This window comes from Zosterops lateralis (assembly GCF_965231275.1).
Source record: "Zosterops lateralis genome assembly, chromosome: 7".
In the NCBI taxonomy this organism is placed as follows: Eukaryota; Metazoa; Chordata; class Aves; order Passeriformes; family Zosteropidae; genus Zosterops; species Zosterops lateralis.
The window spans coordinates 29,131,647-29,242,118 of NC_139767.1; the positions used below are offsets into that span (position 1 = coordinate 29,131,647).

The window sequence follows — 110,472 nt, forward strand, 5'->3', positions numbered from 1 at the left end:
TGCAATGTGCTGGGAGATACAGACCAGAAGTTTTGTTCTTTGTGCAGAAGGACTGATCAGCAACTGGTGGGTTGGTGTGTGGTACTTTGTCCTTTGTACCTGACATGCAGAAGTTCATCTCCTACTCTCTGAACTCACCCAAGCAGCCACACATCTTTGCCTATAAGCATTGGCTTAAATGCTTCCCCATCCTGGTAAATGCTGGCACACGGTTAAATCATGAGATTCTCATTGCTGGGACACCTCTTTATCACAAGCTGCTTTACTAAAAAAAGGACAAAGTCCAGTGCTTTTCTATAGGGTTGGATTTAGACTAAGCATGAATTGCATCTTCCTCTTTTCTTTTGTAACAAAGACATAACTCTGCTCCATACCAGGGGAAAGGCAGTCCTTTCTGTCCTGGATGAAAACTCTGATCAGCACAGCAGGGAACAGCTAATTCCTGTGCTTTACCTGTTACAGTATTTTGGACACTGGTAAGTAGAGCTTTCCTTAAATACAGTTCCTTAGGCAGCTGTATTTCCCATAAGCATCCATTCCTTTCCCCCTACAGCTGAGATCAGCTGTGTACTACCAGCTGCAAGGCTGATTATGGATCAGACAGGCATGAAGTTGCATGTATTGTCACCAGGAGTTCATGTAAGTGCAAAGGATACTGCCCTAGGCATCCATAAAGCTATTTTTCTGCAAGCTCACACTGCTGCTTCTACATAGAAGACAAGAGCTGAGGCATAAAAAAGACACTGTGTTTGTGGCTGGTGCACCAAGCTGTGCCTTCACAAGCACATCTGTGGTGCCTTTCCTGCATTGAATTTTTGAGGAAACAGAAACAGCTGTGAGCAGGGAGCAGAAATCTCTACACCAACACGGCCAATAATTGCCTGTTGCTTTCTACTTCCCTCTGGATGTCTGTTACTGACCTTTGATAGGGAACACAACAGCCTTTAAAGTGCTGGGAAAGGATCTGGGAATTCACACCTGCAGGAGGAAAGCAACTGCTTCCTGATGGAGGGCTCCTCATCACCCCAGGTTTGCCTCCAGTGACCACAAAACACATGAGCATCCAAACTGCTGCCCTTACTTGGGGTTAGGGACTTTGGGGGATGCACCCCATGGTCCTCAGTGCTTCAGTGAGCTGAGCTACCTAATGAACTTACTTGTAGGCACTGTGTCTTCTAAAGCATGGTGGGGTAGAAGGGAATATCAGCTTATGTACACAGATATGGTGGCTTAGTGACTAAGGAACTGTGCTATTTGTTATCCTCATACAAGCAGCCACCTTGAATTAAAAGCCCATTCACATCCAAGAGGAGAAACTGCATCTGGACCTTGTATCTAAACAGGGTTTGGATGACTCAGATTAACAGTGCAATAAAGATAAGTGGTAAATATACTTCATTATATTTAATTATATTTCCCGCATTTGAGCTGGGGCAATCCCAGGCACACATGCAGGCTGTTGGAGAATAGAAAGTAGCCCTGAGGGTGTTGGTTGACCAGAAGCTCAACATGACCCAGTAATGTGCTCTCACAGCCCAGAAAGCCAATTGTGTCCTGGGTGGCACCAGAACCAGTGTGGGGAGGGGATTCTCTCCCTCTACTCCTCTACTTTGCCTCCTGGGACCCCACCTGCAGTGCTCTGTTCAGTGGCCCCATAAGAAGAACTGAGGCCAGAGGAGGCCACAAAGATGGTCTAATACTGGAGCACCTCTCCCATGAAGACAGTCTGAGAAAGTTTGGGCTGTTCAGCCTGGAGAAGAGGAGGCTCCAGGGAAACCTTAGAGCACCTTCCAGTAACTAAAGGACACCTACAAGAAAACTGGAGAGGGACTTTTCACAAGGGCATGTAGGAATACAACAAGGTGAAATGATTTTAAAGCAAAGAAGGTGGATTTAGATTAGTTATAAAAAAGAAATTCTTCATTATGAGAGTGGTGAGGCACTGAAACAGCTTGCCCAGAGAAGTTACCCGACCCCCGCAAGTGTTCAAAGCCAGGTTGGAGGGGGCTTTGAGCAAGCTGGTCTAGTGGAAAGTGTCCCTGCTTATGGCAGAGGAGTTGGAAAAAGATGATCTGTAAGACCCCTTCCAACCCAACCCATTCCAGGGTTCTGTGATTAGTAAGATCTCTTTCAACACTCACTTTAGGTCAGAATACAGCCCATGAGTTTCAATCTGATCTTTGGTGAGAAATGCAATAACTTACATTCTTCAGCTTCTGCTAATATGAACGAACACACCTGGGTGAGGAAACTTGCCTGGTCTGAATCACTTGAAACTAGGATGGAAGAAAGAAAAACACTTCAACATAAGTGATCTTTGCTATGTTAGGATTGCAAGCATCATGTTTTTCTCTTCCTTAAATGCAGCTGACTGCAGTACACTCTCTTTTCCAATGCACTGAAAGCCTACACAGCTCCTACAAATTCAAGGTGGACTGTGGAGGTTTGAAAATATATCCCACCTTCAGTGCCCAGAATTCAGGTTTCTCTGTCCAGTCAAGGCTACAGCATTATTACTCCTTCACAGATACCTCTTAAAAAGCATTCTGAATCCACAGCTCATCTTCTTCCCTCTGAGTAATTATTTAATACCATATTGCTGTGTCTATAGGCATTTAAATCCTTGCAGGGAAACAGAGCCCCAAAGGATCCCATATGGAAGCACTGTGATGATGTATAGTGGCATCACTTCTGAACAACATTGATGACAAAACAACAACATTGCCTATATACAGAAGGTTTTCAAAGCAGCACAGAGGAACAACTGTGCCTTTTTTCTGCTAAAATTGCAGTAGTGTGACTAACCTTCCTGCACTCCTTGGAGACAATCAGCCCATGAATGCAGCCAATATTGCCAGACACTGGGATTTGGCAAGGACCCACAAGTCTGGAGAACCTTTACCAATAAGAAGGTGAGGGCCAGAAGACAAGCCAGCTTCCCTGTCTTGCACAAAGCCGACAGCAAGGCAGTGGTCTAAAAGGGAGTGGACAAACTGGCCCAACCAAAAGCAGGTGCACAGTGAATCTTTGCATGAAGGCAGGCTAGGAAGACAAGCACAGTCAACAGTGAACAAGATCTGTAAACAAGACACTCCCTAGTGGTATTCAATGCAGAGTGCTGGGCACAGTTCATCTGCCTGTACTGATCCATGCTTGCTCACACAGCGTGAAGAGTGAAGAACAAATAAGGAGTACACATGTTAGCTTCCCTCGGGGTCTTCTAGTGATGTGCTTCTTGAGCCATTCCCTCCTCTTCCTCCTCCTCTCTGATGTTCAGCAACAGTGACCGTCCCTCAGGGCAGCAATGCTCAGCATGAATTTCAAAGTCCTTCCTATTAAATGGGAAGAGTAAGATTGATGTGACCTGAACGACCCAGGAGACAGATTGTACCTGGAGATTAAGGGCCACACAACTGTGTCAATCTTCCACTCCCTCTCCACTCTCTGCTAAAAATAGTCTCTTCTTCTGGTTTCATCACTAATGAAAGATGGATTGTATTGTCCAGGGTAGATGCACGAATGTCGAGATCCAGGCAAACCAGTGTAGGGAGGAAAAAGTCCATTTCTTTCCAGTTCAGGATTTCTCAGTCCAGTTGGCTGTATTAGCAAAAAAAAAATAAATAAATAAAGATGGTCTTATTCTCACACTCAAATCTTCCTTCAGGTATAACCTTACCACATCTCTTTGCTGTTGGTTCAGTAGCTAGAGGGAATAATGTGATCTCTAATGATCTCTATAATATTGAACAATTTTTGCTGTATTGCCTGAAGGGATTATTATGATGAAATCTAATTTCAACATCTGGACAATGAACAGACTTGAAGTTTACCTGACTCTGCTAAGTGCGGTCTGAGTACACAGTTAATTTTTAATTAGAAAAAAAAAATCTACTGCTGAACACAGGTATTGAAACAACTCTCAAGGATATCATCCCAGAGCCATCCCTTAAAGGAGGCAATCCTAGAAAATCAAAGTTAGTCTCCTGCTTTGAGTATTACCTGGGCACTTCTCTCCCCATTTACCATAGGTACCTCCTCTCCCAATACAGACCCTTGAATTATATGTCAAATACAAAACAATCTGACCTTCCTTTCTCTTCCATTCTTGTAACAAAGTAAATCTCCTGGGGACACTTGGTGGAGGAACATTGATGTCTAAGACCAAGACTGTACAATCCTTTCACCCACTGAATAACATGAAGCCTCTTGGTTTAATCTGTTACAGAGCAGATTCATGCAAAGCCCTCATCACCTACTGCTTGTTAAAAAGTTTCCCTTTCTCATTCTCAGCATAATGAGAGTCTTAAAGAAAAATAGGGAATGCATTTTCATTTTCAAATATCTCATTCTTAGTGGAAGCATGCAGAAGGATTAATTGACTCCATGCTGTACAACTCATTAAATTTGCTTACTGAAAAACTTAAAATACAAGCCAGGAAAATAGTAATGCTCTCTGTTCTCTGCTCTGGAAAGCAAGGAGTCCAGAATGTGTGATTTGGGTGAAATCCTGTGACTTTCACTCTCATGAGTAACCCACACACACCTTAAGTACATGTTGCTGAAAATGAGTGAGAGATGATAGGGCAGCACCACAGCTCTGCATACAGCCATTAGCAGATGGTATCAACCATGACATAACACCTTGTTCTTGTGTCTTTCTGTGCCCTATACAGCCTATTACTGCTCATTCCCTCAGACCTAAAGGGATGCTCCTTATGTACCCTGGAAAGGGAAGGAATGGAGGAGAAGAGGGTTCCTCAGTGATCAGCATCTTCCTATTTTGGGGCAAAATTCCCCAGACAGAGGTTTCAACCTTCCACTCCATTAGTGAGGGTAGACAGGAGAAAAATGCTAATGGGGAACCTTAGCAGTTTATCCAAAACTTTTAACTGTCCTTCTGTACTCTAGGATTGGGATTTGGGGGCATTTTAACCAAAATATTCCTAGACATTTCCTAAGCATTCTTCCTAATGACATCTCTTTGTGATGTTAACCCCAGGTAACAGCCAGAGTCCATAGGACTCCTGATGCCTTGCTGTCTATGGAAGGCATTTGCTTTGCCTTCTTATCTTGCAGGAAAGGGATCTGCACCTCCAAAAATAAAGGAATATCTCTTTCCTGTACGAGGCACAAAGGGTTAAAAGTTAAGCTATGGATAGATACCGAATAATACACATCTGTCATCTGCAACAGGTTCTTGGTGCTTCCATTCTCCTGCATCTCGATGGTCTCTCTGCCCCACTCCTGTGCCCGGGGATTCTTCGGATATTCAGCATAAGGTGACATCTGGAAATCCCCACTCTTGAAAATCAGTTTACTTATGTCATTTTTATTCTTCCTGTTTATAAAAGAATGAGGGAAAGTGAAAACTTACAACTTATCCTGCTATCTTGTGTACGCTTTTCATGTGATCTCAGGAGAGATCATTACTTGATGTTACGAATCTTGTCTGGGAACAAAGATCACCTCAGAAGGACTATAGTCCAATATTCTCCTCTGAGGCCAAGTCAGATATGAAATCAGACCATGCAACTCAGTGCATTATCTGGTGGGACTTGAAATCTCCAAAGTTACATGGCAACCTCCCTGAGCAACCTGTTCCACTGTCTTACTGTTCTCTTGGTGAAAGGATTTTTCCAAATTCAGTTTGAACCCCTCCTGTTCCAGCTTGTTCCAGCTATGCTCCTTTGTCTCTTAAAAACATGTGTGTTCATCTGAGTCAATGAAAATATCATGAAAATTGAGGAAGTAAAACATCTGGGACCCCCTATGCTATTTACTATAGCACCTGTAGGCACTATGTTAATTCCTAAGAAGGAAGACCTGCAAGGAGCTGTCTTTCCAGGACTATAATGTTATATGAGTGGACTTTGGTGACACTTCCAGTTCAAAGCAGAGTATCCTCCAAGAAGTCATATAAGCTACACAAAAACATCAGTCCACCCCTGTGGAGATCCCTGTGGCCACCTCATCTCCTGTGGCTGGGGTTTGCCAGCATCCCCCTGGCACAAAATATGGGGTAACAGGCACAATCAAACCACTGCCATGTCTAGATTACTGACAAATCCAGTTGCCAACTTCATCAGAGCCTTGAAATCCTAGATTTGGGGACTGGAATGGTGGGGAAAGGGTGTTACTGCAAGGCATCCCCTTTCAGATTACATAAATCACAGAACAGCTTCCTAGGAAAGCACATCCTGTCCAAAGCCACCTGCTGGCATGGGAACGAGGTGTGTATGAGTCTGAGTGTGTGTGTGTGAGAGGGAGAGACACACAGAGTGAGAGCACATGCAGGAGTTGTCCATAAAGGTAAATTAAATAGTCTTAAATACACTCAAACACTACTTGAGCAATGGCAAGTAACCTCTCCTGTTGCCTAAACTGCTCCTTTCTACTTAGCTTGCACTTTTGGAGTCTGCTTCCTGGCTTCAGAGCCTTACAGCTCTGCATGGGAAGGATTCCTCTGCCTCTCCATCCTTACAGGACATGATTTCCAGGTGTACCTTTAAGAGACACCCAGTTCACTGTTTAGCCTGGCTGCTGGGGGGAAAAAAATAAAAATTCTCCAAATGAAAGCACAGTCTGATATTTCAGTGCCTCTGATTAACCCACTTGCTTAGTGCTGGTTTTCACCTATGTGAAAGGTGGACCTTTTGGTCCTTAGCTATCCTATGTTTTAGTCCTGAAGAGTTCCCAGGTGGAGCTCTGGGTGTGGTGCAATCCACAGGGAGGATGTCCTGGCTGAGCATGGTACCTACCGGCAGCAGGTGACAATCAGTGCTATGCCCATGATCAGCAGCAGTCCCCCTCCTGCAGCTGCAATCACCACCGTGATGAGCTGGTAGGCTACAGACAGGAGAGACAGAGGCTGAGAAACAGCAGTGTGGTTTTAAACCCCAGTGTAACATACCCACAGTCCCCATGCAAAGGGATTAGCTGTTTTAATTCTCACCTTCCCCCCACCCCCGTAAGCAATATAGCTTTAAGTTTTCCAGTGAAATAGAAACAAGTTCTTGCTTCCCTAAAAATAGATTCCATTCACTGACGGACCAGAGTAACTCAAATGGATTCACCTTCAAATATCTTCAAGAGTGACCACTGTATGTGCTATCCTGACAGACTATACAGGGAAAGGAAATCTCCTTTCCTCAGGAGATGACATTAAGTCAACTTCGTCGAAGAAGGTCCACAAAATTACTTTCAACAGAAAATAAAGAAACAAAAAAGCACTGAAAGTAGTGTCTACCTACTGCATTTTAGACACAGTCACTTGCAACTACTTGTCTCAAATCTCCTATTTCTGACACTGTGGAAAACAAAAGAAATGAAATTTGGTACTCACGGTTTCCGCAGTTGAATCCTCCCAAGCCAAAGGGGCAGCTGGGAACAGAGAACAACAGGGAGTTTCAGCAGCTCAGTTGTGCCAACAGCCCACCAGAGCAGGGATGGCGGGGTAGGAGGAGGGCAGAACAGTCACCATACCTCACACAGGTCTCGTTTTCCAGCTTATATCCATCTTCACAGGCTAAAACCAGAGAGAAGGGCCGTGAGCACCGCGCAGTGGAGCCGGGAGGGATTTCCCGACGCCGCTTCCCGAGGCAGCTTCGCCTCCACCCCCCGGGCCCGGCTGTGCCGCAGGAACGGGACACGCTGGGATGGGGTGCCGGGTGCCCTCTGGCTTGGGGAAAGCATCGTGCCCTTAAATTCATCCCCCGCTGGCTTTGATGGAACTATTTCAGGGCTTCCAAGCAGAGCCAGTTCGGAGCCTGGCACAGGGAGGGCTGCTGGCAATGTAATTAATTCCTAGAGAGCTTCTTCTTGCCCAAATGAAAACCCACTGCACACTTGTACTGCTTCACACAAAATAGCAATGGAAAAAAATCTGCAAGTACCTCCAGTTTTCAATTTGAAAGCCCATTTAAACTATGCTGCTTTAGCATTGGTGCATGTTATTACTTACTTCTAAATCTTAGTACTGCAACAAGACTTTATGCAAACAGTCAGGGTAACCCAAAGTGGTATGCTAATGTTTTTTTTCCTGATGTCACCTTCTTTTCTGATCTTTCAAATTTGCAGCTGAATCAAATTTTCAGATATCAAATGTTTCTATACAATAGAAATTGAATTCATGAGGTATAAATAATCCAGAAAATTATTTGCAAAATGTTGGTGAAAAACTGGAACAATCACTTCAAAATAAAATAATTTCCATGCTAATGGACAGCTATCCTAAATTATCTCAGGAAATTATACTACCCTTCTGATGAACAGCAAAGGGGATGATACTTTGGACACACAACTATAAGGTTCAAATTACCGGTAAAATCACTCATTTTCTCAGCAATAGTCCCACCAGAGCTCTGGCAGACCTGCTGCCTTTCACAGAGCAGTGGAATTGGTCACTCAAAGGCTGGGGCAGGAGTGACACAGACAGAGTCACTTTGGGCAGAGGGACAAGCCAGGGCTAGCACAGGCAGCAGCCCTTGGGGGTCTGCAAGATATCACCTGCAGATCTGGAAAACCCTTGTAGCACATCCCACAGGGAATTGTTTCAATGAAAACAAAAATGCTCATGAATTTTTCCCCCTCTCAAACACTACTTGCTTAAAACTGTCACAGAATTTCCCTAAATTTAATTCCAGTTTCAAATCAAATAGTTGGACTGGAGCTACATTTTAGAGAAACACCCAAGACTGATTTTAATATTTTCAGTGACAATCAACCACAGCACTGGGTCAGAAGCTCAGAAAGTTAATTTTCCTCAGCCATTAAAAACATTCACCTTCTTTCTGGTCTGAATTACCCCAGTGTCAAATTCCAGACTTTGGATGTTTACTTATTAGATTGGAAAAGGTTATATGATCAGATTTCTCCTCACCACCAAATCATTCCTTTAATAAAGCCAAGGCCCCTGAGATCTCTGAATCTCCCTAATTATTGCAGCTTTTCTCTGAGCACTCACAGGTTGTCTTTGACCCTTTTGATTTCTACTTCCCAGAAATAGGTGTTGCAAGCCCAGGGATAACAAAATTTCCCATCTTCTGCCTACTTCACATCCTCAGGATATGTGGATATGGAAGAGTGCTGCACTCACATCACTTCTGTGGCTGTAGACACAGACTTGTTGTAGCAACTGGCCCCAATGATGGTGGGGGGCCTGAAATCCTCAATACCTGGTCTTGCACACCTTTCTTTGCCCTATATAACCCCACTACTCCTTCACCACCTCCCTCATTCCATTTATTTTTCCAGAGCTGGGGATGGGGAAGGTGAAGCTCATTACACAGCCCCCCTGCTGCATCACACTGTGATGCTTTTTGTACTAGATATATTTTCCTCCCTCTAAGATGACTTTTTTGAAGTAAAGGAAGAGACCAGAGGTAACTGTGAAAGAGTTAAGAGCCTCAGTCAACAAACAGCCAGAGCAAGGATAGTAAATCCCCAAGGATCCTTGCCCAGCTCATTTATCTCACTGGGGCATTAGCAAAAGGAGACTGGATGGGTAGCTCCTTTCACTTGCTAACAAAAGCAGACTAAAAACATTATGGAGTGAACATTCTACCAAAGTGAGCCACAGGACTGGGCAGTAACAAAATGTGCAGTGGGAGGGAGGGAGGCATCACCTCGCAGCTCACTGGAGCTGCCTTCTCTAATGAGAACAGCAGCCCCGTGTATCCCAGCTCCAGCTGCAGCCCAGCACCTGCATGTTGGGAAGGGCTGCAGGAGCAGGCAGACAGGTGCTGGAGCCCACCCTAACTCAGCCCTAGCCCAGTAATGTGTGTGAGGCACATACACCTTGAGCAGTTTCACAGCTGGAGCTGTGCCATGGGCAGGAGCAGCCCTGGGACTCCACTGGCACACAGGTCTCAGGTCAGGAGGATATAGGAGAAGAAAAGAGGAAAAGCAAGATCCTGAATATGCATTTCTCTGTCTTACTTAAAAACTTGGTGCTTATGTATTTTCCTCTCCTCTCTGTGTCTTTTCCTGCCACTTTGCTTTCTCCTTTGGCATCTTTCCTGCTCTTTTGAATACGTTCCCAGGAGAGCTCTCACTGTCACACTCACTTGGCAAGATTCCAAACACAAGCAGGGGACAGAGGAAAGGCCTAAGTGTCAGGGGCCAAGCAAAGCTACCAAGTTGTGCTCTTCAACCTAGGATTCCTTTGCCTTCCCAAAAGACACTCAGGGGTCGCTTTGGAAACCTGCTTTGCTGCTCCTTGCTTCACTCTGCACTAGTAAAAATAGCACGCCCTTGAAAAGCTGGAACATCGGGTTTGTTACTGAAATAGCCCTGGAGATACCGAGAAAGCTGAAAATCAGCAGCAACCCAGAGACACTGAACAGCACAGCAAGAGGTACCCTGGCCAACATCTTGGAACTCCTGTGGCTCAGAGGCCCAACCTTTCCCTGGCCCATGGCATGCTTTCCCAAGCATGTCCCTGAGGACAGATGCTACAAGGAGGACAGAACAAATCCTGTGGGTCAGGGCAGCCAATTCTCCCAGCCTTCCCACGGGGGAGACCGGACAGGGCAGCACAATAGCCACTTCCCTCTTTGCAAATACTATAATTGGAGCTACTACTCCACATTTTCACAACCCACAATGAGGGTCGGATGCTCACGAGACCTCGGTTCCTGTTTAGGCACTAAAAGGGCAGAGATTTTCAAAGAGGCTGGTATATTGTATGCTATATTTATCAGCAAAATGGCCCTAACTATCAAAAGGGGGCCATACCTTGGCTTTTGGGAAAAGCCTTTAAAAATCCCAACCACCTGGCTGGCCCAGATGGGCACAAGTGATAATGAAAATCTGGCATCTTGTCAGAGTGGCACCATGCAGTCAGTGCTGCCCTCATGCCTCTGCACTAAAGCCTAAACCCAACATCAGCCCTGCCCCTCAGACACTCTCAAGCTGATCAATAAGATGTTTCCTATTGACAGCAGTGGGATGAAGGTGGAATTGAGGCCTCACTGTTTACAGATAAGGTTTTTATATTTTCCACAGCAAACAAGTTTTGTAAGTATGGAGTAAACACATGTACGAGGTCTTAGATCTCTTAAGCCTCTGCAACCATCACATCCAAGTGCCTCACAGCCTTTCAGGTATTTATCTTCACTGCTTGGCAAGAGACATGAACAAGACAAATAGAGTAACTTTCCCTGGGTCCCCACTGTCCATGATGGAACAAGAATTAGGTTAAAAACCTCTTAAGTTTCAGCTCCTCACTCACTGCATAAGCCTCTCTCTGACTCTCTAGGATTGGTGGAGATGCTCTGTATTTCCCAAAAGAAATCCTTCCTCCAACATACAAGGTGAGGGGAAGGAAGGAAGGAAAACACAAAGGGAAAGGTTTTGTCACAAAGGAGTCATAGAGTGAAGGAGAGGCAGGGCCATGACCTGGCATGCAGAGATGCCCATCTCTGAGCTGGCCCTCCCAGAGTCTGTAGCACATGAGTTATTTCCAGACACATTTTTCTCACTCTCAGATTTGGCTCCAACAAAACATCTCCGCCTATTTCAAGAGCAGCTCAGCAGGCAGTGCCAGAAGCAATATATTAGCACTACTGCAATTGCTATTGATATGTCATCAGAAAACTGCATTTCTTAAGGAGCCTTATAGCAACCACAAACTAGGGAATGGACACCCTGATCTTCCAGAAGTCATTTTGAACACTGGCATGTAAAGACTTTGTTTAAAATGCAGCAAAACCAGATCTGTTGATCTGAGGAGTAGCTAAAAAATAATGCAATCTTTAAGCTTAAAATTTCTATTTGGAACCCATCTGAAAAATAAATTCATCATCATTTTCAGATACAAATTTTTTAAAATACTGATGATATATTAATATAAGCTTTTGAGTTTAAAGCACTTCCCCTAAGTTCACTGAGAGTTCAAACAAAATCAAAACAGGCAGAGACACACGTCATCTCTGCTCTGTGCCACTGAACTGGAGCTTAAAGCAGCCAGGCCCCTTTCTCCCTCTCCTCAATCACTGTGACTCACAGCGTGCTCCAGAAAGACAATATTATTCCTAGAGAGAGACTGTGTCTTTAGTGTCTGCTGAAAAGCCCCCTAACTAACTAAAAGAAACTTGAGCTACTAATATTTATTCATAATATTGAGGATTGTGCACAGCACTACATGCACACACTCATTTCCACTGGAACAAAAAATTTTGAGGAAAATTCAGGCAGAATACACCACATAAAGAGCAATACCTCTGCAGGAGTGGTCCATCTTGTTGTATTTGAAGTACCCACTTTTGCACTGGCAGAGAGCGACTCCATCAAAGTCGGTGCATTCTGAAGTTTCCTTGTCACATTCAGGGTCTTTCTGTCTGCACAAGCTGCCAGCTGTTGGGAAGAGGTGGCCAACATCAGCATGGTTCTCTCTGAACCCATCATTATGCACATTTGCTTTACCTGGGCATCCCATTCAGCTGATGTGGTGCTTTAATCTCTTGTTTTTCTTTTTTTTTAGTAATACTTGTTCCATTAGGAGGGAGTCAGCATTACCCTATGTCACCATTTCTTGTGTATCTACCATCATTTGTACAGGCAAATAGAGGGGGTGCATAATAAATGTTTCAATTCGGAAGCACAAGGGGAAATGAAAAGGAGAAATCTGGTTTGGCTCAAGGTCAAACACATTCATCTCCTGACACAGTTCAGCGAATCAGTTTTTAAGTTTATATCAAGCAAAATGTTTTGCTTACACGAAACCAACTCTTTTCCATTTCAGCATTAAGCACTGGATTTTTTCATTTTTCAAACAAAAATTTTGTACTTTCATTTACAGTACTTTGAAGCAATGTTTTAATTTAGAAAACCAGACTTGTTAAAATGAGCATTCAGCAAAACTGTGGATAAATGATGGAAATTGTGACATCAAATTTACATTTTTTGCTGGGAGGCCAGACTAAATGGAATGAATAAATATTCGTGAGAAATAGGATTTTATGGAAAAAATGTCACTCATTTGGCACTCTCCTTTTATAAACTTCTCCTTGCTAGATCTTTTTATCTGACTTTTTTTTTAGGTACTTAGACAAGAATATAATTTGTTTCTTACTCTGCTTATATCAAGTTAGAAGCTGACTTTACAGAATCACTGTATCAGAGGTACTGGGTAAATATAATCTGAGCATGTTTACCCAAGTAATTAAAGCAATCCATGGGCAGAGTATGGCTCTAAAATACAGCACACTAAAATAATGTGTGCAATAAAAGCACACACTAAACTTCTCATCTGCATGTTTTCTTTGCCAAAATGATACCCAGGGTTTCCCACTAAATCCAGGCTAAGTGTTCCCATCTTTCATCCTCCTCAAGGCCAAACCCTAAAGCCTTGAACCCCAAAGTCACAAAATGCCACGTGCAGCTGTTTCCTTGCAGGAAACTCTTTCGGGATCCCGAGGTACCTCTCACAGATAAATCTCCTCCATCACTCCCTCAGGAAGTGAGAACTGGGAGATGCCAGGGCACAGCATTGGGGTTCACCTGGAGAAGGTCACACACAACACTGGGGCTGTTCTCCACATCTTTCTCTGCTGTATCCACATTCCCTTTGGGTGGATAAAGGATTCAGTACAGGAATGGAAAGGCCTTGATTGTGAACCATTTTACAAACTGCAACACTGGAACTGGGCAGGCAGGAGAGCAGAGTTCATGGTGCAGCCCCAGCAGCTCTAATCGAGTTCACTGGAGGGGTTTTGTCTCTTGGCTTTCACACCATCTCCCTGGGTCCCAGCTGTGTGTGTGTGAAATTAAGACTTATGGGTTTTTTATGTGGCTGGGCCCAGTGTCACATCCCAGAGATGAAAGGCTGCCCTACAATGTCTCTAATCCTGTGCTGCACAATATTTTTACAGAGAGGCAGATTTCTCACACATATGGCAAAGATAAGGCTTGGTATCTGCATCCCTTTTGTACTGGGAGGTTCTTAAGATGACTCCCATTAAAGTGAGATAAAAAGATTCAGAGGGATTTTTCCAAATGACAAAACGTTCTCCCCCTTTTATAAAAGGAGCCAAATAAAACATCCCTTTCCCCTCCTGCCAAGGTTCTTCCAGATGCTATTTACCTCTGTGGAGTGATTTCAGGCTGGAGATGAACTGGCAGGCTTCAGTGGGGGATTTGCAAGCTCTAATGTAGCTTTTCACACTGCTGATAACATCGAAGAAAGTCACGTTGGAGGCTAAAGAGAACGTAGATTGCACTGAAACGTGCACAAAATTTGCCTCCCTAACAAAAAACAAAACAAAACAGCCCTGAGTATCACAAGTTGGTCTGATGTCATCATTAGCACCTTATACATAGGACTGCCATTGACACAAGAGGTGCTTATCACACACACAGCACTACATGCACACTGAAAGACCCATGCATTGTAACAGAACTTAAAACCAGGACTAACCAATACACAGAAAGGGGAATATGGAGCTGGAAGGGATGCTGGTAGCTCACTTTGGAACCAGCCATAAATCCCTCCTGGGCAGCCCATCCCCAAGCTACTCAGTCAGGAGGAGAGTACCAGATGAGCCTGGCAAGCTGGTCAGGCATTCCTCGTGTCCTGAACCACTGCCAGGCTGGGCTGTATCCAGCTCAACACTGACTCAAAATGGAGTGTGGATCTCAAGTTGAAAATCCCAAATGCTCAAGTTTCTCATTCTTCCCCGGTACCTTAGCCTTACCTGCTTGCCTTAACTGTGGAGTGGTGGTATCCTGGCAAGCCTGACAGTGATGCATTGAGCTGCAAGGAGGGAGAGAGCAGCTGTTAGTGCCCCAGAGGATGATGGAAGGAGGCAGCCCCATGGCATGTAGCATGGGACAGTCCTCCTGGGTCCCTAACATCATCCCCTGTGTTTCCCAGAGATGGCTGTTGAGACCAAGGGGCTCTGAGCATCCCAGAGGTTCATCTGATCTATAAGAGGGATGCACTGCCCTGTAGCCAGTAAGGGGTGGACAAAGTCACTGTTGGACAGCCTTGGACAAGAAGAAAGCCCCAGGAATTTTGACATGAGTATCTGCCTGTGGACCTGCTGTGTAATGACCACAGAGGTCAGGCATGAGCCAGATGTCAGCAGGGAGAGAGCCCCATGCAAGGCTGACCTCAAAGCACTCTTGGAGACTGCAGATCTTCCCTGATCCTGGATCTGTGCAGTTGTTTGTATTTACTCCCCAGCACGAGCTGTGCAGGCAGCACCACAGTGACTCCACCCAGCACCCTCTTCCTTTGGCAGCATCTCCAAATCTCCTGCACCAAAGAGCTGGAATGAAGTGCACCCAGCCCAGGAATCACTAACAGGATGAACTTGTGCATGCAGTAATCTGGATAAGAACTGCACAGAGATGTACCTATACCCAGCCCATGGGTGTTTTTGGAGCTATTGATGGCACAGCCCATGGGGAAGCCAACAGCACTGGCTCTTAATAGACCAAGAGCCACATGGCTACAACTGAAGGGCTGGGAAATGTGACAATCATAAGAGGAGTGAAGGGAACCTGTCCCATCAACACTGCCAAAGTCCCAGCAAGGACACTCACCATCTCCAGGATCTCCCTCTCAACATGGACAAGCTCTGCATACTTCCCATGGGTGATATTAAGTTTCAGGGGAACCTGGCCAATAAATATTCTCACTAAAAAAGTAGAATAAGACAAATCAGTTAGGACACTTCTCTGTGCCACATGGAGATGTGCTTCCATCTGCCTTATATGAGAGGCTGTTTGCATAGAAAATCTCTTTACAAGGCATAGAGAAAACTCAGATCTGAGAGTCACTGCCTCAGTAAAGCAAAGTCACAGCCTTGGGTTTTTTCCCAAGGGTTGCTGCAATGTTCCCACAGTCCCAGTCAAATTCCAGAGCTCAATGCTGCTTAACAGACAGCATTTCACTTCAGTGTTCATACATTTCATGCAGAAGCACAAACTAATAGATACCTGAACACAGAGAGAGATGGGTAAATTTAGTAAGATGACAATGTCAAGTACCAAAGCATTTATGATAATTTGGGGTAAACATGTCAAATCTCTTTACTCCTCCTTGCAATGGAAGGAAATCAAATTAGCAAGTCAAAATAAAGCACTGAAGAAAGGACATTTTCATTTTTCAAACTGCTGGAGAGAATGAGCAATGACATTTGAAAAGAGGTCCAAAAGATGCATTTTTTGTGCTTAGATTCATATTTGATTCACAGCAGTAGAATGCAATAATCTGAGTTGTCCAGACTTTCAGAGATAATACCCCTAAATCTTGTATTAAGTGTCATGAGATACTCAGTGGAAATGAGAACTCAGAACTCCAGCTTTCTGTTCCACCAGGAAAACAAATACAGTTGCAGATAACATTATAAAGTCTCCAATTCTTTCCCATTTTTTCCCATCCACTGAATCTATCTTCATCACAAATTGTATATCATACATCTCTAATGTAACAACTCCAGACAAAAATTATGATGAGAATCACCTTTACAGTGTTTATATAATCTGTCTGTACCCCAGTTCAAGGCATAATCAAAACAAGTCTCTAAATTAGAAGCTGACATATTCCAACTTGAAGAAATGTTTCAAAACACTCTTCAGGGACACCTCACCCATGTTTCCTTAGCAAAATTTCCATGGCTCTAATCCCCACTGATTAAGGGTCAGAAGAAAATCTCTGGAAACAAATTCCCCTTTACAATGGAATATTGTAAGTCCTTGAGACTGAGACTCCTCTAATAGAAAGGAAGGGGTCAGAACCTGAGTTCCAGCTAATAACTGTGCTGCTGAAAAAAATGCAAAAGGTATGAAACAAGACCTTGATCTTACAAAGACTTTCACGGCTGCTTAACTTTCCACACATGGCTGATCCCACTGAAGCCAGGTTACACAAGAGCCCCAAGCCACTTCTCCCAAGCCAAGTGCCTTCACAGGAGTCTGCAGGGCTGATAAGCTGCTGAGTGCTTTTTAGGAGTTTTAAAACACATCAGGAACAGAAGGGGCACCTCTGTCCTTACTGACAAGCCTGAGCCTGTCGTTCCATTGCTGTGATATCTCAGATATCTCTGCCTCCTCCCCAGGTAGCCCAACACAACAGGCATTACACACCACACTTGAATAAACACTAAAAGGCTCTGATAAAAGGGGTGGTTGGGAGGAACATTAAGCTCCTGAGCTAGTTTGAGCCTAAGTCAATTTATTTTAGAAGATTAAAGATAATTATTTTCATCCCTGGTTTTTCACTTTTGTTTTCTTACCTAAATTACACTTTCCTTTTTCCAGCTCATATCCAAGAGGACACTGACAGATATAGGAGCCATGGGTATTGTTGCAGGTGGCCAGTGCAGGACAAGGGTTGGAAAGGCATTTATCCACCTCTATAAAAGTTAAAAACAAAACAAAACATAATATTTACAGAACCACAAAAATCATCAACTATTGGGCTAAAAGAGATGAACTTGACTCCCCATCTGTGACTCCTTGAGCATTATCAGATGCTTCATTGCATCATTTGCACTTAATATTTATGCTGTTCCTAATTATTCCATTGGAGCTGAAAGAATAAATATAAACCACTTGAATATTCATTCAAAAGGCCTTGAGGTCTAGCATGGATCCATGTTAATATGAACATCCAACTGCTCTACAGCACTGCTCATCAGAGGATCTCAGGGTTCTTTCCAAAGATAAACAACCCAACAGTTTATGCATGAGAAGACCAAAGAAGGAACCCCAGCAGTCCAAGTTAGACACATGAGCATGTGCTGCTTCACCAAAGTCCCGCCCTTTTCATCCAGGCCCTGTTTCTCTGCTCCAAAAGTAGTGCTTGAGCACTGATCCAGCCTGTAGATTACCCAGTAACAGTGGAGGCAGCCCTGGCTGCAATCACCTCCTTTTCCAGAGCTCCTCCATGCCAACCTAGGGAAGGTCACAGCAGTGATTCCTGCCTGTGCCACCACTCACAATGTCCTTCCTGCTGGGTGAGCAAGACCTTGGGGAGCAGATACCACTTTGATAATATCCCTCAGGGGTTTAAGGACTGTAATCCCAGATGCTTCATAGATTACACAACTCCAACTGCAAATTCTGAAGAATATCTCCAGTATTTCCTCTTGAAAAAAGAAGGAAAAAAGCTATCCTGGACAAAAAAGCTCTTCTTGCTGCATCTATGACTCACATGAGCACAAATACACATTGCACACACCCACAAGGGCAGACCATAGGCAGGGCTGTGGACTTGTCAGTGACAAGGCTCTACAAGACCAGAAAGATGTCTTACACAGCACTTGCACCTCTTTTGTGGCTGGTCCTGAGTGCTGCAGCCAAGGCAGGAAGGACAGACTCTGTGGCTGAAGAACCAAGCACAGGAGCCAAACCTGTGTGAGCGTTTCTGGTGGCTCTACAATAACCCAGAGCACCACACAGACCTGAGAGCCCCGAGCCAAACCCTGCACTGGGACACATCCCTTGATGCAATCTCATATCTGGACTAGCTTGGCACAGCTCCCTCAGCAGCACTGAGAAGCAGATTTGGTGACTCTAATCTAAGCAGCCAGAAACAAGTGGGTGTGATTTAAAACCATGGCTTTCACTTTGCCATCCTTCAGTTTGTGCTTCATACAGCAGAGACCACGGCAGCTTCTCTCAGGGCAGTGATTGCCCACGTACAAAGCACAATGCCCAAGGCAGCAAAAGGATCTTTTTCATTCTGGTAAATGGCAAATCTCAGTTTTCAAAGGAAAGAATAATTTGGCAAAAGTGTGAATCACTTGCTAAACAGGATGAATCACCTTAATTTTTCAATTTAAAAAGAATTCATTCCAGTAAAGGGATTTTTTTTTTTTGCATGAAGCTATAGCTATAATTAAAACCAATCAGCCTGAGAAATAACTTTTAAATACTTAATTATTGGATGGAATATATATTCTTGCCAATATTTCACTGAGATTAATGCCTTTAGCACACACAATATCCTACAGTGGCATGATGGCTGGGCTCTGAACTTCAAATACAAAGAAAATTTCCTTTCATATAAGACTTCAGCAAATGTATTTACTTGAGAAGATAAGGAGACTGGCAGTGGTAATAAATTACTATAACAACACACTCAGCAAGACTATGGTACATAAACTACCAGAAGAAGCACCAGGCCCCTAAGTAGAAGATTAGTATTTAGTGAGATAGAGATAAAACAACCATAGGTTGTAATATGAGAATCAGTTTCAACACAAATACCAAGTGTACATTCTCATTAATAAGACAGGTATCAATCATTATCGATTGTTATTGTTAACCTATCAACAAATATAAACTGCATCCTGTGCTTACCTGTAAGGCCAATCAGCTTTAATTTCTTGACACTGTCAAATTTCAGCTAAATCTTTCTATTAGAAATGTTCACCAAAGTGCTCACCTTACTACAGCCATTTGGCTTAATTGCTAAACCCTTGGCTTCAAAAATAACACGGAAGTGAGTTATTGCCCTCAAAGCCTGCTGACAACAGACTTGTCATACATACATGCACACACAACTGTCTGAAAACTCCTGAAGTGGGACCCAGGTGCTCCTGACCCCACCACTGGTGAGAGCCATTGTACACATTACCTGTTGCTGGAGGTGATGTTCTCAGCCCAACAGTGCTGCTCAGTGGAGGAACAGTGGTTGGTTTGGTGGCAGCCAAAGTAGTTGCAATGCTCACAGTGGTCTTGATGGTTGGAGGGGCTTCAGAAGGACTTGTAACAGGAATGTTTTCCTCAGTGACTTTACCAGGCTTTGCAGTGGTGGCATCCATGGCTTCTGTGCTTTTACCAGTGGTATAACTGTGCTTAGTGGCAGTGGGTGTCTGGGCCCTGTGGTCTTTCACAGTGCTGGCCTCACCTGGGGTGGGCCAGCGACCGGCTGGCGTTGTCAACACAGGAGGTTTCACCGTGGTCACTGCCACTGCAGGGACAATGCTGCTGTGATTTGTTGCACTTGGTGAGGGACTGAGGGGTGCATCTGTTGTACCAGCCTGTGGGGCAACACTGGCTGTGGTGAGCAGTGGTGTTGCCTTCCCAAAGCTGTCCCCTTGGGTGGTGGCATCTCTAGGTGAGGCAGTCTCTGTTACTGTCACGGGAGCAGACACAGACACGACGCGTCCACCAAGCAGCTCCATGGGTGCCGTAGGGAGAGGGGATCTGGTGGGACTGAAGGTGGTGCTCTTTTGGGGCTGATGTGTGACACTGGGCTTGTTGGTCTCTCTGGGTGAGCTCCTGGCTGTGGCAGCTGTGGAGGGCACCTGCCTTACCACACTTGTAGCCACAGTGGTGTTTGCTTGATCACTCTCATTGGACTGAGAGGTGGATGAGGGTGATGAAAATACAGACAATAAAGATGCTAATGAGTAAGATGGAGAGGGCAAAGAGGAAGTGGGCAAGGAGGATGACAAAGCCTGCAGAGGGGGTGAAGATGCCATCACAGAGGGCGAGCGTGGCTCAGGTGATTCTGACAGTGTAAACAGATGAGTTGGTGGTGGTGTTGATGACAGCAAGTGCTGCAGTGTTGACAGTGAGGAAGAGGCTGGAAAGGCTGATGAAGACAGAGATGATCTGTCAGTGGCCAACAAATCAGAGTCAGTGTTGAATAGAGTTGTATTTTCTATGCTGCCTGTAGAAGCAGATGTTGATGGTTTGGAAGGGATCACCAGCAATGGCTCCGTAGATGGTTCAACAAAACTGCTACTGTTTGATGCATTGGTGTGCCTGTCATGAGCCACAGATGATGGTGAGGCATCAAAAGGGCTGGAAATTTCAGAAAAAAAGGTGGAGCTTTCTGAGGAGTCAGCAGAGGTGCTGCTGTTGGAGATAGACAGGAGGGTCCTTTCTCCTCCTCTGGTATATGTGGTTGAAATGTATGTGCCATCTGTGTGAGAAACTGAGGTCCTTTTCTCAGCATCAATGCTACTGACTGGCTGATGGCTACCTGAAAAGTCTGGAGTAAAAGGATAAAAAAATGTTAGAAAGACAGAGTAATATAACAGTATTTTGATGTCATATTAAAGCTGTTTGCTAAATAGGATGTTCTTGTCTCTGAACCTGTCCATGATTTTCTAAAAATTTCAAGCACCATTCAAGCATAGTTATGGGATTAGGAGTCTTATGCACTCCTTAATTGATTCTAAAATGGTGATCCCTGGCAGACACAAGACTCCCATGAAATGTGTACATTTCCAAATCACTTTTCTTTACATATTTCTTTCCTAAAGTGATCAAGCTCTTAGCATTCCATGATATTTGTGGCAAGATAAGCAGGAAAACCCAATTGTTCTCTTTATCACTCATAATTTACAAAACTCATATCCTCTCCCTCTTATCCTCCATTCTCATCTACAGAATATCCATCTTGTTCAGTCAATTTGTTTTTAGACACAGTGAACTTCATGCCTCTGCAAGATGAAATTATAACATTATGTTAATTTGCAGCATATCATGAACCCAGCAATTCAAAACTTTACAGCCAGGAAAACCTAAATGAACAGCACAACAGCCTGCAAAAAATCTGATTATTTAGCATAAAAGTTGCAATCAATCTTATAATACCAATTTCAGGATGCAAAGCTAAGTTTAGCCAACTTAAAAAAAAGTAAAAAATGGTATTCAAATTTTGTTTTAATTCTACAACTGACTTAGGTCATCATAAAACACTTCTGAAAGCATCACACAAAAGAAACCAGTTAGGATGCAAAAAAAAAGTAATGCAGCCATCAAAACAGCAGGGTTTATGGCTCCACTTCTGGAATAGCTCCCCATCTGTGTGGGGTCTGGTTGAGTCCTTTGATGGAAACATCCCCCTGAGTGAACCCACAGGTGGTACTGAATGCAGTAATGAATGAGAAATTTATGTACAACATACTGAAAAACAGAAGAATGTGAATTCCCCCCAAATTTAGAGCAGGAGACACCAACTCACTTGTGAGATTGTTTTGGAAAGAAGAGGAAGTGGGTATCTTGGCAGAACGCACAAACACCGTCTCCGTCGCAAGGCCAGTGAAACCCCCGCTGCTGGTGGAGGCATTGGCTGTCCTGCCCTGCTCCACCAGCGCTGGCCCAGATGGCCCTGGAGAGCTGGGAGCTTTGGCATGGAAAGAAGAGCTCTCCATGCCACCAGCCAACGTGCCATCTGTCACTGAGTGCAGCATCCTCTCCTCAGCACCTGCAGACGTGGATGAACTGTACACGGGATCGGTGACGGGGCTGGACATCCTCTCTGAGCTGCTCAGAGAGGGATGACTGCTGCCAATAGCTGGAAAAGGATTGAAAAGCATCTGATTTATCATCTCAGAGCAGACAGGACTGTCCAAATACTGAGGGGTCAGTACCATTAGAGTCATAATAATATGTTTATGTTATTTATAATTATCACCCCAACCCAGACAGGCGGTCGATGTGTCCTACAGCAACAAGCTACATGTCTCAAGAATGAGACCCTCCCATCGGCAGCTGCAGATATACAACACCACTGGGCAGAACCACAACCACTTATAAATGCTGCCCATGACACGTGCAACAGCTGTGTCAATCCTACAGAGGAGGGGAAGGGACAGGCAGTCAAATACTACCCCAGAGTTCAGAAAAACTCACTGGAAGGTTCAGCAGCAGTTGAGAAGTAGGTGAAGACCCTGGATGTAAGGGTGACCTTGGGCTCTGGGGACCCTGCCTGGCCAGATGACACATGTCTCACTTGAGGCCATGCCGTGGAGGACAGGACAGGGCTGGTGTGGATGTCCTCAGCTGTGCCAGGCTGAGATGTGAGGCTTTCTCTTTTTGTGCTCCACGTGCTGCGGCTCCCTGGGGCTTGAGATATCCCCTCCTTATGGATGAAGATTGTGGCTGAAGGTGAAGGCACTGAAACACTGGGAGAAAACACAGGCAGCAGCTTTGTTGGAAGCTCACTAAGTCCAGCACCACTCTGTGAAACATTACTCTTCTTCCCAGGCTCTGCTGCTGACGAGGACAGTGGGACTGTGTCCAGGGTGCTGGTGTGGAGGAGAGAGGGAGCAGAGCTCCCTGTGGCACTGGAAGCTCCATGGGTGTCCAACATGGGCACTGTGCTGCTCTCCTCACTGGCAGTAGTTGTCACCACACTGGATGTCCTAGTGAGAGGCAGGTGTCCTCCCATTGCTGAGGTCTTGTCTGCTGAAAAAGAGAAAAGCAAACTGATTTATGCACCCTAAACTATAAATATCCAGGTGTTCTCTCTTCCATCACCAATCCAATCCTGTGGAAAATGCTCACTGTGAAGGCACAGCTCTTTCCTGTGCTAGGAGGTGCTGCTCACAGCAAGGCACCCTGGAGAGGGCACTAGGAAAAATTTATGGGAAAACTTTTGGGTTTGCTTCTCTTTGGCACTGCTCCCGGTGCCACAGGCCTGACCTGGGCACCAAACACCCACACTGTCACTTCTGCACCCACACTGAGTGTGGGAAAGGTTACACAGTACCCAAATGAGTGAGGGGGAGGTTATATAGCACCCAAATCCCTGGTACTCAAAAGAAAGCATAGCAGGTTTGTATAGGATCAGTAAATATTGCCTTTGCACCCCAGGGTGGGAGTCAGGAATGACTGCTGCTGGTATAAACACAGCCAATGGGGCAGTCTTGAAATTGTGCTGTCCCTGAGAACACAGCAAATCTCAAGGCCAGACTGCTCTGGCAGTAAGGCTGGCTTTTCCTGGTGGCTAAATATAAGAAACAGATAATAAAATAATTTTTCTCTGGAAGTTGAAATTTTCTTCTGTAATGTCCAATGCCATCATCCAGCACTTTCTAGCATGCCCCTACCCTCCATGCAGGTGGGTGTCTGGTGTGTGGTGAGAGCTCACCTGGGGAAGTGCTTTCTGAAGCAGATGGTGTTCCTGTGAGCAATGGGTTCACAGATGACAGGGTGGCACCTCTGCCACCACCACCCCGAGTTCCCAAAGAAGACTGGGAATGGCCTGGAGAGCTGATGTTTTCTGTACTAGTGGTGGAAATATCTGTTGTTTGGGCCAGTGTGGTGCTGGCTGGCAGAGACCTTAACGTCCTCCCTCCACCCTTGGTGCCTGTTGTGGAAACTGAGGTGCTGGTGGTGGAGAAATTGGTTCTTCTCTCTGTTGACAGGATGCTGAATGGCACGTGGCTGCTTCCAGTTGCTAAAATGTGATAAAGAAACAATTTACATTTTTACACATATGAAACTATAAATAAAAATGAGCTTTCTTCCAATAGCAGCCAGAGGCAGCAAGTACACAAACACAAGTAGAAAACATGAGATGTCAATTTCCAAAGATGTAAATCCTTCCTACAAAAATTTGTCTTGTAAAAAACAGTGTGACACTGACAAAAGTGCTATTATATAAAAACTGTTGAAATACTAATGCTGTGCACTTGATTTCCCCATTATGTGCCTGAGTGCACTCCATGCTGCTAGAACAAATATCGTGATGACCCAGAAAAGCCTGGAAATCAGTTTAGACAAGGAACTACTCTGAGCAGTGTGAAGGAATTAGAGAAGTCTGAAGAAACAGGATCAGGGGGATCAGACCCCTTTAGAACCACAGTGGGTTTCTGAAGCATGAAGGACCTCATTTAAAGTTGCCTTAAATTTGTTGAGCTGGTTCAAATTCTGGGAAGCAGCACAATCCAAGAAGTAGGACAGAAGGTAGGAACTGAAGACTGATCCCCAGGATCACAGGGACATGATCTAATCCTCACTTGCTTAGTTTTCTTGTCTGTAACATGGAGATAGCAACTGGAGATAGTAAAAAAAGGACTGTGATTTGAAAGTTAATTATTTTTCTTGGCATAATGACATTTTCCACACATGTGCCCTTTCTGTAAAAAACCTAAAGCACATTTTTTTGGTCAAGAAGGAGCTGAATAATTTCAGACAGAAAACCACACTGCATCATTTCAAACAGTATATTCTACATCACAGGAAAGATTCAGGCAAGTGCAAGCTGCAGAAAGTCCTCCTTTGACAGGTAAAAAAAAAAGATATTTCAATGCTGACGTGAGCTCACCTGAGGAAGGACCTTCCAAAGGAGAGTGAGAGTGTGTTAGAGAAGAGTCTGCCACCTCAGTGAAATCTGTCATTCCTGTGGACCCCTGAGCTCTAGAGGTCTCTCTCACAGAAGATGTGGACAAGGATTGGGTTGTGTCCAAGGTCCTGTACATGGCACTGCTGGACGTGGAGCCCTTGGCTGCTGCCCAGTGGCTGCTGCCCGAGGCAGACCTGGGTGGCCTCCCACCACTGCTGGATGTGGCTGAAATCAGAGTGCTGGTGGCAGAGGAAGTGAGGGAGGTCTTCTCTGCCACTGGTCTGTGGCTGCTTCTGACACCTAGGATACAATAAAACCAGGTTTGATTTATCCATACAGAGCTATACATAGGACTGTTTGCTCATTTCTACACTACCCACTGAGAAACTGAAGGTGTTTCTCTGGGAAGAGGTGAATCTCTTAAGTACAGGCACATGTGCCTTACAAAAAGCCATGAAAAATCTCAAATCCACATCCTACAGACCAGCCTGCATGGCAGATATAACACCAGGTGACAGCTGCAGAACTCCAGCAAGTGTCTCTGGCAGGGAAATTTCTTACCAATGCTTTCCCAGGACTGGAGTTTCACTAATAATGAGGCCATCAATGTTTTCCACTCTTTCACCCAAAGCTGAGTTCCACTCTCCCCCTTCCCACCCACCACACTGCCAGCTCAGTGCAGCCAGTAAGAAAAACATCCAACAATGACTGATGACCATATCTGAAAAAAAAACAACACAGGGATGTGAAATGTCACCCAGCCCCAAGGCAGGCAGCTTTCAGACTAACAAATTTACCTCGGAAAGGACCTTCAGAGGCAGAGAGGGAGCTTGTGAGCAAAGGACCCCCAGGAGAGCCTGGGAGATCAGTGGCTTCCTGTAAGCTGTTGGGATGATGTGTCCCAGTCCTCAAGGAAGAGGAGGTCCCACTCAAAGAGCTTGTGGGGTCAGTGCTGGTGACAGAGTCCCTTGTCACCCCAGCTGTGTGGCCATTTTCTGGGGACATCAGTGTCCCCACTGCCATGCTGGACATGTCAGCACCCTGGATGTCCAAGCGCAACGTCGCCTCTTCTGCACCTGGGATGTTCTTGGGGGGTTCAGAATTGTTGCCAAAAGCTGAAAAAGAAGAAGGGAAACACAAAACTGCATAAACATAAATAAAAACTGCTGGGTAGGTTCATCCCGCTATCAGTAGATGTAAACAATGTATGTATGAATATTCAATATGGAGATATTTAACACTGGGAAATCATTAAGACGGGGGGGAAAGTGGTCTCTAAATAGGAACTGCTGAAGTTATTGCTTGCAAAATTCAACTGGAAGTTTTCAAGGAAAATCTATCTTCCCCTTCCAACAAGAATAATATTTATCCATACTTTCACTTCTGTGAAATGTTTTAAAATGTACAGAATGTGCCAAATACAATATTATTCCTCCTTTCTTTAAAATAAAAAGGACATATTTTGTTAATAAAGAGTCTTTAAATAAGAGTTCTGAGGTATACAGGTATCTATCAAAACTCACTTGTGGAAGCACTTTCTGAAGCAGATGGCAAGCCTGTGAGCAATGGGTCTGTGACACCTCTGCCTTCATCACCCTGGGCACCCACAGACATCCCATGGGTCTGGTTCTGGGCTGAAGAGCTGGTGATTTCAGTCCCAGAGGTGGAAATCTCTGCCATGGTGACCAGCCTGGCGCTGCCTGGCAGAGACCTTAATGTCCTCCCTCCACTCCTGGTGGCTGTTGTGGAAATGGAGGTGCTGGTGGAGGGGGAATCTGAACCAAACCTCTCCATAGCTGAGTTGTTGGATGGCTGGTAGCTGCTTCCAATGGCTACGGTACAATAAAAAAAAAAATGGATTTATACATATGAAATTATAAACAGATGGATCCATTTTCCTCCCAGATGCTCACGGCGCACATACAGATATAAGCATAGGAAGTTTTCAATCTGGACAAAGTGCTCTTTTGGAATGGCATGACTCCCCTCACCGCAGGAAGACCTCTCACAAAACCCAGGGCTTGCTGCCAGGCTTTGTGAGAGTAGCATAGCCCAGACAGCAGGAAACCCCACAGGGCAAGGACTGTGGGGATTTGCCCTTAAATCCCACCTTTGCTCTAATATTGCTGGAATTAGGCTCAGGGTTTGTTTTGTTTTGTTTTTGTTTTGTTGGGGTTTTTTGTGGGGTTTTTTTGTTTGTTTTTTTTTTTTTTTTTGTGGCTCAAGCACAGCATCAAACAGCAAAGGGAGAAAACCTAAGCACAGCCCCATTCCCATATGAGCCTGCAGCTCACTACACATCCCAAGGCTTAGCAGGGCACTGTCCTTCAGTACTGGATCTCAGGTTTCCTGCAGCCCCAGTGGTGCTCCCAAGAGCTGTGACAGAAGGAAGGGATGTGTCAGTGTGAGGACCCTGGAGATGTGTTTGCTCCTGAAAAGCCCTGGACACAGCATAAGGATCTGGCAGCACTGAGGTTTTCAGTATTCACGTCATGCTGGGCAAAGTCGCTGTTTTTGGGAACTCCAGAAACTGGCTGCTGCAGAGCAAGCAAGAGGAAGCCATGGAGCCCAGAGATCTCAGGTTTGCTGCCCTGAGTAAGTTGTTGAGCACGGGCATCTCACCCTGTCTAGCTGAGGGCAAACCCACCCCATGTGTCCACAGGTGTGGATTCCCAACCTCCCACCCCACTCTGTCACCACGTGGGCACAGGTCAGATGGGACTCAGAGCTGCCCTTGCTCTGCAGCTGGCACTGGCCTAGTGAAGATATTTCACAGCTGCAGACATCCACCCTGCAGAAAACACTGTGATAACATCCAAAGAACTTTATTATTTTTTTAAGTGGAAAATGCTGGGGGGGTTGGATCAAATTATTTTTTCCATTGCTTTTTCCTGCTTTCAGCAGAGAATTTCAGCTAACCATCCAAATAATAAAAAACAGAGCACATGCAAAACAGAGCATCTCCTCTGCTTCAAGAAAGCAAATACTATGAAATGGCATTTTAAAACTATGAAACAGAGTCCAGCAAAGCTCACCTCTGAAAGTATTGTCTGTGGGAGGTGATGCTGTCAGCAAAGGGCTGCTGGAGTTCCCCGTGACACCCCTGGGGTGCAGCATGATGTGCTCTGCACCAGTCTGAGTGCTTGAAGCTTGGGAGGAGGCCTGGGGCTGTCCCAGGGAGCCAGGGAGGGCAGTTCTGGGGCTGCTCCCTGACAGGCTTGGTGAAGCAGCAGCAGTGCCCATGGCAGGGCTGCTGCCCAGCTCTGTGCCCACCCAGCTGCTCACTGGTTGAGAGAGACTGTGAGTGCCTGCAAGGCAATGGAAGAAAGCAGATGAGAGCCCAGAGATGGGATTCACTGCCTGCACACCATTCCACACTGCCACCCTTCCCCTGCCCCTCAGTCCCTCTGTCTGTACTGTGCCTACAGAAACTTTGTGTCTGGAAGCTGCACCAAGCAACACATGATTTTGAATACCAGGAGAAGCCACATGGATTCTTCTCTCCATCCTCATGCACAAAGCAAGCCAGAAAATTGCCCTGAGTGCAGAGTGAGGGTGGAGATCTGGATCCACTAAGCTCTACAACCCAGGAGAACCAGGCTTAACCAATGCTGGCTGCTCTGGGGAACAGCATTCACCTGGTTCCGAAGATGGAACACCTTCCCAGTGTTCCTAGGCTGCACTGGGATGGCTCACCTGGGTGATGAGATTCTGAAGATGAAGATAGCAGCACTGTCCTCACAGTGTTGTTAAATCCTGACACATTCCAGACCCCATGGTGCCCTCCCTGTGTCCCCTCAGCTGAACTGGTGCTGATGGCTCCTGAGCCTGGTACTGTCCCTTCAGCAGCTGCAGAGGTGCTGGGAGGAGCCAGAGTCCTTTTGCCTCTCCCCTGGCTGCCTGCAGCATGGTGATGGCTTCCAGGGTCTGGAAAGAAACAGAGAGAGGGTCAAGTTCACCTGGAAAAGTTGTCTCAGCTGGGTGGCAGCAGCATCACCAGCAGTGGTACCCAGCCCTACCACATGCAGTAGGAAGGGTAACAGCTGCATCCCTCATGTTTCCTCTGTTTAACAGAGCACAGCTTAACTGCAGGAGAGATTGATGGGAATAGGGTTTCTGTTGCCAAAAAATAATGGCATTCTAAATATTGTCTTCATTTGTGCATGGCAAAACAAAACAGATTTTTTTAAGAGACATTCAAAATGCAGAAGGCACTAAGGAGCTGATGCCAGAACAGCCCACAGCTGGCAGCCTGGGCATGCCAACTCCACATTCTGGACCCTAAGCAGAAAAAAAAAACCCAAGGAATCAAAAAAATTAAAGAAAACATCTATGCTTATATCTTATTTCAGCTGGGGTTATTAAGAAAAAAACTGAGGTGAGGACAGGGCAATCAGCACAGCTTTGTCTTGCTGCTGTGAGAAATGAACCTTGATTTAAGTTCATTCTTAAAAGAGTACACTGGTTTACTTATGAGTGAAGATTATGAACAAGCCCAAAAGTAAGTGTTCATTTTCAGGATTTCCATGTAAGGACCTCAGCCACAAATCATCATCACAGCTGGTCAGGTATCCTTAAGCTGAGTTTTTATAACCTAGGCTGGGCTTGTGATGGGGTTCAGTTCCAGCTGGGAGGAGATGTGGGGACACCTGGGGGTCTCTGCTCTTTGCACAGCCCCTGAGCTCAGTGGATGGGCAGCACTGCCTGGGTACTGCTGGGTGGTGAAAAACAGTGGCAGCTCCTGAGAATCATCTTTGTTTAAAGCTAAAAAACAAAGCCCAGCTTCCCTGAGATTGGATTTCCCTTTAAAATTTTGTATTTCTAGCTGTGAGGCAGGAATACTTCCCAACCCACTGGCTATGCTCAGTCCATGGGCTGGGAACAGCAAACAGGGACTCTCACATCCATAAAACTCACCGGGAGGATGGCTGTGGGTTAGCAGGTGGGTCACTGTCCCAGCAGATGGGTTCTCTGGGGATCCTTCTCCTGGAGGGGTGACATTCCCATCACTGGCAGGGGGGCCAGTGTGCCCTGTGACCCTGCTTGCTGCTGGCACTGCCCTGTGCCTGGCAGGCAGTGATGCCCACTCCCTGCTCCCAGCCAGCACCGTCACCAGCTCCACAGGAGCACCAGGAGTCCTCATCTCTGTGCTTGAACTTCTCTCCTGATGGCTGCTTTCAGTGACTAAAAGGAAAGACAAGAAAAATACTTAGATCCCATCAGCAATGATGTGCAGGCTCACTGCAGTAACACCAAGGCCAAGCTCTGAGCTCATTTACTTACACTAGAGAAAAATTTTGTATAATCAAAACACAGACGTGAAATTTATTTTTGGATTTGCACCAGTGGAAACTAGATTGGTCTCTAGGACCAAATACCAAAATCCACCTCTTTGCAAAAGACCAATTCAGCACCCTCAGGACTTTTTTGTGTTAGGAGAAATAAATTCTGAAAGGAGCAAAAGGAAAGTCTTAAACAAATAACTGATGGAAATACTCGCAGTGTAGAGTCCATGGGAGGAATGTGAAGGTCTCTGGAGCTGACAGCCCAGCACAAGCCCATGTGCCCCATTCTGAAGGTAAGATGGGAGGGGAGAGGGCCCCACAGCTCTTCCCCTCTCTCCATTTGGCCAGTGTTTGCTGGGCACCTGACCTCAAATCCCATCACCTCCAGAGAGTTGCCATGAAGCTGGATGAGAACAGCAGAGCAATCAGGAGGGTCGGTATAACCCATCCAGCCACCATGAGGCACTGGGGACAGAGGAGATCAATGTGTGGTGTTCATTATACAGCCCACCCAGGTGCCAAAGCACCCCAAGGTGATGAAATATTTTGGCATTTCTAACATTAATGCCTACCAGAATGTGAGAAACAAGATTAAGATTGTGCATGAGTGGTGGTCCAGGGCATCAGGTTTTCAGCTTATGGTACCACCCAGGGCTGTGAGGATTTCCCTGTATATCAGTTCACACAAAAAACAGCAGCCACCATTTATGTTACAGTCCCAAGGCTTGGCTGGCACTACAGCCTCAGATGATCTTCAAAGCCCACAAGTCAAAGCAAGTCCAAATCTCAAAGGGCAAGGTCCCCATTTTGTCCACCTTCCGTAGAACCAAAATGCAGTCTCTGTCATGTGCAAAGCATCCACAGGCAGCAGCCAAAGGCAGTCAGTCTCTGCCCAAAAGCTCTGATTTTGAAGGTTAAACCTGTTCTGGGCCTCCAAACATCTTCTGTAAGAAAACTGTATGTTCAAGAGAAACACCTGTGGGACACCTCCTCCTTGTCTTGTATGTCTTCTTTGGAGTTGCTGTACCTGCCACAACAGAGGTGGCCATTTCAGAAGTGGTGTCCTCTATCCACCTACAACAGCTTCAGTGGGAACTCACCAAAAAACAGAGGGGTAGGTAGGACAGTCTGTATTTCATCATGGGAGTCTAAGCCCCATGCGGGCCAAGGAGACAAGAGCTGTGGTGGAGCAGAGCCCCCAGAGTACCTTTTCTGGCAGCCCTCACAGTGGCTGCAATGCTGAGCAGCCACTGCCACCCAGAGCCCACTGTGAGCCACCTCCTGTTTCATGGGACAAGCTTCTGGTCCTCACCAGTTGGACAAGGGGATGGGAAGTAGCAGGGGATGCTTGCTGTGTTCATTTGCAAGCCAATACCCAGCCTGTAATTGTAGCCCACAAGTCCATTTATAGCAGCCCTGAAAAATGTGGCTGTGCTGGAGGGCAGTGCACTGAATTTCCCTCCATCCCCCTCTCACTAAAAGCTTTCAGCTGTGCAGCCCATGCTGACTGGAAAGCCCATGACCAGCTTTGCTGCTTGGAGAGAAGGCAAAACAGCAGATGCTTAAAGAAACCCTTAGGGTATGAGGATAGACAGAGGGAAATCTGCTTTCTCAGGTTGCCAACTCATTTGTCAACAAGGGCTCTGGACGGGCAGGCTAAAATATACAGCATGACACTGCAGCAGGCATTTCATTGCCACTTCTTAAAAAGTAACCCTGGAAATGCCAGCAAGCAGTGCCTTCAGCTATGTTCCTTGATTGAATGAGACCAGTTCAAAAGTAAAACACTGCTGTTTGCTTATCTGGTGGTTGTTTGCCCTGCAAATCTACCTCAGAGTTTTCTCTATCCTCTTTTGGCTCTGTAGAGCTGCTGGGAATAAACCAAAGCAAAATCCTTCCCCTTATTGTGGGTGCCAGCAAACCTGGTTTTGAGTGCAGCCAGGCACTGGAGGGGCTGAATGAGAAGGTATTATTTACACAAGCTTTTTGTAGTCATCTGGCATTTTTAACTCTGCCCTGCAAAGTATGCCAGGTCCTGGTGCAGGGAGAAAAACCTCATGCTCAGCTCCCCAGTTCAGTGGGTGCAGAGCATGAGCCACACTGGGAAATCCAACCCACAGCATGTAGTAAGGAAACCCAAAAAAAATTGTGTTGTTCAACAAAATAGACATGAAATCTCACATCCATCAAGCCTGCCAGAAGTGCAAGATAACCACAATATCCTCTTTGATTTGCCTGCAGAAATTAAGACTTCAAAGACAACCCTCCTCTGGAGAGGATGGACCAGATCAAACTTATTCCCAAAAAATCCCCATGGAACCATCTGGCCTCCCCTGATGCATTAAAGGCTTAAAGCAGAGTGGCCCTTTAGCTGAGGTACTGATCTGTCACTAATAATTTTGTCACATCCTAAGCTGCCAACAGCTTTGCATGGTTTAACTTCACATAACCACAGCCACTGAGAAATATTTGACTTCCAGCACAAAACCCTGCCACCCACTGGATTGATGTTTTCCTTCCCAGTTAAAACTAGCAGTGATGCTCACCAGACAGGTCGAGGCTCAGAGTTACTTTTTCTCTGCAAGCATAACAAGTCCATGGCTTGCTGTGAGCCGAGTTATATAGCTCAGCCAGGACAAACAGATCAAGTTCCAGCTGATTTCTCAAGGCTTTGGGCTTGCCCCTGGCAGCCCAGTTGGATATCTACCTTGTGAAACTCCTGAAAAATCTCTTTTGGGCCAACAATTTTCCATCTCCATCCCTGACACAGTGCAGGCATTGCTCTGTTTCAGAGGTGGCTGCCACCAAGGCAGCATTTAGGTGATGCTCACAACTCTACCATGGGTCAGCACAACACCTAAATGCACAACAATGCACGTTTTCTGCAGTGACTGTGATTACACGCAGACATCTTGGGGCAGGGAGGGAGGACGAGTGTATCCTGCTAATGCCAGGAGAGCAGCATCCCCACAGGCAGCATTTGTCAGGAGAGTGCAGCCAGCCAAGGCACGCCTCAAGTCATCCCAGCCCCACCGCTTCCCTACAGATGGGATTTTTTTTTTCCCCTCGAGGGGCAGAAAAATACTTTCTTGACTGGGGAACACAAATTAAATCTGACTTCACACAGAAGGAAAGCCAAGAGGAGTCGATTGGCTGCCCAGGGGCGGCCCTTCACCCGGAGCAGTCCCTCCTCGGGAGGGTGGGCATTCCCTGGGGAGCATTCCCGGTAGAATGGGAAGGGAGCCGCCCATGCAGCGCTTGTTTTGCCAGGGCCACCCCGGGAGCATCCCATGGCGAGCGGAGCGCGCGTGGAGCTAAAGCGGCTCCTCCCCAGGACAGGCAGCTATAATTATAAACTCCACATCTGTTAACGTTGCATAACCTTAACATCATCCGAGCCCGGCGGAGGGGAGACAAAAACTCATCTCGCCTTAGCAAACTCCTCGCTGGCTGTAGGGAAAGGCTGGGAAGAAAGGCAGGGAGAAGGAGAAGCGGGGCCGGGGCAGCGGTGGCCGGGGGCGGCTCCGGGCTGTGTTTCGAACGGCTGCTGCGGATGTCGGGATCATGGGTGGAGGCCGGTTGGGAGCCAAGTGAGCTTGTGCGAACAAAAGCTAAAGCCCTAAATCTGGACCGTCCAGGGCTCTCTGGGATTTTCAGTTTCCTTCCTTGTTCTTGCTCTGAAAGAAGAAGTTCAAGGCGGGGGGGAGCGGGGTGGGGGGGGGGCTGAAATGGAGTTTTAAAAAAATTCGTACTTGAGATGGGTCAGTTGAGCGTAAACACGCTGATAATACTGCCCGGGGAAGGTCCCTCGTGAGCACTAAAAATGCAAGAGGTTTTTAACCACATGTAGTCAACCCTGTTCTCCTAATTTTTTTTTTTAATTTTTTTTTTAATATCAATAGAAGGAATTATTCTGCCTGGATTAAGAAAAGTGGCAAGAGAGGGTGTAGGGGGAAGAGAAGAGGTGCTGAAGCCTTGCCAGAGCCTCTCACCCTTTTGTGGGGGTTGGTTTGGATACAGCACCCCATAGACATTCCCTGGCAGTGCCTTGCTCTGGTCCTGCTCCTCATCCTCTCCCCCTGGGCCCCAGGCAGAGCAGGACAGCAATCCACAGAACCTTCAGCCACTTTAACCATAATAGGAAGGATCCATGCAGGCAGCAAAGGTGCCTGGAGCTCAAGAAAAGTGATGTCAGCTCAAGAAAAGCGATAGGAGTTTAATGCCAGCAGCAGCCCCTGCAAACTGTGAATGCCAAGGTCCACATGGTTAATGTCCCCCTGGCCACTTCCAGTGACGGGTGCCCAAAGGGCTGGGGACATCAGCATCATCCTCAGACACTCCAGTGCCACACCACAGCACCCTGCATGCAGCTCTGCTTTATGACACAGAAACACTCTGCACTTCCACACCACCTCCCCTCGAGGACCTGTAAAACCTCAGAGGATGCTAAAGGCCATTTTTGCTTCTTACACTTTTTTTTCACCATACCAGAGCCTGATGCTTGGAGATGCCATTAAAAAAAAAAAAAAAAATTAAAAAAGGATCCAATTACTGCTCTTAAAAGCAATACCCTAAAGCAAGGTTCTTCAAACAGGTTCTCCAAAATAAAGAGTACACAGAAATCTGTGATCCTTTCCAAAAGCACAGGATGTATGCATATGCAGTGCCCACAACAGGGATAAAACCTGCACAGTGCAGATATTGTTCTGCTTATCAAGAGTTTTACAGCCTCATAGTTTTGGTGTCCTAAACATTTCCCTGGGGAGGTGCAGGCTCCCAGATCACCAGCTCAATCCCATGAAATCCTAAGCTTCTTACTCATCTTTCTTAGGCAGTTGGTTCAATCCACAGATCCCTGAGACCACATGGATCCATGGGACCACCTGTGCTGCCTGAAAACGTCCAGCCCAGGGCTCAGGGCAGCTCCTCGAACCTCTTTTCATAAACTTTTGTTTTTAAACAGCTTCTAGCAACTGAATTTTAAAAAAAATCCTGGTTGAAAAACACTTTTATATAAAATTCCACTTCCAGCAGGGATAAGCCATGACTTGCCATACTGCTAAAAAACCCATAATCCTGCTGTTATTTTACTGAGGCTCCAGGAAAATCTCAATCCATGCATCCATCCATCCATCCAGTGAAGATTGAACCTCCAGTGCCCCAGGCCCCGTGTCCTGACAGCCTTTCTTGAGCAGAAAGCCAAACAAAGCCATATTTCCTTGCTTGACAGCTCGTTTATATTGTGCCATAGAAGTGTCCCTCCGAGTGTTAATGTGGGAAAAGCCCCCGCAGGCCCAGGGCAGAATGAAGGCAGCACCAGCTGACAGGCCCCAGAAGCACTTACCAAAGGGATTTCTTTCTTACTGTTTTTAGTAAACATCAATAAAACTAAGCCAAAATAAATCTCCCCAACTGCACATCTCTCTGAGCACTCACACCTCCTCTCTATACCCTCCCCTGCAACCCTGCAATGCTGAAATGTCCCCAGCTACCCTGCCTGCACTAGAGATCCTAAATGCTAAATCTCAGCATCAGCAAATTCACTTCTAAACCCCCTCAGGCTTTTCTATATACTGCAGAAATATTACAAAAAATATCACCCACACATCACTTCTCCTTCCTTTTTCTGGGGTATTTAAAGTCCCCTGGAAGCTTTTATAGTCGGGAAGGCAATGTTGCCCTCACCAGCATTCGTGAGGCTGAAGCAAAAGCCATGCAGGGACCCAGCCTGGTGTCATTTTAACTTCTGCTCCTATCCGAGGGCAGTGCTGCTGGAGACTATCAGACGGCTTGGGGAGGAAGTCTCCTGGCAGGACTCCATCAAAGTGGAGTTGCTAGGTCACTGGAACAATAAAAAGGCAAGAAAAAACATCCTGGCTGCAAAAAAGATGGGGAAAAAAAAGAAAAAGAAAAATCCATGGTGGCGTGTACAGTGCTGGTGAAGTGGAAACAAACAGGCTGGTGAGGCTGGAGGGAGCAGGACCATGCTGCTGTCAGCTTCTGCAAGCACACAACTTCATTTCTCATGTGTCTCTTTCTCCAGACCTCTCACACAAATAGTTCCAAAAACCTGGAATTTGTCTGCAAGGTTTGCAGCTTGTGAAAATCTCACAGGGGTCAATATTTCCAGGGCAGCAAGTTCACTGCTGTTATGGAGAGAGTCATTGCACTTTGCCTGTCAGCCAGGCATCACAATCCTCTGGAAAGCTTTCACCGCCCAGCAGCTGCCCACGTTCATTAAAACTGGCAGTATAAGAAACCTGCCCCCAAGCAGGGCTGTGTTTTGGTGATAGGGGTGAGCATCTCCACAAGGGGCTGAACACTGCACAGACCTAGGGCTTGGGCTCCCCTGCAAGGAAAGGTGCTAGAGGCTTAGAATCTGCAGGATGAAATTTTGCTGTCTGAAAAGTCTAATTTCCGGGCCAGAAGGGAGCATTAGCTCATTCTGTGTGACCTCATGATAACCAGAGCCATTCCATGCAGCTTATTTACTCCCAATATAAGTTCAGTGACTTGTATTTGACTTAAACAGATCTTGCAGGGGAAAAAAACACCCAAACTACTGGCATTTGTGATTACCTGGGTTTTTACTCAAAACCACAAGGATTACGGGCTGAAGCACAGATTTTTCTGCATGAAACCTCAATGCCTATCAAAAAGTGATGCCAGGCAGTGTGAAGCAGGTATGTGACAAAAGATATCTTCCCCTGGGGCTGAGGACTCAGCCCTTTGCAAACCCAGGTGAAAACAAGATGGTATTTTCTCATCCCACCCTGGAAACAAAACCACAAGTCCCTGCTCCAAAGTGGTCTGAGCCCAGGAGCTGCTTCCCACACTCAGGAAAGGAACAATAAATACTGGAAAGATGGAAGAAGGAGTAGGGAAACAGTGCTGCAATGGTGAGAGGTGATGCTGGGAGCAGCCAGGGGCTGCCATGAGTCCCTGGGGGACAAGCCATGCTGCTCACTGATGGAGGTGGGCTTTGCTCCAGGTGTCTTGACCAGAGCCTCACTCCAGCAATGTACTTAAGAAGAACTCCCCAGGGAATATTCCCTGTGCTTAACACTAAGCACATGCCAAAGAGCTTTGCTGGCTGGCAGTCACACCAGGGGTGATGAGCAGCCTGGGAACTGAGCAACTTCTCAAGGACATTGTGGGGATGAGAAGGATAAGGCATCCTCTTGGATGCAGGAAAATCATCAGAGTGCCAAGTGGTAGATGCCATTTGGTGACATGCAGATACAAGGCTCAGTATCTGATTCTTGCCTTCATGTAGACCAGCAAAATGCAATCCCATCCCAGGGGAAAACTGAAGGTAGCCCAAGCCTGACATCCAGCTGAAGGTAGGATACAGGGCATGATGTCACAGCAGCAGGAGCCATGGATGCTCTCATGGCTCCTACCCTTCAACAAGGGGCAGTGAGACTGGTGGAGGGATGGAGAAAAAGCCAAACAGGCAAAAAAAAAAAAAAAAAAAAAAAAAAAAAAAAAAAAAAAAAAAGCAGCTTGACGAGAAATGAATCCCCAGAAGAAATAAGGGCCCCCACCTCCCTTCCCCCATCTGCTGCGAAAGGATGATGATCTAAATCGCATTTCCTAGATGACACCGTGCCGATCTGCCGCCGGAAGCGGCGCTGGCAGCGCTCAGGATGGCGCCAGACCTCCTTCTTCCAGGGGATGAGCCAGGTCTTTCCCCGCTGGCACGGGCAGACAGGTCACCATGGTCACCATGGCAAGCAGAGGAGCAGCACTGCCTGGGGACAGCTGGGACAGAGGTCCCGCCTGCCCGACACCCGGCACCCTCTGCCACTGCCTCTGCAGCCACACGTTTCCTTTCTGAGAACGGGGGGAAGGGATTTACCACTTCCAGTGCCTTGCTGCACATGTTCTGGGGAGGTTGAAAAATAGACACCTTCTTTCAGATGTGGCCAGCAGTGGGAAAGGGTGTTGGAGAAGGGCAGGACTGGGCTGTCACCTCTGAGCTGTCACTGAAGGCTCAGAGGGAGTCATGGTCAGGTCACATCCCACCTCGATGTCTCCAGGCATGGTGTGATGAGCAAAGGCAGCACAGAAGACTGAGGGGACAGAAATCTGTGCCCAAAACCCACCTGCCCACACAAAGACAGATTATCCAGCACAAAGCCACTGCACATCAACTGCCTTGGCGCTTCCATGCCATCAAGTGACCACCAACTTCAGCCTTAACCCAGTGTGTGACACAGCTCACCCAACACCCTAGAGTCTCCAGGTGTACCAGCACTTTGCAGGACAGGATTATGAGGATCTCTGACTGCATGCTGGGGATTGTTCTCAGAGGCCACAAAATTGCTGTTATTCCCATTCCCCAATTTTAAACCCTTCCTAGTTCGTTTAGCTTTCTTCATGCATTGTATTTGCTACCTGTTCCTAAGAAGAGCCCATCTTCATGATTTTCTGTATTCTCTGATTATGTTTCCCTCCTAAGAGATATCCTTTCAAAGGGCCTTTATCTGCAGGGTTGGCTGATGGTCTAATACTGCATCCCCATTCTGCATTTGCTGAAAGAGCTGATAATGTCCTAAAAAGAATTAACATTTAGATGTTAGTCCTGTAACCAAATCTGAATCAAACAATGATGACTGTTCAAATGTCTAAAGCTACTCAGGGGTATTTTCATTTAAGCCCTACCAAGCTTGTACCAGGGGTGAGGAGGTTTCTAAAGATGCCTTTGTGAGCACCAGCCACTGAAACCCTTCTCCTTGTCCCTCCAAACACAGATACAATTATACCCAGCTCCAGCACAAAGATAAAGGCTGAATTACAAGAGCAGCATTATGCTCCACAATCAGGGTCCTTGATTCCAATTAACAAGGAACGCAAATCATGCGCAGTTGGTCTGCGGATGCTTCCAGTCCTGGAAATCATTCCCATCACAGGATAGAAATGAGTTCAATAGACAGGGTTACCTTTTGCATTTCCTCCCCGAATTGTTAAATTACCTTGTCAGTTTGTGAGATCTTACGAGTAATGCAGGGTCAAACCTGGCCAACACTTGTCTGGGATATTTCTTTGCAGAAGGTTTAACTACCAGCTGCTACAGTTTCCCTGATAAGAAAGTGTTTTCTTACCTATAGAGGCATGGATGTAGCAGGACAGTTATTCAGAGAGGTAGTGAAACCCTTCTCATTTTTAAAGAAGTCTATTTAGTATATTTATCTACCATTCTAGGTGATCCTGCAAGGGGAGATACATTGAGATCCCTTGGGAAATGTCTTGAGATCCCTTACAGACCTTCCTTTTGCTTTTATAGAGCACTCAAAACCAAAGCCAAATGAAAAACCCCTCAAATATCTAAACCTCCCCAATTTATGCATACTCCAGAAAGTGCTGTCCTCCCCCCAGAGTAGATCCTGACGCCCTGGGTGGGTGGGCAGCAGTACCCTCCTGGTAGGTTATCAGAGAAGATAGCTCTTGGATAGCATACTGAAGCCAAACTTAGTGTGATTCATCCCCACTTCAGCAAAGTTCACCAGAGCGTGACGTTTCACATCAGTCCTCAGGGCTTAAGAGATTTTCCACCAGAGGAAGGGTGTTAACACCAGCATCCTAACAAGCAGTGACGTGAATAATTGTGCTCCATAGATCTAAATTCCTCTTGTCACTCCAGATGCAGAAGTGCCTTTTAGCATGCTCTTCAAGGAAAAAGAGAGTCCTCCTTTGCTACCAGTAACCAAAGAAGCCTGTCCATTGGTCCAAAATGCCTGCACAGGGTTTCTTCTGTGCTCTGGGGACCTCACAGGAATCTAAGGGTGGTTCTGGTAGCAGAAATTACCTCAGTGTCTGCCTGGTTATAGAGGCGAGAGGTCAGACTGATCCTGTAACAGCCTTCAAAACCTCTGCCATCACAGAGTGCTGAAAAATGCTGAGAAAAACGCCCTAAAATGTGTGTGTGCAACTCAATGTCTTCTGGGAAATGCAGCCTGGGCTTTACCCCTGGGACAACAGCTAACCCTGCTGACTTAACCCTTTGTGCACAGTTTACATGCCTTTCTATCAAACCACTTAAAATTCCTCCTCACTCCTTCCCCACTGACTTCATCCCAGAGTTAAAAAGAAAAAGTTATTTTCTCCCAAATTTCAGAGGCAAGAGCCTTGTTCCCATCAAAATACTGTGTAAAAGGTCCCTCAAACATCTCCATGTTTGCCTCTGCAAAAGAACTGCAAAGGTCATGGCACTTCCAGAGGACTATTTTCCAAGCACCAAATTGGAAGCCCAAGATGGGGTGTCCACCCTGCAAGGCAAAGGGAAGGACCTGCAGCATTTGGTCACAGTGCAAGTGACATGATCACCCTTGGCCAGACCACAGTCAGAATGCTGCAGAAACCATTTCAAAAGTCCTCCCAGCTTCATGTAAAGAATGAAAAGGCAGATGGAGCTTGTTTTTCCCAGTGGAGAGTAAATCCACCAAGGTCAAGGCACTTGTACAAGGTATTCAGACAGCTGGACAGAGTGCAATTGGGTTTGCCCTCAGCATTCCTGCTACATTCCCTTTCCTTCCCTAGCAAAGCAGGACAGTGCAGAGGATTGCACTTCTCCTGCAGATGCACTGACAGAGCCCTGCCAAGCAGGGGTGTCTGAAACAACCCTTCTGTCTGGACACAAAATCTTTTGGAGACCAGCTTTGAGCTAGTGGTATTTTCAAATACACCCAGCCTGGTCTTCTGGACTCCTAGCTTTGCAGCTAATGTTTGTCAAGCTTTTTTATCTACTACCTCAACAGCCAGAAGCTCTTCTTCTACCCCTCTAAATGATTTTCCTGTAATGACAACTCCAGGAGTTGGGGTTTTAAGAAAAGACAGCCAAATCTTAGGAGGCTCTTGACACAGATCCTGACTTTTGGCAGCAGTGCTCCCTCGCCCACAGCTGAGATGCTGACTGCAGCCTGGGAGATGCTTAAGTAACCAACTGCAAACCTATTTATCAAGTGATTCCAAGTCAAGGGCACAGCAGATGCAAAAGCAGATATAACCCTCCTCAACAGCCCTGCCTGCACAGAGGACAGGCAACTTGAAATAGTTCCATCCAAAGCCACAAAGTGATGGGGAAGCAGCACGGGAGCAGCAACAGTTTGTAGGATATTACAACGTTTATGCATTTCAGGCACTTTTTAAATAATATTTTTATATCTCATGCATTTCGTACTGGTTTCTAAAAGGATGAAGCTCCTGAGACAGCTTTGTTTGTTCTCATACATTAAAACAAACTAGCCTGGAAGGCAGAGACCTCCAAGACAGCAGGTTCCTACAGGTTGTGTGAAGACTAACACTTTAGTAGAGAAGGCTCCAGTGAGTGTCCAGCTTGGGGAGCTGCTGCACCCAGACCAAGGGGAATCCTCATGGATCCATGCCCTGCCCCTGGGACCTGTACACACTCAACACCCACAGAGTCCAAGATAAACCACAGCACACACTAATGGCACCCATCCTGTGGCAAGCAGAAGAGAACAAACCACAGGTATTAGTCACAGAGTAACTTTCTCAAATGTCTTTTCCATGGGTTTGCCCACACACTGACAGCTCTAAAACCAAGCCTCTTTCTTCTCTGGTTTCATACAGCCAGGCTTTTGACCCCAGTGAGTGGAAACCTTGCATCATTTTAACCTCCAGCTGATCCCTGTGCTCACCCTAGCTCTGCCTGTCCCTTCTCCAAATCTTCATGACCATGAGTGGCCATCAACCTCTCCAACACCAAGTCGAGACCAAAAACAAATTAATGGCAAATAAGGGATGGAACCCAAGGTCCTAAAAATCTGTATTAGATACCTCACAGTATTCAGATCCTACAAGAGGTCCTCATTTATACAGGAACTGGTTCCTATCCCCTTTTTCCCCTGTTCTCTCCAGAGCACTTCAGTAAACCGGGTCTGACAGCAGCGTTACTACAGCACAGGCAACAGCTACACTAACAGCTTGGAGGAGATGAAGTTTACAGAGCTTCCTTTCCTCAAGGGAACTGCATTTTTCTAAGATTATATTATTACTTGGGCTGGTCGCTCAGTAATGCAACATCATTTCCCTTTTGGGTGGGAAAATTCTCTCCTTGTCCTCAGATGTGAATGATTTCAGCCTGAAAGGATGAACGCGGACTCTGCATGAACTGTGCCCCTTGCTGAAGCAGCAGGATGTTATATATATAACAGCTGGGCATTAAAACATATATGGTGATGGGTGCACACACATCAGCTGCATGCATGCAGAAAATGGTGAGAGAGAAGAGCTGCCAGATGTGACAAAACCATTTTCTCCTGAGAGGCACCCACAGACTTCATTCTTTCACCACGCCTGTGCTTGTAGTCCTCTTGCATCTCCTCTGGATGAATCTCCCAGCAAATGAACCTCTCATGCTTACAAACCCAGCAAATTACAATGCAAATGTTGCAAAAACTGCTCAAAGAAATAAAAAAAATTAGTTTGTAATCAGGTCTGCTGCCACTGAAAATTGGATTCTGCCTTCTGTGTTCAGCCATTCAGGAAAGAGAAAAAAAATCTATTGTATGACCTACATCTTTAATTGAATGTAAATAACAGGGCCTGTGGTTGGGGTATTCAGGCCTCATGACGAGCTTGCTCACAAGCTACAGACTATGGATTTTGTACTGAGCATTTTCAAGGGAATATTCCAAACTGCCAAGCTTTGATTCACTTGGAGCACCTTCTGAGACACTCTGGCTGGTCCAACTGCCCCAGTGCTGCTTTGCACCATTTCAACAGTAGAAAGATCCCAGAGCAGGTGTCAGGATCTGGCCCTGCATCTTTCTAGAGGAGCTCTGTGAACATCTGAGTGGATGAGCCCAGGTTTGAGCAGTGCTGCTTGTCTGCCCAGAGATATCCTGATACCTCCAGAGACTCCTCACCCCTCCATATCAGAGAAATTCTCTTGAAACTATATGAGGAAGGAAAGCCAGAATCCAGAGGGTTTACACTGGCTATCTACAATCTGTCCAGCTCCAGATCATTTCTCTGGGGGTATTTCAGGTTGCAGCCCAGCCTGGAGCACCCCAGGTGGCTGGACCGGCCACAGACAGAGGCAGAAAGTATTTCTGTGCTGCAAAAAGTCAGCAGGCTCAGCCACAGCTGAACCTTGCCACTCTGTAGCTATTTTGGAAATGGAATACAGCTCCTATCAATGGGGAAACCCACAGTGCCAGACAGGAGGTGCCTCTGGCAGCAGTTCCAGAAGAGCTGTGAACGTTGGTGGTGCCTTAATCTCTTCACCACAGCACTGAAACACTATCACTGTACTGACAGGTCTTATTGGCTTCTTAATTGAAATAGCTCTTTTTTCCATTGTGGTTATTTGATTAGCATGGATGAATGCTTCATTAATGCTAACACAACCAGACTGATGGTACCAAGTTTCATGTTTTACGTTCTGGATGCACAGGCACGGTCAGCAGCATCCATTCATTTTCTCTGTGACCACTAAAACGAACAGCTTTTCTAACCTGGCATAACCCCTCTGCTAAATGAACAAAATCCTCTGCTACCTCTGAAGGATGTGATGGTGATGGAGCTGTCAGTCTCAGCAGCTCTGACATGCTCCCTGCAGATGAGCAGGATGGGGAGAATGGAGAACATACAACGGCTTTGGAGTTCAGTCATGGAGGGTTTCTGACTGGCAGCCCAAAAACTGGTATCTGTAAGAGCAGGTGAAGGAAACAAGTTGCCCCAGAAACTCCGCGCTCCTCTAAACAGATTAGTATCTGCAACTTTTGATACTGAAAAGAATATTTGCTAAGGAGCACACCCATGCCTCAGCAAGGCTGGCACCAGCCCCTGCAAATGTGGCAGCAACAGCACATCTCTCTCACCCCCCAGCCACGAGAAAAACATAAAGCAAATTAAATTATCCCTCCAAAGTGGTGATGGCTGCTGAGACCTGCTGAATCAGCACAGGCTAGCACTGGTGGTTTGGTACTGGGAAATCAGACTTTGTGGAGAGCCCAGGAATGGGCTTCAGCTACAGCAGCTCTCCCCTTACCCACAGCCCTGCTCACATCTCCACAGTCACTGCGCACGGCGGTGCCAATCAATACACATCACTGTGTGCTCCCTGCCAGCCAGGTCACACAATTATCTCTCTGGCTGTACTCATTTAGCACTTAAATATCACATAAAGTGCTTCCACAAACTGATGCAAACCCAGCTGTTCAGTGCACGACCCCAAGCTTCCAGAGCTTGAGATGGGGAACAGGCAGGAAAGCTGATCTCCAATCTTCTTCCTTTTCTGATACTACTTTTCTTCCTTCTCTTTTCCTTTTTTCCTTTAAATTATGTACCCCAAAGGAGCAGAGCTAAATCTACACAACCCCAGGGAGTTCATGGTCACAGCACAGCAACCAAATCCACCTAGAGCTCACAGAGGAGTGGCAAAGATGCTCGAGACAGGAAAACCCTGCAGCCTTTTGATAGAGATGCAGAGGCACAGGAGGCAATTCTTCCTTGTCCCTGCACCACAGGGGGAGGAAGCATCCTTCCTGCACCACCCACGGTCACCTGAAATTGCAACAAAGCTAGAGAACAGCATCTTACACATCTCTGCATCGCTGTGGCTACAGGGAGCACTGGGCTTCTGGGGGCAGAAGCCACAAAATACAGACTGCAAAATGTGAGGCAGGTTTGGAGGCTACATCATACCTTTGTGGAAACAAACACCCTCAGCGTTTTCTCCCCTCACTCCTAACTTTGCTTCTTCCTCACACAGAAAGTTTCAGACAGAAAGTTAAAAATATACATAAATAAATACAGACTGTTTACCCCTTCCAAGAGTTTTGGAAAGTTTCTCTCTGCTGCAACCAAAGCTGGTTCCTTCTCTGATTTCACATCTCATTGCCAGGGCTCCCACCAGGGAAGTTGCCTAAAAAGGTGGCACCTGCCATGGGAGAGAGGGAGCAGGGACAGAAGGACAGACACAGATGGTAGAAAAGCAGATCAGCTTCCCAGGGAAAGCCCATTGCCAGCGGCTCCATGCTGTGCTGGGCACCGTGGCAGGGCACCTCTGTGGGTAGAAGTAGCAGGGAAAGGGACATGGTAGGAACAGGGAGACCCCAGCCACAGTGACTTTGTCAGGGGCTCCATGTTACCTCCGCTGTCCCTGCAGTGTCACTGGAATTATTCCCACTTCACAGATGGGAAACCTGAAATAATGAGACCTGCAGGAGGACAGAGCTGGTAACCAAACCCTGACCAGACCCAGGCTGGTGGCAGACAGTGCCCTTCAGTTCACCCAGTGCCCATGGGAAGTAGCTGCCAGAAGAGATTTCATGGAGGGGTTTGATAATGCTTTAACTTCACTGTCACCAGCTTTCTTGCTTCCTACTTCACCTATCTTTTTTTCCTGTGTTACTCTCCTTGGGTTCAGACCGTAATTTGAACACAGGCTAAAGCCATCTGTCCTCATCTCTCCAGCAGACAGAGGGTCTGGCAGGGAGGGTGGCAGATGCAGACTGAGGCACAAGCCAGCCGAGAAGGCAGAGGGCTGCCCTGCTCCCACCCCACTCCCTTGCCCCACGCTTTGTGAGAGACTCAAAAGCCCCATTTCTACACCCACTGCCTCACCATCTGCTCACTAAGCCCTGCCTGAGGAAGGGCTTTTGCCGCCCAGGCTCAGACTGTTGCAAAGGGAGATGTAATCTTCATTTCCTGGTAGAGCCAGGGTGATAGGTTCACAAGAAACGCTCCCCCGGCTTCAAATAAGCGTTTTCAAAGGTGGGAAATGCCTCCGAGGGCAGGAGCAGTGGCATCACTAACAGGGATTTCTCAGGAGCCTACAATTGGACCTGAGAGTGATTCAGGAGATCCCCCCAGCCTGCTCCCACAACACCAGGCAATTCCCTTGACTGACAGGCATAGAGCTGGAGCGAACAGCGAGTGAATCGCAGCTGTCAGGACCCGGTGTAATTCATGATGCCGTTTGCTGGGGAGCGAGCTGCTGCTGGGCCATTTATCACTCCTTCATGATGCATCCCCTGTTCCTTCTGGCTGGGGCTGACATAATTCACATAAAGCACCTGTAGCTGGTGAGGGCTGGCTGCTCGGAGCAAAGCCTTCACCACTGAGCCAGGCACTGGTGGCCTGACAAATGGTTTTTCCAGCCTGTGGACAGATAGTTCGAGCTTTTCAGACCCATAACAAAGGAAATGCATTCCTCTACTGACTCTCAGGAGTCATCAAGGTCACAGGAAAAGATGCCAGACTGAAAGCTGAGATGAAATTAAATATTTTTTTCTGTCCACTGAGGAATTTGCACAGCTTTCATCAAGTAATAGATGAGCAGTTCACTGGCAAGTTGCAGATTTTATCTTCACAAGATTGGTAGCAGGTAAGACAGCATTATTCTCTCCCAGTTTGGAGGGCAAACTGATACTTGGAGTGGCACAAAGAAGTAGCTGAGCTGGGAACAGACCCAAATCACCTTCATTTCCATGCAGTATCCTAGTCACAAAGCTGCTGTCACAAGCACTGCTAGTTAGGAGCTTTCTAATCCACTGCAGGCAACATTCCAGCTGATATCCCCAGCTATACATTTGGTCTAGTGTGGAAACATCCTACAAAGGCACGCCTTGGGTTTGTGAAGAAAACTAAAATGTTATAAACGTACTTTTGTCACATTTCTTGAAATTTTACAGCTCCCCGCAACTAAACCTAACCCCAAGTTCCAAAGCACGATATTCTCTCCACATCAGAAATTAAAAGATAAAATTTGACAGTCCAGCTCAGGCAGGCAATGAATCCTAAAACCCACTTAAAACCTACGCAGGACTAATTTGACATATTGAATTCCTTATACCACCTGCAGACACCCAGTGCTTTCCAAACTCATTGAGAATTAGTCATCCTTAGAGCTATGTGCCTTCTTCGGTGAGCAACTGAGCCACTTTACTGAATGACACTTGAAAGGTCCCTGCTTGTTTTGGGAGAAATAAGGTTTATCCTGTGCTGAAACCAAATTGAGCACAATCAGTAAAGCACAAAACTAGGCACTGCTCGTGATAATAGCACTGTAGATGTGGCATGCGAGGAAAAATGTGACTTTATACACGACTAATCTGACAGTCTGTAGGCGACACAGAACGAGAGGGTATTTATAGAGAGCTGACAGCATCTGTCCCCACACCTGAGAGGGGTCGGTACCTAATGGTGTGATAAGAGCATTTCTGGAGACAAGCAGGAAACAACCCAGACCTTGAAGACCACCTACAGGAGCCCCTAATTTTCCATCTGAATGGGTAAACACGTGTGGACAGTACTCCTGGTGCCCCCCAAAACCTTTCTCAAGTTGCTCTGTGAAGTTTCCACGGCTTTGCCTCCCAGTCAGTCCACACAGCTACAACGTGTTTACACTTTCCCACCCACCGTTCCCATTCCAAACCTTCACCCACTGAAGCTGTAGTAGCACGATGAGCTGGGCAAGGTTAAAAAGGGAAAGGAATTGGGGGACAGGGGGGGATTGAGAAGTGTTACACTTCTCACTGAGCCAGCTCTGGGCGATGTCGGGATGCTGGGCAGTTCACAGCCGCGATGCTGCGGGGAGTGCGGGGGTCCCAGCCACGAGAGACCCGCACGACTGGACCCCGGGGAAATCCCTTATCCCTACCCTTATCCCCGTCCCTATCCCATCCCCGGGCACTCACTCCCTCACTCACCCGGGCTGCCGGCGTGTCCCGCGGCGGGAAGCGAGGAAGGGCGGCCGAGACGGTTTCGGGACGGAGGAGGAGGAGGGGGAGGTGGAGGAAGGCGCCGTGGGGAGGCGAGGGGCAGCGAGGCGGCCGGCGGGAGCGGGACCAGCCCCAAGCCCAGCAGCAGCAGCAGGGTGCAGGCTGCCGGCATGGCGCTGGGGGTGGCTGAAAGGGGAGCCGGGGGGGGCAGCGGGGCGGCTGTTCACATACCCGGAGCGGGGCAATGAATAACCGCGTAAATAACGATTTTTAAAAAAAATGAATTCCCCGTGCCCCCCCCCTCGGGGCGGCGCCTTAGAAGTGCGGGGTGCCCATAGCGGATGGGGCGAGGGGGGGGCCCGGCCGGCAGCGGCGGCAGCCTGCGGCCAAGTGCCGGCGCCCGAAAGTAAAAGGGCAGGCGGCGGAGGCTCCTCCTCGAGCCTGACATCACCCAGCCGCGGCTCGGCTCGGCTCGGCATGGCCCGACTCCCCACGGCCCCCCCACCCCGGCCCGGCCCGGCCCGGCCCCCAGCGGCCGCCCCCGCCCGCCCCCGGGCTGCCCCCTCCTCACCCGGCCCGCTGCGGCACCGGGAGGGCTGGGAGAGGAGTGGGAGTAGAAATAATAATAATAAAATAAAATAATAATAATAATAAATAATAATAGTAATAATAATATCAATAATAATATCAATAATAATAATAATAATAATAATAATAATAATAATAACAACTACTCTTCTTTTTTACTTTCTCTTTATTTTTCCTGCCGCCTGTCCCAGCAGGACCCCCCTGCCCGCAGCCGTGGCGGAGCTGCCCCCGTTCCGCGCTTCAATCCGCGCAGTTTCCGCGCCCCCGGCGGGCACGGCCGCCCCCGCTACGGTGGGGTCCCCCTCTATTCCACACTGTGTAACCCCGAACTTAATTCCCATCGAAATCAAGTCCTTGACAAAAAACTTCAGCTCTTTTCTAAAGCTGGCTCTCTTTTAAAAGCCAGCAGCAGCGTTTGGGGCTGCAACTTCTTGCCGCGGTGAATTTCCCAGGCCGGGCTGTACGGGAGGCAAAAAGGATTTCCCTTCATTGTTCTGAAATTCCCCTTCATAATTCCATGCTCCCAGTTCTGGGAGAGAGCACGCCGCAGGGCGGTGGGTTGGGCTTTGCCGGAGCTGCCGGCAGCCAGATGGGCTGGATTTAGGGTCCCGCTGAGCTCTCCCTCTCCAGGGAGCACAAACCTCTCCAGGGAACACAAACCTGGCCGGCCTCTCCCCTCGAGTCGCTCCCGGGCCCTACCCTTTTCCCTCGAGCTGCTTCAGGATCAAACTTAATTTCCACAAGCCAAGGAGAAACCGACCTTCCAAAGAGGAGGATGACAAGTGACAACTCGGGACATCCAGACAGCTGCAGCCTGGAGCTAACCCGGGGTCTGGTCCACAGCCCCCCACTGCCTGTTCACTCTTCACCAAAGGCAGAAGTCGGTGGCTGTTGTACACAAACTCTCCTGGAAACATCTTTCCACCCAAGAGGTGGCACTGATGAGCCCAAACCAGCACGTTAATGGCCTTGGCTGTATCCCCACAGGATTTGCTCTCCACTGCTCTCCTGGGCTTTTCTCTCCACGTGCAAATGCTTTTTCCAGCACCTTCCCACACCACTTCACCATGTAGCACACTCAGAAATCCTCATTCTGGTACTTGTATAACCATGGATGAAAGCCCTGGGAAAGGCCACCTCTGAGGCATCCCTCTATCAACCCATGCTCTAGTCTACTCCCTACAGCTCTTGCCATCTTCTTCCTTCAAATTTGCCTCAACCCAAGGAACAAGTCAAGCCATGTCGGTTTGGGACATGAAGCACAAACTAATCACGACTATGCTTTAGCCATGCAAGTAAGCACCCCAGTCCTGGCAAATGGTGTGACCTGAGACACCCAGAAGCCACAGGCAGTCACCACCAAGGCTCCTGATCTACAGAGGACATTTTTAGGTGCCTTCATTCTGTGTCCAGGTATTTACACATTCTTTATGGAATAGTTGTGCAAAACACCACCTCTGTCTTGGTAAGACAGAGAGACCAGTACACAACTAAAGTTCAGGGGAAGAGCTGTGAAATATTTTGATCCTTTGGGACATGGCACAGGGAGTGCAATGCAGCAGCTCCAACACTTGGGGATATCTTTATACATAAAATGCAGGACTCTGTGCTACCAATTCCTAAGATAATAAGTAATGTCCATGATAAATATGGTTCTTTAGAAAGTTTTGTTAGTCCCTGGAAAGAAAGCCTTGCCAACCAGCAAATCTGCCACTTTTAACTGTGCAATACAGGTAAAGCAGCAGGGGCACAGAAACCTCTCTGAAGCCAAGGATGCATCCTCAGGGCTGCAGGGGGCAAATTAAAGCCAAACTTCCCCCCAACATGAACTGGATGCTCTCCTGTCCACTCACTCTCAAGCCTGAAGGACCTAATACCAAGTCTAGAGCTCACGCCCTTTCCCTTGCCTTTTCCAAGAAACTTCCCTAACATCTAAGCCACACAGCAGCTCCACACTCCTACAGCATCCTTCCAAGCTGTAAATCCAACGAGCAGGAAGCACAGTATCAAATGCTTTTCCAAAAAGGTCTCAATAAATTCTTCCTACTGTTTCCCTCAACAGGCCCATCGAGAGCCATAGCAGACACAGGCAAATGCAAAACAAACACTTCTGCAAGAACAACCCGTGTCGGTATCAAATGGCTCCATCCCACCATTCCCCCATGGTGCCTCCATAGCACGGCCCACCCCCAGCTAGGAAAGCAGGGAAAGGCTGAATTACCCCTCTCTGGGTGTGGGGGGAAGGGGAAACTGGTGTTCTCCCCAAAATTGTTCTCCCCAAAATAAACCTGCCTGACCTGCTGCATTTCTGAGCCAAACAGGGCACTGTCACCACGAGGACTCTGTGCCCGAGCACAGAGCCAGCAGCAGGAAACGCTGGCCAAAGGGCCCAGTGCTGCCCTTGGATGAGCCACATCCTGGCAGGGTTTAGTGTAGGTGAGACAGGAATGCCACTGCAGCCTCTGAGGCCCATGGCAGTGCTGAGGCTGCTGCCTTCACCAGCCCCAGCAAAGGCCCCACGGGTGAGAACCCGTGGGCCTAAACCAGTACTGGCCATCAGAAAATAATCTCTCTGCTCTCTCCATTGTGGTTCCATGAGAAGCACATTATTTACAAGCACCTGGAAAGGAAACACTGATATTCAGGCAGTTTCAGACTTCCCAAATGCAGTCCCTTCACCCACAGGTGTTGGATTTGCCAAGGTTTAGTGCCTGTAAATTTAAAGCTATTGTGTTTTCCTGCCATCTTATTTTTATTCCTACCTTCAGGGTTTCGTAAGGAATATCACTGCATTGAAGGAATCCTTTTATATCTGATATTTTTGAGCTCCAGTTTCAACAGCCACATGAAAACAACAGAGAAAAACATATCTCTTTGTTGGTTTTTAATCAAAATTAGTGTTTTACTCATTGGAGCTGCAGAGGGTAGTGTGGAGGGGATACCAACCCTGCCACCCCTGTGATGAGTTTGACACACCCTCCTTGGGGGCTGGGAAAGAAGCTTCAGGGGCGAGAGAAGGAAAAACTGCAGCAGGATGAAGGTGGCTGTGTGGAGCACAAGCACTCAGTGAAGGCCACTGGCACTTGGCTTTTCCCCATGTGGTGCTGGAGTTGTTTATCCCCATGGCACAACTGCATGCTCTGCTGCCCTATCCTGCTGATGCTGTTCCAGGGCAGCTCCAGGCTGAGGGCTGCTCCCCTCCCTCCTTGGGAGCACAAAGTAATAGGAGATTTAAATGCATGAAATCATGTCTGAGGAGCCAGATGGGCCAGGCAAAGCCTGATGTCGAGTAATGCTACAGCATCCTCCTGAAAGAGGCTGTGACCTCAAATGCCTCCCCAAATTATGTACAGAACCCATTTAACGCTTCAATCTGAAAGCAAGCAGCACATTCCACACACAGCAAAGGAGTTAAAAACAAACAAACAACCTCATCAGCACAGGAAGCCTCTAACAAAGCTATATATAAAACATGATTGATATTGATTAATTGAAACCTGCCCATCACCTTGTTTTGGGGGAGGAAAAATACAGTGTGTTTTTATTTCACCTTGATTTCCATTTTCTAGATTGAGGGGCAAGAGACGTGACAAAATTTGCTGGGTTCTGCATTGTTTTGGTCTGAAATCACTAAAAACCACAAGAGTCTGTGCAGAAGAGGCATCTCTGTAGCACTTTGTGAGGATTACAGTGACCAGTCCCTTCTCTCTGATTCCATAGGAGCCTCTTGCAGCACAGCTAATGTCATGAAACTCCTGCAGCTCCCTTGAAACTCATCCCAGATCTGTCCAAAACTTGGATCAGGCTCATAAACCTCAGACAAGTTTTAAGCTGATGATGAATTAAGGTACAAAGTGAATATTTTCTCCTCCTGGAATTTGTTATTAAAAGCCCTGAGTTTCCAAAGTGGACAAATAGTTCCTAACTGAGTAATTAATTACCTTTGCATCTCCTCTTGATGCCGCAAGCCATCCATTAACGGATACCAATCATCCAAAAGGCACTTAATAAGCAAGCATTTTTCTTGAAATTTTGGGGGTGGTGGTATTTTATTGGTTTATTTTAAAAAGAACTGCTTGTCTTGTACCTCCATTGGAAGCAGTTTGTTCCAGATATTTGACATTTGGAGGTCAGGATGGATACAGGTCTTGTGATCTTTCTTCATCCCTCACAGAAAAGTGCACGACTTGAAATGATGTCGCATTTTGAATCCTGTCACTGGAAAAAAAAATCCTTTATTTTCTGGGGGGAAAATAAATAAATCAGCCCTCTAAATCCATCTGGGAAGAAGCAATTCTAAATTTCTTATTTATTTCTTTTAGGACCTTTTTCAGCCAGCTCTGGTTTGGAGCACACCCAGACATTCTGGAGCTGAGCTAAACACTTCAGAGCATTGCCCTTAAATCTGGAAAGACACCCCTAATGAAATTCAGAAGGGACACTTGGATCCAATAAAATTACAGGTGTGCTCCTCTATCACTAAGTTTCTGGGATCACCCATGGGTTTGGTTTTTTTTTGGTCTTGCACAAAGGAGGGCAAATCTCAGGTATTGGGGGATATGAGCATAAATATCCTGTGAAGAAAGCCACAAAGAGCAGAAGGCAGAGAGGAAAGGAGCCTCTCCTGCGCTGTATGGGCTTTAAAGTGATTTATTTTTAGCCTGCAATTTGCTGCTAGAGCCTCTCATCCGTAGCTTTTAAGGCTGTTACTGCTGAGGTCTCACCTTGTCTTAGGTTTAAGGGATGCTGTGCCAAATCTGGGTTGCAGCAAGACACCACTGCAGAACATAACAAGTGCATTGCATTCCACTTTCATGCAGAGTTAACAAATTTATCAGTTGTCTACAAAATCTCCTCTCTTTTATCCCTTTAATTGCCTTCTCTAAAATTCACCAGGCAAGGGCAATAATTCAAATGTCCTCCATTTCCCACTAACCTAAATGTTAATCCTAGGCTGGCTCCCGTGCTTCAGCAAACCTCTTCTGACCTTGCAGGTGTAAGTATGATGCTGTTTAAGAAACTCTGCCTGTCTGAATCTAAATCAGAGGCACATGGGTGAGAGCAAACCACCTCATAAGGTACAGAGGGTCCCCTGTGCTTTAATTCAGCCATGTACACAAGCATCATTTCATATTCTGTCACCCTTCTTTGCTGCTTCAATGCTGTGGTCACAACTATTTCCTGTGAAGAAGTGGCCATGGCATGTGTGTGATATTTTTGCCACTGTACACAGCAATAACCATCCAAGGAGACTCAAAGCTGATCAAGAGAAGCTCTGGAAAAAAAAAAAAAAAAAAAAAAAAAAAGACAAGTTTGACATAAGATATGGATTTAATGAGCTTGATTCTCCCTATGCAGACTCTTAATGGGACACAGATCCAGGCGGATGACAATTTATACCAACTGAGAAACTGTCTCTTAATGCCAATATCACAACAAAACTTCACTTTTCTTCTGCCTGTTCTTAGTGCTGACTATTTGTGCTGGAAGTTTTTTGAGGCAGAAAATTCCAGTTTCTGGACCTGTTTAGTGCTAAGGGATCATAAATGCAGCATGAGCTTCCAGGCAGTACTGCAAGGCAAGTAATAAAATATTTATCCTCCACCACTTTCTGTGCTTGTATGCTCTGCAAAGGAAACCATCAAAAGTAGAGCCACCAATTTATAGCTGGAGTCTTGAAAAGGAAAAAAATTATGTGCCATATCCATATCTCTCTCAAAAACAAATGTTTTCCGACCTTGACCCATTGCAGAGCATTTTCATTTCTTGCATAATAATAATTATAATCATTATAAATAAAAAAACAAATTTCAAACCAAAAGGAAAGTAATTATAGATTATGAAAAGGCTTACATGGCTTAAAAAACAGTAAGGCCTTTCCATAATTACATTAGCCAGGCTGCCACCTTGATATATAAGGCACCTGATGCTCAGAGCTGGGTCCCAAACTGACCTTCAGGGAACCTGAAGCTTCATGAAAGCCCCAGCATGTGGAGGCACAGCTTGGCTCTCTTGGGGATGAAAGCAGCACACTACCACTTGCAGAAGCAACTCTCACCCACATTTCTTCCCTTCAGCCGCTAAATGTGAAAAAAATAAATTCCTGCCCACCTAATTTCACCCTTTTTTTTGCCAGTGCTACCAAAGCTGCAACCATTTTTTACATGACACCATGATCTTTAGCTGTAAAACTGCTTGCTTCCTTTCTTTGCTGCTGGAAAAGTTTCCTTGATGTGCAAAGCCCTGCATTCCTGTAGTGTGTGGACTCATAGGGTCTGCAGTGCTGCCCAGACTGCAGGACCACTGGTGCTAAAACAAGGCTTCTTGCCACTCTTACCATTAACTACACCAGAGCTAATGCTCCAGGGAAGATCAGCATGTCCCTTTCCAAGCATTACCTGGGAAGGTTGTTGTACCCTTAACCGGTAATGGAGCAAGGAAATCAGTCTTGTGCAATGCATTTCTTCCTGCAGCTACAAAGAAGGACCAGGTGCCTGTGCTAACCAGGTGATGGAAGGAGCTGCTTCCTGCTGTGGTGGTGGAGGTGTCAGGGAAGGAGGTGGTAGAGTTTCTCCAGCAGCAGCACGTGGAGCCCCAAAGACCAGGAACCCCTGGAACAGTGTGCTCTGCAGAGCATTTCCTCCACTGCCAGGTCTTGAGAGCAGCAATAGCCATCCAGTGCTGATGCCAGAACCACTGCTGCCTTTTTCCAGATATACCAAGACACAACCCATCCCTGCACCCCAGAGCCCTCCAAATGTCCTCTCCCCAGTCCCCTGCATGGCACAGCATGGTGCCTTTCCCTGGCAACCAGTAAAGGCTTGAGCAGCACACAAACACAACTAGAATATTTCCAGAGGATGCTCAGGAGCAAAGGGCTGCTGGACAGTGGTGGCAGGAGAAAGGGACAGCTGCTGCACACTTGGCTGAAAACAAAGCTGTGGGACCTCCCCGGTACTGCTACACCAAGGGGGACCAAGGGCCCATCACATCCAAGCTTTGGGGACAAGCAGGGGTCACAGTGTTGAAGAAACAAATGCTCTCCACCAAATCATCTGGTTTCAAGAGTGCAGCTCCTCTGAGCAAGATACACAGCCAAGGACCTTCCCCACCCTCCCTCTCTGGATCTCCTAACTCGTGTCTTATTTTAAAAAGGGAATTAAATTGTTTAGTAGCTAACAAAGAAGCTACCTAGGAATTTCTGCCTATTCATCTCTTCGTGCTGTGCTCTGGGGTTTTCTTTTGTTCAAGCTACAGAGAAATGCAGGGCTGAGCAATCCTTGCCTTGGGAGGAAAGGGACCACGCATGTGACCGGACTTTGTGAAACAAAAGATTTTACAGTAACAGCATTATGGTCATGGGTGTGAAACTGTAACACTGCATCAGGCAGCTAGCCAGCAGTGGGGCAGCACCAAGGAGTGTCTGAAGTTTGCACAACAGGGATATCTGCCAAGGTTAAGGATGCTACAAGTGCAGGGAGGGCTCTCTGGAGCCACTGGCCCCAGGCAACCCAGGGGAAGCTTCAACATGGACCCGAAATCCACACCGCAGATTCAGGTTCTTTGGAAACCAACAGCAGGCAGAAAGGAATCCTGGAAAGGTGTTTCCAACACTGAATGACTGATTTGAGGTGGCTCAGAGCTGGTCACACAAGCACCACTTCCCTCTTGCCTCTATTGAGATAATTAAAGTTAAAAGCACTAAGTCAAAGACCTGCAACCTTGAAAAATGAATACACTTTCTGCAGTGCACCAAGGTGGCTCTTTTCTCCACGTCAGCAGAAAGCCTCCTGTGCCTCCCTCTGTAAGAAAACTGAAAGAGCCAAAGCTGCAGCTGGCCAGACCATGGGATGGCATCCACCCCACCCAGTAACAACCAGGGCACTTAGCACTGGCAACTAGAATGGTGCTCAAAGGCACCGAGAGTGTCCACAGAAATGATGGAGAGGAGTTCTTGGTGTCTCAGGCTTTTATTGCACAGGAGGAGAAATAAATAATCTAAAGGCTGAAATTATCAGAGATTAAACAAAGTGAAAGGCAGTGATTTCCCCCTCCTCATAATCTAAGAATTGATGCGTAGTGCTGGGGCTAAACATATTTTGCTAAAACAATTCTGAACCATCTGTCCCTTCAGCCAAGAGACGCTCTAAGTGGGCCCAGCTATTTCATCAGGTCTCAGCTCTCACACCAGAAAGGATGTGGGAAATAAGTATGAACAGCTTCTAAGACATAATTTCACAGTTTTACAGAAGAGGTCATTACCCTGCATTACTGCATTTAAATGTGCGATTTCGGTTGTGAATATACTTCATAATCTTCTCGTACTTGCCACTGATTCTGGCCTATTGTCTAATGTCTTAAAATACTTTCTAAGACCTTGGTAATTGAAATGCTGAGGTAGAAAATTACTGTATTACAAGCAGAGAAATTCATGCCTAGAGGAGAAGTGAATTGACCTGGAAGGTCGCATCCATCCGTGGCACAGCTGGGAGTGGGGCACCAGCTCCTGCTGTCAACATCACTGCTCTCAGGCAGAGCGTCCCCGGTCACCCAGAGGACATCTGAAATGGGGTGTTGTAAGCTTTTAGAGCAGCGACCGTTTTTAGAACTCAATAGGGCTTATAATTGAATTCTTTTAAAGGGCTATACTGTCTTCAGTAACTCATCACTTCCCTGGACTGGCCCTTTCATTTCCATTTCATTTTTTCCCCTCAGTTCCTGTAAGGTTTGAAGCCCAGCAATCTTGTAGTTTGCATAAACAAACAAGCCTCAACTACATAAACAGCTATTCACATTCTTTGTGTGTATATTCAAGTATTTCAAAAGGCACTCGTGGCAGTCATTAGCACTTCTAAATTCTTTTTGAAGTAATAGATTGAAATTTTTTTGTGTGTGTGTGTGTCCTTCAGTGGAACTGGCTCCCAAATTCCTCTCTGCTGATGAGCGAGGACTGGTGGTAGCGGTCCCGTGAGGCGAAGTCTGCATTCTCCTCGGTGAGCTGCCTGGTCTCCATGCCAACTGTTGCAAAGGATGGTGTCACCACGATCTGCTCCTTGGGACTTGGCCTTCTCCTGCAAACAGAGAAGCAGAGGTTCTCCTGTATCATTTCTTGTTTGTTATCCATTACCAGCCATGCTCTGGGCTGTGCAAACAAGGCAGGGTGATTCCAGGAGAGGCTAAATCCTTCTCGATGCCTTTTGGAGGCACAGAGTTAACATGAAGGCATTTTTCCTAGAAGGCACATAAAAATATACTCCCTTTCCCCAGATAAACACTGCAAAGTATACATTTTAGTAGCAAATGGGTTTCCTCTTTGGGTATTGACCATGTCAACACCTTCCACATTGAGCAAGAAGAGAAGGACCACAAACCATTTCTAGTGAAAAATATCCTTTTTATGGTTTCCTAAGCAATAAAAAGATTGCAATAATTTTTGTAACTTTTAAATAAAACAGGAGATTTTCCTACAGTCTCTTCATGCCAGAAGCTGATTTTAAGAAAACCTCATTGGCATTTTTAAATCAAAACTGTAAGACAAATATAGCACTGACTAAGACCTCATCAAGCACCTAAGAGCCTTAGAGGTGTCAAGAACCCTTGGCTGCCTCCAACTCCCTTGCAGTCTAATGAGATTTATTCTTTTCCTCCAATTCATTAAAATATCTTGACTGGATTTCAGGAAAACAGGACTCAGAAAAAAACCTCTAAATTACTTCTGCGCAATTTCTTGCAGCACAGCGTAGATGGGCTTCAAAATGACCCACCTGACTCCCAAGCAGAGCCCAAGGTGTCTTTGTGCCAATAAGATCAGGAGTTCTGGCACTAGGGTAAGGTGACCAAGCTGGCTGGATGACCCAGAGACTGCACTCTCCCAGGGGAGAAAAACAGGATCCGTTTCTACCTTGGGCACTCACCAGATCTCCTCTCAGCCTTCTTTGGCAGGGTCTTTGCTCATCAATTGCACTGACCAAAAAACTAAGAACTTTGTTGGTCTGGTAACCCAAAGATAAAATCCCCCTGTGACAACAGCACCTCTCCACAAGAGAGAAAGGGATAGTTTCTCCTTTCCACAAGTGGTCATTCTCCATGAAGCCTCACACTTCAACCAGACTCCCGTGGGAATTTCTGACAGCAGGCAGGAGGCACAACTGAGATACAGCAAAGGACAACTGGGAGGAAAATGCTGTTCTGTCATCACAGAGGCACCAAGCTGAAATGACCAGTCACAAATCTGCCTGGGGTGGAAGCAGACAGAACTGCCCAGGATGTGAAGCAGCAGGGTCTGGCTCACTGTGCCAAGAGTGATTCTGGCAGCATTTCAGCATGGCCCTACTCACAGTCCCAGTCTCAACTCCTCACCCTGGGCTTGGGCTCTTGTCACCAGCCCAGCAGATGTTATGCAAGGGGACAAGGAAAAATCCCTTATTCTGAATGAGATATGCAGAAAATACACATGGTGTTGCATCCCACTCCCCCTTGGGCTGCACCATGATCTGAGAAATGCTTGTTAGCCCTCAGCTTTGACAAACAACACCCGGGCTCAGCTCCTCTTGAGCTTATCAGAAACACTGTCTGCTCCAGGGAACTAATGCTAACAGCTCCTGGTTTTTAATGAATATCCTTGGAAACTTATTTTTCTTGCATGAGTAACAACCCAAGTGGAACAGCATTTTTGTTATAGAACATTCAAAGAGAGTTACTGACAAAAATTGTGGCCAGGATGGAAAATTACTATGACCAAAGCCAAGTCTCTTGGTACACTGTAAGCAGCAGCCCGGAGTGAGACCCTTTGAGTTCTCCTGCCCACAGTGGGCTGAGAGCAGCACCTCCCTCTGAGCGGGGCCTCTCAGAGCAGTGAATTCTCAAGTTTGCTATACTTGGAGGACCATCACCAAATGTTGAGGACAGAGCCTGGGCTGATTCCCTCACTCCTCAAGGTTCAACCCTTTACCTGTTGAGAAGATGCAAAGGCATCATAATTCCATAAGAATCTTTGTTAAATGGTTTAAATTAGCTATAAATTAAGTGCTGTTATGTCTAAGACCTGCCATGGGGACCTCAGAGAGATTCCCTCACCCCTGGCTTCTCTCCCCAACCACCTCTGCTACCAAAAGCATGTGGTCATGTTATAGGAACTGTGGGCAGAGACAGGACCTGGCAAGACAGACCAGTGTACTTAATTGCCTGGACTTTCATATATTTTTCATTATTTCATTTATTTATTTAAATTGGCACATATAATGCATGGCAGCTCGTGTTGCACAGTCCTTGTGTTCACTCACCCCAACAAAAAAGAAACCCAACAGACTGAGAAACTCAAAGCCCACTGCTCACAGGTAGAGGTGATCATAAGCTGCTATAGGAAACCCAACGTGATGGAATTAATAATTAATAGCATCAAATAAGTCTAACAAAACTAGTTAATAACCAACCAAAAAAAAAACCCTCGAGGTCTTCTGGGAATCAAAACCCCAAAACAATGCTATTGCAGTTCCATGCAAACTCAATACTGAATGGTTCCTTCACCAAAGACCCTGTTTATCATATTTGCCCCAGAGTTATTGCAGCTGCCCCACCCCATATTTCCTCTCTGAAACTTGAACACAGCTGCCATGTGTGCCTGTTCCACCACTTCCAGAGGAATTCATTTTTGGTGAATGATGGGTAGAAGAGAAGGAGTCTCCAATTTCTCATTTCCTTTCAGATTTTCCAGTTCAACCTGAGCCATAAATTTTGAGCACAGACCTTTGGGGTAAGATAAAGCTTCAGGAAGCAAGATATGGTTATTAGCTGACATTCCCTCACACAAAGCAGAGGAGACTCCTGCTTCCCCACATACACAGCAAGCCATATGCCAGGCTAATGGGAGCAAACAGCTCTTTTCACCATAAAACAAGAATAACCCTCAGTATGCAAGAAGGGGCAGAGAGACTGCTTAAGGTAATAAGCAAGTCAATTCTTCCAGCCCTCTCTGTGCTCATTAGTGGGTCATGGAAACAATGAGCAGTGTGTTGGTCACTGCCAAGTGACTGGTACCAACCTGCATGAAGTGATCAAAACTGACTTAATCCAGCCAAAGAAACTGAAATTTGCTGCTGCTCCTATGGAGAAAAGGCACAAGAAGTCAGTATGCTGCTAATTCTCTCATAATAGCATTACGCCACTGATTTTTTGCATAAAATCTCAAACCAGCACTCTTGTTATTAGCCTGCAGTTCCCAAAGATTTTGTGATAGTGAGAACATTCCTGCAGTCTTCCTACGTGATGTGGCTTTTAAACAACTGTCCAGCTATGAACCCAAATTTCCTACGCAGAACAGCTATGCATTCCCAGCCTGACAGCTTGTTAAACCCCAGTAAAGCATAAGCAAAGCACAGACACCCACCACAGTACCTTTCACTCCCTGGACTGCAAAAACCCATTCCCACTTCAGGGATGGGGAGACAGGTAGAGCCATTCAGCCAACCTTAGCCAGGGTGACTGTGGTCTTACCATTGATTCCCTCTTGTCTGACCCCATGGAGCCTTAGCTTATTACACCAACACTGATTTCTTTTCTGATTTTTCAGTAGAGTTAGTTTCCTGCACTGGGTCCTTGCAGGGGCAAGGAAGTGCCAGAGCTGGAAGCAAAAGCAGCAGGAGAAGTTTGTGGTGAGGGACAGGGAAAACTGAGCCCTGTCAGCACTTGCTGGATTTAGCTTAGGCTGCTGGAGAGGAAGAGAGAGAAGAGATGTGTCAACCACAGGGAATTTATCCTCCCAAGGTCAGCTCTTCATCTAGCCCCTAATCCAGAGCATCTCTCAGGCCAGTGTCTCCCAGCCTTTTCAGACAGAAGGGCTGTTTGATCCTTTGAAGAACGAACTCACAGATCATCAGAGCCTTGTGACCGCAAAATAACATTCCCTCACAGCCAAGTAAAAATCAGGCTGAATTTTGGGCATTCACTTCTAACATTTTCAATGGCATGCATTGTTTTATGGTATGCATGAGAATGCACGTGCAAAAGAAACCAAGAGAAAAATGTTTAATCATGCTGCTATTTCTCAGATCAGCTTCCAAAAACCTCTACACACTGTCAGAGAAAAATTTTTAAGTAATTTTTGGTAAATATTTCAAAAGCAGATCACAGAGCTATTGTACAGTGACTATACAAAGGCAAGAAAGACTCTAACAGCTGAAAACATTATTTCCATTTTGTTTAATATATGGGGGCCACAAACAACTTCTAAAAATTTATATGTATTTTAAAAAATACAAATTAGCAACTACTATCCACAATCTCAGCTCTTTTCAACTATCCCCTACAGATACATAGAAAGGAAGTCACTCAAGAGTAGAAAAAGAACAATTGAGAAATGTTTGGAAGGTGGTGATTAGTTTTTGGTTTCTCATCATCTGCTTTTCTGAAATCTAGTATGTACATTTCTACTGTCTAATAATCTTTCACCTAAATAAACACAGCTAGCTATTTCTGCAGATATTGTATATGAACTCAGGCTCTTGATTTTTTTCATCATGGACAAAGAAACTGGCAAGTACTCAGCTATGCACCTCACACACCTGCTGATGATGGATGGATGGATGGATGGATGGATGGATGGATGGATGGATATACTCATGAGCAGGTGAGGATGCCCACACCATGCCCCTTCAGAGACACAGAGACACTGCAAACCTCCCCCAGTGGCTTTGCCAAGGAGCTGTGGGCTCTCATGAGCTGTTTGCTGAATGTGCTTCACTGTTTAATTTTGAACTTGTTTAAGCCGATCATGTGCACAGATCTTTCTAATGCCCTCTGTCTAAAAGTATTTTCCCAGATTATGTTCCCAACATATTCGATGTGTTTAGCTCTGGAATCAAAAGGCTCTCTTGTTCCACAGTTATGAATGCTGAGATTTGATGAGACACTCGTCATAATTCCCATTTTTCCTTAAACTTCTCCTAGGTGGGTTTAAATTGATCAGGTTTAATAAAACTTATTTATGGCAGATTTTTCTCATTGCTGGGATACATTTACAAACTGTCATCCCTATCAAATCTTAGTATCTGGTTTTGCCATTTAAAGCACAATATGATAAAGCAACAGACACCATGTTCAAACTATCAAACCAATGCTAGTAAGAGTTAGAATCTAACAGAAAATTAAAGACTCAGAGAGAAAACATATTAAAACTAGCAATGAAACAAATTATTACTGTTCACTGTGCCACCTGCATATTAAACACAAGAGTCTCAATTCCTAATTAAGTTAAATTAAAATTTAATTAATTTTTAAGCAGGTTTAATAATACAGGGGAAAAAAAAACTCACCAAGAGGGAGTCCTGGGCTCACTTGGCCGATGTAGAAATATAGAATAACCCCTGCTCCCAGGCTGACAAGGGTGTAGATCCACTGAATGACAAACATTATGATGAGAGACACGATTGCCTGTTGGAAAGATACAGTTTAGGGTTAGCCCAGAGTCTCAGAGGTAAGACCATGCCAAAGCCCAGGTGTCCATGCTACAGGGAGCCTCATTTGGTCTCACTCTTAAAAGGAGGGACAGCACAGATTTACAGTGTCACCTTCAGCAGCACAGAGGTAGCTCCAGTGAGTTTCCCTGAGTCCCAGAGGAGAGTGGGTCTCTCTGCTTGGGCTTCTCCAGGAGAAGTATCCAGAGGCTCACCAGCTCAGGAGGAGATCTGGCTCAAGTCGCATATAAACAGGGGCAGAGGTAGCATCTCCATGGGAGATGTTTGGAACAGCAAGGGTCAGCACACAAAGAAAGAGTTAAAATGGTCCCAAATGACACAATTGGTGAAGCTCCAAGAGAGAGGGCAGAGGGGAGAGGAGTCAGGATGAATAAGCACATCCAATTTTTGCTCTCGTGATTTTATTTTGCATTGTCAATCCCAGCCCAGCTCTGTTGCAACCTCCTCCCAAGCCTGATTATTGACAGGAAACCAAGTTTGATTTAATGAGCACATCCATCACATCCATAAGCAAATTCCCCAGCAAAGACAGAGAGCTAATGGCTTTGCCATGTCATGCACTTGGGAGCCACATTAGATATGAGCCCAGAGGTGGCATCAGCTCACAACCTCCCAAAGATGTCATCCTACAGAGGGGCCACCACTCCCAGCCCACCCCTGGTGCTGCAGCCCACTGGGACCCCTCACCAGGAGCTGGCTGCTGGCAGCAGTAGTGATGAATTTGAAAACCAGGTGTCAGCCTCCATCTGAGTATTAAACTAATGGGGTTTGGTGGCTCATTTGAGTGGGTTTGTTACATTTTATGCACAGCTATGAAATCCTCATCCATGCAGCAAAGCCATATGGCTCATTCATTATGTATATCTGACCCTTTCTCTGTCATCTGCCCAATAATCCATCTTCCCAAGATGAATTTAAGTGTCTTAAACTTCTCAGCAGCTTGAGGCAGAAGCTATTTAAAAGTTTTTTTAAAGTAGAATGCTGCAGGAATGCTTTCCTTTCCTCCTTCAAAAGATGGAATTTCATAGCCAGGCTGCTGGTATCAGGAAGTCAGCACTAATGAAACCCCACCCCACCCCAAGCTTGCAGAAACTGGCCCATTAATAAAAGCAACACAGCTTTGAAGATGATGCCTCAGTTCATAACACAGCAAGAAAAAGCAGACTGGCACACAGTAAAAAGAAGGACACTGATGTTTTTTTCCCCACGCAGCCATGCATCTTTAAAGTCCTAATACTCCAGACTTTGAATTTGTACTTCTGAATTGGGTTGGAGCTTGTTTGTTTGTTTGGGGTTTTTCCTGATGTTATTTAATTTAATATGTCATTGGGCTTTCCCTGAATTTGAACTGCTGGATGCATGGTACCTTGAGTATTTAGTTCAGGTGACCTGGAATATGAGAATCAAAAGCCATTATTTAAGGTACTGGAGTATTTACACTGCAGCATGGGATGAATTACCTTCTGTTTTCCACAATCACAAACCACTGCTCAAAATAAAAGAAAATCACTTACACCAGCAAAGGAAATCCAGTGACTGAAAAATCTGGAATAGAAGGATTCTGGTACTTGCTGAATTCCCAGTTCTGGATTTTGTTCCTTTATAGATGATTCTAAAGAAAATGAAAAAAAAAAAAAATTAGAAAGGAGCTACAATGTGGGTTTTTTTCCTCTACTTTACATTACCAGATTCCAGGAACCAAAGCAAGACTTCTAGCTGACAGCTGGGTATGACAGAGTGAAACCAAAACCTCTAAAATAAAAACTGAAAAGAAATGCAAGAAAAAGCCAAAAAGTTCCCAGCTCTGCTACTAAGTCCATTTGGAGTCTATCTCTGCCTCAGTTTCACAATTTGCAAAATAAGAAAAATAATATTTTCCTCCCTCAGAGGGGTTTAGGAAGTTTAATTGACTAATGCTGCTGATGAAATGATATAATGATAATGATAATTATGAAACACTACAGCACTGGGAGTGGCAAACTCCATACACATGTGCTACATCAAATACCCGCATCACCAACAGAACAAACTCAGATCTTCCCCTATGGATGTTGAGTTACAGACTCCACCTGTGTTGTGGAGACCACTGCATTTTGATAGCCTGAATTTTAGAGTCACACAGCTCCAACCATCCTCCCCCACACCAGGATGAAGTAAATCCCAAGATACACCTAAACCCTTTTTAATGTACAGCACTCAGCATGCCTGTGAAGAATTATGAGTATATCGTAAACAACCCAACACTAAATTTAGTCCTGCCTGCTTTCCTGTGATTAATCTTCTGTAGGAAATTGCATTGGAACTTCTCCTGTGATGCATTGCAATGAACTCTACCCTCACCTGGAATAAATGATATTATTGCCATGAATCACTGAATGACAGCCCCATATAAAGCTTGTTTCATGCCTGCCTTCAGCAAAGCACTGGAAGGACCAAGGTTATAAACAATTTTCTCTGAACATGGAGATGCCCCTCTCCTACAGCCCCTACCTTCTCCCCTTGGGCCAGGGAGCATCATCACTTCACTGCAGAGCTCTTCCCCCTGCTCCAGCACCCTGGGTGTGTGCTGGGCATTCACAGGGGGTGATGAGCACAGGTCTGCATCCCACTGAGAGCCCTGCTCATCCACATCCTGCTGCCTCTCATGGGGCTCCGTGGTCTCATCCCAGCCCTCCTGATCTGGGGGAGCATTGTGATGGAGATCCAGGAGAAAGCTGTCTTGTAATGTCTGCTTGGCTGGCTTCTTTGCCTTCTTTCGTTTGGCCTTTCGGGTTAAATTCTCATCTCCTTCTCTTCTGCAAGTACTTGGCTCACTGAAAAATGGTTTAAAAAGCTGGTCCATGTCTTTTTTGAATTCCAGCAAGGTGCCATTTGATCTGCTTTGAATTACCCCATCTACTGCATGGCTGGGGGGCTTGTTGAAAATTAAGGGCTGGGAAGAGTTAGCAGGTTTAGCAGTTCCCATCTGGGTCTCTTCAGGTTTCTGCTGAATGTTGTAGCTCAAGGATATTGAGAAATAGGAATAGTCCACAGCAATGTATGTCAGCATGAAGTTGATGGTGACTATGGGAGCAAGAACATTCACTTGCCCAATGAAGACAAAAGCCATGGTGACGAGACTCGTTAAGCAAATCGCAGCCACTGGAGTCTTGTTGGGGCCTTTCTAGTTCATAAATAAAACAAGATTACATTTAAATTAATAACCATGAACCTTACCATGAGGATTCCCCACTTGCTCAGCTGCCATATGTGGTTACCTGGGCTGTCTGCAGTACTCCCCTAGTTGTGAAATACATGCATGCATGTGCAAGCACAGGCTCACAGGCCTAATAAATTAAAGAGCAGGCTGGAAATCAAAAGCTGTTGAGCTCCCACTTCATCCCTAAGCCTTATTCAAGCTTTTTCTTTGGTAAATTCATCCACTCTCACTCATATCTCCATGGTTAAACAATGTCATTAAAGCAGCAATAAACCTTCAGAGAGATTTGTGGGGCTTATGGGAAGTCTTACGGGAATAAAACACGTTAATTAGAGTTAACTGTTCATCTCTAATTATTCTACAGGCCTCTGCATCACTGCCTACCCAAAAGGCTCCCCCATGCTGCCCTTGGAAAAGCTCTGCATGAAGCAGTGCCAGCTGCACATCAGCAGCTTCTGGCCCTGCCCTGCCAGGGAGCTGAGCTGAACCCATGGGCTGCCAAGCCTCTGCATGTAGGGTTCCCTCCTTCAATGCACCCCAGAGCAGGGGAAAGCAGCAGTGAGGCTGGGCAGGTGAGGAGGAGGGGGGTGGCAGTCAGCCCCAGCAATGCCAGGCAGGTGTCAGGAGGGCAGGCAGCCAGGGAAAACATTGCCTGCTCCTGTCCTTTGGGACTGGGCAAAGGCAGGGAAAGGAGAAGGAAAAGAGGCACAAAACAAAGAGCATTGGGAGTGGAAATACCTGAGCCTTCAGCTCATGAACTTTAATCCCAGGTCTAAGATACCCTTCCTTGGGCCAGGCACCACCTTGCCATTTTGCCACCTGACAAAGCCATGAAAGCTGTGTACAGACTTTGCTTAAAAATATCTTACAAAATATGTTAAGTTTTCACTTAACTGCATTTACTTCTTTAATAAACACACAGCTCAAATGGAAACTATTTCTGTTTCCTCCATTCCTACTTATTAACAGAAAATGGGACAAGTTCTGGACCATTACATCTTTTCAGAATGAACAAAAATACATCTCAGGGACAAAGGAACACAGATCTCAGAAAGCATCTTCAGTATCAGAAAGATGTACTGAGATGGGGAACAGATGGGATGATCTTAGGATGCATCTGGCTTGGATTTAACTCCACAAAAAACATTTGTATCCTTCCAATCAGCTGGGGTTATGGTGACCACAACACCTCCCTCAACCATGAAAAAGAAGAACTGATGTGGAGTAGATTGGTAAAGACAAATATATATATTATTTATTATATATATATATATTTTATTTATATATTTACTCTCCATAAACCAAATCTGAACAATTCCCAAGGTGGCAGAGAGAAGGAAGAGGGAAAAGTGATCTGCCTTTGATTTCTCACCTCTTTTTGAGCCCTTCTCATCATGGCACTCTGCCTGGAGTTCAAGGCAGAAAACTTGACAGAAAGACAGAAAACTATCAGAGAAGAGAGGGAATCAACTTTGCTAAACCACTGAGGATCTCACAAGTGTTGCCAAATAAAGAATAGCTTATTCTGGGATCACCTGAAAACTGCCTTCAGGACCTGGAAGTTTTTGCAGTCATTACTGTTCCTGATTTCCCTATGAATATTACTATTATTTTTGCCATTATTATAACTTCTAGTTTAGAAAACTGCTTTGAGAAACATAACACAACAGAGAGAAAATTATTACACTTATAAAATATTTAAATATTTTTAACCATGCATAAATATAAATACTGAAAAATAGTTCTCTGTATTTTTAAGCCACTCTGAAGGAGCAAAGCATCATAAGGCTTTTCCAGACACTCTGTGCAGACAGTTAGGTATTGCAGATTATTGAGAGTGATGGAATTATTTTCTCCCTATTCAGAAAAAGGGACAAATCATGCATGGATGTATAGCCCAAGACTACAGATTCCTTTGTGACTGATATCAGTAGAATGACTCGTGCCTAAGGACTATTCATAAAGCAATGAAAAAACTTCTTGACGTATTCCAGGCAAGACTTTGTTTCAATGCTTATCTAAAGCTTAGAAGATCCCCTAACTTAACCTTTTAAATCTATTCTTAGTTTATTATTTAATAGTGTCCTGAAGGCACCTTATCTTACAAAGAGATGTCCTCTTCTCCACTGCACACAGACTGAACCCACAGCATCACAACTGGTCACGTACTCAGTGCTGAGGTTACCACAGAGGATAGGAACAGATCAAAGAAAATGTACAGGAAAAAAGGATAAGAAAGAAAAGAGATAAAAGGCAAAGAGACGGTTACCATCTATTTCACCAAGTGCTGGGACAAAAGCTTCAGGGTTCTGCCCTGGGCAGGAGGGCAGAGGAGAGGGAGGTACTTCCCTCAGTCATGGCCAGGATCAGCACCAGCATGGATAAGGTGTTTGCAAGAAAACCCCACAGGCAAAGGTACATCATAAGTGCCTGTCCTGCTGGGGACATCTCGAAGAAGTGGGTCAGAGGGAGAGGAAGGGAGGGGACAGGTGACAGCCCAGGAAGGGCTGTGTGTGCCCGGGGGCAGGACAGAGAGCCCCAGGCCAGGGGACAGAGATGGGTGAGCGAGATGCTGGGATGGTGAAGCAGGACTGCCCCTGCACAGTGCCAAACCCTGTGGGAGGGCTTGGAGCAGAGGCAGTGCACACAGGGAAAGGACCACAGACAGATGGATGCTTGGTTTTTTTCATAAAACCACCTGGCTTTTCTGCCTAGGCATGGGATGCCAGCTCTGGAGCCTTCCCCTCCTCACATTTCATGCATCCCCCATCTCACTTTACAGACACATAGAAATCTTGGCTTCTTAAGTTCAGGTGAAGGTTTGACAGCAATCCTGGAGAAAGGATGACTAACCCCCCGTCCAAGGAAGGCAAGCATGGGGATCACATTCTCCTGGGCGATGCACTGCAGGATCCTGGGTGCTCCATACAGCCCTCCCATGCAGGAGGCCAGGGATGAGATGTACAGTCCTAGCAGAAACAAAAAACCCACCAAGGATACCTGGAGGAGGCAGAGAGAATGCAAAGTTCATTATGTTATGCCTTAAAGACACCCAAGCAGTCTTAAATACATGTATTTTAAGAGATCACATATATTTTCTAACATTGTTAAATGAACAGAGCAAGCCCTGGGAAAGCAGCAATTTAATTGGTCTGTGGTATAAAGTACAAGCAATTAATACAGGAAAATTATCCCATAAAAGTAATTTAATACTGAACATCCTGTACCGACAGAACCATTTTACAAGCTCATATCCAAGAAATTCTTTGTCACTTGGAGCAATTGCAGCAAGGCAGCAGCTATTAGATTCCCCTTAAGTAACTGGAAGTGAGTTTATTTCAGGCGAGATCACTTATATACAGAGCACATCATACAGGAAAAGCTGCCCAGGCTTACAACCATTGAAAACAGGAAGACAAACCCCTGTGTCTCAGAGAGGAAAACCAATCCTGAAAGAAAACCCACAGCAAAACCAAATCAAAATTGCCACTTAAGTAAATGGTATCTCAAAAAACATGCTCCAAAGGATATAATACAATGACCTTATTTTCCTGTCTTCAATGAGAAAAGAATTTCCTTTGGCCAACATGAAACATCAGGAAAAAAAATATATTAAAGCCATAGTGCTAACAGGAGTGGTTTTAGAACTGGTTTCTGAAGCACCTTTTCAAGCTGGGAATATCTCCTGCAGGTGTGGAGGGAAAGGAGGGACAGCTCCTGGTCTGTCACACAGAAGTGAGGACTGGGGTCCCCCTAAGTAGGTCCTCACTGTCAGAGCTGCAAGCACAGACAGAGTACCTAAAAAACCCCACCCAAATACACAAAACCCCACAATATAAACATTGTGCAAGAAAGCTTTGAAATGGGAGTGCTCCTGGCTCTGTAGTGTAAGGACATGGACAGAAAAAATAAGGAAAACAAGGTCTAGGGTCACCTGGGACACCCCCAAGTCTTGAAAGACCACAGAGGTCTGAGAGCCAGCAGCCAGGCACAGAGAATGGCAAGGCATGGCGGTAACTCCAGCACAAAGGCCAGGCAGAGAGAAAAAACCCACATTTGGGCCCAAATCCAGCATGCCTATACTCCTCTGAAGTAAGTGCTGGAGGTACAGACAAATTTCTGTGGCAAAGGATGTCACCAAATGTAGGTCCCCTGCATCCCACGTGTCCTTTGCTCCCACCTCCTTCTGTGGAAAAGAGGGTCTAAATGAACACAGGTCCTCTCAGCTTCTGCCCCCATTGAAGTCAGGTGGCACATGCTTTATAAGGAGGAATTACAAAAATTTACATGGCTAAAGATGATTCAAAATACATCTGGCTTTTTTTTTTTGGTCTACAAAATCTGCAGGCAGCAAAAAGGAGATTGGGTAAAAGAGCTTGCTGTTGGGGAAGGCATGTGAAATTAATGTCCTGATCCAGAACTGTTCAAACTTCCTACTACAACATTTCCCCATGAAAATCCACTTAGCCTTGTGAATTGTATCTTGTGGGACAGAAGGAACCTGAGGCAGAGATGAGCAGATCCCAGCACTCATTAGACCACCAGACAGACACTCAGTGGGGAATCCTCCCTTCCCTTTCCTCTAATCCTACCCTGCTCTGAGAAATACTCGGAAGAAACAAACAGTTGTGTCAGACACCATATATTATTTTAGCTGCCAAAAATGCTTGCATTTAAATGTGCTACTTGACATTCAAATCAGGGTTAGAGGGGAAGAGTCCCTTTCACGAGGCTGATGAAAGGTTTTGCTATGGGTTTTGAACATAGAAAGTGTGAATACATTGCAAGGAATTGGCAGTTGGAGCTCATTAGAAGTGAAATTACTGAATCTCATTTTTATGTTTAAAAAGCCAAACAAATGCTGTAACAGAGAAAAACAGCCAAGCACTAGCTCACCTGTGACAGAAAAGGAGAGTTTGGAGGAGCAATGATTTCTCTCCCATTCCTCTCTCCAAAGTCATTAAAATCCAAAGCCTCTTGTAATAACTCAAAGAAGAAACATGAATATTGCACCATTTGTTTGCTCCGTATTAGGGGAAAGAAAATTGAATTTGCTTCTTTGGAGGGAGGTGTTTGCTTGTTTATTTTTTTTTTGTATTTGACATTATTAAATATCTTCTCATTCATTACTAGGAGATTGTTCATTTTCCCCCTGAGGGTTCTGAAGTTAAAACACAGCTTTAACAATCTGTTTCTATTCAGCAGATTCATTTAAAGCTGATTCTTTTTGTTACTGCACTTTTTGCCCATTAAGTCATTGACACACAAAGAGGTTGCCTTAGAGAAGGCAGGTTCATTTTTTTTCCTCTGAAACAGAGGTGGATTTTTTTTACCTCAGCAGGAAGTGGCAAAGCCCCACCAATAACTGGGAGTTTATTTGAGAGGTGGAAGAAGTTTAGAGCTGCAATTATTTAAGAAACAAAGCCAGAGTTTCAAATTGATATTTTAGACTAAAATCATGTTACACATCAAACTATGTAAACTTCTCAACTTCAAATTAATCACCAAAAATAGCGTCAAATAAAGTGAACACATGATTTTGGATAATACTGAATAACAGAAAATTAGGCCTTCAACATCCCATCCAAAGAAAGACAATGGCACGCACCAAAATCTCTTGCTCTCTTTTTAGAGGCCTGCAGTGGTGAGGTTCATTGTGTGTTACACTACAACCCCTCCTCATGAAAATACTCTGTGTGGAATGTCTGGAGTTTAATAATCCTATTGCTGGCCCTGCAATTACAGCCCGCTCGATATGGAAATGTGAGCTTCGCTTGACTTAGTAAAGATAAGCAGGGGGGCTCTTTAGAGATTTCAACTTGGTCTAAGCTTTCACCAACGAGAAAGGATACACTGAATAAAATACAGCATTTATCATTAGACCACATTACCATACTTTAGCTCTTAAAGCTATTGCTGGGTGATTATGCCAAGATTTGGCATTACGGGATATGCTGGTGAATGCAAGGCTATTCAAATCAATTGTACACTGGGATTTGCAACGGGGAAATCCCACTGAATTTTAATGAGGGATGCATACCCAGATTCCTCAGGCTTTGGGAAAACTCAAGCATTCAGAAAGGCAGATGGCAACCTGAAAGCACCATTATATAAAACCACAAGTTACCTTCTCTGCGATCATGAAGTCATAGCGGAGTGACTGACGGGTACAAATGGCTCCCAGCAAAAAAACGAAGACCATGTACAGAAACCACCTGCAGACAACAAAAAAATCCCCAATTTCTTCACAGCAAGATGAGACCATTGAGAATTCTGCCACTGGAAGAGCCAGGAGACAGTCAAATGCCCACAAGCTGGGTCTTCAATCACTCTGCATGGTCTCTGAATGATTTAGCTTCAGGGATAAATTTGACACCAATCCCTTTTACTTACCCACTATGCTGTGCCAGGGACAGCTGCAGCATGACTGCAGGTACCCCTGAGGGGAAGCTACCCACACCCCTTAGGTGTGCAGGGGGGAAATACTCCAGTCCTGGGGACAGACTTTTTAGTAGGGAGGGTCAATTCAGACTAGCTGTAAGGAACAAATTTTCTACAATAAGGATGGTAAAACATGGGAATATGCTGCCCAAAGAGTTGGTGGATGCCTCAGCTCTGGAAACATTGAAGGTCAGGATGGATGGGGCTCTGAGCAATCTGATGTGGTTTAAGAAGCCCCTGCTCATTGCAGTCTGGATGCCCTTTAAACGTCCCTTCTAGCCCAAACCATTTTGTGCTCCTGTGGCTCTGCAGGTACACAAGTCCCCCCATCCGGCAGTAACATTAACAGCACAGCCAGTCTGCTCTGCAGCCTCAGCCAGGATCCGCTTCTGGTGTTCTGGCCTTTCCATACTCAGGCTGGGGGATAATTTTGTCTGTAAAGTGCAGACAGCAGAGAAGGGAATCACCACAGCCTTGGATAGATGGGTTCATGTGATATTTCCATGTCCTGCGGAATCCCCCCTCTTAAAACAAGCACCAATTTCAGTGGGAATCCCTCCAAGCTCTGAAGGATCTTCCTTCCTGACTGAACATTGGTACACAATTAAAAGAAATAATTTCAAAGACAATTTAGATGCCAATAAAAGCAGACAGGAAAACCTACTAAGAGCTTTTTTTTTTTTTCTTTTTTTTTCTTTTTTTTTCTTTTCTTTTTTTTTCTTTTTTTCTTTTTTTTAATATGTACCAGTGGAAAGTTCTTCTGGAAAGTAGCATTTCCTTGGGAAGAGCACAGCTTGGTGATGCAAGGCTTCTGTTTCCCCTGTCTTGCAGTTGAGTAGGTCATCTGACCTCTCTTGGCCTCATTTTCCCAGTAATAAAAAAATACAGAATTTTGATACTTCTTTTCTATTTATATAGAAAAATAATGCAAGGGGAATAAAATAATGATAATAATGATAAGAATAAAGCAATAAATCCCTCCCTTTGTCATTCAACAGCAGTGAATGACAAAATCATGCCTCTCCCAAGCCTTGGAGAACTCTGCATCCCACTTTGGGACAGCCAGGCTGCAGCAGCAAAAACACCCCAGCAGCAGCACAGATCCCACCCAGCAGTGGAAGGACTGAGTACATCCACACTACCAAACATCTCCAACCCACCCAGAGAATGTGGTGGTGATGGATGACAATTTGAATGAGAGCCACACTTTAATTTTCCAGATGGCTGAGTAATAAAAGGCTGATGGGGATATGAAATGGATTGGTCACACTCAGGGCAGTCTCCAGAGCAAATTTTCCCCAATCAATGACTTACGAGGTGCCAATAGCAGCCAGAGACCCCAGAGGGATGTTGGAGGAAGGCTTCTGGAGATCTCCACTCATATTGAAGCCAGCCATCACACCTGTATTTTGCAGACACAAATGCAATTTAGAGTCAATTGAAGTTATAGTACATATAACACACATTGCAATATGTAATATAATTTAGTCAATCAGTTCATTGATTGTTTCAGAACAATAACTATATCACTTCATTGCACTGCCACACAGACAAATATTGGCTCCCATCAATTGCTTGGTAAAACACTGTTCATGTCTTTAACAGAAGCAAGGCACCACCAATACGTCAAAGAAGCCTCTGTCCTGTTTGAACAATGCTGGGGGGGAAACAGTATGTGAACAAACCCCATCTTATCTTCATACAAACCTAACAGGAGACAATGCTGCCCAGTTGTTGAAAAGAGAAAATGCCACTGTTCATCAGGGCAGCACATACAGCAGGTGGTACAACCCCCCCAGACCAGACCCATTACAGGTCCCTGCATTCACAGGGGACAGCCACTGCTAACAAAACAGACTGTCCTGTCCGTGTTAAATGATGATCACATTAGCAGAGGGAATAACAGTGCTCTCGGCACGTAGGTGGCACCTTCTAGCCAAGGGATCTGCTTTGGAAGTAGGCATTATCTCTGCCTTGCAGATAGGAAAACAGAAACACTGAGAGGGCAAGTGATTGTCCCAGTGTCACGTAGAAAACACATGGTAGGACTAAGAATAAAATACTGAACTGTTATTTTAGGCCAGAGTACAGGGTATTATACAATCAGGGACAGTCCTTAGCCTAAAAAATTACCGTCTAAAGACATAAGAGAGGGAAACAGGATGAAGCAGAGGATTAGAGTTGCTACATTAAGGCTAGAAAGCCAAGGTACAGATTGGTTAAGGGGGTTTGTCCATAGTTGAAGGAGGAGTCATACCAGACTAGTCAAGAAAACAGAGATTCCCCTGTCACATTATGCCAAAAGTTTTCTTAGAAGCCTTCAGATACATGTTATAAATAAAAATAAATAAACAGCAATATGTTTTTTAGAATCCCAATGAGAATTTGGACAATTTGAAGGCAGGACCAAAGACTTTAGGACGGTAACTTCTGCCCGTCACTGTCCCCCCCAGGATGTCAGACTGATATCTTCATAAGGACACGTGGGCCAGGAGCCAGCCAGCAGTGCTGAGGGCACAGTCCCTGGGGCCAGGGTGAGATCAGCACAGAACAATGGGGAGGAGGATGCCAGCACCATGGCACTCTCAGCATCTGGCAGGGGACTGACCACACACCAGCCACCGTGCCTGCCAAGCCCAGCAGCCATGCCTTGTGCTCAGAGGGTATAAGAATGACAAAGTCACTCTCTGCAGCTGCAAATCTGAGTGAGTTCAGCTTTAAATTAGCAACAGCCCATTGCACTTTTAAGCTCAAACACTGATTGCTGCTTGGAAGGGTTCTTTCCCAAGATGAAGGAGAGACAAGAGCCATGGGACCAATCTCAGGGTAAAGGGAACATGCCCAAATCAGCCAGATGGATGCCTTCTCTGTTCCCTATTCCCCACAGACCTTGTCCTTTGATGGGCTGTCAGCAATGGCTGGGTTGCTAATCATGGAACACAAACTCTGCTCTGCTCTGTCCCAGGCTTTGCTGTACATCTTCATAGCACCATCTCCACATCTGCTCAAAGGGAATTGTAATACCTCCTCTCCTCACTGCCCGGCCATGAGGACAGCACATAAATGAGCAAAAGGCACACTCATGCTGCCAAACACATCCAGGAGTTTATTTATTTATTATTAATGCTTTTTCCTTGATCATCCCTTTTTTTTTTTGCCCTTGAACAAGTCCACTCACCAGCCATCTTTTCCTGTCATCTCCACCATGGAGCCAGAGCCCCAACAACCTTTCCCTGGTCCCCACAGAATCCTGGCATTCCTCAGCTCCTGGAAGAGCTTTTCCTCCAAATTCAGACCAGATTTAAATTCTTGACACCATACTGAAAGCATTACAAATCAAGTTCTTAATTTTCTCCTGGAAGACTATTTTGTGGATATACTTCTGAACAGCACAGCTAGAAGCCTGTCAGCTGCTCGGGTTTTCTCTAGATAACACTTCCATGGCAGTGTTCAAGCCCTGCTTCTTTCATTCAAACAGCTATACAACAGGCTTAGCTAGAGGTGAGAAAAGTTAGGAGGGCAGAAGTCCATAGAAATGGTCACAACTATGCTAAATAAAATCTCTATGAAACACTCTTTGATGACATGCTACTTTGCAATTTAGAGATAAAGCAGAAAACTCAGAATTCTCTGAATTTTTCTTCCAAAGGGAACAAACTATTGTCAGGAAGACAGCTGTTAATCTCATGTGCTCCTTGGCCAAGCTTCTCAAACATCTGGCACCACCTTTAAATCTTCCAGCTTGAGTCACCCCTTCCTCATCCAAAGTCCTGCCTCAGCAAAGCACTGGGGAAACACCAAAATGGCATTTTCTGGACTGAACATTAAAAAGCTAAAGACGTGAGTCATCAGCACAGCGATGACTGCACAGCCTGGGCTCCCTCCCTCCCACAGACCCACGCACACCCAGGAGCAGCCAGGAGATGACTTCCCAGAGCCCACATAAAGAGGATCTTGAGGCTGATGATTGACCTCCTGCACAGCAGTGACCAGGGGTCACACCCAGGCCACTGCACACCACTGGCTTCTGTCAGGGCTCCCAGGAGGTCACCAGAGTTTCATGGGTTCCACAAACAAAGGTCAAGGCCACCACAGAGGGAACCAACTCAGAAATTCTCAGCCACTCAGGCCAACTCAGCCACTCTGTGCTGCAGTTATGACTCTGACGCAACCAGTACAAAGGTATGGACAATGTGGTAGCACAGATGTATGGACAATGCCAGAGCCACCTCTTCACCACCACCCAAAAAGTTATTTTCCAGACAGGATGACAGCTGCCAAAGAGGAGTACTGAGAACGTCTTTTGCAAGCAGCTGCCTGAGCAGCCGATTTTTTGATGAAAGGACAACCTGACTAATTAAAAAAAATAACATCCTAAACAATCTCTGCCATTCATAGCCTCAGTTACCCCTATTAGAGTGGTCTGACTTGCAAGAAGGCACAAAAAGCCTTGTCAGAGATTCTGGCTGTTCGACAGGGGAAAAACCTCACATTTGCATCTAAAACTCAGCAACTCAGAGAAATTGGGATGTTCCTTCCTTCAGACACAGGCTTACCCCTAGGGAAGTGGCCAATCCCTTCTGAACTCAAGCAATCATATCTGCAGATTGTCCATGGAGAAAATTATCCACCTCTCTGTTCCAATGAGATAGCAGGCTGGATTTTCCACACTGGCTATTATCTTAGAGAACAGCAGATAGTGACAAAGCTTCTGGACAAAGAAGCATGAAAACACCGTCAACCCAGCCAGGAAATTATGGCTGAGACAGTCTGTACATTACTGCTATTCCCAGTTAATCTGGTCCTGGGCATCATCCAGGAGGTGGATACGTGCATGAGGGGACCACCTACACTGTGTGTCAGACACAACCATCAGCCCCAGCAGCCATGGCTTGTGATTGCAGATATGATCACTCTTGCAAACGCCCAGTGCATTTTTCAGTAAATACACTATAAAATATAAAATGTGGGGTTTTTTCCTTCACCCAGGAGGTGAAGAATGGAAAATCTTAGATAAGGCTTGTAGCTAATTTTTTTTTAAGGGCCAGCTTCTCCACTGATGTAAGCTGGCGCCTCGCCACGGACTTCAATGGAGTTGTGCCAGTTTACATCATCTGATAACTTTAACCAAAACTTCTAAATCTATTTGCTGTCATTTTGCAAGTGCCAGATATGGTTTATTTCAGAACTGGTTTCTGTGCAGTGACATTTTCCACTAACGCCGCTTCAAACGACATCTTACTTTCTTGTATCACAAGACAACACACTTCTTTCATTAGACAGAAAGCCTTGGGGATTTAGTAGAAAAATATTTTTTGCACAACAGAAACTACATTTATCTTAATTTTTAAAATGCACTGACGGCTGTGTGGCTGCTGCTGGGAGCTGGCTGTGGGCAGGCAGCTCCCGAGACTCCCTCCCTGTTGAAAAGCCCTGGCTGGGTGGGTATCCAAGTGTTCACCCATGACAGCACAGCAGCAAAATGTATGCATTGAGAAGGTATTTACAAACATGCAGAAGAACAGCTGGTTAATGCAAAGCATCCCTATAGGGACATGTTCACAGGGTGTATTTCAGTCTTTTGACTGAAGCCAGCAAATCTGTGTCTTCCATGCCCGTGCTCTCCCATTTAGGCCAGCTCTAGATGTATGTTTTGGATCTCTTGTCTACTTCCCTATGATTAAATTACAAACTTGGGGGAATAAAGCCAGCTGCACTGAACATCCACCTGAAATGGTTTGAACAGGTTTTACCTGTTAAATGGTTTAAGTGGTTTAAAACAATGGTTTTACCTATTGCACAGGTAGCAAACAGACCAGCCTCTGACTACCAGCACTCAACCGTAAAACTGGGGTAACTTCACTCTCATTGCTGGAGTTGTACCAATAAACACAGAGGAACAAAGCAAACAACCTGACCTGGAGCAAAACAACCCAAGGAGGATGCTCATAGGAGCAGCATGATGCTACTGGTCTGCAAAAGGCTGGGATGACCATCCTATGCCCATCAGCTGAAGCATGTCCCCAACTGCTCCTCCTGCCTGTTTGGTCCTGGCAAGGGTCTCCCCACAGGTCCCGCTCCTCCTTCCTGAAGTGGCTGCCCCTCTTTGCTGTTACAGCTGCCAGCCTGCATTTCAGACATTTCTGTTTCACCGCTGTGTCTGGCAGAAATGGGCAACTTACAACCACTTTTCAGTATATCCCAGAGACCAAACTTAAACTGGTTGAATTCAGATGGCCATCTCAGAGAGAGAGGAAGAAGCCTATCCTTAAGAGCTCAAAATAGTTTCACTTCAAAGAGGAACATTTCATCTCAAAAGGCCCAAACAATTTGTTTCACAATTTCCGAAATATTCTTTTTAAAAACTTTGTTATCAAAATACCATCTTAAATTGTCCACTAGCATATGCTAAAAATTAAAAATAGTAAACACAACATTTAATGATTAAAGATAAACAGAACATTGCTGTGGGTCAAAGAACTGTTTCAAACTGGCTCAATGTAACCCCATAAAACTAAACAGCATATTGTTTTGCTGAAATTCCCCCTAAATTTCTGTTGTATCTAAAGGCAAAGGATTTTGCTCCCAGGGCTTCAGCCAGGTCACTGTGGGAGTTCCAGCAGAGGTGGGTGCCAGTGGGGGATGGTGGTGGGGAGGACCACAGGCTGGAGGGGACAGCCTGGGAGCAGTGCTGACCTGTCCCTGTCATTCCTCAGTGCCACTTGCTCACCCTCTGCAGCACGCTGCCTGCCCTGAAGCAGCAGCACTGGCAGCAGAGAAGCTTTGACTCCCATCCTAGAAATTTCTTAATCAGACCACAAGCTCTTCCATGCAGAGCAGCAAACACAGCCCTGCATTTTATGAGGCTGCTGAGCTCCACAGTGCTCCAAACAGCAATGAGGAATGATAGTGATGTTATATGGTACCACTGGCACTGCTACCCCAAAGGAATCATTTAAATCCTGTAAATAACCAAGCAATTAAAAAGAACACATGAAAAAGCTGTGTTAATAACTGAAGCAATTATATATCTTCCCAAACTGTATTTTCAGAGAATGTTTGACATTACTACTGGTATTACTACTCCTAACTAAACAGAGCAACGGGCTGCCAGGGCTTTGAACAAATTGTATCTATTAGCTTTGGCATTCTTCCTAGCAGCCAAGCATTAGCAGTGACAAAATTTAATATGGTTAATCATGGTAATTTTCTGCGCAGTCTTGACATAACTGTTCCTTCTTCTATAACTCAGGAACTGGAAAAAAACTGCTTTCCTACACCACTGGCAGAGCTCACAAGGAAGGTCTTTTTCTCTTGGGGATTCACTTGGCCAATCAAAAATTACAACAAAATGAGGGCAGAAGACATCTTCATGTTGCTAATAGTTCAGGAAGGTGAGTTTTCCAGGAGGAAGTCTACAGAGGCAATAGCCAGCCTGATAAGGTGGGAGAGAGGATCTCAAAGAAAAATCTGAAGTCCTGCACTAGGTGCACCTGAAGAAGTGACTTCTACCAGACCATTCCTCCAGTCCCATCAGTTTCACAAAATCCTTTCATTTGTCTCCCTGTACCACAGCAATTCTGCAACTTCCAGTGAGTTGCTTAGAGCTAATCCTCTGAAAATTCATTCTGTAATCCAAGGATTCATCGCTATGGAAACTGCTTATAATCGGTACTTTTTATAGCTTAAAACACCCAGCATCCACAAAAGGTATTGTAACTTCAACTGATAGTTACTGCATTCCCACTAGAGATTGTCAGCTCTGGAAAAGGGACATGCATCTTCCTGGTAATTTAAGGGAATGAATAATACAAAGGTATCTAATTTAGCCCATAATTATGAGCTCTGCTGACATATAAGGATGAAGCTGTGATGCCACACAGCGAGTGGTGGACTCACCATGGGCAATGGCATCAGCCCAGCTCAGTCACCTGCTAAGGTAAGGATGGAGAGAAAGTCCTCCTGTGCTCTTCACACTATCCCAGTGCAATAAAATCATAAGGCTCATCTGATAGGATAAATCATGATCAGCTCTTTTAAATAGGCTTGATACCTTCTGCCCTGACAGCATTGGCCAAGGTCAGTGTCTGAGCCTTTTCCTTGGCAGGGAAGGATTTACAGGACCACATCAACCCACAGAGTTCACCAACAGTTTCTAACCACAGAGATAGAAGAGCGTGTTCAAGGGAACAAGACAGGAGCGCAAAAAATTTGAGATGTTGGAGGGAAGCCTGAACATTTGAGTTGACCACTTGGGTCTGCTATGGACAAGTGCAGTCCTGCTTGCTTCGCCTCCCAGCCCAGAGAAGCTCCCCTTGCTTCTGCTCATGTCCGAGATCTTCCTGTGGAGGGAAAAATTAACTGTACCTGTGGCAGCTGGGAAAAACACTCCAAAAACAGTGAAGAAGGACTCCCCCTGGCTGTAGTCTGGCAGTGTGTTGTTGAACATCAGCTCTTCAGAGTAGCCGACGAAGCCGTGCTCTGTGGAGACATGGAGGGTGAGAGGAGAACCTTGGGAACCTCCAGGGCTGCAGGAGACCCTCCAGCTGCTCTCAGCGACCACCCCCCTCTAAACACATGCACCTGCAAGGGCTGCTTCCCAGGACCCTCTGAAAGGATGAACATCAACTTATTTGGTGGGGGAGAAGGCAGAAACCAGGGTTGCCACTCCTGCCCCGTCCTTCTAAGGTCACACACAAAGTTTTACTTTCCAAACAAGTTTTACAGAAGACAGGGGAGAGGGGAAAGCAATGGGTGGGATACCAGTGTCATGCACTTGGTTTACTGGGTATGTAGTGGAGGATCCTACTCCCTCACTACACACTTGAAGGATGGCTCAAATTCTTCCATAAACCTCAATTTGTTAGGAAGGGTTAAGCCAGACAGCTGGTGTGCAAGGCATTAATTAGGAAAGATTTTAGATGCTTATAGACAGAAAAGATATCTCACAAAAGCAGGTTAAGGAATTAATGGGTGTGGCCATTAAATAATAAGTTAATTTTTAAGAGGTAACACTGCTCTTTAATGGAGTATCTTCATCTATGGAAACTTTTCCTCCCTGTCATGCTCATGCCAGCTGGGGGTGGAAGGTGAGCAAAGTCAGTTCTTTTTTTTTCTCCTGCCACTACAATCTATTTCCACAAGACATGTGACTCCAATAACTTGTATTTTCTCATTAGCAAGCAGGATGTTGTTTATGGCTGCACAGGGTGATGGCCAGAAATTAAAAAAAGGCTCCATCAAAGCTGTCTCATGCCTCAAAGACAACATTAATGATATTTGGGCAGTAGATTAAACCAGAACATTAAATCAGCACTCTGAGCACACAACACATGCACTTAAAGTCTCAGAATATAACTAACCACAGTGCTTTGAAGTTTTCACAGAAAAACCCTATAGATAATCAGAAATTTCCTACTACATCTGCATTCATTGTGTTGCCTAAACGTGGATGGAAACACACTGATAGAAGAGGTCTCCTGCTGCTAGGCTTTGTAAAAGCACAAGCTCTCTTCACTAGGAGCAAGTCCCAGATGAGATTTACAGGGAACAAGCTCAGTGCAACACGCTGACCTCTGGACCTCACAGATGTCTGCAGAAAATGCAGTTCCTGGAGAAATAGAGGGCGAATTTTTGTATGTTCTTGTAAGTCCAGACCCATGTGGCTTCAACCAAAATTGATGCTCATGACAGCACAGCTCATGGCCTGTCTGCAGAGCTCCCACCAAATTCCTCAAGGGAAGTGATGCTCCTTGGACAAGGGATTTTTCACTAAGTACGTGCTCCATGCAGAAATGTTAATTTTTCAATTAAAAATGAGCAAAATACTCATCTTACCCCACAAAGGTCTGCAGACCTTCTCCAACCAGCAGCAGCATCAAATGCATCTATGCCACTTGACAAAAGTTTGCCCCACTGATTCATAAATATCTCCTGTGAAGCAAACTCTAGCCTCTCTTGACAATTTAGTCTCACATATTCCTATCATTCAGGTTTTCCCTAGTCACAAACTGTCCTTTTCACACCACTTGCCCAGTTTGTGGAGGTCATCTGAAGTCCTGTCCCTCTCTGCCAGGCTGCTGCAAGCTCTTCCCAGCTGGAGGTCATCTTCAGATTGAATCTGAACATTCCCTTTTCCATCATCCAGGAAGTTAAGAAAAATGCCAAATAACAACCAACCAAAACCAGACTGTTGCAGAACCTCACTAGGCACAGAGTCCTGCTTTGTAAGTAAACAGTCTCCAACTGGAGTCTTCCAATGGTGTTTTGGGGCTGTATAATTCAAATGAGGCAGTTTGGGTGCCTTCTGTTTCCTTCCTCATACAAAAGGCCAAGTGTCCAGACCAGTGAACAACCAGACTACATTATCTGTGGTACCATTTTGCCCATATTGTGGCCACACACTGACCATGAGACCCACAAGTCCAATGTCTCACCTGCCCCTGTGTGCTTCTGACTCCTATCAATCTTAAGAAATTAAATGATCCCCTAGTGTTCCATTCACTTGTATGTTCTTCCCTTTCCTACTTTATTCCTCTAAGTGGAAATCCTCGGTGGAAGAGACAAAAGCCCAAAGCCATGACAGATGTCACCAGAGAAACCAGAGAAAACAACAGCCATGGATTTGTTGAAAGAGCCACAGGATGTGCCTACAACTCTATCCCACTTCTGCTTCCTCTCCTCACAACTCTGGCAGGTGAGAGGCCATTCCACATTTCCCCTGTATACAGAACCAGGAACTTTCTTGACTAATTAAAGAGAAGTTCATCCAAATGTTAGCTGTCATTGCACCCTCATTTCTCACTCCATCACCCTCCTGTGAAGCAAACCTCACATCCCTTTTGATCAGGCTAGGATCTGCAGTCACCATAAATTTAGGGGCACATGAGCATGGGGCTGAGGACACCATGCTGGGAGCATCTCCTGCCTGCCCTCATGCCTGTGACCAGTGCAAGTCATCTGTGACCTTCCAGCTGTCATATTAATGCAACTAATTGTAGCTGACGGGGCAATTGGGCTGAAAATCATCCAAAACAAAACAGGAATCAGCAACTGAGACCGATTGGTTAAACCAACAGAGCCCTGGGTCAGTTGTTTGCAGAGTCAATTATCCACATCCCATTGAAAGTGCACTTCAAAAGGACGAGCTTCGGAAGGAGGAGGGAAGGAAATGCGATAGGGTCTATATTTGGCACTCTGATCTTCAAACAAGGCAAGATCATTTTTATGAATTTTTTTTTCTGTAAGGAGATATTTTTCTCCAGCTTACTGCTGAGTACAAGATCCAAACCAGATTCCTCCCTCCTTGCTCGTTACAAAATATTTGTCTGAAAAATTTTGCTCTCAATCAATTTATGCAACCCCACGGCCTCTAAATCCTGCCTTTAATGATCCTGCTCTCAGCTGGCTTGCAGAGGGCTGGAGCTGAAGTGCTATAAACAATCTTCCTTGTGTCATGCTAGAAGAAAAGAATCTGGTTCCTTCTCTGTGCCGTGTCAGCCTTATGGGAAATGCACAATAAACAGCAGTAACAATTTATTTTCATCATTAGATACTCCATAAGAAGAAAGCAAATAATGCATTTCTCTAGTGGTTGAGCTGATCTAAATAAACAATAGGGGAAAAAATTACTTAGAGCAACATCTGAATTATTCCTGTGATGCTTCACAAATCAACTCCTTCCAGTTGCTCTTACTAAAATGATGTAATAAACAGTAAAAACCACCTAGCAAGTTTGAAATGGAAGAGATTTCAGGATGAGCATCCTCTGTTCTCATGTGCAGGGGGACCACAGCAGACTGTACACCAGCCTGATGTAGCCAGAGGAGGAGGAAGAAGATGATCAAAACTCTGATGTCTTTTCAGCCATCACAGACTCCTGGGAGGAGGCACCAGTTTTCATCTGGCTGCCACTGCTGCATCCCTTCTCTCCCCCAGCAGGTCTGGGCTTTTCTTGTACTTTCTCCCACCTCTCACCATGTGGAAGAGCATGAAAGCAGGAGGTTTTTGGCACTCAGGACTCCTCTTGTGAGGGCAGCCCCTCTATGAAGCCCAGGGCTCCAGAATGGGAACTCAGAGAGGTTGGATCAGGGGCTCAAGGCGAAGATGTGGTTACACAGGGTCAGGCCATTATGCAACAGCACAGAGCACAGGGGCTCTGCCAAGTTCCAGGCAACCTGGAGCTCATTACAGATTAGTTAAGCCTTGGCCAAATTCAATAAGCCTGTTCACAAGCTTAAGGTTAAGTAAAGCCTGGCACTGAGGCAGAGGCTAAATAGTGCAAAAATGGAAAACCACCTTAAGAAACAGCTCCCTGATGACAGTTCCATATTGCACTCTGCTTGTGATTAGAGATTTTAATTACAAAGGTGAATGTTGAAGGCTTGAAATGGTGAGATTTTTTTTCTTTTCCAAAATAAGTGAGCCCACACATTCCCTCCTGGAAGGTACTTGCTGAGATTTGCCTTCAGAGGAACAGCTGGAAGTGTTTGTCTTGCAGCACATTTCCCAGGTCTGACCTCAGCATTTTCAGGATCCTGTGTGATGTGTAAGACATGGAGTGCCAAAGAATAATTGTATATCCTTGGCATAATTATCTCTGCTCTCTATCTTTTTCCCATTTCTTCTTCTACCACTAAACCCTTCTGGCATAAGTTCTGAAATCCAGTTGTTCTCCTTGGATGCCAGTCCAAGTGCACACCCAGAACAAGGTCCTGGTGAGGGTGCTGGAGATAGCCAGGCACACCACTGTGGAGAAAATAGGACTGATCCTCACAGCCTGGTCCCACAGCTGCCATCCTTGTCTGAACTCACACCTCTGCAGTAAGATAAAGTTTCACTCCTCACCTACCACATGCTTACATTTTCCTCCTCCAAACTCTAGCTGAGGGCAAGGTACAAGCCCAGAACTTCTGAGCTGTTGACTCCCCCAAAGGAAAGTCAAGCCCTGTCAGGCTGGTAACTCTCAGAAGTTCTGGTCTGTCAGATGACTGCTGGGTCTCCTAAACCAAACTAATTTCTATACAGGTTGGAGTGCTCTACAGAAGGGAAGGAGCGAAATTCTCCCCCCAAAAAGCCCCTGAAACAGAAATTCTTTTCCTGCCTGCAGAATAAGCATCACCCATCAGTCTGGTGATGACCAAAGTCCCCCAAACACACATACTACCCATAGCTTATCACATGAGAGCAGCATCTTCACTTGTCAAAGGAAAGTTAGGCATGCCTGGCTTAAATGAAGTAAAATTTTGATGCCAAGGCACCACCAGCAATAGGTTTTTCAGATAACACAGGATTTTCAGATAATAGGTTTTTCAGATAACACAGGATTAACCATTCACATAGGAACTGTGAATGTGCAGAGATGGGTGCAAAGCCATGAATATTGCCAAAACCTCGAGGACTTTATCTTTGTGTTCTCCCTTCACTCTATGCAAACACTGAAATTTAACTTCAGTCAACAAACAGCACAGAATCATTTGATGCAACAGCTCTGAAAGATTCTGTGCACCAACACAGCCACATTCTGGGTGGCTCTGGATTTCCTCAGTGAAGTGCTGGATGTGCCAGAAAATGCCATGGGCCCAGCTGACCACAACCACAGCCCTGCAGTGCCATACAGCACATCCAGCAATGGGCACTGCGAGTGGTGCACCTCTCCAGTGAATTGGCATAATCAAAGAGGCATGAAGAGGACACCACAGTCAGGAATAACACTTGAATCACCTTTTCCAACAGAATGAAAATTAAATCAATCAAAGCAGCACAGTCACAAGCCTCCACATCCCCCTATGCACACACCTGGCTTCCTGTGTTTGGGCTCATTTAACACCAACATTAACAACCACATTCTCAAGCTGTTCCAAGGCTGGGCTGTTTCTGTAGCCATGCCTTCACACCTACCCAGCACCAGCTCCCAAGGCCCTCAAAATATTTTTGCAAGGCAAGTCCAACACTACCACTGCTGATCCCAGGCACTGCTCTGCTGCTGCCAGCCTGGTACAGGTCAGGTGCAGGCAGAAATGTAGGAGAAAACCATGGAAAGGTTGGGAAGGAACGCAGGCAGAGAGAGGGCAGTAGTGCTGGAGGTGGAGAGAGGACAGCATGGTGGTTTTCTCATGCTACCAGTCCACTGCTCCACTTGCTGTGGGCTGATGCTCGACCTGCAGGATGCATGAACAGATTTTCACCAGAAAGTCCCAGTTCTCCATGAGAATGGTGAGGGAACTGATGAGTCATGGAAGCAGAGGGCGTTGAGCGGCAGAGCCGTGCTGACAAGAACAGAGAATAAACATGACCTTTGCTGAACTCGTAAAGGAACACAAGAATGTTTCAACATCTTCCAGGACATCTCCTGCTTCACCTTTGGATAGACAGGTTTTGGCTGGAAGGCTGGGAAGAAGCAGAAGGAAAAGAGAAAGGCTGCAGGGGAGCAGAGCTTGAGGAGATGGGACAAACCAATGAGAGTGATGCCCTTGCCTTGTGTCAGCTACCACTGGACTCACCTACCCAGGGGACCACATGCATCAAGCCCAGGCTGCCCTTTTCTGCAGTCCATGAGACTCAGCATGGAACAGTGCACATTTCCTGCAAGCCAGGAGCACAGCAGCTCCACGTTGGACTTGTGGGCAGCAGCACAGCTCCATAGCTGGAAATGGGGCATGTGCAGCCCAGCCCAGACAGAGAAGAGCAAACACAGGATCATTCCCTCTCCATATGTCACAAATGATGTCATGACTTTGCTTCATCTCAGTCCTCAGGGCCACATCCTGCCTGCTGGCAGCTCCCACAGTCTCAGTATTTCTGCTTTAAGAATCTTAAACCAGGCAAGAGAAAAAAATAGAGAGGAAATTTTGTGTTGAATCCGTGCAGGTCAATGATTATGCAGTGACAAAAACGAAGCTATTATGCAATTAACACATCAGCATGTGGCCACACTGACAGATCAGTCCACAAAGGCTGCAGAGCATCTGCCTGAGCTGCCAGGGCACTGAGAGATGCAGGATGTGGGAGCTCTCAGCTCCTGCTCTACCCCACCCCAACCCATGTTGCTGTTGGCAGCCCTTAGCAGAAAGGGCTGGGAAGAAGAGGAGGTAAGGATACAAAGAGACTCAATTCCCTCTGTAATTTCATCCCTAAATGCCAGCTAAACACATTTTCAAAAGGGCACACTATCAAAAGAGCTCAGAGTGACCACAGACTCCAAGCCACAGGGAGCAGAAGCAAAAGCAGCACCTCTGCCACTGCTGTGACCCCATAAGTCAGGACCAGCTGAAAATTGCCACAGCCAGCATCACCCCAAACCTCACAGCAAGTGACACCCTTAAAAGGGCCAAACCAAAGCTGAGCAGCAAGAGGCAGCTCAGGCTGGGGAGAGCAGCTCAGCTCATTGCTATTTTTCCACTCGTGAACAAAAACGCTCCCATTTTATCATCAGCACTGTTTCATGAATCAGGACAAACACCACACTTACGTTCCACATTCGTCAGAGCTGCAAGTAGCAAAAAATAGGCAGGTTTTAGTGGGAAAAAAGTTTGGCAAGAGGGTGGTGGGGAGGAAGGATTACAGCAAATTAACGAAAGCAGGGAAGGAGTTTCCTTGCCCAATATTCTCTCTGCACTCACAATAAAGCCAGCAAACCTAAAAAGAGAGAGCATGTACAGTCTGTAATTGAAGGAGCAAAAGCCACAGTTAAAACAATCTAAAAAGGCCAAGCCCTGAGAAAGGCAACTCGAATCCCTTATCTTTTGATGGAAAAGAATGTGCTCCCTGAGATTAATGACGTGTTTACCCAAAAGGAAATCGCCGCCCTTCTGAAGCAGCGAGTGTTTGTTCCTCCCGAGTCCCTGTTTTCTGCTCCAGAGCTGATCTCCCAAACCTTCTGTTTAAAGTCAACACACAATACGGCTTCCTGCTGCTGTGGGCTCCCCAGGATCCCACCGTTAACCCTCTCCCAAAAACCACCCTCCACCCCACCTGTATGTTCCCACCAACACCAGCAGAGACATTGAGATGTCACTTTAGAGCAGGAGCAGCACAGGGACAGGCGTCCCGCTGCCAGCGATGGATGAATCAGCCCCATACATAAACACCACTCCGTCGAGCAGACAATTTAGCAAAACGGGGAGACTGACAGCGCTGTCGAGGGAACACTCTGGGTGACCTCTTTCTGAAGCTGCTCAGGGTTTCGGCAGCGCGTCCTGCAGACCAGCCTGCTGCAGGATGCTCCTTGGGAAGAGGTTTGACATGGGGCAGTGCAATGGTCTGCTGTGTTAGAGGAGGCATGGAGGACATGGGATCCTTGCACTCAAAAGTGCCAGGGCCGACCTGTTTGAGGAAACCCGAAAAAAACCACCAACTTCTCGAGGTCATCATTCCTTTACATGTTTATCCTCTTTGGTAACTGCACCCCCACCTCCTCGTGGAGCATCCCAGCCATGAGAGCCATCAGAGCACGAGCACCTCCTCTCCCTAAAGCCAATGGGACCTGCAGTACTGGGTGCTAGCCAGCAGCTAAAAATAGCATAAAAGGCAGAATAAACAAAGGGAGATGCTTAAATCTGTCTCCGATGTTTGTCTTTAGCTAATGGAGCAACTTTTATTCGCAGGATGCTGCCACCCCTCTCAGATCAGGAGGCAGCCCACGCTCCCTCCAAGCTCCCTCCAGCCACACCACATCTCCTGCAGGACGGGACAGGGTGGGAGGAAATGCTAATTTCTGCCCAGCTCCCCATGCGCCTGCTTTATCTCTGCCTCAGCTTCTCGGGAAAGTGGAAAACCACTAACGTACACAGGAGCACACCCAGAGCCTGCACAGGCAGCTCCTCATCACAAAAGCACTGCTTAAAGAAAGGAAAAGTTTGGAATGTGCCCATGGAAGTAGCTAATAGAGCTGTTTGGCACTTACTCTGTCTCTACAGGTTGGTGGGGTTTAGTAATTTTTTCCAAACAAAAAGCCAAAATTTTAACATTTTCTGCAGTTAGAAACTCTGAAATTCTGGTTAAGAGAAAAAAAGTAAGATATTTTAACATAGGTGTTTCAACTTTTGAAATTATTTTTATGTTTTGCATTATTTAATGCTAAGCACTAGACTTTGCTGTAATATATAAATCTTCCCATTACTATTTGATTTTTTTTTATGTGGTATTTTCAGCCTGGCTCATTCAGCAGTATTCAAACCAGCCAGGGAAAATTATTTTATTCATTGCAAAGAGGACAAGAAGTACAGTGTCCCTTGCTCCATCCTTCTTCTAGGAAAACAGTTTTCATCAATGGGATATCATTATCAATTACAGAATGATATTTCTTGGAAGTGCCCAGCTGTGGGAGGCTCTGAAGAACTTCTCCAGTGAAAAGCCCAAGGCTCGAGAGATCAGAATTTGGGCTGAGTCAAGGCACAACAATTGGAGGAAAGTGAGTGGCAGTTCAGTGGTGATGACACATATCCTTTGGACTGGTTGGAGCGACCTCCCCTCCATCTCAGAGCCAGTCCATGTATTGTTTGGGACAAAGCCCAATCCATGCTGATCAAATCCCCATCTTTCAAAGGAAAGATGGTACAACTTAATCCACCAGATCCTTCCACAAGTCTTTTGCCATCCTCATGACTACAGCATCCCATACTCCCAGCTTCCCATAATAAATCATGGCTATATTATCCATATGACAGTGGTACTTCAAAAGAAAACTATTCCTTCTGTTGACTTTTTGATTTTGTGCCTAAAATAACAGTTTGTTTTTATTTTTGGAAGGTTTTCATTATCCTCTATACACAACACACACACAGCTAGAGCCTTAAGTCTGGCTTCAGAATGCAAATCATCCAAACTCTGATTTTGGAAAGGTTGAGCAAGATGTTGTCACCTAAAAGGATTTTTTTGTTTGCTTCTTTGAAACTATTAATTGAATTCTGTGTAAGTCATAGAATATATTTTCCCTACAAAAATCAATTTTTCAATGGATGAATTTTGAGTAAAAAAAAAGAAAACTAGAAAGAATCACTGAGCCACCATCCATGTTAGTGAAGGTACAACCAGGATAAAGACAAAAAGGCCAAAAATTGTTAATACAAGCCAGGAGAGAGGATGAACAGTAGATAAAGATCTATTTCCTACACAAAGTTTTCTCTTTAGCCTAGGAGAGGAATGCAAACTAGAAGTGAAGTGGCTGGAGGAAGAATCTAATATCTAGAAATTGTCTTAATAAATTAAAACCCTAAATAAGGAAAGCTGATTCAGGGCACAGCTGAACTGGCACTGGAATTAAACACTGGATGAATGAAAAAAAGAGGAGGTAAAATATCTCCATCGTTTGAAAACTATTATATGGTGGCACCAAAAAAGAGGGAAAAAAAATCAATGCAATTAAATAAAGCTGTCCCATCTAAACACAGCAATGGGAAGAGAAGGAGAGATTGTGGGATGATTTATATCTTCCTCAAACCAGTCAGTTTTATCAGTTCTCTAGCATTAAACAAGTTGCTGCTGAAGGAGAGCCTGCACAGGAGGTTTCATGGGAGGAATGGATGGGGAAAGCCCACATGAAGGCAAAGTCTAGCAGGGAATAAAGCCAGCCAAGGTATTTCAGGATTTATTTACAAGTTCTAGGAAGGTGAGCTTAGCATTGCTTCGCAGGGAACCAGAGAAGAAATTAAAGGTTAAATCAATGTATACAAACCTCCTGTGTACATCAGAACTTTATTACCTACTGAGCAAGTTTAAACCCGTAACAACTTCAGCAAACCCTCTCCTGGCTCCAGGAACAGACCTGGGCCAGCCAGTCCTTGACAGCACCATTCAGTGGCACATTTTAGGGTTTCAGGGGAGGCCAGGACCTTCCTCATCCTCAGCAGCCCATGGCAGAGGGCTGCTCACTCCCATGGCCACCCAGATGGAGCAGCCCAGAGAGGAGAGGAATGAAGAAGAGCACCAGAGGTCTTCCAAGCAAGGTGGTTTAATGCAAAAATGAAGGACATCAGATTGTGCCGATTCCTCTAGAGACCCAAAATAGTGGCTTTAGGCTGCAGGAAGAGTGGGCTAGCCTGGCACAGCTGGGACTAGAGCAGGGTTCCCCAAGGACGCAGCAAAGGATCCATCACTGGAAATTTTTAGGAGCAGATTGGATGCACAAGACATCCATCCCCAGTGCAGCCCAGTATGTGCAGGAGGGCGGGACCCGCAGACCCTGAGCCCTCCTCCCCTCTTTACCCACCTCCTGGGAGATGCCTCGGGGCGATAGGCTCAGGAATCCTGCCTGGTCGGGGCAGAGCAGGGACAGGGACGCCAGCCCCAGCCCCGGGGTGCAGCAGCTGTGCTGACACCTGAGCATCTGCCAGCAATCGAGACTGCTGCCCCTCAACGCAGTCCTACTGCTGGATGTCCTCCAGCCAGGAAACAACGTGAAAACCTACCTACAAACAGGGTGGCAGGGTTACATCTCAACCTAGCCGGTTTGGTTTTTAGTTCTAAATAAACTGCTTTAAATACCTGCTTCAGAGAACCTGGACAGAGTGGTGTAGCTTTCCTCTCACTATCTAAATAAGGCCTCTAACAATGTTATCACTTTCCAAAACACATCTGTCCCGCAGCTCCTAGCCCAGACAATTGGCAGGTAACCAGTTAATAAATGTCTTCGCCAGACTGTTGAATAGGCTGGCCCCGACTCAAGAGTGATGTCAGGGCCATTCAATGCACTATAATTGGAAAAACCTGGGAAAACCAATCCCATGTTTTTTAATAAATAAGGAGTGTATTAGCAGCCTCCTGCCTTTATTCACCACGGTGTGTACCTTGTTCAGTAGCAAAGTGGGATCTTATTTTTTTTTTTCTGCTGCCGCTTGCACAGTGATTTCTACTTGGGATTTGATGCCAGTTTCCAGATGTGTCTCAGGCCAGGAAGTCAGCAATCAGCCTGGATAAAGCCTCTGGGATTTGCTGCAGATCATCTCCTGACACACACATCCTTCCTGCACCCTCTCTTATGATATTGGGGCACACCCCTTGTGCCCAAAAATAAAACAACTCAGAGCCAAGCAGAAGCCCCTGATTAGGATGCTTTGATCACTTTCATATTCAATCTATGGGAATATTTTTAATTAATTCAGTCCATCAAAGCCCCAGAGGCAGTATTTGAGGGATCTTTACAACACTAGAGTGTCTATATACATAAATCACTTCAACAATTGCAGGTTCCCTGTCTGCTGGAGCAGCTCCAGGCAAAACTCATCTCCCACAGATCCTCACCAGTGGTACCCACAGGACAGCATTAGCTCCCCAGCTTGGCCATAGAACATTGAAGGGGGATGAATCCTCCAAAGCACTTGCCCTCAGAGGAATAAATGAAGATGATAAATGAGTTTCCTGGGCTCTGTGTGAGCAGCTTTGGGAAGCTGAAACCCAAGCGGGTGACATGAAGGATGTGGTTTGCATGGAAAATAATCCCAAGCAGAAGCGCTCTGACAGCAATATGCCTTTCAAACCTCCCTGCATCCCTGAGAAATGAACTACTCAGATTTCCCAGCCTGAGGAGAGGGGTTTAGCCCCACACAGCCAAGCTCCATGTTCACCCCAGCCACGTGGTACCATCTACTGCAGGACTAGGGAATCCCAGCCCAAGGGGACACAATTACAGCATTACTAACAAGATAATTTATTTCTCCCCCCTCCCCCCCCACCAGACATTTAAAAGGCTGCTGTTGGGCCCCTTTTGCTCAGGTTGTGATTCCTTTCATCTCTCCATCAAAGCACAACCAAATTAACACCAGCCCTCCTCCCCTATGAGCTCCCACAGCCTCTCTGCTTTCACAGGGCACCTGGGAGCCACTACCAAAACAGGAAAGCAGGCGCCTAATTGAAAGGGAGTATTTGGGAGTCACCCTACACAAAAATTAGCAGAGATATGCTAGGAAAATAAAATAGTGGGCATTAATGGACGGCTTATCTTCTTTTTTTCCGTGACTCTAATGTTCAGGACGTGAAAAGGGCAAAAATTTCACATACTGTTCTGAGGAGCTGGTCAGGGAAAGGAGCATCCTCCTCTGCTTTCACTGCTCCTCCCAAAATAACTCAGGCTGATTTTGAGGTATGGACCTCCATCATTAAAATACAGACATATACAAGACAAAACAATCCTGCATTGCTGCTACGAAAATTTGTAGCAGGTGCTGGGTCTTGGTGATGGGTTGAGGAGTTGAGAACTGACTGATTTCAATTCACGTATGTTATGTTTGCTAAAAACAGTAACCTGTACCTAGGGAGAAAGGGAATAGGGATCTCTCCTGTCTGAAGGAAGGAGCACGGGGGTCTGTTTCTGGAGGAGGGACTGAATTTTGAGGTGAGTGGTCAGAGACAGCTCAATGAGGCTGGTTTTCAGACGGAACAGGGAGCCCCTCTCCTCACTACCCACCCTTGGCAGAGATCCCAGCCTGGGACTGTGACCAAGCCCCAGGGGAAGTGCCAGCTGAAGCCAAGGGAGGATTTAGGATTTACTCCAAAAAATCAGCAAGTCCCACCCCACCCTGCAGGCAGCCTGTGGAAAGGAGCAAAAGCCCTGGGGGCCAGGCAGAGGGACAGGGTAGCTGGTAGCAAGCAGGCTGGCAGGCCCAGAGGGGTCAGCATCATCTGAACAAGTGAACCAGGGCACTCCCTGTCTGCTGGAGTCACTCAGCTCCTCCAGTCCCAGCTCCTGGCTGCAGGAGCCCAGCTGGCTCTTGGAGCAGGAGTGAGCCACAGCAAGGGAGAGAGGAAAGAAAAGGAGAAAGAGCAGCAGGAAGCCCTGCTGAGAAGCCCCCTTTTGTGTAAACATGCTCCGTCCTCAGACTAAAAATAAAGGCAAACCACAGGAAGGGAGTGAGTGCTTGGACAATATCCGATTTGGTGTGTGCCTGGGTGTGAGCTGCGGGAATGGGGAGAAGAGCAGGGGACTCCACCCAGTGCAACCACACAAAGGCAGCCAGTTAAGGCCTTCAAGATGGACAGGCATTCCTGGAGATTATTTAAATTCAAGTAACTGCTGCTTGGCAGATGTGCAGCCCTTTGGTATGTGCACAGCACTTGGAAATGTTAAGTGAGGGAAAAGGCTGCCGTGGTAGAAAAGGCAGGATGGCTGCACAAGGCCCATTTTACAGGGTCAGAGACTGAGACCCAAGGCTGTGAACTGAAACCCCATAAACCTGCCATAAAACAAGGACATGACCCAGACAAGCTGTCAGCTGCAACCCAGCTCACAGCTCCAGCCTCAGAAACCAGCTCCCCCTGCATGCTGCCTTTGCATCTCAGTTCCTGCTGCAGCCACTGAACCAAACTGAAAACAACTCCACGCTGCTGAGGGCATTCCTCAGTGGAATGCCCATCCCAAAGGGGTCTCAAATGCCTCCCTGGGTTCTGGGCTTTGATGCAGTGCACCCTGCCGTTGTCATCAGCTGTCTGTGGAGGTTGGAGCTGCACCACCACCTGCATGCCCCACCTGCAGGCTCCTTGCAGGAGGGATGCTTTGCCGGTGGGTGCAATCCCCAGAGCCAGGCATGCATCCATCCATGCCGCGCAGAAATCGGGCAACACAGCGTGAGGAGGCTCCTTGGAGCCCAGCGCTCACCCTTGGTGCTGACACACCACTCAGAGGCCTTCTGGGGAAATGCAGGACTTAAGAGGATCCCCCCGCCCAGGCACTCTGGCAGGGAAGCGTCTGTGCAGCAGGGAACCCCAGAGCTCTCCCCTGGCAGCTGTACGGCCGCAGGTCCCACCCCAGGGCAGCACTGCAATGGGGTACCGGCGTCTGGGGCTTGGATCTGGTTACCAGCAGCCCGATGTCCTTCCATGCACTGGAATCTCCCCTCTTTAGTCAGCCATGGCTAAACTGCAGCATCCGCAATGCTCTGCCACCTCATTTCCCTTCCTTTCTCTTTTTTCTGTCAGAAGAAAATGACAGGGTTCGGCAGTGGAGGAAATCAAAGACAACTATGTTGGCCTCCACTTGGGCATGTTTCCTGCTGATGTTTGTATTCCTTTAATTCTTGCCTCCTGGTCCTATGCTCACTTTCCTACAATCAGGTCTCACTTCGTGTATTCATTTTTCTCTACTGTTAGAAAGGTCTACTATGAGCACAACAAAAATACAACACAAAGATACAACTGCCCCCCAGCCCCGTTTCCTCTAGACAACAACTTCCTAGGAAGTGCAGCTGTTGGGAGCAGGTCACTTGCTTTCTCTGCAAAACACACCCCAGCAACACGACTGTCCTTGCTTCATTCTCATTCACAAGTATTGCTGAAACTTTCACAGGCTCTCATTTGAGGCTTTTCCAACATGCTAAATATAAAGTGTAAATGCCTTTCCATAAGGCTCTGTCTGACAGGAGAGCAGCTGCTTCTGTCCCCGTGCCACCATCCTCACACACCACAGCAGCAGCAGCAGAAAATAAAACAGCAGCATGAATGACACTTGTGCCATCGGTGCTACAAGTACCCACACGACACCTCCTGCCACCCAGCCCAGCAGCTGAATCACAGCTGTCAATGAAAACTGAGGGTCTTTCCTTAAACTCACTTTAGCAGGTCACTTGCAACCCCTCAAGGTGCTGCTGGACACAGAGGAAGCCAAGAAAAAGGTGACACCTTCTGTTTACTCAGCTAATTACACTTCATTATTGCTGGAGTGGCTGCAGTGTCCTGAGATGTGTTTCCCAGCAAACAGACAGAAGAAAGGGAGCAGGACTTGGTGTGAGCAAGGCTGCAGGTGGGAGCCCTGAACCTCCCCCTTCCCTGAGCTGGATCTGTCACTGCAGGCTGGGAAAAGTTAGTGGGAGAACTCCCACTCATGGGTCCTTGAGACCCCAGCAGTCACCTGCCCTCACCCAGCTCCCTCCTGGGCAGCAGACCCAGCTGGGTGGACAGCACAGCACAGCACAGCCAGGGTCTGAGTGACCTCCAGACAAGATCTCCATGGCTTAAATTCACAATCTTTCATTTTCATGGGCACAATGCTTAATGCTGAGTTAGGCAGCAGAAGGCTACAAAGAACATTGCAAACACAGATGCTCTCTGTTGTTAGAAAACCTCCAAGTGAAACATAACAGGAGCACAAAATGAGAGCTCAATCCCTGGGGTTAAACACTTAAATTAATAAGGAATCTTCAGCCATGCTCTGCAAACACTCTTGCAAAATTATGGGTTGTCTCTAAAAGATCAGTACCAAGGGACAAGGAGCACATCATATAAGCTCTGAACTCTACCACTGTCCAAGTGTCACTTCACAAACACAGCTAAGGAGAAAACCCAGGTAACTAATGCCTGATGACCCCAATGCAATGAACCCCCACTTTTACCTGGATCAAGATGTGTAAAGGACCCAATGACAAAATCCAGTGTTGAGACAGCCAGCAGGAAAAGCAGCAGGAGCTGGAGCCTGATGATCCACTTCACCCCAGCCAGATTAATTCCCAGCAGGCCGAGCAGGACAGCCAGGGAGATGCCACGCACTGCCCAGATGTTGCTGAGGCTCAGGACACCTGCAATGGACTCTGCAAAGCCTGTGATGTACATGGCACCTGCAACACACTGAAAGACACAGCTCTGTGAGTGCCCCGAGGGAGAAAAAGGGATCCCCATCTACAGCGCCCATGCTGGGCTGTGGGAGGTCTCTGTTCAGACAGACAGATGACAGACACAGACAGACAGACATTTGCTGTCACAACTTTTAATGTTACTCTGGCCTGCAGGGATTGAACTCTATTGCTGTAAGACAGCACTGCCAAGGCAGCAGAACTACTGCCTGGGCAAACAGGCAAGGCTGGCTGTCAGGGCCAGCAGCCCAAATGTTTCACTGTAGCATCTACCCTCTATTTACACTCCACGATAAACCACACTGGCTTGTCTGAGAGAAAAAAGGATGAGTCAACTTCTATGTTTCCTCCCTTCTTCTGTTTCTCTGGAGGAAAGGGTCCCAGTTCAACACCTGCCTAAAGAGCAGCAGTTTGTTTCCCCCTTCTCTGCCTCCTGGGGGTTATTTTTAACTCAGTGTTTAGTTTGGATGCAAACTCTGACTTTTCACCGGCTCCCCATCTCGCTGCTGGAGTAGAGCCTGCACTTTGGAGGAGAGCACATTGTGTGAGCCATGCCTCCCTGAGCTCCCAGGAAAGCTGCCTGTTTGCCTTGCAGCAGGACAGGACCCACACTCTGCCCTGGGTGGCCAAGAGCCTGCAGGACAGGACATCTGCAGCACAGGCTCAGGCCTCAAACACCACTGCAGGACAACAATCCAAAATACCAGGAAATTTCCCTCCAGAAATTCCCACTAACTGACAATTCAGCAATGCTTTCCAGTGCATGGCATCCCTGGAAAACAAGGTGAGAGCCGATAGCTGATATTTGATATGGCTGGTGTGACCTGGGTCCTGCAATCCCACCATCCCTGTCCACAGATGAGGGATGTGCAGCTCCCAAATGATTGGAAGGGAGAAAACCCCCACCCAAGACAGCAAGAGTAGAACCTTCATTCACTGCAGATACCCCACCTGGGACAGACCCAGCACTGCTTCACTGAGGATGCTCAGGACAACCTGGGTCATATCCGGGAGCTGCAGGATCTGTGTGGTTTTCGCAAGGTTGATGACATTCAGATGTTCAGATTCAGACACCTGCAACTGGGAGATCCTGGAGGACACACTTCCATCACAGGCAGACATCTCGATCAGGGGAACTACACTCTGAGAGTCCTTCTCTGCAGCATGTGGCCACTCATTCCCCATTTGCCCCAGTCAGAGCAGGGAATAGTGAGTACCCCATTTCTGGCAGCAGTTGCCTTATTACAGAAGTTACAGCACACTCCCTGAGCATCCTGTAGCAGAGGATCAGCCTGCAGCTGGTGCAGGGCACATTGGGCAGAAAGCACAGCTGAGAAAGGAAAGGCACCAGCAGCTTTTGGGAGCAGGCAAAGCGATTTTAAGTGGGTTGCCAGCTCCCAGCCCACAGCCCCTGTGCACACAGGATGCCAAGCCAGGGGCCAGGGCTGCTGCAGCCCAGCTTTTACGACCCTCAGGACAGGCTGCAACCTGATTGCTTTCCCAGATGGGGTCCTCTCGGAGAGCAAGAGTGGAAAATATGACAGGAAGGATTCTCATGTGTGGCCCCTTTCCATATCTTGGCTTGTAACTGGGTTCAGTTCATATTTTATGGACACTTGCTTTTAATCTGGAGTGAAAGGAGAAGAGGGGATTATTTTTGGTTTGGGGGCTGTTAAGGGGTTTTGGAGATTGCTATAAGCCAGTCAGTTAAAAACAAGCCTCTATAAAAATGCTTCTCTGCTCACCACATTTTATACTGTTCATCATATCTTTATGGGGGGAGAGGGTTAAGTTACTGCAGGTTTAAGTGATTATTTTCCATTCTTTTTGTATACTACTTGTGTATTTTTGTGCTTCACCACCACAACAGCTCCTTGGGATCTTTCAGAAAATCCAGAACTGTGACTTTTGGCTCACAAGAACTCTGTGGCCCTTACCCTTGCCCAGCTCTCCTCCCACAGCAGCTCCACTTCTGCTGCTCCCACAGAGAAGCAGCCAAGCCTTGCCTGATCCCTAAGGGCACGTGGAGCACGCCAAGGCCAACCTGTCCATCCACAGCCATTCCACTGAGCTTTGCTTGACCACCCTGCCCTCTCCTGCTTCATTTAATTTTAATCTCCCGCCAGCAAGGGCATGTCCTGGCAATGGGGGTAATTTGGGATGGGAGAATATGACCTGCATGGCTTGTCCAGACACTCAGCTCCTCCACCAGGGTGACCATGCCAGGCAGCACATTGCCATGCACAGGCTTGCTCCTGGGGAGCAGCCTGGGGCTGAGTGCTCTCTGCTCTCCCATCTTGCCCAGCACAGTGCAGCACTACCCAGATTTTACTTGAAACATTACTTTCTGCAGCAGGACAGCACAAGATTAATATCTGTATTGCAAAGTTTCCAAGTTTTCTTTGGATAACGTTTTAAAGTTACCTGGCCAAAAATGTAAAGGAGGCCAATGGTGCCCCCTACTTGACCTCCAAGGACAGTAGAAATCATGGAGTAGACTCCTCCACTTCCAATGATGCACTTCTCACACACCCCAATTCCAGACAAGACTGTCACCAGGGCAACCAGAATGACAAAGGACACCAGAAACATGCCCATTAAAATGCCAGTGTTTCCCTGGAATGAAAAAAAAAAAAAAAAAAAAAAAATCAAAAAAAGATTAATTCTCACCAATCTGCTGGGACAGAATAAGAACCTACCCACTTCTAGTCACTAGTGATCTATGTATCTGGAGTCATTACAGATTAAAAGAAACACACATTGTCTAATTAATGTAACTGATTGCTAAATTTACAGCCTTTATTAGCACCCCTTTGATGAGAACCTGTCTTGTCCTTGAGCCTGGGGCTGAGCAGACCTTTGCATGAGCAGGTTCTGCTCTGTCAATGGGCTCTTCCATGAATCACTGATATTGTCCTCTGGTTTAAAAGGAATGAGGTCAAACAATGATTCAGCCACCATAGGATCACTCCCTGCCTGCATGGTTTAGAATGACACGCTAAAAAAAACAAAAAAAAAACAAAAAAAAAACAAAAAAAAAAAAAAAAACAAAAAAAAAAAAAAAAACAAAAAAAAAAAAAAAAAAAAACACAAAAACCACTTTCATAACAAAAAGTAGTTTCAAAATTGAACCCCTGAGATTTGCAACATCTGATTTATTAACAGCATCAAGCTTGCATTTTAATTTTTCAGAACATTTACCTTTGAAAGCTCTGATCCTCCCAAACAATGAGATCCCAGAGAACAAAACCCCAAAGGCAAAGCAGCGTGGAAGATAAATAACACTCCAATAACACTCCCATAAAGCAGCATGTGCTGGCCCTGATCCGCAGGGTGTATGAGGAGCGGCAGGTGGCTCTCGCCCTCCCTGGACTTGGGGGACTTTTCTGAACAGGATTCAGCCCCACGGAGAAAAAAACACAACCCTTCCTGCTTGGGGCAGAGGGAGGGCCCCAGGAGGAGCTGCTGCACCCGCCACGGTCTCACTGCAGGGCAAAAGAGGAAAGGGCTCTGAACAAACACAGCTGCAGGTCCCCGTTGGCTGCTTTAAGGAGCAGCAGCACCTCTCCTTTGGGGTTCAGTTTGCCATTCAGGGTCGGATTTTCAGAAAGAAAAGGTGCTTAGTACCTCCAAAAGAATTTAAGAACTCTTCTGAGCTCAGGACCTTCCCACTCTCTCACACATGGCTGTAATTTATTTTCCAGGGTCAAGAGCTCTCCCCTGTGCTCCAGCCCACCTTCCCCTGCTGACAAATCGCTCAGACCAGTGCAATCAGAAGTCTCCTCCAGTGCCCAGTGCTTTGTTAACATCTGGCTTCCCTTTCTTTTACTCATATTCCAGGCCATGTCTACATCCCCTTTTTCCATCCTTGCTCCAGCAATGCTCATCTCTGAGGCCATGCTAGCCGTGATGGGATTTTTATCACCAGCACTAAAAGGCTGCTTCCCTGCTCTGGGGTTGGTTGAAATCCCAGATTTTTATTTTTTTTCCCCTTTCTCTTTCTTTGTGAAAAAAACCAGAAACATATCCAGGATGTTGCTATCATCATAAAATCCTATTTTGGTTCAGCATCCTGCTGCCTTTGACAGGGGTGTTATCTGGTCAGTGGGGAACAGAGCCAAGGTTTGCTATAAACACAGCTGTGGTTGGGTCAGCACCACAGCCCACCCCAACCCCATACTTCTGTTTTAAAAGGACAATTGTTCTTTTTCTTCAGCTGATTACCCCAGGTTAAATGGCTGATAAACATTATATGCTTCAGTTAAGGGAAAAAAAAAAAAAAAAAAAAAAAAAAAAAAAAAAAAAAAAAAGCAAACATATGCAAACATTCATTTAGCCTTGGGCTTTTCCAGAAAGGTGGTATCAGACTATGGCAACAGTTAATGGGCAATCCAATAGTTCCTATAGAAGAAAGGGTTAACACTAAGACTGAGGAGGAATGCTGGACTCACAGCAACAATAGGAAGCAGAGAAAGTGGGAAGAAAAAGCCCCCATTAAACACTAATGCTTATTTATGCATGCATGCTGGAAGGGGTTAGTGCAGCAGCAATCCCTGTTGAACATTTCAGCAAGATTAGGTCCCCTGGAACTGCAAAGCTTCACCAGCCCCAGCTCCAGCTCTGAAAATTCATAGCAAGAGCCTGACTCTGGGAATAGCTCGACATATGACTGTCCTCTGCCAGGGGAGCTCTCTGCCAACCCTGACTTCTCCTCCCTTCCCTTTCATGCTAGCTTCCAGCTGGTTCAGTTTTCCTTTTACTTACTGGCTTTATTTATATTTGTGTTTGCTCCAGAAGTAACTTGCTTTCAAAGGAGATGTGGAGGAAATAAAATCAGAAGGAAAAGGAAGCTAAAAAAATCATCCCAACTTCTCCACCATGACAACTGCAGCTCCCCTCAACACCTCCAGCAAAGCAATTTTCAGTACAGAGTGCAAGTGTCTTCCTGCTCCTTTTGGAAGGCATCCACCATGCCTGTGACAAGAACTCTGCCTGAAGCTCAAATCCCATCCATCTCTGGGGAAGCTTTGCTTCTTCTGAGGGGAAATTTTGAGGCATAACACAATGTTTTGCCTCAGGAGGGGACAGTATTCCAGGTTCTGGCCCTCAGTGAGATACAATTAAGGACCCAGCAGTGGAAGATGTTTTGATAGCAATGACAATTTCACCTGACTGAAGATTCCCCATTCAAAAAATCAGGGTCTCCAACACTGACATGTTTGGAAGAGACCTCCTTCAGTGGTGTTGGGAAGATGGATGAGTGGCTGCAACTACTTTACCTGAAAAGTGCTAATTTCTCCTCAACAATACAACACGAAGGTGTCCCTGTTCATTGTCAAGGTTTGTTGCTGTGCTTTCCTCTCTCTTTTTGAAAGCTAAGAAAGGAAACCACTCACAAAGACCACTTCAGTTGCACATTTTAGTCGAACTTTTCGAAAAGCTACCAAACACCAGAGGGCATGAGCAACATCTATAATGAAGAGCATAAAATCCAAAACACTGGGGTGGTGATGGAGATACAAGGTAAGGAGGGGCAGAGGAAAATTTCTATTCAAACATTCAACTAAATCAGCACTCACTCACCACAAGCCATCCTGTCCTCAGGAAAAGAACCACTCCAAAAATGTTGATCATGCAGGAGGTGAAGACCCCATCCCACGTTCCAAAAAGCACTGGCTCCCATACAAACAACTGGATCTTCCACCAGGGTTTGGTCTGTGTTTGAGATACCTGGAGAAAAGCAAAGCCTGGGGTTTACCTCTGATGTTTTATGGGCAGACTGCACAAGTGGTGCCACAGCCAGCCAGCAACAGGAGGATGGGCACCAACAGCTGCTAAGACACTCCTTTGCCTAAGGTGAAGGTCCCCAAGATGCAGGGTTGTTGGGCAGTTGGGATGCCTGGGCCATGAAAGAGAGGGCTCCCTGAAATACCCTGTTTATACTCTTGTAGGACAAGCAGCAAACAAACCCTACTGAGCCTCAGTGAATTTACCCCAATTTATGAACCAAAAACACCATCCAGGATCCTTCACAGAGCCTGCAGCTACACACTGTGCTTCTCCTCCTGTCGCTACCAAACACTCCATCAAAAGCAAGCAGGGTCCTCAGTGTATGGGATAAGTCCTTTAGAGGATATGACAAACCAGGCTGGACCAGCTTGGACCAACAGAGTAAGTAAAGATGGTCTTCCCATCACAGTCATATCTGATTAGGACCCTTTGCTTCTCGAGGAGACATGGGACTCTGGGACTTGGTGCACAGTGATTTTCCAGAGTTGCTGGAACTCAGATCTGAAATTCCAGGGAAACTGCAGTTTTCCTATGGCAACCGCTTCCTCCTTCCCTCTGTAAATCAAGTCTCCTCTTTCCCTTTCTAAGTCAAACACCTCAGATTTACATAGCAAAACGAAGGGCAGTTTTGTTACTTCATTCCTATTCCCTTGCCACAGAGATGACCAGGAGTGCAGAGGCCACGGAGATAGAAATTTGGGAAAGGAAATGGCTCTCTGACATACCTGCTGTGCTTCCTCGTGGAAGAGCTCTTGGATGTATCCGTCACTTCGGGCACCATTCCGGCTGAGCATCGTCTCCTCCGTGTCACCCCTGCCTGCCCAAGGCACAGCTCTAACACAGCCCCAGGCAAAGCTGCTCTGGGTGGGAGGTCAGCTCTGTCAAATTCCTGCAGTGCTGGCTCCTCCGTTGTAGAAGATTCATGGTTTTATTCCAGCTTTGCTGTGAAAGCAAGAAAGATGAAAGACACAACTGCTGCTTTCTTAGTCTGCCAAAGCACAAGGCCATTGTCCACACAGTCAATAGCAGTTTGTACCAGATGCTGAACCAGAGTGACACCACAGCAAGCAGAGAGCAATGCTCCCCCAGCACCCTACCAAGCCCTGCTCCCAGCACAGGATCTACCATCAGCTACACATTTAACAGCCCTTGGTAGCCTTTTCCAAATCTAACCCCAGCATCCTGTAGCACTGGCTCCACAGCTCCACAGCGTTGCCTGCAAAATGCATTTCCTCTTGTTGGTTTTGAATCTGGTGCCTGGTAATGTCATTGCATGCTCCTGTGCCCCAGTGACATAGGACACATGGATTATTCACTTCCCAGCACCACTCATCACTTTCACAGCCTTGCTCACATCTCCTTTATCTGTACCTTTTGCAGACCAAAGTCCTGCCTGTATTCTGTTACCCACAGTCTCCACACCAGGTGTCCAGAGAGACCTTTTGGCTATTCCTCAGTACAGTACACCATGCCTAGGTAAGACAAAGAGGGCTGCAGCCAGAGGGGAGCAAGACTTGCTCCATAAATGTGGAGAGGGCAGTTTGTCTGGATCATTGGCTCTCCTGGGGCTGGTAATTTGCTGGCCAGCTGAGCCCACATGCTTACAAGAACCAACCGTGATCACACAAGGCTTGTACCAACCTTACCTGAGACCAGAGCCCAAATTAATCACAGCCACAGGGCAGGAATCCAACAGAAATGTGCTCTGCCTATTGCACAGGGACAGAGACATACAGAATCTACTTTGTGTCACTCAGGATTTCTGCACCAGAAATGCCTTTCACCATCCTGCCCTTATTACTCTGAAATACCCAGTATTAAATAACCAAAGCAGATGCTGCTCCACCACAGTGTTTCAGTTGCAGAAGGTCTCCTGCAGCTGGGGTACAATGGCCAGCACAGGAGGTTTTTCTTAGCCCTGCCCACATGGCCAGTTAAGCAGCACCAAAGCCATAAGAGGTCACTGATGCCCTGCTGCCTCCACATTTCTTGAAGCAAATAACCCTTTCACAATATCACAAATACAGGGAGACTGGGGCTTCAAGCAGGGCAAAAGCAGCAGGAGCAGATGAACTCTAAAGAAACAAAGTTCATTTTTTTTTTTTTCAAATAGCCACAGTAATAAAAAATGGAAGAAAACACCCAATGTGAAACAAGATTACAATTGAATAGCCATATTCTCCTAAGAAGCAGCAGTGCAGTCCTTCCTCAACAGAGTTTACTCAGTAAAGCATTCACTGAGGTCATCCAAACTCCAGTCTGCCACAGGAGTCCAATCTGGATGTGTAGGAAGAAGGAGGCTGCAGCCCTGCAGCCCCCTGCTCTCCTAAACCTCTCCACAAGGGAGTCAGGAGATGACTCTAACCCCTCACAGTAGCTCAGTGACTTGCTCAGTGTATTTGGTGTGTTACATTACATGGATAGGTGTGACACACCCATATTACCCATCTGAAACTTGCAAAATGCAGAAAGAAGGGCTGCACACATGGATTTTAGACCCAAAGCACACCTAGCAAGAACTGTTACCTGCCTAGACATTTAAATCCCCTTATCTCACAATTTCCTTCCTCTTTCCCTGCTTAGAACCCTTCTCCTGCCCTGTGTTCCAGAGCCCTTTCTGCTCAGCTGCTGCTCACCTTGGTGTAAGATCCTCCTCCTCCACCATGCCAGGAAACTACCTCTGCAGTGCTGCTCCTCTGTGGCATTTCCAACTGCCTAAAAATCTTATTACCCAGTTCTGCAATTATTTACATCCCACCACAACTCATGGATCCGTTGGCCCCTACGAGGCAGCCAAAGCAAACACAGGAGGGGGTGTAAAGCACAGAAGTGGGAGCTGAACAAACACACACAGCCACATCCCAATCCATGAACATGCAAGTATTTCTGCAGTTTGGGGTCTGTGAGTGGAAAGTCCTTGGGGCAGGTCCCTCCTCTTGCCCCATGCAGCACTCTATCAGCACAGGAATATTTTTGGGTGCTATTTTGTATCCAGGTTACCAGCCCTGCCAAAGCTTTTCCTGCTATACACACCAGCGGGATAAATAAACTAAACAGACACAATTCTCCTCGAATATAAGTGAACCTCTAACTTGAAAGTAAATTGCTGTTATTATCCCTGAAGTTTCTGCCAAATACACTAACCAGTCCATAAATTAAAGAAGAACGTCTGGTTTAATCTTTCCATACCATTTAGCACTCAAGAGAGCAGAAGAGCATTAGCAAACCTTGCAGAAACGTTACAAAGGCTCATCTCCTTTTCCTGCAACACTTCTATATTTAATCACAAAACCAGATTCCTATAGATTACATTTCTGTGCCCTGCATATCCTTTCAAAGCACTCTTTTATTAATCATCACATTGAAGGCTGCTCGTGAGCTAAGTGTGGCTGCTCTGAGCTACTCAACAGCTGCTGATTTTGAGGAGGAAAGGTTGACGCCTTCCCCAGCCCGGCTGCGTGTGGTCCCACGACCTCTAAAGCCTCTGTCCTCGCCAGGGGAGGTGCCCCCAAAGCCTCTCCTCCCAAGGGACACGGCAGCCAACAGCCTTTTAAAGTTTTAATAAGTCCCTTCAACTCCTCTCCGGGTCAAGTTCTTAAAAACACCTAATTCAGGAGTCTTTTAGGGAAGAGGAATGAGAGGGGAATGAAGCTGCAGCGAAGGTGACGCCGCACGGAGCAGCGTTTGGCTGTTCCAGTTACTCATTTACTGCCCAGCCCGGGCAGTTACCGAGCTCGATTTGTTTTCGCGTATCTCCGCAGAGCAGCGAAGGCTGCGGAACACCAGACGTGGGAAACGAGTCCGGACTCTCCCCAGCAACTTCAAGTTTTCCAGAGTGGCCGGAGAGCTTTGGTTTGGCAGAGGCCACGGCGTTGCCAACACCTGGTGCCCCGGGCTGCCCATCCCTGACCCCTGCAGCGCTCCGGCTTACCCCTTCCCTCTCCCCTCGGTTTGTTTTTTTCCTTTTTAAATTCTTTCTGTCTCAATTTTTCCCTTTTTTTTTTTCTTTCCTTTTTTTTTTTTTCCTTCCTTTGTGTTTCCCTGCTTTTTCTTCCTTTTTCTCTTTTATTTCCGTTTTTCTGGTTTTCTTTTACCTTTTTTTTAAACTTCCTCCCCACGCCCTTTTTTATTAGCCTTTCTTTTTTCTTCTACCTTTTTTGGGGAGGTATTCCTCTATTCCACTCTATTCCACCTTTTTTTTTTTTTTTTTTTTTTTTTTTTTTTTTTTTTTTCCAGTCCCCCACCATGGTTTTTCATTTTTTAACTTTCCTCTCTCCCGTTTCCCTCCCTCCCTCCGCCTCCTCCGCCCCGGCCGCGCCGTTGGAGCATCGGGCAAAGCCGAGCGGAGCGCGGCGCCACCTGCGCTGTCCCCGGGCGGCCCCGGCCGCTCCCCCAGCCCGGCCCGGGGGTGTCCCCGCGGTGCCGACCCCACTCACCTGGCGGCTCCCGGGCCCTCCCTCCCTCCTTCCCGCCGCCTCCCGCGGCGCCGCCTCCCGCCGGGGCGGCCCCGGGCTCTGCCACGTCTGCCCGGGCACCGCGCCCGCCCCGCGGCGGCGGCAGCATCTGCCCTGCCCTGCCCGGGCCGGTCCCACCGCGCCTGGACACGCCGCTGCCCGGAGCGCCCGGAGCCCCGGGACCCGCAGCGCCCAGCCCGGGAAACAGGAATCATTAGGGGCTGGGAGCAGATTGACACTCAATCTTGCAATTCTCAGCAGTCTGACAAAATAAGTGAATAAATAAGCAAATTCACAGCGTTAAAACGCTGGCCAGGGGGAAAGGGGGCTCTGGTTCTGCACAGGAGTGGCTGCAGAGATGTTCCAATAGGAGAGCTCGATGCAGTCGAACTTCTCATCCCTGGGCTGTCAAGAAATCCTGTGACCCTCCACAGGCAAAGCCCCACCTGAACTAAAAGGCACTAATTTTGGATAGTCTCAATATAAAGAGGATCAAGTCTAGAACCAGCCACCCTTCCTTAGAGCTCGTGTAGCACACTTCAATTTAATTTATTTCCAAAATGAGTTAGAGTTATTTTAATTTTCAAAAAGGTTTAATACAAGACATCCATGTAATCCAGTGAACCTGTTTTGATTTTCCTGCAGAGCCAAAGTGTGAACAACCCTTTACTCTTGAATAAAAACACCAAATTTCTGCAAGTGGCAGAAAAGGAAAGCACGAGTTCTTCTTCTTCTTTGGGAAGACAGGTGACTTCCCAAAGGAGGATGAAGCCTGAGGAAATCACAGAATGTCTGGGGTTCAAAGGGACCTAAAAGATTACCTGATACAAACCACCCTGCTTTGGGCAGACACCTTTCACTAGGTTGCTCAAAGCCCTGTCCAACCTTGAACACTTCCAGGGATGGAGCATCCACACAGATTCTCCAGGCAACCTGTTCCAGTGCCTCACCACCCTCACAGTAAAGAATTTCTTCCCAGTATCTAATCTAAACCTGCTCTCTTTCTGTTTGAAGCCATCCCCCTTTGTCCTGTCACTACATGTGCTCTTGTAGTTTTTCTTTTAAGCTCCCTCAAGGTGCTGGCAGGCTGCAATTAGGTCACCCCTAAGCATCTTTTCCAAGCTGAACAATCCCAATTCTATGGATAGCTCCCCAGGATATCCCATTCCTGGAATATTTCAGAAACTCTCCCCCACTCCCTTCTCTTACACTCTACAATCACCGGGAAACAGGTTCAGCCAGATTCTCCCATCATGAGGGCCGGTGAAAAATCTGAAATAAGTATCTTGAATTTGTTGCAGCACTGATGAAGAGGCACTAACTGCCTGAGGACCAGGCCCTGTAGCCTGCAGGCACTTCTGTGCCCCCCTCACACAGATGTGCACACCTGGCAAGTGCTAAAGGAGTTTCTTGGACCAGCTGCTACTGCCTCTTGCCACTGCTTAACATTCCTTTGGGAAATTCTGCCTCTGCACTGGAAAGAGCCACAGGAGAAAACCAGTAAGAGGTGTTTTTTTCAAGGACCATAACTGACACATTAAAATCACCAAGCACTGCTAAGAAGCACTTTCAAGAATGTTCAGTGTTGATCTCTTGTCTGTTCCTATTTCAGTCATGGCAATTTTCAACATTTTCCTGCTTGTGAAGAGAATCCTTCCAAGAGCAGGAGCCCTCCTTCAGCAGGGTTGTGTGCATTTTGGAACCAGTGTCTTTATGTAAGTCTTACTCCACACCACTTTTGGGCCTTCCAAGAAAACTATCACAATTTGAGAAAGTTTTCTAAAAGCCCTAATTAAAATTCTCTCTCATTATGCTGAGTACTTTAGCTCTACAGGAAATAAAAGGGGAGAAAAATGAAACTAAGAGATTAAATTGTTTTTCTCAAAGTCCAAATCTTGAGTGCTTTCAAGGCTACCAAAAGACACTGCAAATTCCACAGACTACCTGGAATCCTCTCCCTCAAGTTACATAGGTCCTGGGGACTGGCAGATGGAACCATCCAAAGCCTGGCAGACCCACACTTTGGACATCCTGAATCATGATTTGAGAAGACTTTTGATGGTCCATGTGGTGTCACTCACTGGAAATTGCTCCGGGGAATGGAGTCTGGAAATGGATTTAAGAGAGTGGAGAGGGTGACAAAAGGTTACATGGGGCAGAACAGGTATGGGAACAATAGAAGTGTCAAAGATATAAATGTGGCCTCGAGAAACAGGGAAAGAAAGCAGCAGCACAGAGGTTGCTCAGCAAGAGAAGATGAGAATTTGAAACTTCCACAAGTCTGAGCCATCCTGTGAAATGTGGAACAGATTGACCCTTAATAGGATGGATATTGTCACCTACCTCATCATCATCCTCTTCAGCTGCCAGAAATACAATACAGGTCTTACAATACAGCAACGTACAATTTCCAGGTACACACACAGCACAAACTGTGAATAAACTACCCAGTTTAACTAATCACATCACTTAATGACCTATAAACCCTATCTTGACCATAAAATTGTGGGCTGTGACACATAGATTATGTTCTCAGACTAAATGAAGAGACAATCTTTTTCAAGTTCACTCACAGCTGCAAACTGTAAAATACTTTGCCTTTAAAATGGATTTTTACCTGATGTTGTCCAATGTGTGTAACAGCAGTTATCAACATAATGCCTGAGCATCATTACAAACAATGTTCTTGTTTCAATTCCTTAAAATGGATTTTCAGGCAACAACTCTGTGAGAGCCAATACTGCCAAAGTGCATTTCCACACCTCCTGTGAGGACTCACGTTGTCCTTACGGCTCATTTTCAAGTGGCTGCAACATCCATGGCTGCTACATCTCTAGCTATGTGTTTGACTAGGAGACTTAGCAATCATCCTGTTCAGTTTCTCTAAGGTAATAGATGTAGACCTAAAGAAAATCCCCCTTCCAGAGTCCTGGTTTGCAGGAAAAGATCACTTTG

At 46.2% G+C, this 110,472-nt stretch overlaps 2 protein-coding genes across 4 annotated transcripts; both read right to left on the reverse strand.

The window, feature by feature from the left end:
* Nucleotides 1-2,055: 2,055 nt before the first annotated feature.
* On the reverse strand, nt 2,056-48,192 carry HEG1 (heart development protein with EGF like domains 1; the record flags this gene model as incomplete). 2 transcript variants are annotated; one of them, XM_083865788.1, is made up of 21 exons in its annotated part: nt 2,056-3,597; nt 5,164-5,338; nt 6,759-6,846; nt 7,343-7,380; nt 7,483-7,525; nt 12,220-12,354; nt 14,084-14,244; nt 14,694-14,752; nt 15,547-15,641; nt 17,241-17,360; nt 19,589-20,953; nt 21,932-22,264; nt 22,603-23,154; nt 23,843-24,151; nt 25,022-25,339; nt 25,837-26,154; nt 26,563-26,871; nt 28,075-28,347; nt 28,736-28,966; nt 29,957-30,223; nt 48,009-48,192. In XM_083865788.1, the coding sequence occupies 21 exons, from the start codon at nt 48,190-48,192 to the stop codon at nt 3,448-3,450; spliced, it is 5,523 nt and encodes a 1,840-aa protein (XP_083721914.1). In that variant the 3' UTR covers nt 2,056-3,447. The 2 variants fall into 2 exon arrangements, with proteins under 2 accessions (XP_083721914.1, XP_083721913.1); XM_083865787.1 differs by having other exon boundaries at nt 22,603-23,157.
* Nucleotides 48,193-56,528: 8,336 nt separating this feature from the next.
* On the reverse strand, nt 56,529-107,546 carry SLC12A8 (solute carrier family 12 member 8). 2 transcript variants are annotated; one of them, XM_083865345.1, is made up of 14 exons: nt 107,500-107,546; nt 103,789-104,005; nt 102,857-103,003; nt 99,698-99,889; nt 97,037-97,268; nt 81,087-81,200; nt 74,034-74,121; nt 72,406-72,493; nt 69,132-69,278; nt 65,570-66,242; nt 64,594-64,691; nt 62,918-63,035; nt 60,649-60,709; nt 56,529-57,679 (listed from the first exon to the last, which is right to left on the reverse strand). In XM_083865345.1, exons 2-14 carry the CDS (start codon nt 103,855-103,857, stop codon nt 57,514-57,516), a joined length of 2,193 nt encoding a protein of 730 aa, XP_083721471.1. In that variant the 5' UTR covers nt 103,858-104,005; nt 107,500-107,546; the 3' UTR covers nt 56,529-57,513. The 2 variants fall into 2 exon arrangements, with proteins under 2 accessions (XP_083721471.1, XP_083721472.1); XM_083865346.1 differs by having other exon boundaries at nt 103,789-104,035; nt 107,500-107,524.
* Nucleotides 107,547-110,472: the final 2,926 nt, after the last annotated feature.

Coding starts and splice junctions, on each gene's coding strand:
- SLC12A8 (XM_083865345.1), bottom strand. CDS start 103,857: ATGCTCAGCCGGAATGGTGCCCGAAGTGACGGATACATCCAAGAGCTC. Junction 81,201..97,036: donor CTTTACACATCTTGATCCAG/GTAAAAGTGGGG, acceptor ATGTCTCCACAG/AGCACGGCTTCGTCGGCTAC. Junction 60,710..62,917: donor GAGCCCAGGACTCCCTCTTG/GTGAGTTTTTTT, acceptor TTTTCTCCATAG/GAGCAGCAGCAAATTTCAGT.